This window comes from Medicago sativa, chromosome 8 (genome assembly GCF_051527215.1).
Source record: "Medicago sativa cultivar Bolivia chromosome 8, Bolivia_mono, whole genome shotgun sequence".
In the NCBI taxonomy this organism is placed as follows: domain Eukaryota; kingdom Viridiplantae; phylum Streptophyta; class Magnoliopsida; order Fabales; family Fabaceae; genus Medicago; species Medicago sativa.
In genome coordinates this window covers 27,152,135-27,274,030 of record NC_140756.1, presented here as the reverse complement: position 1 = coordinate 27,274,030, position 121,896 = coordinate 27,152,135, and the positions used below count along the sequence as shown (strand labels likewise).

The 121,896-nt window shown below is 34.7% G+C and overlaps 10 protein-coding genes, 3 long non-coding RNA genes and 2 pseudogenes across 15 annotated transcripts; 5 read left to right on the top strand and 10 right to left on the bottom strand.

Moving 5' to 3' along the window:
* Positions 1–1,639: 1,639 nt before the first annotated feature.
* LOC146898035 (calcineurin B subunit-like protein) lies at positions 1,640–12,605 on the bottom strand. Its single transcript, XM_085734313.1, has 14 exons — positions 12,072–12,605; positions 10,161–10,341; positions 10,002–10,061; positions 9,495–9,658; positions 9,338–9,401; positions 9,163–9,228; positions 7,677–7,772; positions 5,334–5,378; positions 4,441–4,511; positions 2,961–3,027; positions 2,658–2,708; positions 2,433–2,543; positions 2,282–2,329; positions 1,640–2,177 (listed from the first exon to the last, which is right to left on the bottom strand). The coding sequence occupies exons 1-14, from the start codon at positions 12,476–12,478 to the stop codon at positions 2,016–2,018; spliced, it is 1,593 nt and encodes a 530-aa protein (XP_085590439.1). The 5' UTR covers positions 12,479–12,605; the 3' UTR covers positions 1,640–2,015.
* Positions 12,606–22,020: 9,415 nt separating this feature from the next.
* LOC146898033 (subtilisin-like protease SBT4.14) lies at positions 22,021–26,096 on the top strand. Of its 2 annotated transcripts, none has more exons than XM_085733527.1 (10): positions 22,021–22,159; positions 22,294–22,385; positions 22,724–22,965; positions 23,091–23,196; positions 23,561–24,074; positions 24,250–24,347; positions 24,432–24,656; positions 24,760–24,868; positions 24,983–25,196; positions 25,373–26,096. In XM_085733527.1, exons 1-10 carry the CDS (start codon positions 22,037–22,039, stop codon positions 25,903–25,905), a joined length of 2,256 nt encoding a protein of 751 aa, XP_085589653.1. In that variant the 5' UTR covers positions 22,021–22,036; the 3' UTR covers positions 25,906–26,096. The 2 variants fall into 2 exon arrangements, with proteins under 2 accessions (XP_085589653.1, XP_085589652.1); XM_085733526.1 differs by having other exon boundaries at positions 22,721–22,965.
* LOC146898034 (uncharacterized) lies at positions 23,395–24,608 on the bottom strand. The gene is made up of 3 exons (XR_015021818.1): positions 24,487–24,608; positions 24,267–24,376; positions 23,395–24,042 (listed from the first exon to the last, which is right to left on the bottom strand). It is a non-coding gene; the product is annotated as an uncharacterized LOC146898034 (long non-coding RNA).
* Positions 26,097–26,294: 198 nt separating the features above from the next.
* LOC146898032 (putative F-box protein At1g61060) lies at positions 26,295–27,845 on the bottom strand. The gene has a single exon (XM_085733528.1). The coding sequence runs from the start codon at positions 27,739–27,741 to the stop codon at positions 26,485–26,487; it is 1,257 nt and encodes a 418-aa protein (XP_085589654.1). The 5' UTR covers positions 27,742–27,845; the 3' UTR covers positions 26,295–26,484.
* A 492-nt stretch (positions 27,846–28,337) lies between these two features.
* Positions 28,338–30,193, top strand: LOC146898031 (uncharacterized). Of its 2 annotated transcripts, XR_015023290.1 has the most exons (3): positions 28,338–28,739; positions 29,058–29,271; positions 29,614–30,193. It is a non-coding gene; the product is annotated as an uncharacterized LOC146898031 (long non-coding RNA). The 2 variants fall into 2 exon arrangements; XR_015023289.1 differs by having other exon boundaries at positions 28,338–29,271.
* Positions 30,194–30,613: 420 nt separating this feature from the next.
* LOC146898030 (putative F-box protein At3g16210) lies at positions 30,614–32,080 on the bottom strand. The gene has a single exon (XM_085737370.1). The coding sequence runs from the start codon at positions 32,040–32,042 to the stop codon at positions 30,816–30,818; it is 1,227 nt and encodes a 408-aa protein (XP_085593496.1). The 5' UTR covers positions 32,043–32,080; the 3' UTR covers positions 30,614–30,815.
* A 1,773-nt stretch (positions 32,081–33,853) lies between these two features.
* Positions 33,854–38,898, top strand: LOC146898028 (subtilisin-like protease SBT4.14; annotated as a pseudogene).
* On the bottom strand, positions 35,854–37,503 carry LOC146898029 (putative F-box protein At3g10240). Its single transcript, XM_085737544.1, has one exon. The coding sequence runs from the start codon at positions 37,248–37,250 to the stop codon at positions 35,991–35,993; it is 1,260 nt and encodes a 419-aa protein (XP_085593670.1). The 5' UTR covers positions 37,251–37,503; the 3' UTR covers positions 35,854–35,990.
* Positions 38,899–55,690: 16,792 nt separating the features above from the next.
* LOC146898027 (F-box protein CPR1-like) lies at positions 55,691–57,253 on the top strand. The gene has a single exon (XM_085734731.1). It carries the CDS (start codon positions 55,784–55,786, stop codon positions 57,122–57,124), a length of 1,341 nt encoding a protein of 446 aa, XP_085590857.1. The 5' UTR covers positions 55,691–55,783; the 3' UTR covers positions 57,125–57,253.
* A 2,253-nt stretch (positions 57,254–59,506) lies between these two features.
* On the bottom strand, positions 59,507–60,703 carry LOC146898026 (F-box/kelch-repeat protein At3g06240-like). Its single transcript, XM_085736500.1, has one exon. It carries the CDS (start codon positions 60,701–60,703, stop codon positions 59,507–59,509), a length of 1,197 nt encoding a protein of 398 aa, XP_085592626.1.
* Positions 60,704–64,125: 3,422 nt separating this feature from the next.
* Positions 64,126–65,672, top strand: LOC146898025 (F-box/kelch-repeat protein At3g06240-like). The gene has a single exon (XM_085734730.1). It carries the CDS (start codon positions 64,287–64,289, stop codon positions 65,538–65,540), a length of 1,254 nt encoding a protein of 417 aa, XP_085590856.1. The 5' UTR covers positions 64,126–64,286; the 3' UTR covers positions 65,541–65,672.
* A 1,565-nt stretch (positions 65,673–67,237) lies between these two features.
* Positions 67,238–68,277, bottom strand: LOC146898024 (F-box protein CPR1-like; annotated as a pseudogene).
* Positions 68,278–71,069: 2,792 nt separating this feature from the next.
* Positions 71,070–72,221, bottom strand: LOC146898023 (uncharacterized). Its single transcript, XR_015022387.1, has 2 exons — positions 71,442–72,221; positions 71,070–71,306 (listed from the first exon to the last, which is right to left on the bottom strand). It is a non-coding gene; the product is annotated as an uncharacterized LOC146898023 (long non-coding RNA).
* A 1,735-nt stretch (positions 72,222–73,956) lies between these two features.
* On the bottom strand, positions 73,957–75,626 carry LOC146898022 (uncharacterized; the record flags this gene model as incomplete). The annotated part of the gene is made up of 3 exons (XM_085736498.1): positions 73,957–75,139; positions 75,295–75,388; positions 75,453–75,626. Coding segments are annotated over 3 exons (1,365 nt in total), but the record flags the coding sequence as incomplete, so codon positions are not given.
* Positions 75,627–86,773: 11,147 nt separating this feature from the next.
* LOC146898021 (F-box/kelch-repeat protein At3g06240-like) lies at positions 86,774–88,020 on the bottom strand. Its single transcript, XM_085738338.1, has 2 exons — positions 87,147–88,020; positions 86,774–87,104 (listed from the first exon to the last, which is right to left on the bottom strand). The coding sequence occupies exons 1-2, from the start codon at positions 88,016–88,018 to the stop codon at positions 86,774–86,776; spliced, it is 1,203 nt and encodes a 400-aa protein (XP_085594464.1). The 5' UTR covers positions 88,019–88,020.
* Positions 88,021–121,896: the final 33,876 nt, after the last annotated feature.

Sequence of the window (121,896 nt, the reverse complement as noted above, 5' to 3'; positions counted from 1 at the left end):
ATACCTTGAATATGAAGTATCGGTGCTGCATAGTTTTTACGAGCCTGAAATCAAAGTAATTAGTGGCAAATCCATTATGTGTATTGCGTACATATTTTACTGTTATTAGAGATCGTCCTAAGGACCCTCTTTCATATGTTGATGAAATTGTTTATAATTTCTCAGGATTAACAAAGAGCGCAAGCCAGCGACCCTAACGTAGGAACGAAGGAGGCACCCTCAAGAGGGCTGGACCTATTAATCCCAATGAGAGGTTCATTCCTCGACTGTTTAACTATTTAATCGTTTTTCTACTAGAACTCAGGTCACGAGGATAGTTCGCCTCTCATTAATCTTACTCTGTTATGTACCGTCTCCACAATCCTACAGTACGTTGTTCATGATATGTTTTTAAAATTGTAGATATATGTTATAACTTATATCTATAATTATTGAGCTACAACGGTTAAATATCAAACTCATACATACAAATTATAGCTAATGTTTGAATTATGCCGATGTATGGATGACATTACCTGCTTCTTTTATACCAAAAAAAAAATGTTAGAATAAAAATGAAACGTAGTTGACTGGGTGAATGGTTCTGAACGTTGACTGGGTGAATGGTTCTGAATTTTTTTAAGAGCTTTTCTTGAAAATAGTTGCATGTAACGTTCTCTTGTAAGTTGAGAGCGAACCGCCATTTTCCTGTAAACCGGTCAAGATGACGAACAGTAACGTAGGACCGGCTTGACCTCGTGTGATGACGCGTGTCAAAAGTCAATTTGACACGTTTGGGTCTGTTTGGATTAGGCTTATTTCGAGCTTATGCAAAATAGTTTATGCAAATAAATAAACTTTTATGTATCATTCATAAATTTGTAAATGTAGTTTATAAAGATAAATTTTCGTGAGTAAAAATTTTAAATTAACATAAAAAGCTTATTTATTTGCATAAACTGTTTTTCATAAACTCAAAGTAAGGTTAATTCAAATCTGGATGGTGTAATGCATTGCATGTAACACACATACGTTATATATACACCTATTTTGCACTAAATTTCAATGGAACTACAATTTGGACCTTACAATGCCCAAAAGCCAGACTGCTGCAAGTTTAAATTTATGCAGTAACAGTATGTTAATGACCATCACACGATTTGATCAACGAACACTTGCTATGTGTGCCTTAAAATCTCACATTTCCAAAGTCTAGAAACTCTATGAATCTAACTCACGATTGGAATGGGGCGAGGCACGTGGGAAGTGTCCGATCCGTGAGGTGGATGGACCAAGGCGCAAGGCACCCACAAGACCATTGGTAGGGCGTGAGGCGCTTGTATCAAGATCTGGAACATATTTAAGCAGTTTTTGCTTCATTTGTTGAGTAATCTTGTGACCAGAAAAGGGAACTTTCATGAAACTTAAAAGTTTAAGAGTTGAGTGTTTTTGGGTGAGATTCTTGGGTTGGAAAACATATTCAAAACACCTTGGGTTTATCACCAAAGTAAAAAATATTTTTATTAGAAATAAGACATTGAGGGTTAGAGTTAGATGGCAAAATGATAACTTTATAAGTTTTGAAATTGAAGGATTGTTCAAAACAATATTAAAGGATAAGAATTACACACAATATAAACTAGAAGTACCAAAAATATAATTAAACCTTAAAATCATCAAATCATTCTCCATTAGATTCAAACACATCTTTTAAAATACACTGATAATGTTAGTTACAAACACATTGATCAAACCTTGGACCACCCTGAACCAAAACTCAATAGTTTAACGAAAATCTAGATGTGTAAATCTGGCCCTTTTAAAACAAGGCAGAAAACACAGATCTTAAACAAATCATAATGTTTTATATGAGTAAAAGTTATAAAGGAAAAAAGAAAAGAAAAGAATAAGGCCACTGCAACCTATACTATGTGCATGTAATCCCAGGGGATCCTACCCTTTTCCTTTTTTTGATCTTTCTAAAAGACCAAAATCCTGAAAAGCAATAGGTTTTAGTCACAGGTAAAATACAACCATCACAGTATCTCTACCACTCCATTACCACACGATTCCTTGTGCTGCGGTTGAGGCGTAAAAAGGGCTGTGAGAAGAGGATTTCTTTTCAAGCATGAAAGAAATTCATCCTTGTAAATTCTTCCATCATTATCATCATCAAATAACGTAAAAAGATCATGGACCTATACAAGTATAGAATTAATGAGTCAAACTACAAGAGCAAAAGAACGTTAATAGCAGAAACACTAGAGGAAGAAAAATATTTTGATAGATTGGAAAGGGTTACCTCGTCCTCATTCCAGCTGGGGATAGCAGATTGGATGTAATCTCGTAACTAAATTCAAAAAAAAAAAAAAAAAAGGAAGAACAGGTCAGTGTTAATTAAAATTTCAACAAAAGTAGTAAAGGTAAATAGGAGTATGATATATGATTAATACTTCGTCTTCCACAATGTAGCCCTTTACAGAACCGCCACACTCAGCAAAGGCTACTTCACAAGCTTGATTGAACCCTGGTTGCTTCATGACATGTGCAGATACATACAAGAACTGTAAGCAACATACAAACGTGCATTAGATGAGTGATGTTTAATGCGGATGTCATATGTAGTATGGATACTTCTAGATAGCACAGAACCAGGGTAAATAGTTGGGAATTGTTACCTGTCTGAATGTAATTTTCCCATACTTCTCCACATCAATGAATGAAAATATCTGAAATAAGATACAGTTACGTGATAATCAAAGACAGAATGGGGAGGAAAAAAAATGGTAGAAAAACCAAGTACAAAATGTAGATTACTGAGTACAAAAACTGATCGCAACTTATCATAAACAGTACTCCGTACCACAGACATAATGTTAGTGAATTCAGAATAAAACTTAAGGCTTAGATTATCAATTCTTGATGGATTTAAAATTTAATCCCATAATATTTAACATATGTTGAGCTGTTTGGTAACTAACCTTTTCAGAAAGTGGACAAGCCTTCAGTCTTAAACCTCTCAAAAAACCACGATATTGAACACGACCACTGCAAGCAGGACATGAAATTTTATCAATTCCCACAAGATAAAATTGAAGTATTACCAAAAATTGTAGCAGTCATCAGTAAAAAAAATAAAACATTGTGGTAAAATTGCCATCGGGTCAGTACAAGGTCACTGATGAGAGCATAAATGAACATCAAAGGGAAACATTAGAAAATAAAAACATGGTAATCTGCAAAACATGATGGTAACAAAGTTGGTGAACATTATTGCAACCCTTACACCCATAGTTTTGAAACTCGGCTCGAACCGGCCGGTCGGACCGGTTGAATCGGGAACCGGTGGGTAGACCGGTTCGAGCATACCTTCGGATCGGCCATGCAGTTGACTCGGCAACCGGTCAAAACCGGTCAAACTCGGTAAAAACCGGTGACTCGGCCGAGTTATGGGTCGAACCGATTCTTCTCTGTTTTTCTTTTTTGTTGCTTTTAACTTAAATCATGTTACAAAAAATGGCACATATGGGAGTTGAACTCGTGACCCTCCCATTAAGAAACAATTTCCTAACCACTAAAGCGCTTTTGATTTGCTCTTAATAAGAATATATTAAACAATTTTTTGGATAAGATCATAACTGTTGAAATATTGAATATTATACAAAGCAAATACCTTTTTTCAGTTGATAAAAATACCTCACAAAATCAACGTTTATTACTTACAAAGCAAATACATATTAATTTTTTTTTTTATTATAAAAATAACTCACAATATTAACGGACAAAAACATAGACATATATAATTATAAAGCTTCCCTAAAAAAAATATAATTATAAAGCTCAGATATTTTATTTAAACTCATGAATAATTAATCTTCGCTTTTTTTTATCGCATGAATAATTAGTCTATGAAATTATGTTTGTTGGAAATTTATTTTATTTTATATATGTTATTATTTTAGTTTTTGGAGTACTTGAGCCACCGGTTCAATCCGATTTAATCTGATTAAATACCTATACAAATTTAATCTAAACACCGGGTTATCTAACTGAGTCATCCGATTTAATCCGATTCTGTCATGCGGTTCAATAAATGACCCGATGGTTCGACCATCGACTCAGTGACTCAGTGCCTCTTCCGAGTCGATGACCGAGTCGAGTTTTAAAACTATGCTTACACCTCACTTTCTGTGAAAAATTTCAACTATCATTCCAAACAAACAAGGTAGTTCCATTATAACTAACTCAATCGCCTCAAGTGAGGAATCAACATCGGTTGTCATCAATAAAATCTGTTTTTTCTTTATAATAATAGTACCGATTAAGAAATTGTTTTAGTAATGATTTAACAATCAATTGAGCATCACTAGATATAAATATCAATTATAATTTTATTTCCCCATGCAACTGAGCAAACATTTCACAAGTTAATTACAACTTACAAGAATATGACAGTAGTACCTGGGATCGGGATTCATAGCCAAGAATTTGTCCAAAAAGTCCACAGCTTCCAAGCTGCTGATATGAAATAACTGGAAAGAAATACAAATGGTTCTTTATGATTCTTTCCAATATTACAAGCAGTACAATTTAATTAGAAGAAAAAGACGAATCACAAACAAACAAAAAAACATTCAAATTGGAAATCTCTGATTTAATGGTAGCCATTCCCATGCAAGGATGTTCAAATTTAAATTGGCAATACCATATAGGTACACCAATCAGAGAGAAATGGTGTTATTTATACTTTCGCCATGCCTAACTGTTTTTTTTGGTTCCATCCCTGCTTCTACTATAAAAGGACTTAAAAGGGAATAATACTAGCCATAACCAGATAGACCAAAGATCATAAATCCTATAGCTGGTGTTGCTTTCATATTCTAACACTGCGAGGTCACATGTTCAATTAATGGAATTAGCTTCTTGCACGTGCAAGGTCAAGCAGCCTATAACAGATCCACAATCAGTCTTCCCCCTTCCCTGGACCCCATTATGAAGGGATCTTAATAGCTCTAGTATCCGGATTTTATGTAACCAGATAAGCCAGAAACAAGAAAAAATAAACATAAACTCATGAGCAAAATGAAAAGCAGTGCTACTAGCAAATTCTTTGAGCATCACCAAAGGCTTCCAGAAGGCAATTTATCTCTAGCATCCACTGGCATAAACATATTGATACCATGGCACTTAAATATACTAGAAGAGAAATGGAGTGAAATGTTTAGCCTTAGTATCACACATAAACAAATTAGCATGAAGCAAAATTAACATGGACTTGATTATGACACGAAGTTAAATGGCACATTTGAAGAATTTCATAATTGATTCAAGCTCAGTTGTTTTTAGGGACTCACTGATTCCACCTTGGCCATTTCAACCATAAAACTTGAGGGGTTCTCCTGCCAAAGTCAACAAGCTAAAACGTCAGCGACGAAAAAAATTGATTGCTAATTGTACCAAAACAGGCAAAGCATAAATATCATAACATCCATAGTTGGCAAAGCGGAAACGCGGCGCGGCGCGGCCACCACAAAAATTGACGCGGCGCGGTAAGCGGGCGCGACGCGGGCGCTATTACATGACGCGGACACTAAAACTAAATATTATATTATTAATTAAGGACTAAAAAAGTATGAAAAAAATATATTTAGTATTAATATAGATGAGAAATTAAAGATGATTAATTTTTTAGTATTAAATACTATTATAAAATGTATTTAAGAATTAATATTAATATAAATGAAGCATATATTTATTATTATTTTTTAACAAATGTTATTTACTTATTTAAAATCTGTAACAAATGTTATTTACTTATTTAAAATATGTAAGCTAATGTCATTGGGCCTAGCCCAATGACCCAATCCAATCAAGAATACAATACACTAACCCTAGTTCCCCTACTGTCTTTCTCTCTCCCAGCCGCCACACTTTTTGACAGATCTAACTTTGACCGTAAAAAAAGGACAATGAAGAGAGAGCAGAGAACGGATGAGATTTATCCCCAGATCGTCTTCATCTTAATCATATTAATTCCTAGATCTCTAGATCTCTAATCAATCTTTCACTTCTTCCCCTTCTTCTTCATTTTGACTGTAAAAAAAGGATGATTAACAGAGAACAGAGATGAGATTTTGTGGTTTCTGATGAGATTTTTGTTGTTGACCCGCGTTGACCCGCTTTTTGGCGCCGTGCTCCATGAAAAGCGGCCGCGAAACCCGGTTTTGTTCCGCTTTTGCCTAACGCGCGGCTCGGTCGCGTTCTGACGCGCTAGGCTATTTTCAGCCGCTCCGCGCCGCGATCGCGTTTGACCGCTATTGACAACAGAGATAACATCTATGGAAAAATGTAAGTTGGAAGACACGAAGAATTACTTGAAATTGTCAGCACAACAACATAACAGATGGGCAAATGTTTAATATGATCCTGATACATAAGATGACCGTATTTTATATTATTACTTGGCTACTTCACCCTCATCCCTTAACGTTGTTAGAGTCAAACCAATATATCAATTTAATTGAAACAAGACTTAAAGCAAGCATCTAACATGTGCAAGAGTGTCTGGAGAGTGGTTTGGTGCCTGGAAACTTTAAAAGAGTGGTCATGGGATTGAGCAGATGAATAAAGAAAGGTCAGTGTGCGAGAATTATGACGTTATTGGTGTGCGAGAATTATGACGTTATTGGTGTGCTAGAATTTAGAATTAGAAATATGGAACGCATAACAATATTTTGGTTGTATCTTACAAAGTAATTTCGAAATTCTTAGATTATAGGTTAGGACTGATTTATATATTCCATAATATTTCACTACGTGCTTCCTTAGTAAATTACGATTACGAGTCTGAGTCTAATAATCATGATTATTAGTTTTCGTGTTTCATAAGAATTGCAAGTCTTGTACTATTATGAGTATCAAATAGTACCTAATCTGTTGTAATCATACCACAAATATAATTCAAAGTTGTTACCTTATAATTTCAACATGATATTATACCAGTTTAGCGTTGTTAAATTGCCAGTGTATGGCATAGCAGATTCTGTGCTAGAAGCCATAAACCGCAACACCTACTATATCTGCCATGTTTCCACAATCGGAATGCAGTTTTTATGGCGGAATTTATTGCTTGCTTCAATAATCCGCCATTTGTAACACTGTAGCAGCATAACACTTGTCCATTCACTATTCTATTGTCACACTTCTTAACTTAGGAACTACATTGTACTTCGGTATTCATCTCCATGTTTATGTTTTACTCATTGATTGTGCATGAATTTCAGCCACCCATTATCTTTGCTGGTTCTCTTTTTATTAGTGAGATTTTATATGCTTCGACAACCTTATCTCAAATGACTTAAATAAGCTTGGTCTGCTATCATGCTCATCAGGCCGCCTATGGCTATTTCAGATCACGCTGAACCCTAGTTATCCCACATGCAACCCGCCCAGGCTATCCTGAATAAAATTTGACTCCAACCATCCTTAATCCTAATTCAATCTAGCATGGCTACTCTACATGCATAATGACCTGGATACTCCAAATTAATGATGAAGTAGACATTTGATACTTATTTTGCACATATAAATTTGATCAATGTGTACGAATGAAATGCAAACAAAAATACAAAAAGCAATTAAGTAACTACGAACTAGGATGAAGATATACTTGTAACAAAATAATTAAAACTGCATACATGTTTTGCTTCTTGTGCTTTCATATGAAGCATTATATCTCCATAAGAATGTCCAGTTTGTACAGTATTCAATGCACTTGCAATAGCATGGCTAGCCTGCACTTATCCATATAGTGATTGTTAAATAGTTGCCGACTACTCACACAAGCAAGGACAAAATTCAACAAATCATCCAGTACATTCATTCTAACAACAGATAAGATGAAAAAGATATCATAAAAAGACAGTAAAAAAATGTAGTGTTCGCATAATATTAGATGAGTTCAATTCAAATTTCCTTCAACAGGTACAAGACTGCTATTCTAACTATGTAAAACTATTCCTAATCTTTTCCTCTATGGCCACTGTTGGAGAATCAAAGGAGCGCCAGACTAAAAAACCTAGACCACCAAGAGACTTTGATACCATATCTCCACCCAAAACCTTAAAGCATTGAGCATATGTGTTGCCTCTCTTTTATATGACTAACCACTCACATTTGAATTCCAGCAATCTCTCCCTCAAGTGTGAGTCTTCCACATCACTATACTTGTACCGTTGTTACCAACCAACAGGACAAGCTACCTGATTCCACCACGCAGTCAAGAAGACTTTCAACCCAAGGATCTATTACACCTGGATCCAAACAAAATCCCCCAATCAAGCCAAACCAAGGTAGTGAAACCACATGTGGGGGAGTCAAAGGAGCACTGGGAGCAACAGCGGACAAAATACCTGGACCACCAAGAGACCTTGACACCACATCGCAGCCCAACCTTAAGACATTGATTATATGGGCCGATGTGGGACCAACCACTCACACTTGAGTTCCAGCAGCCACTCGTTCAACTTAGCATCATCCTCTTGGCATATCTCAATGTTATCTGTTAGTAGCATGCCTTTACCCAACATTCACTATCATTGAGCATATGCCTAAACAGCTGTCGGGGAGAATTTCACTTTCAGTTTGATAGACACTTTCCAACAACTAGTCTTTAACGCATTTCTCCATTCCATCCTACCTAGCCTGAATCCTATATTAGTATATGTGGCATCCCTATTAATCTCGCCATCACTTCATAGGATGGATACAAGATACCCGGACAGAGACTTGTGCGGTTGTGCTACGTGATTGCAAATTTTCACTGCCAAATTGTTGCTAGTTGGAATCTTTGCGAAAATTCATTTTCGTACAAGAAAAAAATCAGACATACTAGTTAGACAATTAGTGGAAAAATCAAGGATAAATTTTCATAGAGTTTCTTAGATTTTAGGTCCTATTGCATAGAAAATATGGGTGCCCCAAGAATCTACGGAAAGACTCTGTTATAATCTTAGATTTTGGGCCTGTCTGAAGGATCAAAGCACCGTAAAAAAACTTTTCTTAATTTTGCAAATATGAATTAATGCAATCAAAAACTAAAAGATTCAAATATCCAAGAAATTTAAATATAGAAGTCCAGTGACAAGTGTGTTGAGAACTACGAAACAAAACATGAACACTCACCCTTTTACGAAAATGCACAGCAGTTTCCTTATCATCCAGGGGTGAAATGACAGGAAGATATTCAACCTGTTCAATTTAAGATGAAAGTTTTAAACTACTTCAAGAAAAATAAGTTTCCGAAGAACGAGGTGGATTAACCATTGTAAAGAAAAACATAATCCATAGGAAAATATACCTCGAAGAAGTTGTGGAATTGAGTAAACATCCTGAACATAAGCTGTCCCAAAGAAACATTGCCCCTAAAAATATGCAAGTAAGACAGCATGAGTGATAAGTTATACCAACAAAAAGCAGTAATGAAATGAAAGGATCTTCATAAACAAATTGCTTACCAAGATTGATCGAAGTGCACATGAGGATAGCGTACAATTATAGGTTGGATTGGGTACCCAGGGATGAATGCGCCGAGTTGGAAGGATATAAGGTTCCGGCCGTTAGTCGTCGTTCCCTCGGGAAATAAAAGTACTCGAGGAAATCTATCGCAAGAAGCCCTTCTCTGTTATTCCGGTCCTTAAAAGCAGATTTCAATATCAAACAGTTTATAAAACTGATAACATAACAGACTTATATGCAGAAATTTTGTTCCAGTATATCTATTGTTCAGTCCCTTTAGTTCAATAAAAAAATCTTGCATATTGTTATTCAGTTCCAAAATCGGAGGCAGATGTAATTTTACAATATATAAAATTTTTAGTTAACTCTTAGCTTCTCTTCCACTTTAGCATAATTGAGAATTGAAAGATAAGTGAGCATCAATTGACATACCAACAATCAAAGAACATAGATAATTTTAAGATGCATATCAAATAACAATAAGCAAACAAATAGAAATGTTTTACCTTTATATCTCTAACAGCCTGCTTCCTTGATGATTGTGAGAACCTGTTAACATATATGACCTGCAAAAAAAGTGGGAAAAAACATAAAATGGTTGAATAGCATAGTTTCTTATAATTTGAACTTTGCATACATAAAATGTGGCCATGAAAACAAAATACCTGCATTGCTCTAATGATTGTGCCAACAAAAGGTATGGAGTCATGAGACTCAGATGCCACAATGGTGGGAAATAACTCATAGAAATAGAAGATAGGCTCAATATATGATACATGATTAGATACGATTATTGGAGCAACTTCCCTTCGGGCAGGTTTTCCCTTCCTTTTTATCCAATGATAACTGCAATGGACAGAAAGAAACAACAATACAGATTAATTCATGGTTCAAAAACAAAGTTAGCTGGGGGTGTGAAAAAAAACTGAAATGTAATCAGCATTCAAGGAGTAAAGTAATCCAACAACTCATGCCTTTTTCTGGTAAGACAGAATAAACTAGGTATCTAACTGAGGTTTATATTCAATAAACATATATGTTTTTCTTCGTTTCGTTCAACATAGCAATTTACCATCACAAGGAAACGCTGATTTTTATCTGTGATCTATCCCTCTTTCCCTCCAAGAAATATCAATTATCTAACTATACAGATGGATACAAAAATTATATAATCATTCAAATAGAGGCTACAATGGCACTATAGAACTGTAGTGTAGCAGAATTTGAATAGTTGCTGGCGCTATGGTATGGTAGTGTCGCCAAATTTGAACAAGCCGCTATCCGTGATTAAATAACATTGTTCCTTACTATGAAATTCACATCACAATTCACAACACAACCAATTCCATGAACTCAAATGCTAATTCCATTAACATACTTAGTCACAAAAACCAAAAATTCAGTCGGTAAAGATCCTATGTGGTTCCCTGAATATCTCAAAGAGATGTATCCAATCATCCACCAAATGCCCCCCACCACCCAAAATAAAGCCAGAAAACACACACAAACACAGACAAACTTGTCTAGTGTTGACTAGTGGAATTTGAATAGCGGCGCTATAGTACTGTAGTGTAGCTTAGTTTGTTATGTAGTGTGGCTTAGTTTGTTATGTAGTGTGGCTTAGTTTGTTATGTAGTGAAGCGGAATTGGAACAAACCACATTCTCCACAATTGACAACACTTCTCCTTAGTCCTTACTATGAGATTCACATCACAACAAATTGCATGAACTTCAATACTGATTCCATTAACATACTCGATCACAAAAACCAAAAAAGTCAATCAATAAAGATCCTATGTAGTTCCCTGACTATCTCACTTATAAATATCTATCCAATCAACCAAATGCCCCACACCGAAAATAAAACCAGAAAACACACGGAAACAGAAAACCAAATTTGACTTGTAGAACTTGAAAAGTGGCACTCTAGTACTGTAGTGTAGCGGAATTTGAACAAACCACTATTTTCCACGCGACTGACAACCAACAGTGCTCCTTATTATGAGATTTACATCACTTTTCACAACAGAACAAATCCCATGAACTCAAATGCTGATTCTATTAAACATACTTGATCACAAAAAACAAAAAAGTCGATCAATAGTTCAATCACAAATTCCAGCTTCAAGTAGTTCCAATTCTAGAGTGAAGGCAAAATCAATTCTACTCAAAAGCAACCAAACATACCATAATCCATTCTACACCTTCAGAATCAATTTTGACCTCTCTAGAAGTGAAACGAAACGTACACTTAAGACCGCACTTCTTAATCACAAAAACCAAAAAAGTCAAACAGTAAAAATCCTATGTAGTTCCAACCCACAAATATCCCTCACACCCAAAATAAAACCAAAACTCACACAAACACAAACTTAATTAAGATCTAAAATTCTAAAAAAAATAAATAAATTAGTCACTAAATATAACACCTATCAAATGGATCTCAGGTACCTCGAGGAATTAGTCTCCGCAGTAATTATAATAACTTGATTTACAAAATTAACTAAAAAACAATAAAAAATTAAAAATAATAGAGAGAGAAATGAAAGCATTGAATATGTTTAATGGTACCAACCCAAAAGAGAAGAGAATGAATCTAGCAGAAATTCTGGTGACCCACATAATCCTACATCTCCACCTAGGCATAGGATTTTCCTTATCTTTCCAACGATAAAGAGCAACCTTAGTAGCCACATAACCAATCGCCAAACACAAACCAAATATCACCAATCTCACCAAAGCTAAAGGAATACACAAAAACGTTTTCACCCATTCATAAAACCCATTAATCCCTGCTTTATAGTTGTGGAATGGGTCCACAGTTATCGCCTCTGGCACGGTCAACTCTCCAACGTTGAATGGGTTGGAGATTTGACGTGTGTCAGAGGGGACGGAGGAGTCGGTGTCGGAGGAAGAGGAGTTGATGTTTAGGATTAAGTGGTCGGATGGGAGGAGTGGGGAGGTGATGGTGTGGTCCGCCATTTAAGGGTAGTGGGATTATGGTGGGGAGATTTTGGAGAAGTGTTTGAAGATTGGTGTGGTTTTTGTTTTATTTAATGTGTTGTGTGTGGGAAATGATGATGGAATTGAATTGAGAAAGGAATGGAGCATCTTTAATTTGAGATTCTTTACATTGTTTATACTGGGGAAAGTGATATTTTGCATAGGATCAAGAGAAAATCATTTATTTATTGTAATACAGTAATGTAAGAAAGAAAAAGAAAAACTGTTTTTATATCAGATTTGACTCTATTTAAAAACGAGACTCGTTAACAAATGTTCTAAAAATATTAAGGGTCATGTTAACTTGTGCCCTAAGGGTACATGTTAAGGAACCTAAAAAAAGCAACTTTGCATTGGAAAACATCATATTTTAACTTTTTGGAAGTTGACTACATGACTTTTGATGCGTACATTTCTATTATGAGTTCCTTAACAAGTGCCCTTGAGGGCACAAGTTAACATTTGTCAAATATTAAACAGGGCACAAGTTAATGATTCAAAATAAAAATATTTTATTGTAATTAATGCATTTGACTTTAACTTTTTTACTTTTCAATAATTGAATGCACAAAATTTAAGAAAATGTTTCCATTTTTGAGTTGCTTAACATGTGCCCTAATGTCACAAGTTAACATGACCCAAATATTAAATACATAGTATGGATTTTGTATTGGGAATATAAATTTTTATGTTTGTTTTTTTTTTTGAGAGAAATTTTTTTATGTTTGTTGATGTAATAATTATATCATTTTTATTACTCATTCTGATTACTATTATAACAAAAAATATATTAATTGATGCATTAGTCTATATAAACCAGATACTTCAGTTATTCAATGAATTTAAAAAATAATTTTTTTTGTTTATAATAGTTATCGGAGCGGTATTTTTTTAGTATTTTAATCAATGTCTAAGAGCACTGGCTAACATTCTCCTAAAAATAATAGTCTCAATACAACGATGAGGGGAGTTGAAAATACTTTAGCTAGACGGAAATACATACGCCCTAGCAAGATTCTGAGGGACTCTATTAGCTTTCATACGAATAAAAGCTAGTTTGAAGATAACATAATTAGAAAGATATGACCTGCAACCAGTAACAATAGTACTCAGTTCATTTTCGTAAAAGTAACCACTAAGCACAACACGAACTACATATTGGTTGTCACTCTCGTATGCAACACGTTCAACGGCTCGGCCAGTAGTTATCTTCGTATCAATGAGGAGAGTTGTTGCCTCACATTCGATGACTAGGATAATAGAAGAAAACAATGTATGCGCTTGAGCCAAATGTCCCGAGCTATCACGAAAACATATTTCAACTCCAAAATAACCTTTGTATATGAAAAGGACACAGTTTACGTCACACTTAAGTCAATTTTGAGCAGGTTTCTCCCAAGATACTATGGGAGGTGTAGGCGTATGGTCTTGAGAGTGCTAAACGGCTTGAGTACTCCAACGGAAGTCATGGACAACATTGGTTGTTGCCCCTGCAAGTTACAACAACATTTAGTATTTTATGCTCCCAAAGTACCTAGTTGCGAGCATGCCATATGCTATAGAGAAGTGCAGCAAAGTGTGACTTTTCTATATCATATAAACGTGCAGAAATCAATAAAAACAACTCAAATAGAGCAAGAAAAGACAACAACTTTTGCTCGATTTTGCTCCATAAATTAGCAACAACACAACAATCTCTAAAATGTGCACAACCAAAGAAAAGGTACATTTTTCTTTTACCACATCATCACAAATCACACATGTCATCGGGCAAGACACACCTCAACAATGAAGGTTAAATCTAGTTGGAAGACATAGTCTAAGTAGCCGCCAATAAAAGTGCTTCATTTTTTTTGGTAACTGAAGCAACCAAGCATCTTTCCAATTACCATCAACTCGAGGGACTAACTCGTGATCCGTGAGGGATGTCATAATTTATAGGGTCTTGCTAACCAGTGCCCTCAAGGCAATGGTTAAGGAAACTATAAATAGAAAATTTGTCTTGAAAATATAATTTTTGACTTTTGATTAGGTAATAATTACACAACTTTTTATAAAAAAAAAAAAAAAAAGTTACTTGTTTTGGTTGGTTAAACAATGCCATGAGAGCATTGTTTAGCATTCCCCTAATTTATGTAATGATTTGTTGATTGTGGGAAATATTTTATGGCAATAATTACAATTATTATTTTAATTTATTTAATAGGTTTAATTACAATTATTATTTTAATATTTTAATAGGTTCAAATATGCGATGGAGGGACCAAAACTGTTAAATATTAAAAATTAGGAGACTAATTCGGTAAAATGTTAAAAATTGAGGGATCAGAAGTCTAATTAAACCTATTTTTTAATATAAAAGTAGGGTCAAAAAGTTTAGTCATACATTTAATAATGTGTTATTACTGTCCTCGTGAGCGTAGCTCAGTTGGTAAGGACGATGTATAATAATATATGTAAGGATATGTAAGGTCCGGGGTTCGAACCCCGGCCACCACCAAAAAGGTCCGGGGTTCGAACCCCGGCCACCACCAAAAAAATAATGTGTGTTATTAGTAATCCTGTAAGGATATGTAAGGTCCGGGGTTCGAACCCCGGCCACCACAAAAAAATAATGTGTGTTATTAGGAATCCTTTCAATTAAGTGTTATTAGTAATCCTTTCAATTAAGAGGAAAGTGTTATTAGTAATCCTTTCAATTAAGAGGAACAGATGTATTTCTTTGTTTATTTTTTCAAAAAATTTGACTTCAACATGATGTGAATTGGGATCTCTCTCATCAATTAAATCCATTCAATTTAAATTTCTCATGTACTTTTCTGTCATTTTTGAACAGTAAAATATCACATTTTACTTTCTCACGTAAAAATAACATATTACATTTCCATTGATATTGATGCAAGGAGTATTTAAAACAAAAATGTGCGTTTGTCACATCTTTAATAAATATAGAAGGAGTATTTTACAAAAATTTACATACAAAATTAACACGTTTTCACGACGGAATTTTCTTCGTATAGTTAAAAAAAGTAAAAAAAAAAGACCAATAATTAAAGATGAGGGATAGAGTTTTGGCAAAAAAAAAAATGGAGGGATAGAGTTTTGTCAAATCCACGTAAACTTTTAGCATATAACTTGAACCATCTTCTTTTACATAAAGAATATTAATATTTACATAAAAAATTGTTTATGTGAGCTTAGTTCGGTTGATATGAACAATGCATAATATATGCGGGGGTTCGGGATTAAAACTCCAAACATTATATTTCTCCACATTTAAAATATGTAAGCTCCAACCAATAAAATATTTACCTAAAAATCAATTTAGTTTCTAAGAGCAGGTGAATTCAATTTCCAACCACAAATAATATTCAAACTAATATGTGTCATTTTTTTATGAAAGACAAATTAATTTTATAAAATTAATTTTTCTCCAAATAAAAATAGAAATTTATTTGTGTATTATTTTTATCAGAGATTGAATTGACCTACTAATTAGGGACCATGTTGGATCTTTAGCCTTAATAATAATAATAATAATTTTTATTTGTTTATTTTATTATTTAATAGTTAACAATATTAACGGATTGTACATTGGAACATGATGGAACCACGTGCCTTGTGCGCTGGTGGTGGCACGCATGTCGACAGCGTAATGCTCTCAGTGCTGTGTCCCTTTTGTCCAAATTTTCACGTTTGTTCCAAAGTGTTATAGAGTAGTGACAGGACACTTGTTTATTTGTTTGAACCTGAGATACTAAGTACATCGTACACTTGTCTTTAGATAGGTTGTGATTTTGTTGGGATTATATACTATACTACGGCAGTTGTGACAACTTCGTTCCTTTAAAATAGACAAAATTATTTGATTTCTTAACTTAATTTTAAATAGTAATTCAATAAATCCCTTGTTAAAAAAAAGTAATTCAATAAATCCCTATAAAAAAAATATTCTTCTCTTCATATTTTGTTTTCTTAAAGAGGTTAAAATATCCGATCACTAATATAAGCAAAAATCAACTATTTAAGTTCATTCATTAAATGATGTATGTAGTGACTAAATACATCATTTAATGGATGAATTGATTTTTGCTTATATTAGTGATCGAAGAGAGTATTATATTAACTGAGGTCCTGATAGTTTAAGCACAAGGAATACTGAAAAAAGTTAGGATGAAAAAGTCAAATTGCAACAAAGATAAATAATGGGGTTGCTTTGACCTTTTTTTTTCCATTTAATTTGGACTATAGTTTTTTCTTCAAATATCAACATATAATATAAAGGATTTTTTATTTTTTTTTGGGAAACCAAGACTACCCGATTGTTCTTGAAGTATTAGTCACGTACAAATGTATAATATAATATTGGATAATGATAACGTGTGTTCTAAATGTACAAGTTAATGAGTTTAAATGAAAATAAAAATAGGGTTTAATATGTTTTTGCTCCCTATATGTACGTCAATATTTCGTTTTAGTCCATCAAAAAAAATTCTTCAACTTTTAGTCCCTCAAAAGGTTTTCATCTTCACTTTTGGTCACTTTAAAGTAAACTCATATATTGAATTGATATTTTCAAATAAAATTTTGTAGAAATATTTATAATATTATAAGAATGGCTCCAAAAAAAAAGATTTTTTTTTATCAAAACATGAATTAAATATAAATTTTTATATTTATGCCGGTTAATAATTCCTGTTTTTTTTGGAGAAATTTTTACAATATTCTACACATTTCTGCATAATTTGATTAAAAAATACAAAAATTTAGTTAAAAATAGGGACCAAAAGTATTTATTGTAAATTTTATAGGGACTAAAAGTTGAAGGAAGATTTTAAAGAGATTAAAATAAAAAATTGGTATATTTATAGGAACCAAAAACATATTTAATCCTTAAAAATATAACGTTTAAAACATTTAAGACATTTAATGTATATGTTTCAAGAATAAACTTCTACTTTCCAAGATTATTTTAAATTATATAATATGATACATGCAAATTGTATTATTTGAACTAGTCAAGCACAAGATTTTTACGTGGTACACATTACACCGACAATTTATGTGATCCACGATGCATAAAACCTTCTATAAATTGACGTTTTGGTTCATTTAAAAACCACACCACAAAACCATAAAAACTTATCTAGTGGAAATGTAAACACCAAGCTAGCTGCAGTGTATTACACGAAGGAAACCTAGTATGTTTAGGGTCCACGTTGATGTCACACTGTCTGCATAAAGGATCATCCGGACCAGATTAACGGTCGTCTCAACCATAGAGACACAAGAAGGATGGACAATCTTGAGTATCGTCATCTGTCGATAGACTCAGATGGACGCGTTCGGTTCATCGAGGTGAAGCTATGAAAGGACGACAACGTGGTAATCATGTTCTCTATATTTGGTCAGCATAGCTCGAAGGACCGATCGAGTTAGACGTTTCATTCGTTAGATCTTTCGAAGATATGCACGAAAGTTTGATTTAGCATAGGAGCTACAAAGAAATTAGGGCTTGCATGAATATACTTGTCGAAAAATTTAAGTATGGTTGATCCATGATCTTGTGTGTGTTTTATTATGTTGCTAAAATTGTTATGTTTAATGTATGTTGTTGGTGAATTTGATTTAATGTTTTTTTTTCTAATTTTTTTTTTTGATGTTATGGAGACATTTTAGATTATATAATCTGAATCGTACCAAACCCTACAAACCTCAAGTTTTAACATAGTCTTGGACCGTTTCATATTATATAATTTGAACCAATCCAGATGTGGATTGTGGCGTTACAATCAAGGTTTGAACGATTTGATGCAAGACATGCTATTTGATAATAAAGACTTTGAGCTTGATTCAAAAATCACAAGAGATACTTTCCATTCTCGCACGGTCGATGTTATAGAGTTTGGCCATATAATTGATGTGTGCCGAGACATTTTTTCCACCTCTTTTACAAACTCCCGGGTCAAGTTCTTTAGGCGACAAACGAATGCGGTGGCTCATGCTCTGGCTAGAGAAGCCACATCCTTAGCTAGTCCTATTATTTATTAAGCTATCCCACATTATATTGAAACAATTATTATTAATGAAATGCTATAAACATCCTTCTTTTAATTTTTTTTTTGGTTGGCTTTGACATTTTAAATGTTTCCATTGAGTGTAGTTACCCTATATGATCTTTTTGTGTCTACAAATAGTGTTGATTCTTCAACATTTTCATTCATTCTTAACTTTTTTATTTTTTTTACAATTTTATTTCTTAATTTCATTTGGGAGTGAGTTACGATACCAAAGTCAAGGTCACTGTTGATCATTCATATAATCCAAAAACTGATGTGCATTTTATGTGGGGATAATCTCCGTGAGCTTAGCTCAATTGGTAGAGATATTGCATATTATATGCAGGGGCCGAGGTTCAAACCCCGGACACCCCACTTTTCCACATTTAAATTCGTGAGTTCTAACCACCAGACTACTTGATTAAAACAACAACAAGAACAAGAACAAGAATAAGAACAAGAACAAGAACAAGAACAAGAATAATAATAATACGATGATCAGCAGAAACTTTCGTATCAATTATAATATGAATTTTGGGTTTTAAATTATATAATCCGAAATCTTGTAAAAGGTGTTTGAATTATATAATTGAAATGAGATATTTTAGAAATTTTGGAGGGCGGGTGGAAAAAAAATTCCCAATAAATTATGGAATTTTTTTATTGAAAATAAAATTTGAAGCCTATGTGTAGTAGTAAAATTGTGAGTGTCTTTACAAAAAAAAATGTCAGTGCCAATATAGGGTCCCAAAATATAACCTGAGAATTAATTTGGTCTAGTATTATTTTAAATTTTGCCAAGGTCACATAGGTTAATCCAACTTACTGGCCTAGACAATTTTTTTACTTACTATATTTTATATGTTATAGGAATTTTTTTTTTTTAGGAAATATTATAGGATAATATTATGTGTTTCTTATAGTGTATATAATCAGCTGAGGCACCACAAAAAAAAAATCTACTGAAGGATGAGCTCAAACTTGTCACGGCTAACAAAACTGAAATAGGAGAGATATTGGTCTATCTTAAAGGGAAGACAAGCTCGATAAGTTCCATTTTCGAGGGAAGACAAGCTAAATAATTTTGTGCGTGAAGTGAATACCGTAAGTAAATAGTATAGGGATAGAAGAATAGAAAACACATAAATTATACTGGTTCATCTAATGTAGGCTGGTCCAGTCTTCATCTTAGGTGAAATTTTCCACTATGATGTTTGAGACAACCTTCTCAACTCATGCACCTTACAGTTATGTTCCTTTGGAACGATTACAACCTGTATTCTCTAAGTTTCAACAGGCTTACAATTTTTGTTGATAAGTCACACAAAACTTTACACTTTTCTTTCACTCAGCTAACACTTTACACACTTAAAGCTAGCTGATAATTTCTTTACAATGATTTTGACAGTTTATTTTATAAGAATGAGAACAAGAAGATTATCTTTGAGAAGATAAGAGAGAACTGTTACACACTCTTAAGATTTTATGAATTTTGCAAGTAGATTCGTGTAATCAATAATTTGAAGCTTTAAACACTTTTAATAAGTTGTTTCAGTATGCTTGTTAGTTGTGTATCTTTAAGAAGAGTGTTCTGCTCCTTTTATAGAGTTTCTTGACCTCACGTAGTTGGTATGACTTGTCCAATAGCCTTTTGCCACATGTTCTTGTGCTTAGCAACTTTTGCATTAAGTTATGGAACAATATTTTGAACTTCAGAATGTTTTTGGATTCTTCGTATGAACTTCATAATGTTTCTGGATTCTTCAGCATGAACTTCAAATGAATTTCTAGGTTCTTGATATGATATGAGTTCTTCGAATGATCTGCAAAGAGTTCCTGGGGTCCATGCCTTGCTAACTTGCCTTGAAACTTGTGCATGAGAGAGGAATATGAAGCTGTCACTTCATGCCCATGCTTTAGGAGAATTTGTTGGTACTGTACAATACCTACTCCCTTGTATGTCGAGTCCTTATAGCATCTGGTTGATCTTTGCTTTTTGTTTTTTGCTTTTGTACTTTATTGTACTTTTGTTGTAGGAAACATGTCTTTATTACTTGTTTGATCCAAGGTCATAGTCCTTTTTTGTACTTTTTGTTTATGTCATGTGAGCCTTGAATGTTCTTGATAAGATTATTAATTTTTGGGTCTACTCTTGATAAACCATAAGAACAATCTTGTGAACTATCTTGCAACCTTATGAACTCTGACTAACCTTCTGAACTCTGACTGAGTTCATAAGTTTTAATGCCCTTTGATTACTTGATTCTTGGTTTGATTTATACTTTTCCCGTCTTAGTTAACCACTCAAGAACATATATTAAATACCAAGAAACTATCAAAGTCCGTTAATCGTTTAATCATCAAGGTTAGTTTATCTTTAAACTCTTAAAAATCACAATTTGCTCAAAAAAATTGACGTTTAAGGTGATTATCTACTTTTGAATTGGAGAGCTCATGAGAGGTTCTTGAAGAATCGTGGGCAGTGTAATGCGATCTACGAATGGTTTGGATGCACAATCTCCCTTGACTGAAGTCTTTCGGACCCTCATTAGGAATCGTGAAGGTTCATAGAGTGTAGCGATATGTGTTGGTAGTCTTTGTTCTAATTTTGTAGTGAAGGCAAGGGTAGATCTTGATTAAGAGTGAACTAAATTGTTCAAACTTGATAATATTCCCTTGAGTTGGAGATACTAATTCCATTTCTTTCTTGTCACGCAAGTTAGAGAGAAAATACTTCTCTACATACCTATCCTTGAATAAATTGCAGCTGACAAGAAAGAAATGGACCAGTCAGAATGAACAGATAGAGTACTAAGCAATGTTAAGCTTAGCTAAGTCGAAGCTCAAGAACTATTTCTCAGTATCCATATATATCTTCTAATTTCGTCCCTCATTTTGATAAACCATTTCATAAGATGATGAGGAAATGTATGAGGGAAAATATCACGTTTTAATCTCAAAAATTGTGTCTCATTTGGATTTAACTTGAAGCTATGCCCTAATGAACATACAAGGCAATATCACACGCTTGCATTGGAATACAAGGAATAGGAGGAGAGTCCTTAATGCAAAGGGTTCTTTGTTTTTAAGCAATATATCACTACTGCACTCGACAGTGACTTGCCTTACAGGCTCTAGACTTGGAACTCTTAGGTTTCTCATTGTTTTCTTTTGGATTAAATATATATTTTAGCCTCTATAATTCTCTTGAATTTTATCATTATGTGAAACACCCCCTGAAGAAGCAACTTCAGGCTCTATATGTGAACATTGACTGTGTCCAAAAGATGAAATAATCATAAAAATCTGTGATCTGTCTTGCAAGTTTCCCATACCTAAAACATCAGTTAATTATTTATGCAGAAGAAGCAAGCTAATTAAAACATGCTTTTTTCTTATCCTTTCTTTTCTATATTTCAAATGATATATATAAATATAAATCTATGCTTAGGACTATAAAATGTTTATCCATATACTAATGTGTTATAAGTCAAGCATGAAAATGTTTTTTCAGAAACTTACCAACTCCTATTCTCTTGTTTGGCTTCCGTTACTGCTTATTCTACTAAACAACGTTTCAGTTAATGGTGTTGAACAAAAGGCAATTAATTTCTTATCCTTCTTCTTTCCATACATTAACTTACATCAGTTTAATTTCTTTCAAATTTGAGCTATCTACTATCATATTAGTTTTTGTGTTTTATTCTTTATTAACTTAGGCACCATTATTTGCAGAACTTTTACATTGTTTTCCTAGGTGATCATCCTGTTAGTAGAGAAGGAGCAGTAGAGACTCATTTGAATATTCTCTCAGCTGTTAAACAAAGGTAGACGTCTACTTAATTTGTACTAAACAGACATTTTGATCCCTAAATGTGTGAGGCAATGTCACTATAGTCCCTGAAAAGATCAAAATTACAAAAAATATTTTTGAGTGTATCTTCTGTTGGTAATAGGACCAGACTTACTGATAGAAGACACATTTGAGCCGAACTAAATAGAGAAAAACATATTTAAGGACCGAAATAATTAACGAGGCCTCTCCTAAACAATCTTACAGATGTTTATGCAGTAGATAATCTTAAATAAATCAATGCAAACAGGTCTCTAGTTTTAGAATTAAAGGCATTATCTCTATGTCCTATGACAAAAGTTTACTTAGCAGCCATGTTGAAGCCAAAGAATCCATAGTATACAGCTACACAAAGAGCTTTAATGCATTTGCTGCTAAACTATCTGAGGATGAAGCCAACAAGTTATCTGGCATGAATGAAGTGCTTTCAGTAATTCCGAATCAATACCGCAAGCTACACACAACAAGATCATGGGACTTTATTGGATTACCTTTGACAGCTAAGAGAAAACTGAAGTCAGAGGGTGACACAATCGTGGCGCTTTTGGATACAGGTTTATGATATCTTTCAACTCATTATCATTTTCTTTTTTCTATTTCCTTGTTATTTATGATAGATTTTATGTAATGGTATCTCATGATTTGTTTACAAAACATTGTTTCTTTATTGGTGAGGTAGGGATAACTCCTGAGTTTCAAAGCTTCAAGGATGATGGATTTGGTCCTCCACCTGCTAAATGGAAAGGAACTTGTGACAAATATGTGAATTTCTCAGGCTGCAATAAGTAACATCCCTATCCTTATGTACACTATGTAGTGTAGCTATATGATTAATGTATTTAAAATGACTAATCTAGATAGAAATACTACAATGTCTATACTATGAATAAGAAATCACCACATGAAAATGCAATACTTCAGTTACATTGCCAAAACTATAAGACTGACAGAACCATTCGAACCTGATCAGAGCATAGTGGATATAGTGGATATAGCAGTATCAATATCTTTTAAGTATTTTTTTCCAATTCTACATTACATTATTTCAAATAATTATAATAAGCGGATATTGAAAAAATCAAATAATAAATGTTAACACTAATCATTTAATAATTGAATTGACTGCTACACTTGATGGAAAACTTGAAGCAAGATCATTGGAGCCAAATACTTCAAACTTGATGGAAGGTCTGATCCATTTGATATACTGTCTCCGATAGATGTGCAAGGGCATGGCACTCATACAGCATCAACGGCAGCAGGAAATCATGTCCCAAATGCAAGTCTCTTCGGATTAGCCAAAGGCACGGCACGTGGGGCAGTGCCTTCAGCCAGGTTGGCAATTTACAAAATCTGTTGGACAGAGGATGGATGTGCTGATATGGACATACTTGCTGCATTCGAGGCTGCTATACATGACGGTGTGGATGTCATATTCGTTTCGTTAGGTGGAGGAAATGAAAATTATGTGCAGGACTCTATAGCAATTGGTGCATTTCATGCCATGAGGCAAGGCGTAATAACAGTTGCCTCGGCTGGAAACGGTGGTCCAACTATGGCAACTGTTGTGAATAATGCCCCGTGGATTGTCACAGTAGCTGCTAGTGGCATTGATAGGGACTTCCAGAGCACTATAGAATTGGGGAGTAGAAAAAAAGTTTCTGTAAGTTTTATTAAATTTTGGCCATCACAAATTCTACGAATTTGAATTTGAATATTGTTTTAATCTAAAACAAAATTCTACATGTAAAACCAGGGTCTTCATATGATTCTATTTATAACACATCTAACATCACTGGCTTGTTAAGAAATACTCTATAACATTGAGAGTTATGCAGGGAAAAGGTGTAAGTACCTTCAGTCCAAAACAAAAACAGTACCCCCTTGTTAATGGGATGGATGCAGCGCGAGCCTCTTCAAGCAAGGAAGATGCTAAGTAAATTTCGCTTTGATATTCAATAATACCTGATTAATTAAGTTTCTTATGTTAATAAAACAAAATTCCTTAATACATCGATAGGTTTTGTGATGAAGAATCTTTAGATCCAAAAAAGGTGAAAGGAAAGATTGTTTACTGTAGATATAGATCATGGGGTACTGATGCTGTTGTGAAAGCAATAGGAGGCATTGGTACTATAATCGAAAATGATCAATTTCTAGATTTTGCTCAAATATTCAGTGCTCCTGCTACCTGTGTGAATGAAAGCACAGGTCAAGTTATTACCAATTATATACAATCTACAAGGTATCTCTAATTCATTCTTAAACAGGCTAATATTTGCTACAACCAATGAACCAACACCTTTTCTACCTGATTATCTAATACATAAATAACTTGTACAACATAGATCACCCTCAGCAGTGATACATAAGAGCCAGGAAGTGAAAATACCAGCTCCATTTGTTGCTTCTTTTTCATCCAGGGGTCCAAATCCAGGATCTCAGCATATTCTCAAGGTACCGAAGTTGCTGAATTTCATTCATTTTGTGATTAGTGCACTTTTTCTAGATTCTTGTTCTTGATTATTGACCCTGAAGTTAGTATTTTGTTCAATAATCACTTCTATGAAGCCTGACATAACAGCTCCTGGCATTAACATCTTGGCATCATACACGCTCAAGACATCAATTACTGGTTTAGAAGGGGACACTCAATTTTCAGAATTTACACTAATGACCGGTACATCCATGTCATGCCCTCATGTTTCTGGAGTAGCAGCGTATGTGAAATCATTTCACCCAGATTGGACTCCTGCTGCAATCAGATCAGCTATAATTACCACAGGTGAAAATTAAAGCTTATTTCCACTTATTTGAAATTAATTGAGCTAATTTTTTGTGGAGGAAGTTTTATAAAAAAATCAAATTTTGAGCTTTTTTATAAAAAATTATGTTTTGAGATATAGTCATAACTTGTTATGTTTTGAGATGGCTTGACTTGTGTATATACTCTTTGTATAGCTAAACCTATGAGCCAGAAAGTTAACAAGGAGGCAGAGTACGCATTTGGTGCCGGTCAGGTTAATCCAACAAGAGCTGTGAATCCTGGTTTAGTCTATGACATGGACGACTTTGCTTATATCCAGTTCTTATGCCATGAGGGATACAATGGTTCGACTTTATCAGTACTAATTGGCTCTCCTATAAATTGCACTTCTTTGCTTCCTGGGATTGGTCATGATGCCATTAACTATCCTAGCATGCAATTAACTGTGAAAAGAAACACAGACACGACAATAGGAGTTTTCAGGAGAAGAGTTACCAATGTAGGTCCTGGACCAACCATCTTTAATGCCACCATCAAAACTCCAAAAGGAGTGGAAATCACAGTGAAGCCTACTAGTCTCGTTTTCTCTCACACCTTGCAAAAGAGGAGCTTCAAGGTAGTTGTGAAAGCAAAATCTAAGGCAAGTATGAAAATTGAATCAGCTTCGCTTATTTGGAGAAGCCCTCGTTATATCGTTAGAAGCCCTATTGTTATCTACAGTCCGTAAAGTTACAATTAACAGTGACAAAAATCAAGCTTGTAGCATTGCCTGTTACATTTCATCCCACAATATGACCTCAATGAGCTGAGTAATCAATATCAATAAATTACATCTCACATGCTACTGACTTGTGTTACATCAGAACTATAAATTATTTCCTTGGAATCTTATAAAAAGAGGCCTCTTTTTATCTGTTATATATATACAACAATAAGATGAGATTGAGAAAATTAATATAGATGACCCTCAACAGAACAAGTTGACAGGAAATAACAAATTATCAACGTCTAGATTGTAAATGTCTATAAAAGTTATTCAGTAGTGCAGGAAATTATGTACTCGGTCATATTTTAGACAAGGGAAAACAAGTTAAAAGAATCAACAAAAACTCGAAGTTTCAAAAAGATAAAATGGAGGCATTTATTGTAGAAAAAAATATCATTAATACAATTGAGACAGAAAGCAAAGCCATATGCAAATAAAAAGGGAATTAAGCATTAAAGACCACAAATATTTCCTTCATAACATTCATCTTGGTATAAAATCCTAAATCTAATGACAAAGTTTATTAGACTACCGAAAAAATTAGTTATTCATTCCTACAAAAGAAAGAAGATTTTCCTTATAAGTTACAATCTGCAACCAAGCTGGTGACTCTGCTTTAACCCCAATTTCCTCAATCCTTTGGGTACTTAAATCAATCCAGGCTATCTCATCATCTTCTTTTAGGTAGAACATAACGCTCTTTATTCTTACCCCGATAGGATGACCAATGCAAGGTACAGGGCCAAGAACAAAGAGTTTAGTCCATGATTCCTTCACACCAAGCTCACCCAAAATCCATATGTGCAAATAACCGGTCTTGACGGCATTATAGATGCAAGCGACAGATCCATGTAACACCGCCAAGTCTGTTTTCGCATTGTCTTTCAAGTCAAATGAGGGTAAGGTTGTTTCAAAAAATATCTCATTGCTAAAGTCAAACGATGCCATTTGATCGTTTACCTGCCAATGACACAATTCATTCAAGTTCATCATGCAACAACCATGCCAAAAAACAGACAAATCCATGTTGAGTTTCCTCCAAGAGTTACTTCTGAGGCTATATATCTCGGAAAACGGTTCATAGACATGTAATGCATACCCTTCCCAGAAATGGTCATCATATAACATATCTTCCTGCCAGAAAGGGTTATCCTTCCTCCAAAAAAGGCTCTCCTTATCAGGTAAATATATCCAATTATCTTCAAAGAATATGGGATATTGAGCAATCCGAATCACCTTATAATCATTTGTAACAGGGTCATAACCAAATGCGAAAGGACGGGGATTAAACTCAATGTTCTCATACGGCTGATGGCTATGAGGAACGAGCTTAAATTCCTCGGTGGCTGGATTCCACAATACAATGGTTACGTGGTCACTACGTCTTTCTTGAGAGAGACAAAGAACGCCATTAATACCGGCAGAACACATTATATGAATAAATGAGTCATTCTCATGAAGAGGTGTTGGCAAGTCTAATCTGACTCTATTCTCAAACTTCTCACCGGAAAGCGTGTACAGTGAGGTGTGGTAGGGCCTTCTGCTTTCCATTTGCTTTAAGAGCACACATGTGTTTTCGTCGTCCTCGTCATGTTTGGATAGTAAGAAATTGGCGCGGAACATGTTCATGAAAATAGGGTTTTGGAATAAAAGAGACCATGATTTTTGAACACAAGTGAATCTTGTGAGAGATTTAATAGGCAATTTGGATAGAATTGAGAAAGTAAGATCGTCAGGTATGTGTGAAGAAGTACTAACCTTCTTCTTATCTGTTGTTGCAGACGAAGCAGCAGCCATGAATTGAAATATCTATCGATGATATAGAAACAGATTGAAGAGAGAGTTCTGATTGCTTGTTGGGTTAAGGAAAGCCAAACCATGAAATATATTTCCAATTGTTTTTTGTCATATTTGGTATATACTTTATCTTTTTTAAATGTGTAATATTTGTTTGCTTAATTGATAAGAAATTGTTGCACCAAAAAACTTTTTGATACAATTAACGTGTATCCTTCTTCTTCTTCTTCAAAAAAAAAAAAAAGTGCATCCTTAAAAAAAAAGATACAGTTAACGTGTAATTCACCTTAAAAAAAAAGTGTAATTCACCTCTATTAAAATGAATATAATTACAGACTTTATAAAAATCTTCTAGTCTTATATTTTGTGGGTTTAATTTTTTTTTTTTTAAGAAATCAAAATGAGATATAACAATAATAACGGACAATTTTTCCAGCACAAGGTGTACCAAAAAGAAAGCCACAAATTACATCAAATGTTCACACAAAGAATCACAAATTAGCCAATACCCGCACATACAAATCGGTTTTGACACAAAAAACGAAAGCTATAATGAAAGGCTACATTTTTAGCTTTGACCAACCAAAAGGAAAAAAGTTTGACATTTTCCAGAAGCTGAATAGGATATTTACCGCAGGAAATATTGTTCTGAATGCACGTCTCTTCGGATCAGCCAAAGGCATGGCACGTGGGGCGGTGCCTTCAGCCAGGTTGGCAATTTACAAAATCTGTTGGACAGAGGATGGATCTGCTGATATGGACATACTTGCTGCAATTGAGGCTGTTATACACGACGGTGTGGATGTCATATCCGTTTCGTTAGGTGGAGGAAATGCAAATTATGTGAAGGACTCTATAGCAATTGGTGCATTTCAGGACTCTAAAGCTAGTATTTTGTTCTATACATGACGAGGGAGACGACACCACATATCTCCTCCTAATGGAAAACACATGGAGATTTCCCATTCAGGAATCATTGTGCATCGTTCCTGCGTAAGGTTTGAGAATAGGGCGAGTTTCGATTGGCCACCTTCACCTCATGAGGATGGTTTATACATTTGAGATTTTGTATTGTGCTAGTGTTAATGACATTATTTGTCTCTACCAACGCCTTGTAAATTATGCTGCAACCGCAACAACTCTGTTGTGGAACCCTACTACCTTGGAATTTAAGATCATTCCTCCTTGCTTTCAATCGTATACGAACATTGAGTTTAATTTCCTTCATTTTGTAATCATGCACTTTTTTTTTAGCTTCTTGTTCTTGATTCATGACCATAAAGCTAGTATTGTGTTCATTAATCTCTTGTATGCAGCCTGACATAACAGCTCCGGGCATTAACATCTTCGCATCATATACACTCAAGACATCAATTACTGGTTTAGAAGGCGACACTCAATTTTCAGAATTTACACTAATGTCCGGCACATCCAAGTCATGCCCTCATGTTTCTGGAGTAGCTGCATATGTGAAGTCATTTCACCCAGATTGGATTCCTGCTGCAATCAGATCAGCTATAATTACCACAGGTGAAAAATTAAAGGTTATTTCGATTTATGTGAAGTTCATTTTTTGGTTCAGGAATGAAAACCAAACCGAAAATTTACAACGGTCCAGTAAAACTAAAACTGAACTGGCATAAACTGCACCGGTTCTGAATGGAACTACCTTTACAGAACCAAACTGTACTTTTTCGCATCAAATTGATTCTTTGTAAACCAAGTTCAGTTCGTGAGCTGTCAGTCAGATCAGTTTTTTTTGGTGCGGTTCGATTTAATGGTTAGGTTTTTGGCTTTTTTAACAATCCTACCTATAGTCATAACTTTTTATGTTTGGAGATGGCTTGACTTGTGTATATACTCTTTGTATAGCTAAACCTATGAGCCAGAAAGTTAACAAGGAGGCAGAGTTTGCATGGATGATTTTGCTTATATTCAGTTCTTATGCCATGAGGGATACAATGGTTCCACTTTATCAGTACTAATTGGCTCGCCAATAAATTGTACTTCTTTGCTTCCTGGGATTGGTCATGATGCTATTAACTATCCTAGCATGCAATTAAGTGTGAAAAGAAACACAGGCACAACAGTAGGTGTGTTCAGGGGAAGAGTTACCAATGTAGGTCCTGGACCAACCATCTTTAATGCCACCATCAAATCTCCAAAAGGAGTGGAAATCACAGCGAAGCCTACTAGTCTCATTTTCTCTCACACGTTGAAAAAGAGGAGCTTCAAGGTAGTTGTGAAGGCAAAATCAATGGCAAGCATGAAAATCGTATCAGCTTCCCTTATTTGGAGAAGCCCTCGTTATATCGTTAAAAGCCCTATTGTTATGTATAGTCCGTAAAGTTACAATTAACAGTGGCAAAAATAAAGCTTGTAGCATTGCCTGTTTACTTGTTTAACACTTCTCTCAATTCTTTTGCTTAATGTTTACATTTTCATCCCACAATTTTGCCTCAATGACTTGTGTATGAATTTAAATTTACTCTTGAGAATAGCAAAAATGAGCTGAGTAAACATGGCAATCAATATCAATAAATAACATCTCACATGCTACATCAAAACTATAAATTATTTCCTTGGAATCTTTTAGCTCTCCTTTTGCCTCTTTTTAGCTGTTATATGTATACAGCAATAAGATGAGCAACTTCAGAAAAACTTAAGAAAATTAAGATGGATAGCCCTTAAATAGACAACCAAAACAAGTTGACAGGAAATGACTTGGTTTAGATTTTGCATCATACAAATTATGAACATGTAGATTGTAAAAGTCTATAAAAATTATTCACTACTGGAGGAAATTATGCACTCGGTCAATTATATTTCAGACAAGGGAAAACAAGTTAACAGAATCAACAAAAACTCGAAGTTTCAAACATATGAAATGGAGGCATTTATTGTAGAAAAAATATCATTAATACAATTGAGACAGAACGCAAAGCCATATGCAAATAAAAAGAGAATTAAGCATAAAAGACCACAAATGTTTCCTTCATAACATTCATCTTGGTATAAAATCCTAAATCTAATGACAAAGTTTATTGATCTCTTAGATTAGACTACCAAAAAAATTAGTTATTCATTCCTCCAAAAGAAAGATGGTTTTCCTTGTAAGTTACAATCTGCAACCAAAGTTTTGAATCTGCTTTAACTCCAATTTCCTCAATCCTTTGGGTACTTAGATCAATCCAGGCTATCTCCTCATCTTCTTTTATGTAGAACATAACGCTCTTTATTCTTAACCCGATAGGTTGACTAATGCAAGTTACAGGGCCAAGAACAAAGAGTTTAGTCCATGATTCCTTCACACCAAGCTCACCCAAAATCCATATGTGCAAATAATCGGTGTTGACGACATTATAGATGTAAGCCACATATCCATGTAACACCGCCAAGTCTATTTTATCCCTAATTCTATCTTCAAATGAGGGTAAGGTTGTTGCAAAGAATATCTCATTGCTAAAGTTAAATGACACCATGTCATCATTTACAAGCCAATGACACAATTCATTCAAGTTCGTCTTACAAAAACCATACCGAAAAACAGACAAATCCATGCTAAGTTTCCTCCAAGAGTTACTTCTGAGGCTATATATCTCCCAAAAAGGTTCGTAGACATGTAGTCCATGCCCCTCCCAAAAAACATCAAGAAACATATAAGGGTTATCCAACCCGTTCCAGAAAGGGTGGTCTTTCTCAGGTATCACAATCCAATTATCTTCAAAGTATATGGGATATTGAGCAATCCTAATCACCTTATAGTCATTTGTAACAGGGTCATAACCAAATGCAAAAGGACCGGGATTAAACTCAATGTTCTCATCCGGCTGATGGCTACGAGGAACAACCTTGAATTCCTTGGTGGCTGGATTCCACAGTGCAATGGTTACGTGGCCACAAGAGAGACAAAGAACGCCATTAACACTGGCAGAACCAATAATATGAATTAATGAGTCATTCGCATGAAGAGGTGATGGAAAGTCTAATCTGACTCTATTCTCGAATTTCTCACCGGACAGCGTGTACAGTGAGGTGTGGTTGGGGTTCCTGCTTGCCACTTGCTTTAGGAGGACACAAGTGTTTTCGTCGTCCTCATCATTTTTGGATAGTAAGAAATTGGTGCGGAACATGTTCATGAAAATAGGGTTTTGGAAAAGAAGAGACCATGATTTTTGAGCACATGTGAATCGTGTGAGAGATTTAAGAGGCAATTTGGAGAGAATAGAAAAAGCAATATCATCGTGTATGTGAGAAGAAATACTAACCTTTTTCTTATATGTTGCAGCAGAAGCCGCCATGAATTGAAATTTGTATAGAAGAAAGCGATACTGAAAAAAACAAATGAAGTGTGACACAATGTAATGCTTAAGGGGCGGAAGTAGTTGGTATTTTTATGTAAGATATAAGTTTTTTTCTAATTACACCCCATGAATTCTTTGGTTACACCCTAAAATGACAAAATTACTTCTAAATAAAATTTAATTTAATCTTAATCTCGGTTTAAGTAAGTCATATGTAAACTTAGTTTAGTAAACTGAGTTTAAGTGTACATATTTAAACTCAGTTGAAGTAAGCCATGTAAACTTAGTTTAAGTAGGTCATGTAATCTGAGTTTAAGTGTACATACTAAAAGTTAAATTTTTCTTTAACATTTTCAACTTTGTTTAATGATTCTACGTAATCTTATTTTATATTTTAAGTATGTATATGTAATCTCAGTTTAAGTAGGTTATGTAATTTAAGTTACATGTACCTACTTAAACTGAATTTAAGTTAACCTCAACAATGTTAATTAAAGTTGTTGTGCTGCACCATTAAATAACTGTGTTGTAAAGTGCATAACATATCAACGTTGAACAAAAAGAAAAAATAGAAACTCTAGCATCATTGAAAAAGAAGAAAAATTCAATTACTTATATGCAATTGAGTATGGATGAAAGATGTTTTGATTCACTCTTTAATCTTCTATAGAGATTGATTGAACACTCATGATTGTTTGTGGGTGAAAGAGGGTGAAATTTTAGAGTGACAATGATTGAAATCAAAGTTTTAAGAAAATTTATATAAAAGGGCAATTTTGGTATTATAATAAAATTTTAAGTAAATTTTAGTGTAACCAGAATTACATCGGGTGTGAATAGAAAACTCAAGATATAATGTTCCATATTCAATTTAAAATATTTGAGTGAAAATGGATCGAACTTTTATTTCATGTTCTATATTACGAATACTTATGTAAAGACTCTTCCTCTAAAAAACATGTAAAGACTCTAGTTTTAGACTATTTAAATATAATAAAAACTATTTTAATATATTGCTGTTTTCATTTTTGATTTTTTTAATATATTATATCTGATTCATAAATAAAAGTCTCGTTTATCCTCTTTTACAAAATCACATGAAAATATTGTTATATCCAAATTAAGCGATAAAAGGAAATAAGAAAGCTAGAAATGTAGACTAATAAACATGATATCAGTAGAAAAAAAAATAGGGCTATAATATTTGATCAATCTAAGAGTAACTTAAGTTTCTACCATGTCTTAGAAACAAATGAAGAATAGCGAAGAGATGAAGAGAAAAAAAAAAAAAGGGAGAAACTGATGGTGAAAAAAACTCAACCCAAAATTTGTGATATATAGAAACATTTATGGCTATCATTTTTGATAGACTTTGCAAGGAGCAAGGATGAAACAAAAGTGAAAATGAAAAACTGGCATATCCATATTAATGAATAAAAAGAAAATTGGTGATTAGCTACAAATGAAAGTGTAGCTATCTGGAGCAAATTCCTAGCAAATTTCAAATAGCTGGCAATTTACTGTGGGTTAGCTACCATACTGATCACGCTTGCATTGGAATACAAGGAATACGAAAGTCCTTAATGCAAATGGTTCTTTCTTTTTAAGCAATATATCTCCAGTGTACTTGGCAGTGATGTGTCTTACAGCCTCTAAACTTGAACTCTTCGGTTTCTTCTGATCAAGCTAATTAAAACATGCTTTCTTTTTTATATTTCAGATGATATATATAAATGTAAATCTATGCTTAGGGACCCTATAGACTGTTTATCATCATATGTTAATATGTTATAACTTATAATTCAAGCATGAAAATATTTTTTCAGAAACTTACCAACTCCTATTCTCTTGTTTAGCTTCCATTACTGCTTATTATACTAAGCAAAGATTCAGTTAATGGTGTTGAACAAAAGGCATTAATTTCTTATCCTTCTTCATTCCATACATTAACTTACATCAGTTTAATTTCTTTCAAATTTGAGCAATCTCCTAACATATTAATTAGTTTTTGTGTTTTATTCTTTATTAACTTAGGGAACCATTTTTTGCAGAAGTTTTACATTGTTTTCCTAGGAGATCATCCTGTTAGTAGAGAAGGATCAGTAGAGACTCAGTTAAATATTCTCTCATCTGTTAAACAAAGGTAGATGTCTACTTAATTTGGTCCCTAAATGTGAGGCAATGTCACTATAGTCCCTGAAAGGATCAAAATTACAAAAAATATTCTTGAGTGTAACTTCTGTTGGTAATAAGACCAAACTTACTGATACAAGACACATTCAAGGACCAAAATAATTAACGAGGCCTCTCCTAAACAATCTTACAGATGTTTATGCAGTAGATAATCTTAAATAAATCAATGCAAATTGGTCTTTAGTTCCTTTTTGTTTTAATCTTTGTTTACTTAGCAGCCATTTTGAAGCCAAAAAATCCATAGTATATAGCTACACAAAGAGCTTTAACGCATTTGCTGCTAAACTATTGGAGGATGAAGCCGACAAGTTATCTGGCATGAATGAAGTGTTTTCAGTAATTCCGAATCAATACCGCAAGCTACACACAGCAAGATCATGGGATTTTATTGGATTACCTTTGACAGCCAAGAGAAAACTGAAGTCAGAGGGTGACACAATCGTGGCGCTTTTAGATACAGGTTTATGATACATTTCAAATCTTTATGATAGATTTTAAGTAATGGTATCTCATGATTTGTTTACAAAACATTGTTTCTTTATTGGTGAGGTAGGGATAACTCCTGAGTTTCAAAGCTTCAAGGATGATTTCTCAGGCTGCAATAAGTGTGAAAAGCAACACAGACACAACATAGGAGTGTTCAGGAGAAGAGTTACCAATGTTGGTCCGGGACCAACCGTTTTTAATGCCACCATCAAATCTCCAAAAGGAGTGGAGATTACAGTGAAGCCTACTAGTCTCATTTTCTCTCACACCTTGCAAAAAAGGAGCTTCAAGGTAATTGTGAAAGCAAAATCTATGACAAGCATGAGAATCGTATCAACTACCCTTATTTGGAGAAGCCCTCGTTATATCATTAGAAGCCCTATTGTTATGTATAGTCCGTAAAGTTACAATTAACAGTGGCAAAAATCAAGCTTGTAGCATTGCCTGTTTACTTGTTTAACACTTCTCTCAATTCTTTTGCTTAATGTTTAAATTTTCATCCCACAATAATGCCTCAATGACTTGTGTATGAATTTAAAATTACTCTTAAGAAACATGGCAATCAATATCAATAAATAACATCTCACATGCTACTGACTAGTGACTTGTGTTACATCAGAACTATAAATTATTTCCTTGGAATCTTTTAGCCCTCCTTTTGCCTCTTTTTAGTTGTTATATGTATAAAACAAGGGTCATGTTAACTTGTGCCCTTAGGGCACATGTTAAGGAATCCAAAAAAAGAAACTTTGCATTGGAAAACATGATATTTTAACTTTCTAGAAGTTGACTACACGACTTTTGATGCGTATATTTCTTTAATGAGTTACTTAACATGTACCCTTAGGGCACAAGTTAACATTTGCCATAAAACAATAAGATGAGAAACTTGAGAAAAACTTAAGAAAATTAAGATGGATAGCTTTCAAATAGACAATCAAAACAAGTTGACAGGAAAATTAAGGTGGATAGCCCTCAAATTATGAACGTGTAGATTGTAAATGTCTATAAAAATTATTCAGTAGTGCAGGAAGTTATGCACTAGGTCATATTTTAGACAAGGGAAAACAAGTTAATAGAATGAACAAAAACTCGAAGTTTCAAACAGATAAAATGGAGGCATTTAATATAGAAGAAATATCATTAATACAATTGAAACAAAAAGCAAACCAATATGCAAATAAAAAGAGAATTAAGCATAAAAATCACAAATGTTTTCTTCATAACATACATCTAATGACAAAGTTTATTAGACCACCATATAAATTAGTTATTCATCCCTCCAAAAGGAATAAGATTTTCCTTATAAGTTATAATCTGCAACCAAGCTGCTGACTCTGCTTTAACCCCAATTTGCTCAATCCTTTGGGTACTTAAGTCCATCCAGGCTATCTCCTCATCTTCTTTTATGTAGAATACAACGCTCTTCATTCTTAACCCGATATGCAATCTAATGCCAGGTATAGGGCCAACGACAAAGAGTTTGGTCCATGATTCCTTCACACCAAGCGCACCCAAAATCCATATGTGCAAATAACCGGGTTTGTTGACAATGATGTAAGCCACAGATCCATGTAAAACTGCCATGTCGATGTTCAGCGCCAACTCCCCTTTCAAGTCAAGTGAGGGTAAGGTTGTTGCAAAGAATATCTCATTTCTAAAGTCAAACGACTCCATGTCCTCGTTTCCCAGCCAATGGCACAATTCATTCAAGTTCATCATAGAACGACCAGTCCAAGAAACAGACAAATCCACATCGAGTTTCCTCCAAGAGTTACTTCTAAGGCTATATATCTCCCAGAAAGGTTCATAGACATGTAATGCATACCCGTCCCAGAGATGGCTATCATAATATGTATCTTCCTTCCAGAAAGAGTCATCCTTACTCCAAAAATAGCTCTTCTTCTCAGGCAAATATATCCAATTATCTTCGAAGAATATGGGATATTCAGCAATCCGAATCACCTTATAGTCATTTGTAACATGGTCATAACCAAATGCTAAAGGACAGGGATTAAATTCAACGTTCTCATTCGGTTGATGGCTATGAGGAATGACCTTAAATTCCTCGGTGGCTGGATTCCACAATACAATGGTTGCATGGCGATAACTGCCTTCTTCTTGAGAGAGACAAAGAACGCCATTAACACTGGCAGAACACAGATTACTAATATATGAGTCATTCACATGAAGAGATGTTGGCAAGTCTAATCTGACACTATTCTCGAACTTCTCCCCAGAAAGCATGTACAGTGAGGTGTGGTAGGGGCTTCTGCTTTCCATTTGCTTTAAGAGGACACACGTGTTTTCGTCGTCCTCATGAGGTTTGGATAGTAAGAAATTGGTGCGTAACATGTCCATGAAAATAGGGTTTTGGAATAAAAGAGACCATGATTTTTGAACACATGTGAATCTTGTGAGTGATTTAATAGGCAATTTGGAGAGAATTGAGAAAGTAAGATCGTCAGGTATGTGGGAAGAAGTACTAACCTTCTTCTTATCTGTCCTTGCAGAAGCAGCAGCCATGAATTGAAATATCTATCGATGAAACAGAAACAGACTGATGAGAGAGTTCTGATTGCTTGTTGGGTTAAGGACAGTCAAACCATGAAATATATTTCCCATTGTTTTTTGTCATATTTGGTATATACTTTATCTTTTTTAAATGTGTAATATTTGTTTGCTTAATTGATAAGAAATTGCTGTACCTCTTTCAAAAAAAAAAAAAAGTTAAATGTGTAATATTTGTTTGCTTAATTGATAAGAAATTGTTGCACCAAAAAACTTTTTGATACAATTAACGTGTATCCTTCTTCTTCTTCTTCAAAAAAAAAGAGATACAGTTAACGTGTAATTCACCTTTAAAGAAAAAGAATGTAATTCAACCTCTATTAAAATTAATATAATTACAGACTTTATAAAAATCTTTTAGTCTTATATTTTATGGGTTTAATTTTTTTTTTAAGAAATCAAAATGAGATATAACAATTAACAATAATAACGGACAATTTTTCCGGCACAAGGTGTACCAAAAAGAAAGCCACAAATTACATCAAATGTTCACACAAAGAATCACAAATTAGCCAATACCTGCACATACAAATCGGTTTTGACACAAAAAACGAAAGCTATAATGAAAGGCTACATTTTTAGCTTTGACCAACCAAAAGGAAAGAAGTTTGACATTTTCCAGAAGCTGAATAGGATATTTACCGCAGGAAATATTGTTCTGAATGCACGTCTCTTCGGATCAGCCAAAGGCATGGCACGTGGGGCGGTGCCTTCAACCAGGTTGGCAATTTACAAAATCTGTTGGACAGAGGATGGATGTGCTGATATGGACATACTTGCTGCATTTGAGGCTGCTATACATGACGGTGTGGATATCATATCCGTTTCGTTAGGTGGACGAAATGAAAATTATGTGCAGGACTCTATAGCAATTGGTGCATTTCATGCCATGAGGAAAGGCATAATAATGGTTGCCTCGGCTGGAAATGGTGGTCCAACTATGGCAACTGTTGTGAATAATGCCCCATGGATTGTCACAGTAGCTGCTAGTGGCATTGATAGGGACATCCAGAGCACTATTGAGTTGGGGAGTAGGAAAAAATTTCTGTAGGTTTTATTAAATTTTGGACATCGCAAATTCTACGAATTTGAATTTGAATATTTTTTTAATCTAAAACAAAATTATACATGTAAAACCAGGGTCTTCATATGATTCTATTTATAACGCATCTAACATCACTGGATTGTTAAGAAATACTGTAATGAAGATAATGTGTGTGTTATCGAACATTGAGAGTTATGCAGGGAAAAGGAGTACATACCTTGTTAATGGGATGGATGCAGCACGCACCTCTTCAATAATACCTGATTATGTTTCTTATGTTAATAAAACAAAATTCCTTAATACATCGATAGGTTTTGCAATGAAGACTCTTTAGATCCAACAAAGGTAAAAGGAAAGATTGTTTACTGTAGATATAGATCATGGGGTACTGATGCTGTTGTGAAAGCAATAGGAGGCATTGGTACTATATAGATCGTGGATGTAGATATAGATCAATTTCTAGATTTAGCTCAAATATCTGGTGCTCCTGCTACCTATGTGAATGAAAGCATAGGTCAAGTTATTACGAAATATATACAATCTACAAGGTATCTCTAATCATTCTTAACCAGGCTAATATTTGCTACAACCAATGAACCAACACTTTTTCTACCGGATTATCTAATAACATAGATTTTACCTAAATTTCTTGTTCAACATAGATCACCCTCAGCTCTGATACATAAGAGCCAGGAAGGGAAAATACCAACATAGACCAACCATCTTCAATGCCAACATCAAATCTCCAAAAGGAGTGGAAATTACAGTGAAGCCTACTAGTCTTATTTTCTCTCACACCCTGCAAAAGAAGAGCTTCAAGGTAATTGTGAAAGCAAAATCAATGGCAAGGATGAAAATTGTATCAGCTTCCCTTATTTGGAGAAGCCCACGTTATATCGTTAGAAGCCCTATTGTTATCTTCAGTCCGTAAAGTTACAATTAACAGTGGAAAAAGTCAAGCTTGTAGCATTGCCTGTTAACATGTTTAACACTTCTCACAATTATTTTGCTTGTATCCCACAATATTGCGTCAATGACTTGTGTATGGATTTAAATTTACTCTTGAGAAAATAAGCTTAGTAAACATGGCAATCAATATTAATAAATTACATCTCACATATGCTACTGACTTGTGTTACATCAGAACTAAAAATTATTTCCTTGGAATCTTATATAAAAAGAGGCCTCTTTTTAGCTGTTATATGTATACAATAATAAGATGAGCAACTTGAGAAAATTAATATTGATAGCCCTCAAATAGACAATCAAAACAAGTTGACAGGAAATAACTTGGTTTAGATTTTGCATCATACAAATCATGTACGCGTAGATTGTAAAAGTCTATAAAATTATTCAGTAGTGCAGGAAATTATGCACTAGGTCATATTGCAGACAAGATAAAACAAATTAAAAGAATCAACAAAAACTCGAAGTTTCAAACAGATAAAATGGAGGCATTTAATGTAGAAAAAATATCATTAATACAATTGAAACAGAAAACAAAGCCATATGCAAATATAAGGAGAATTAAGCTTAAAAAACCAGAAATGTTTCCTTCATAACATTCATCTTGGCATAAAATCCTAAATCTAATGACAAAGTTTATTGATCTCTTAGATTAGACTACAAAAAAAAAAAAAAAACTAGCTATTCATTCCTCCAAAAGAAAGATGGTTTTCCTTGTAAGTTACAATCTGCAACCAAGGTTTTGAATCTGCTTTAACTCCAATTTCCTCAATCCTTTGGGTACGTAAATCAATCCAGGCTATCTCGTCATCTTCTTTTACGTAGAACATAACGCTCTTTATTCTTACCCCGATAGGTTGTCTAATGCAAGGTACAGGGCCAAGAACAAAGAGTTTAGTCCATGATTCCTTCACACCAAGCTCACCCAAAATCCATATGTGCAAATAACCGGTCTCGACGACATTATAGATGAAAGCCACAGATCCATGTAACACCGCCAAGTCTGTTTTCGCCCTAATTCTATCTTCAAATGAGGGTAAGGTTGTTGCAAAGAATATCTCATTGCTAAAGTCAAATGACACCATGTCCACATTTACCAGCCAATGACACAATTCATTCAAGTTCATCTTACAAAAACCATACCAAGAAACAGACAAATCCATGCTAAGTTTCCTCCAAGAGTTACTTCTGAGGCTATATATCTCCCAAAAAGGTTCATAGACATGTAGTGAATGCCCCTCCCAAAAAATATCACGAAACATATAAGGGCTATCCAGCGACTTCCAAAAAGGGTGGTCTTTCTCAGGTATCACAATCCAATTATCTTCAAAGTATATGGGATATTGAGCAATCCTAATCACCTTATAGTCATTTGTAACAGGGTCATAACCAAATGCAAAAGGACCGGGATTAAACTCAATGTTCTCATATGGCTGATGGCTACGAGGAACAACCTTGAATTCCTTGGTGGCTGGATTCCACAGTGCAATGGTTACGTGGCCACAAGAGAGACAAAGAACGCCATTAACACTGGAAGAACACATAATATAAATTAATGAGTCATTCGCATGAAGAGGTGATGGAAAGTCTAATCTGACTCTATTCTCAAATTTCTCACCGGACAGCGTGTACAGTGAGGTGTGGTTGCTTGCCACTTGCTTTAGGAGGACACAAGTGTTTTCGTCGTCCTCATCATTTTTAGATAGTAAGATATTGGTGCGGAACATGTTCATGAAAATAGGGTTTTGGAAAAGAAGAGACCATGATTTTTGAGCACATGTGAATCGTGTGAGAGATTTAAGAGGCAATTTGGAGAGAATAGAGAAAGCAATATCATCATGTATGTGAGAAGAAGTACTAACCTTCTTCTTATATTTTGCAGCAGAAGCTGCCATGAATTGAAATTTGTATAGAAGAAAGTGAAACTGAAAAGAAATAAAGTGAGTGACACAATGCAATATGCAAAAGGATCGAAGAATGAGATGGTTATTTATTGCTCTATTTGTTGGCTTAAGGGGCGGAAGTAGTTAGTTAGCCTAATCAATCCTATTAGGAGGATGCTTTTGTTTGATATATACACGTTCCAACCCGACCCTTAAGAACAAGAGAAATCTATTTCTATTCTCTAATTATAAAACTTAATGTCTACCAAAAATACAGTCTTGCCCCTTCTTAATATTTTGACATGTCGTCAAAATTATATCCTTTTGTGTATTTTACTTCAACCTTCTCCTATTTTTTCTCTCTTAAAACAAATTAAAACAAACTCATTCGATAAAACACATTAATTTAATCTTTTTTCAAAAGAATAAACAAACTTAATTTTAATTTCAATCTGAACAAAATTTCCTATAATTCAACTTCTAATTATCTAAAGAGTTTAAAACAATTTATTCTCTATAATATTCTAATAACTACGGAAGTTAATGACAAACAAAAATACAATTTTGTCTCATCTTAATCTGTTGACACCTCAACATATATTTACTCTTTTGTGTCTTTTGTAACAAAAATCCTATTTAGACGAGAGAGAAAATAAATTTCAAAAAATTGATGTGATTTAGTAACAAAAAATTTCTTTTATGTTGTTGTATCTAAACAATTTAAATTACTTTTTATAAAAATAATATTCTATTCTCTACTTAGAAAACTTAATGTCTACCAAAAATACGATGCTACTCTTTTTTAATTTTTTGACACGTCACCAAAATTATATCATTTTGTGTCTTTTCCTTCAACCTCCTTATACTTTTTCTCTCTTAAAAACTAATTAAAACAAACTCGCTCAATAAAATACACTAACTTAATCTCTTTTTAATGAACAAACAAACTTAATCATAATCTCAATCAAAACAAAGTTTACTATAATTCAACTTTTAAATATTTAAAGAGTTAAAAACAATTTGCGATCTATTGTCTTCCTTTAATTATGAAAGTTAATGACCAGTAAAAACACAATTTTTGCCCCATATTAACATTTTGACACCTGAACATATATTTACCTTTTTGTGTCTTTTGTAACAAAAGATCCTATTTGGCTGAGAGGGGAAATAACTTTTAAAAGATTGATGTGATTTTATAACAAAAAATTCCTTTTATATTGATGTATCTAAACATACTAAATTATTTTTTTATAAAAATGATTTTACATTCAATTATATCCGAATGATAATCTTATTAAAAAAATATCTGATTGATAATCACAAAAAAACAACATAACTTCATTCTTAAAAAAAAAATTACACATTTTCAAGATTGCTTCTTTTCTAAAAAGAATTTGCCTTTTTTCTTTATCATTTTTTCAGTTAAAAGAAATATTATATTAAATAAAAAGAAATAGATAAAGTGACAATGTGCATTAGACCTGACTCATGTACAACCCAAAACGGGGATACAACCTAATCTATCCTTAAAAAAAAATTCACTAATCACGGGTGCAACCCAGTGAACCCATATACAGGTGCAAAAGTGAACATATGTGAAGAACAATTAATGGATCGACTGTCAACATGATATCAAAATCCAAGTGCAACAGCTTCCTGAACAAATCAACAAGCATGAAAGCTCTTTCAAGCTTGAAGAACCAGAGTGTAGGCAAACAAAACATTTTGAAACATGCAGATCTCACTGGAAAAAACAGAGAATCAAAGAAGCCAGACCATCTTGTCATATTATAAAATAATATTTTTTATTGTTGTAGATTATTAATTATTATAGATTTTAGAAATATGACTATAAAAAAACACTGAAAAAATGGTAAACGAGTCACTAAAGAATATAGTTGTACAATTCATACACGGGACCCGTAATGACATCTTTATTAATAATAAAATCTTTATTATTATTAGTTTACCACTTCATAATATCTAATAACAACTAAATAAATCAAAATGTTGTCATTGTTTCTCCATTGCAAGAAAAAACCTCATTTAACTTAACCGTGAAAAGAGAAAACAGATACAAATAAATCAAAATGATTGAAATTAAATTGTATATTTACAAAGTTATCGAAATAGATAAAATGAAGGGAGATTGATGTGTTTGGAAAAGTAAAAGGCGTATTTATGTTATTTAATAAAATCTCAAAGGAAGTCAATGTAACGCCGGATTTATCATTAGTTTTTTTTTATTTTCTCAATTCATATAGCATTGCAATGCACTTTAATGCATAGCCCCCTGCTTCGAATTAGCCCGTGCGGAGCACGGGTCAGTTGCTAGTTTATATGGTATCTATATGAGTATGGCACTGTATATAAGCCTTGCGTTTTCCGGTTTTTATTATAGTGTTTTTTAATCTATTTTTTTTTTTTTAGGGAAGTGTTTTTTAATCTATTAGAAATAACAAATTTGGTAGCCCTATCGAATTATTCTTTGATTTAAAAAAAGCGACTATTAAAATATTTATAAACTGATTTTCTTGTCAAGTGAACATAGAATAGAGAGAGTAGATATAAATTACTTTTGACACAAATAATGTGGCATTCGTGTGTATTAGAAATCAATAGAATTGCAGTTTTTTTTTTTTTTTTTTTTTTTTTTTTTTTTTTATGTTAAAGACAATTCCATTAATGATAGTCTGGCAATAAATCAAATACCAAGACTGCAGAAATACAGGGCGGAGTTTCTTCGACCCATATGCAATCTAAATTCTTAAGATCATATTTAGTTAAATAATGAGCAGCTTGGTTGGCTTCACGCCTAACATGCAAAAAATTTAAACTACGAAAATTACGCTTAAAACTAATACAATCTCGAATAATAGAGCCAACATAGTTGGGAGATTGTTGGTGAGCATTCAACGCTAAAACCACATTAGAAGCATCTGATTCTGCTATAAGATTCAGAAAAGACATGTCTTTTGCAAATTCCAAACCCTTCCGCATAGCTAAATCTTCTGCAACCTCTGAATCTGGTAATGAACATACTTGGCAACAACTAACACCAACGACAACACCTTCATTATCTCTCACCGCAACACCAATACCCCACTTATCACCCTCTATCGGACCTGCTGCGTCAACATTAAGCTTATAGAAATCACTAAACGGAGGTGTCCAATGAACAATAGATATTGACAAAATTGGACCTCCACTTAGTGTCTCCATCAACACCGTACTAGCACTCTTAAAATTCACAACAGATCTTTGTGCCTTTTGAATAGTGGAAGTCACATCAACATCAGTCCCCTCAAAACATTTCTTATTTCTATCACACCATATCTCATAACCCAAGGCCAGAACATGGACTATAATATCCTCATCGACATCAATAATATTTTTCTTTAACCACTTATGAAAAGGAACATACCTGGACTCATGCGAATCAAATACCGCCCTTAAGGAGGAAGCAAACCATATCTGCTTTGACCAATGACATTTCATAAAGGGATGTGGAATTGTCTCATTATGTTTCCCACAAAGAACACACAATGAACATGAAAATATTGTCATATCCGGATTAAGTAATAAAAGGAAATAAGAAAGCTAGAAAAGTAGACCAATAAACATGATATCAATAAAAAAAAGTAGGGTTACAATATTTGATCAATCAAAGAGTAACTTAAGTTTCTATTATATCTTATAAACAAACGAATATTTGATCTCCTATCATGTCATAAAAATCAATGAATAATCTATATTATAAAATTGAAAAGCAAAGAGATCAAGATATGAAGGGTAAAAAAGAGAGCAAATAAACTATAACTATCCGCACGGGTTCTACTAACTAAAGAGGCACCAATTCGTCTGTCCATAATACTTGTCAAGAAAAATATATTATACCAAAATAAAAGGTAGTATCCATGTAAGTCCTATCATAAATATGGATCTACACTAATCATATCAATATAACATTCATATATTTGGAAAATAGTAAAGACACAGTTATTTGTGATAAATTACGAAATACTTCTTTGTAGATCACATTTGACGTCACATTAGTATCTATACCGTCCTCATCGTTTATCAATATCTTTAACCCTTTCCTTGAAGAGACCCTTGATATTGCAACGTACAACTGACCATGTGAGAGCACAGACGTTGGTAGGTATATCCCAACATGTTTTAATGATTGACCTTGACTCTTATTAATAGTCATTGCAAACGAAACAACCAAAGTGAATTGTCTCAGCTTAAATTTGAAAGGAATTCTTACGTCAGAAGGCATCAAAGATAACCTGGGTATAAAGACATTCTCACCGATATTACTTCCAGATATTACCTTTCCCTCTAGCACAAATTTTCACATCCTTGTTATAACCAGCCTTGTCCCATTGCATAATCCTAAATGTTGATCTATATTCCTTAATAACATCACAGTCACTCATACTTTTAATCTCAACTTGTGATTTGGATGTCCCGATGTAGTAATCTCAGTTTTACTAAAATTGAGATCACTAATATACCTTTCAACCTTCTTCTTCAAAACTTTTTTCCAACAACACAAATGACAAAGGAGTATAAATGTTAGTCATGATATTAATAAACAAAACGGTATTCGACAATAAACTTATGTTCTAGAGGGTAATCCATAATGTCAGTTATAGGGTGAATAAATCTCTTGCTCTCTTACGAAACATTCTAGAAGAGTGTGGTGCATTAAATGATTGCTGCATTTATGTTTTGAAGAGACAATAAGAAGGTACATAACCACCAAAAAAAGAAGGCATTACTTGGCAATGAATGTTGTTGGTTCATGTAATTGATTTTCAAGAAAATTGTCCCTTTCCAATATAAAGATGCCATTTAATTCGGTCTCTTTCTCTCTTCCATCTCTCACCTTCTCATTTATTTACAATATTGTAGAAACTCAGGAGGATATGAAAAATATTTGTATATTCATTGTGTGTTTCAAGTACAAGGAAATCGTCCTATTTATATTATACGATTGGAGACAAAGAAACACAAAGAGTAATTACACGTAAAGACTAATTACTCCTAACATAATTACAATATAATTACAATAAATAGAGAATTATAATATATCTTAACACCCCCCTCAAACTCAAGTGGGTGGAGCTTCAACCAACTGGAGTTTGGAAAGTAAAGTGCGGAAGCGTCCTGGAGAATGAGGTTTTGTGAACAAATCAGCCGGTTGATCAAGAGTGCCAATGGAGATAAGATGAAGTTCACCACGAAGAAGATGCTGACTAATGAAGTGACAATCAATTTCAATATGTTTGGTTCACTCGTGGAAAACGTCATTGTGGGCAATTTGAATCGCACTTCTATTGTCACAAAATAGATCAGTTGGTGAAGATTGTGATGTCTCTAAATCAGCAAGGAGCCAAAGAAGCCACAATATCTCAGAAGTAGTATCAGCAAGAGCACGATATTCAGCTTCAGTGCTAGAGCGAGCTGCCAACGTCTGTTTCTTGCTACGCCAAGATATAAGAGAATCTCCAAGAAAAATACAAAAACCAATGGTGGAACGACGATCACTAGGATCACCAGCCCAATCGGCATCAGAGTAGGCTCTAAGAATCAATGGAGATGTAGCTGAGTAATGACGACCATAAAATAAAGTACCCTTGATATACCGAATAATCCGAAGGACAGCAGCGTAATGTGTGGTACATGGAGAAGCCATGAATTGGCTAACAAGATGAACAACATATGAAATATCTGGCCGAGTAACAGTGAGGTATATCAGACTACCTACGAGCTGCCGATAAAGAGTAGCATCATTAAGTAAAGTACCATCTTGAGGAGTAAATCGAACGTTTGGTTCAAGAGGAGTGTGTTCGATTTTACCATCACTGAGACCTGCTCGTGAGACAAGATCAGAAGCGTACTTAGCCTGTGAGAGAAACAAGCCATTACTCGAAGATAATACTTCAAGCCCTAGAAAGGAACTTAATGGTCCAAGATCCTTCATCTCAAAATGTTGACACAAAAATTTCTTGAGCTCTTCAATTCCAACAGAGTCATCTCCAGTGATAATCATGTCATCGACATAAAGAAGCAAGACAACAGTACCATTATCAGTTTTTCGAGTAAAGAGAGCAGAATCATGACCACTGGAAGAGAAATTTAATTGGGTGATAGTCTTGTGAAATTTAGCAAACCAAGCTCTAGGTGCTTGTTTGAGACCATAAAGAGTCTTACGAAGACGACATACTTTATTTTCCTGACAAGTATATTCTGGAGGAGGACGCACGTAAACCTCTTCTTCTAACTCACAATTAAGAAAGGCATTTTTAACATCCATTTGGGTGAGTTTCCATTTGCATGTGGCGGCAATGGCAAGAAGTGATCGAACAGAGGTGATGCGTGCAACATGGGCAAATGTTTCTTCATAATCAATACCATACTCTTGAGTGAACCTTTTTGCCACAAGACGAGCTTTGTAACGCTCAATAGATCCATCAGAGAGAGTCTTTATTTTATAAACCCACTTACATCCAACAAGAGTCTTATTAGAAGGAGGATCAACAAGATCCCAAGTGTGTGTTTTCTCTAATGCATGTAACTCTTCCTGCATAGCTTGCTGCCAATTAGGATCTACTGAGGCTTGCTTATAGGACTGTGGTTCATGATAGTGAAGCATAGTGGAATAAAAATGGTAATCACGAAGGTAAGGAGGTGGATTTCTTACCCGTTCAGGAAGCTCAATGGTGGGTGGTGCAGGATCAACAATCGGAACAACATCATCAGGAGTGGGTTGAACATCGGAAGAGGTTGGAAGCTCACTAGAAGAATCTGCTTATGTCTCATAACCTGCATGTGTGTCACTAGGAAAAAGGTCGACATCGGGTTAGTAAAGAGAGGAGTGGAAGTAGACGGGATTGACTTAAACTTTGACAAGGAAGAGAACATTATATGTTCAAAAAAGACAACATGGCGAGAGATGCGAATGCGTTGGGATATTGGATACCAACATCGATAACCTTTATGTTCAGTGTCATAACCAAGAAAACAACACAGACGAGCACGAGGCTCAAGTTTAGTATACTCATGGGGCTGAAGGAGGACAAAACAAGCACAATCAAACACCTTAAGTGAGTTATAATTTGGTGTAGTGAGATAAAGATGCTCAAAAGGAGAGACATTACCAAGAACAGAGGAAGGAAGACGATTGATTATATGGACAGCGGTAAGAGCGGCTTCACTCCAAGCGCTTTCTGGACAAGAGGCTGAGATAAGCATGGCACGGGCTGAGTCAACAATGTGGCGATGCTTTCTCTCAGAATGACCATTTTGTTGAGATGTGTATCGACATGAGAATTCAGACAAGGTACCCTGCTCACTAAGAAATGACAAGAGTTTAGAATCATGATATTCCATGGCATTATCTCGCCGAAAGACTTTAATGACTTTAGAAAATTGTGTTTGAATCATTTTGGCAAAATTGATGTAAATTTGAGGAAGCTCGTGTCTATTTTTCATCATATATATCCATGTAAAGCGAGAATAATCATCAATAAATAGAACAAAATACCGAGAACCTCCCATAGTGGGTGTGGGAGTAGGACCCCAAATATCAGAATGCACTAGATCAAATGATGAGACTGAAATGGATGTACTTTTATTGAAAGACAAGACTGGTTGTTTAGCAGTTTGACAAGCAGTACAATCAAAAGACTCAATGGTGACAGATCCTAAATAACCTTGAGACACTAGAGGACGCAACTTACCAATTGAACTATGGGCAAGACGACGATGCCAAAGTTGAATGAAAGAATGTGTGGAAGCTGCACAAATGTTTGACTCATGAGGAATATGCAGTTCAATGAGCTCATATAACCTTCCGATCTTACGCCCAGTTCCAATGAGTTGTCCAGTCTGTGGATCCTGCACACGGCATCCAGAGGAAGAGAAAATAGTTTCATAACCAAAGGTCACATAATTGGCCAACAGAGATAAGGTTAAAATTTAGTTTAGGGGTGAGATATGTATTAGGTAAGCTTAAATTATATAGAGAGATAGAACCTGTATGGCTTACGTGCGTAAGAGATCCATCGGCAGTGTGGATAGAAGGATTAATGTCATTTTTGGATAGGGAAGAAAATAAATGAGATGCTGATGTCATGTGGTTACAACATGCAGAATCAAAATACCATTTAGAATTACCTGGTGTAGTGGAAAGAGCGGCAGGAGTATTACCAGAAGGAAAAAGTTGTCTCAAAAGAGACTCAATATTTGTGACAGACCCAATGGAGTTGGGACAATTTTGAATCAAGTGACCGACTGTCTTGCAGTATCGACAACAATTTGAAGCAATATGACCCTTTTCATGCAGTTATAACACTCAACGATAGGACAATGGGAGAAAGAATGTCCAAGATTACGAGAACGATGACAATATTCCTCCATCATAAAAATTGACCAAATCACGCTGGTTCTATTGTGTTTTGAGGCACGGGAAAAGGTTTGCTGCAAATCACGTTAACAATTGTGATAGATGATGTCACAATTGAAAAGGTAATGCAAAGGAAATTGCACAAATGTGGCAACGTAAGTGGTGAGTGGGGAATTACAAAGGAAATAGTGTTGTTTGATTTAGAAACAAAGTGTTGGCAGCGCAACAACACAACAACAGCAAAAGCACATGAGAGAAACAAATGAAACACACAGAAAACCCACTTGGGTTGGCCTGGTGGTATTGGCTTGGGTCTTGGGAGTGTGCTCCTCCGCAAGGTCTCAGGTTCGATTCTCTTCGGTGCCAATTTAGGTGGGCTATTTATCTTCTTCAAAATTTTCTTCAAAAAAAAAAATGAAACACACAGAAACACGAAAAAAAATGAAACACACAGAAACACGGTGGAAAAAAAATAGGTTGGAAACCTAAGCTCTTGATACCATGTAGAAACTCAGGAGAAACACAGAAACACGGTGGAAAAAAAATAGGTTGGAAACCTAAGCTCTTGATACCATGTAGAAACTCAGGAGGATATGAAAAATATTTATATATTCATTGTGTGTGTGTTTCAAGTACAAGGAAGACAAAGAAACACAAAGAGTAATTACACATAAAGACTAATTACTCCTAGCATAATTACAATATAATTACAATAAATAGAGAATAGAGAATTATAATATATTTACAATATAAATTTACAATATAATTACAATAAATAGAGAATTATAATATATCTTAACAAATATAATTTTGGTCTCTCTCTTCTAATTCATTATATGTTCTTTTTTTCTCTTCTAATTCATTATATGTTCTTTTTTTCTCCTTTCTCTCCATGTTTTTCTTATCCATTTTCTTTATTTGTATATTCATTGTGTGTTTCAAGTACAAGGAAGACAAAGAAACACAAAGAGTAATTACACATAAAGACTAATTACTCCTAACATAATTACAATATAATTACAATAAATAGAGAATTATAATATATTTACAATATAATTACAATAAATAGAGAATTATAATATATCTTAACAAATATAATTTTGGTCTCTCTCTTCTAATTCATTATATGTTCTTTTTTTCTCCTTTCTCTCCATGTTTTTCTTATCCATTTTCTTTCTTGCTAATTTCTTCTTCCTCTCCCACTTTTATCCCAATATTTTCATTCCTTTACAAAAACAATCAAACATGATAAGGCTAATCTTCCACCTCACTCCCATAACCTCTCTACATATGGCCATGTTACTCAGAATCTAATCCTTTTACACTCATTGCCACACCATCAACCACATCCTCCATGGAATAATTGAAATCTGTCGCGCACTGCTTTGTGTAAAGATCGATGGATCTGATGAAAAAAGAACGACAACGATGATATGAGCGGGTGCTACAACGGCTATCAATGTGTTTATTGTTAGGGTTCAATGAGCTTTAGATTCACGTCACATTATTCTTTTCTCCAATCGATCGCAACGTCCCAATTCCTCTACTCTTTCCTTTCATTGGTTTGCATTATCATCGTGATCGCACCCTACACGATATAGCACAAATTTCGTTTTTATTTTTATGTTTTTTAAGGGGATAATCATGATTTGTGGTTACATCTTAATCATTCTATTATGAATTTCCAGATTAAAAATTTCCTTTGATTTACACTCTTCTATTCATCTTTCATATATAAGTTTGCCGGTGGTTAGTAGAGGGCTATTGTCTCAAATGAGCTTTACTAGTTTTGATTTTGATGATTGTCCTAATGGAAAAATTATATAAAATTTTCACCGGATTTGTTTCTCATCCAACAATATTATCATTACTTATCTAATTTTTTTTTTATAATACCAATGTGTCATTCCATGCTCAAATTCATGGTTGTGTGTGTTTGCAGATGAAATCCAAGGATATAAGCATTAATAAATTATATTCTATTTAGTTTTCAAATTCCATTTTAGGAGTTATTTATCTGCTCTTATTACTGAAAGCACTTAGTTCATGATGTCTAATGCATTCTTTTTATTTTCTTTATGTGACAATTGACAAAGGACTACTAACTAAAGGATGTGTATTACCGCAACAACATGAATTATGAATTATTCTGTTTTGACAATCAATGAAATTCATGGCAGGAACATGTGTGCAATTCGGTACATTAATACATACTTACTATGAAGTGGTTGTGTCAAGTATAAGTGTAATAGGGTGTTTAATTAAACACCTTATTGTAGGCTTAAAAAAATTAATAATAAATTAAATTAGATAATTTTGTTGGTTTTAACGAGTATACATTAGAGTTGGAGTTTGAGCTTGCAAAGCTCTATATTGTACCTAATCATCTCTAATTAATTAATATTTTAATACAGCTTCAAATGTTAATAATAAATTAGATATCAAATGTTAAAAAAATTGACATATTTGACTATAATAAACCTGTGCGATAACACGAGTCAAACATCTATTTTCTTCGGGGTTTAATATTTTTATTTAATTTGTCGTATCTTTGCTATTAATTATCCATGTTTTTTAGTTGTATGTAATGGATAATAATATTACATTTAAGTACTTTTTTGCAATGTATATGAACCGTGCGGTAGCACGTGTTACATGAAGGAAATATTCCAAAATGTTTGAACAACTGTTGTATGTCTTAAAGTATTGTTTATGTTGAATTGTTTTCTTATCCATGTAATGGATCATATTGCAGTGTATTAACTTCTCAATTATTTATGACCCGAGCGATAGCACGGGTAAAAATTCTAGTCAGTAAACAAAACGGTTTTTGACAATAAACTTATGTTCTAGAGGGTAATCCACAATGTCAATGAGAGGGTGAATAATCTCTTACTCTCGTACAAAACATTCTAGAAGAGTGTGGTGCATTAAATGATTGCTGCATTTATGTTATGAAGAGATTATAAGAAGGCGCATAACCACATAAAATTATTTCTAAATTAGTATAATCGAATAAATTACACACACACACATATACATATACATATACATATACATATACATATACATATATATATACATATATATATATATATATATATATATATATATATATATATAGGGATGAGATCAAATGACACCAAGGTGTCAACTCATTGGTGTCAACTCGAATTTGGATTAAAATTAATAGAACTTGAAAGCATAACTACTAGATCAGATTAAAGTTAAATACCCCTTATTTTAAAGCTTATTCCAATCTTAAGAAGACGATTTCTTCCCTAATAATAATAAATAGGAAGTTGAGTTTGGCGTACAATTTGAAGAAGCAATTTCAATAAATTCATGTGAATTGAAATGGAAATTATTCATGTGAATTGTAACAGAGGCAGAAAACCAGGAACAACATGAAGAGGAAACGGAAGAGGCAGGGGCGCATATGAGAGAAGAGAGCGTATGTTATTTATTCAAGTGTGCCAAGCCTTTTCTACTCAAATTTGATCTTAGCCGTTTATTTTGATCCAAAGGATGATATTAATTCCTCTCACCCTCTCATTTAAAAAGTCCTCTCACTTGATATGCCCTCTCTCTCTCTCTCTCTCTCTCTCTCTCTCTCTCTCTCTCTCTCTCTCTCTCTATATATATATATATATATATATATATATATATTAATTCCCCAGAACACGACGAACAAGAACGCTGACGACAAACGCGGCAAATAGGGTCCCGACGACGAAATCCGGCGAAAAGAATTTGGGAATAAAAATTTCTTATTCTGCTATTCTTTTAACAGTGACCTTCATTCACTACAGAAGAAGGGTTCAACATCGTTGTATTTCCTACAAAATCAAAGCAGCCCCTTTTAAAATTTTCTTATATAATTGTAGATACTCAAGCTTTTGGATTCTGTTTTCTTTGATTTCTAGAAATACCCATAATCAATTGTGGAATCTCATCTCATTATTATTTCCTTCCTTCACAAAAAATCTAATTACTGTTAAAAGAGACTAACTGTAATCGACAAAAAGAAACTTAAAAACCAATTTTGGATAATCTTGTGGTTTGTTTTGACCAGGGCCGGCCCTAGGCATAGGCCGGGAGTTCGACGGCCTAGGGCCCATGCCTGTAGGGGGCCCTAAATTTTTTTTTATCTGTCGGGGTGCATATAGCAAGAACTGGATTTTGCGGGGTGTACGTAGTAAAATAGACCTACAGACATGCCCGAAATATTGATATTAAAAACTGGGCTGAAGTCTGTTATTGTTTGGGCTTTTTTGATGGAATTTATTATATATACCCCATACAAAACAAAGCTTTCTATTTACACCCTCCCAAATAAAAAATTGGACCCTTCGTTCCTAATAATGTGCCAAGAAATTTGTGATATTTTTCGGGGGCCCTTTGTTCCTAATAATGTGTGTTACTAATATTAAAAATATTTATGATATTTATTATCCAGAAAATTGAGAGAATCTTCACAACTAAACAAATTATATTTTAGTCGAAAATAGGCCTAATAGAAAAATTGCAGTCTACTTCGCAAGCGCAATTGTTCTCCAATTCTATGGTATTTTGCTTAGTTTTGGTTTCTATGGAGTATTTAATTTATTTGAAGATGTTGCCTAAAAAGACTTCTATCTTGTAGTGAAAAGCAAAGGAAAAAAAAACGAAATGAAGCGCTAATAAAATCATAACAAGAAACTAAAAAAGTTTATGATGTACTCCCTCCGTTTCAAAATGAGTGTCGCTTTAGCCAAATAAATTTGTTTCAAAATGAGTGTCGCTTTCAGTTTCCAATGCAATAATAACTTTTTCTTTTCATTTGTACCCTCCAATTAATACTCTGCACACTACTTCCAAAGTATTACTTTTAAAACTAACCAATAGTTAATAAGGATAATTTGGTAAAATAACCATTCTCTTCTCTTAATCATTGCATTTCTTAATATGTGTGTAAACACCTAAAACAACACTCATTTTAAAACGGAGGGAGTATTATATAAGGGGCCCTTTTCTCAAACTATGCCTTAGGCCCCTAAAATGCTAGGAACGGCCCTGGTTTTGACATTCACAAATTGTTCACCAGAGAAGATGAACGAAACGCACAAAAAAGAGGAAGCGAACCCATTTATACATCTACCCTTTTTTGTCTTTTACAAAATGAAATTATTTAGCTTCCAAACAAATTAGATTGAGCTTAAGCTTGATAGGTGAAAAGCCATTGTAGTTTGGACTTATGAAAAACCCCATGGTTTTCTTAGTTGAGTTAATTTCAATACGATGGAGTTGAAAAATAGGTCTATAACTGACATTGATTGAGATAACTAAAAACCATTACAATGATTTTACAAGATTTTAGTGTTTTGTTGATTATACCGAATTGTTGTGAGGAAGTACAGAGGAGAATCAAGGAGCGTTCAGTTTTGAGAGAGAGGGGGAAGGAGAACGGGTGGGGAGGAAAGGAAGAGGCGCGTTGAAACAAAAAAAGGAGCATATGAAACTTAAAGTGGAGCTTTTAATCTTCACCTTTTATTTTGATCCAAAGGTCCATATTTATTCCTCTCATCTCTCACAATAACTACTCTTCTCATTTGATACACCCTCTCTATATATATATATATATATATATATATATATATATATATACACACACACACACATACCCACACACAAAATTAGACTAAATAAATGTTAAGTAGTCTTGACCTACTCCTAATAATTAACCTTAATTTTGGATGATTACCCCTAATTTTTGGTTCAGAAAATAATTTATGAAAAAACCTCCTACCACATGCTACCAATATCATAACTCTTACTACTTCAATACTGATGTCGCTCTAGGTTGCTTCAATTTGGTAAAGGTAAGCAATAGGCCTTTCGGCTAATAAAGAGAGCAACAATAAACTATTGGCTTCTTGGACTTACACCAACATAATTATTATTTATTTGTATAAATTGCTTTGCATAAGCTCTAAAATAAGCCAATCCAAACATGTACTTATTCTCTACAAACCCTATTTTTTTAAACGTAGCCCTACGTTTAAACAAAGAGAGCAACAATAAACACTTCACTATTATGCACTTCCAATCACCGTTTGTTTTGCAGTGTTTTTATTCACTCACTTGAACCACCGAGTTTTTTCTTCTTCCGCCATTTATTTTCAGTTTGAATCACTTCATGGCTGCTGCTTCAAGGATAGATACGAACAAGGTTAGTAATTCTTCTCACAGTCACCTACATGATGATATTGCTTTATCCATTCTCTCCAAATTGCCTATCAAATCCCTCACACGTTTCACTTGTGCCCAAAAATCATGGTCTCTTCTTTTTCAAAACCCCACTTTCATGAACATGTTCCGCACCAATTTTTTCATACCCAAACATGGCGAGGCCGATGATTCCACCCGTCTCCTGCTAAAGGAAGAGACAGGGTGTTATACCCCGCAGGAATACCTGTGCGTTATTTCCGGTGAAAGGTTTGAGAATAGGGTTAGTCTAGATTGGCCACCTCCAATTCAAGAGCATGACAGTGAGATTCCTTTGTCTCTTCAGATTTTGGGTTCTGCTAGTGTTAATGGCGCTCTTTGTCTCAACAAAGGCTTAAAAACTGTATTGTGGAACCCTGCTACAGCGGAATTTAGGATCCTTCCTCTTAGCCTTCAGCCGGAATTTATGCTCATTTGTCCCCGCCTTCAAACATACGAGCTTCAACCATACAAGGACATTATTCCGTTTCAATCTCCACCTCGTGGATTTGGTTATGACTCTGTTAGAGATGATTTTAAGGTGATTCGTAAGGTTCAATATCCCTCGGATTTTAAAGGGGAATGGGTTTATTTGCCAAACAAGGATGATCCTTTTTGGGACACTGATTTACATGACCTAGATATGAATGACAATTTTTGGGAGGAGAAAAGGCTCATTGTCAAGTTGTATGACCCTTTCTGGGAGTTATATAGCCTCAAAAGTAATTCTTGGAGGAAAATCAATGGGGTCGATGATATGCCTATTTCTTCCCGAGATTTTATGTCTCTGGTAAACATGAATAGATTTTGCCATTGGTTGAGGGCCAAAGGACCTAATATAGTGTCGTTTGACTTTAGCAAAGAGACATTCATTGCAACACCCTTACCTTCTAACTCAGATATAAAATATGAATCCATGAAAATGAATTTGGTGGAGTTAAATGGGTCTCTTTCTTACATCACTTGTTATGACAGGACGCCTTATTTTCACATTTGGATTTTGGGTGAACTCGGTGCCAAGGAATCATGGACTAAATTCTTTGTTGTCGGACCATTAACATGTTCTATTATCTCTGCTATCTCAGCAGGGAACAAGAATCGTATATTCTTCAAGGAAGAAGATTCTGATGAAGATTTTGATCAGCTTTGTTGGTTTGATTTAAGTACCCAAAAGATTGAGGAAATTGAAGGTGACGAAGACAACAGGTTATTTTGTTCGCAAATTGTAATTTATAAGGAAAACCTTCATCCTTTCGGAGGAGTGAATAATTAACTACTTTTGTAGTCGAATCTCAAGTTTCGAGATAGAGATTGATGAACATTGTTGTCAGATTTAGGATTTTATAACAATATGAATGTTATGAAATTATTTAATAATTATAGTTTTCTATGCACGGCAGATGAACAGGTTAGTAACTTAGGATTTCTATACTGCATAACATTTTGTGATTTTGTTATTTGACATCTATTTTTATGGAGAAATGAGATGTATAACCTATTTGTTTTTGGTAGCAAGGGAAACATGATTGATATAAATTGCCTATGTGTTTATCAATTCCATACAAGTAGTGCAGCAGTTGTTGTTTGTGCTATGCTTATCAGTTTCTGTCATCTAGCAAGTTTTCTGTTTTGGGTTTCAGTTTCTGTCATATGTCATATCTGGATTATTGTCATTTTGTGTGTGCGTATTTGACAAGTCCAAGTATACAACTTAAGGGCTATCTACGTTGTAAAATTATAATTGTGTTTTTATTTAAAATAATATCTGTTATTGGACTTGATCTTGAGCTTACTTGAGCTCATTTTGTTGTAGAACTCGAATGTACGAAAAACTCAAGGTGGATAGCCTTTTCTAGTTCTCAATGATTGAGAAAGTTGATTACATATATGCATGCAATATATGTTGTCAAAGTGGCTGACCTTTGGATGCATTACAGAAATTGAAAGAAGTTTTCTTGTTGTATGATATACATGATATCATTCACTTGCGAAAATGAACATATATTTCAATCTTGACTTCTACACGTAAATTGGAACATCTCTTGGATGATCCTGTAACATTTCAGATGTCAATTATTTCATCTGGCCAATAGTGATTGTTGTCGGATATTCAATTTGTTGCTACATCAAAATGTGTAATGTTAAATACTAAGGCTCTTCGGTGTTGATTAAGTGATATTTCTGGTGTTTTATGACAGACTTATTTGGGTATTGTTTCTGCTCACCAATTACTTTTGTTGTATGGTGCTGTTTGCTTTGAGTTGCTGCTTTAATATATAACTGCTTGTCAAATCAAATTCCAAATTGAGCAATGCTATTTCTCCAAATAAATGTTGTCCTGAATAGAAAGCGAAAAGCAATTGTCCAATCAAATTTCTTCCTAGCCACAAATCAAGGGAGGTGGTGGGGCATAATTTAAGGAAAGTAAAGAGACGTTATCTCGTGAAATTCTCGGGACAATAACTGCCCGGATACAGTCTTGCATATAAACTGTTCATAATTTGCCTTTTTTGATTCCGTCTCCAAATTGCCTCTTAAATCTCTCTCTCTCTCTCTCTCTCTCTCTCTCTCTCTCTCTCTCTCACACACACACACACACGTTTTACTTGCGCTAAAAAATCACGGTCTCTGTTATTTCAAAACCCTCGTTTTGTGGAAACATGAACATGTTCCGCACCAATTGTTATATCTAAACATGACGAGGGCGACAGCATCGCTTATCTGCTCCTAAAGGACAATAGATGGAGATTTCCCATCCAAGAATCACTGTGCATTCGTTCCTGCGTAAGGTTTGAGAATAGGACAAGGTTCGATTGGCCACCTCCACTTTAAGAGAGGATGGCTCATACATTGAGATTTTGTATTGTGCTAGTGTTAATGACATTATTTGTCTCTACTAATGCCTTGGAAATTACGCAGCAACCGCAACAACTTTATCGTGGAACCCTACTACCTGGCAATTTAAGATCCTTCCTCCTATCTTTCAATCGTATACACACATTTAGTTTAATTTAAGTCCTGTTGGAGTTGGTTATGACCATATTAGGGATGACTATAAGGTGATTCGGGATGCACAACATCTCATAGACATGTCATTGTAAGATGCATGTATAAAATTAAATTTAATCATGAGAATATAGAACATTGAGTCGAGTAAACATGGCAAATCTATGTCAATAAACATCTCAAATGCTACTGATATCTAAGCAGCAGAACTATAATTTATCTCCTTGGATTCTTTTACACATTCCGTATCTCAACTATAATATGCATTCTTGGATTTTTCTTTTAAACAAGATTTCAATGTGCTCATATAGAGCTCATTTTATCTCTTGAGAAAAATAAGATGGATAGCCCTCAAACAGCTCATGAAACTATTGATTGTAAAAGTCTATAAAATTATTCAGAAAGTAAAAGACTCAACAAAGCTCGAAGATCATTCAATTATTTGAAACAAACCAAATGGACGCCAATCGATATAGATAAAATATCATTAATATAATTAGAACAGAAACTAAAGAAAGAAGGTTTTCTGAAATATGGGCAATTAATATATAAATACCGTCATAACATTTATCTTGGTATATAACCCTAAATCTAATAAAAATGTTTATGAATCTCTTGACTGAAACTTAGAATTACACTATAAAGCAAATTAATTATTGATTGCTCCAAAAGAAAGAAGGCTTTCCTTATAAATTACAATCTGATTCTTCAATCGAAGTGATTGCACTTTAACCCCAATTTCCTCAATCCTTTGGGTACATAAATCAAACCATGATATCTCATCATCTTTGTTTATATAGAAGATAGCATTCTTTATTCCTACCCCAATAAGATGTCTGAAGCATGGGACAGGTCCTACAACAAAGAGTTTGAACCAGGATTCCTTAACACCGACTTCACCCAAAATCCATATGTGAAAATAATCGACGAGACTACAGATGAACGCCACGGATCCATTTAACAACACCAAGTTATTTTTCCCCCACTTACTACATTTTGAGTCAAGCGAGGGTAAGGGTGTTGTAATGAATATCTCATTGCTAAAGTTAAACGACGCCATTCTCTGGTTTGAGCCCATCCAGTGGCACAATTCATTCAAGTACAGCGCATGATGACTATACCAAGGAACAGGCACATCAATGCAATCGAGTTTCCTCCAAGAGTTACTTTTCAGGCTATATATCTCCCAAAAAGGTTTGTACATATCCTTCTTCCATAAAGGGCTATCCTTACCACGCAAACAAATCCAATTACCTTCAAAGTATATGGGATATTCAGCAAACCGGATAACCTTATAGTCATCAGTAACATGGTCATAACCAAATCCCAAAGGACGAGCATTAAACTCAATGTTCTCATATGGTAGATGGCTATGAGGAACGACCTTAACTTCTCTGGTGGCCGGATTCCACAAAACAATGGTTACTTTGTCATGAAGGCGTTCATGAGACATACAAAGAATGCCATTAACACTGGCAGAACCCACAATACGAATAAATGAGTCATTTTCTTGAAAAGGCGGTGGCCAATCTAATATGACTTTATTCTCGTACCTCTCACCAGAAAGCATACACAGAGTATCATGATATTCAATGCCGATTGGGTTTGTTCTTTGCCTTAGCAAGAGACGCGTGTTATCGTCTCCCTCGTCATGTTTGGATATGAAATATTTGGTGCGAAACATGTTCATGAAAATAGGGTTTCGAAATAAACGAGACCATGATTTGTTAGTGCATGTGAATCTTTTGAGAGATTTAATAGGCAGCTTGGAGAGAATACAGAAAGCAATGTCATCATGTATATGCAGATGTTTACTAACCTTCTCATGTGTTGCAGCAACAGCCATGAATTGAGATGTCTCTCTGGAAGAAACCTAAAATCAGTGAATAATGAAGTAATAAAAGAGGTATATTGTGTATTTGTGGGCCTTCTTTGTTTTGTTACCCTATTTTTGTGGGCTTTACGGTAGGAAATTGATTTTCATTAATTTATTTTTTTAGAGATTGTTTTTCTTACCAAAATTGCTTTTTTGACATCAAAAGTTCCCTAAAAAACCAAATTACCTCCAACGCTAGTTAACTAGGAAAAACGGCAGTAGTTAACTACCGCTGAATTTCTTTCTTCAATTTATGTTAGACCCACTTACGGTTTGATAGGCTAAGTCTTGGTCTTGATTGTGAGTGAAAAAGTCTCAAGTGAATGACAGACCCACTCACACCTAATCAATTTGTTCTCTCTCCTCACCAACTCATTCTTTCCTCAACATCTTTCCTCCATCTTTCTGCAAACACAGAACTCTAATGGAACACAACAAGTGCCTCATAAATAATAAATTTATCATTGTTTGTCCAAATGAATCAATTTAAGCTCTACTAATTTACATGGAATCCTTGATTAATAACATGTTTATCTGGTTTAAAATTTCTAATGTTTCTTCCTCTCTCTTCTAATCTATTACCACTATCTTCTTATCTCATGTAACCTTAATCATAGGATAAAAGAACATAGAATCAGTTTAAAGGACAATAATACATAGATTTGGCATAAGCTTGGAAAAGAAGGGTAAAAGAACATATTAAAAAGGACTCAAAGAAAAGATTAAAAAATTAAAATTGAACAAACTCACAAAATTACACGATAAAAGAGAGCTGCATCTAGTAAATTGAAGAAAGAAAATCAGCGGTAGTTAACTGCTGCCGGTTTGTCGGCGTTAGTTAGCTACCGTTGGAGGTAATTTGGTCATTTATTTGTGTTTTTAGGAAACTTTTCATGTCTAAAAAAAACTTTCTTTTCTTACTTTATTGAGTCAAACAAATTGAGTAAACAAACAAAACCATACTAATATAATATTTTCGTGACGGTGATTAAAAACTTAATTTTCTTTTCATATTTGCTGTAGCAGCTATATCACTGTCTTATTATACTTCTCTGTCACAAAATAATTGAGTCATTTTGTTTAAAAAATAATTGAGCCATTTGCAAAAAAAAAATATTGTCCTAATTTTTTTTTATCCATTTTACTTTTTATTGCAATATTAATTTTTTTCTTCAATCATAACTCTAATTAATACTATTTTCATCACTTTCAATTCAATATTTTCTACTTTGCGTATTTATGATAAAAGAGAATGCACCAATACTTGACAAGACACTCAAAACTACTTTTCTCTCTTTTTCACCAGGAGTTGCAACTCTTCATGAGAATAATTCATATAAATTGGAACATTTGGCAAATGCGTGCTTAATGAACCTTAACATTGATTCAAATGTATATGATCATAACCTTTGACAAAAGGGTGCTTAATGAACCATAGTTTTGATTGAAGTCAAAAGAGTGTTTTCTCTCATGTGAAGGGTCATAGTGTGTTTGTTTCAAGTTATATTTGTAGATTCCTGGGAATAAAATCATAAAAAATGTATATTTTTATGTTTGTTACAAGTTTACTAAATTTTATTCCCGGGTATAAAATGTTCCTGGGAATAGAAAAGTTTTCCCAAAGAAAATGGTGGGAATAAAGTTCCCATGGAGATGAGAATAAAATTATGTGTAATTACCTATTATATTTCCTATTTTTAAGGTTCCTTGGAATATTATAATGTTAATCAAACCTTTTTTTTTTTAAATACCTTGGAATAAAATTTCTATCTTTATATTCGAAGAAATGTTATTCCTAAGAATAAATTTGCTACACTTGAAACAAACACACCCTAAATGCTTGATATTTGGGCATTAATTTGGACACACAACAAGAAGTAGGAATTTTGTTTCATTAATAACATAATTCTCCTTCATTCTCTTACTCTAAATCATACATCAATTCTCTAATGCAAGAGTGAATTGTTGGAACCATAAATCTGTAAAATATTGTTAGGAGATACGCTTGGTGTGGTTGTACATGATACACATCAAGGAATTCATAGTATCTTGAAGGGGATTCGCTGGTCATTCCCATTGCATCCAATACAGTAATTGGTGGGGGCGAATCGAACCCAAAGGTTTGTGTGAAAACCCCATGCGCTTTGATTTTTACATGCATAATCATTAAACTTTTCAAGTTTCAATTGCAGCTCCATCTTCCCAACAATCAAGTTAAATACACTTCTTCATGTTCATCTTCATCATCTTCTGACATTTTTTTTTTAAAAACCACCCAAGAATTAAGATATAATTTTTTTAACCATGAATGAAACTGAGTCGGGAAAAAAAACGGTGAAGATCAAACTGGATCATTATTTTTTTTTCAAAAAGAAAGGAACTTTATTTAAAAAAAGCCATACAATTATTTTTTGGTACAACACTTTTTTTTTTTGAGGAAACAATTATTTTTTTTGAAAGAGGGAAAACAATTTCTTATCAATTAAGCAAACAAACTAGACTTTTGACCCGTGCGTCGCACGGGTTTTCTCTACTATAATAGAGACCAATAAATAATTTTTAAACCGTAAGATCAATGATATTGTAGAAAATATTTTCTTCAAAAAAAAAAAAGGCAAGAGGATAGGAATGAAATTGGTGTGCAAAGCATTTTTTTAGATGGAATTTGTTAGGTTAAATAATTGCAAACCTAATAAAGCAAATGAGCGGAAAAAAATTAGGTTAAGTTGCTGCAGACGTAACAAAATTATAAATAAGGATAAGGATGTCAAAAACAAAAGGCATGAAATTAAAAAAAAAAGTGTAAAATTCTTGATAAAAAAAAGTATAAAATATAAAGATCATACGTGATCATTAATATGGTAGAAAATATTTTCTTAAAAAAAAAAAAACAAGAGGATAGGAATGAAATTGGTGTCCAAGGAAAAAAATTAGGTTAAATTGCTGCAGACGTAACAAAATTAATAAATAAGGATAAGGATGTCAAAAACAAAAGGCATGAAATTAAAAAAAAAGTGTAAAATTCTTGACAAAAAAAAGTATAAAATAGAAGGATCATACGTGATCATTAATATGGTAGAAAATATTTTCTTCAAAAAAAAAAAGAGCAAGAGGATTAGAAAATGTTTGTTACATTTGTTTTAATATTTAAATTTATTCTTATCTATTTGTTACATGTGTTACTTGTATTTAAAATTAAGGGTATTTTTGGAAAGAAAATTCCAAGCCAAAAATGTGCTGAAAGGGGTAGTTTCCTTTATATATAGTTAGATAATCACTTTTAAGAATATTGCATCCGTTTTATACAAACAAACATTCCACATTTAACTTTCTTTTTTTGGAAAGAGGTGGAACAATTTCTTATATAGTAAGCAAACAAATATTCCCCATATAAAAAAGATAAAATATATACCAAAACTGAAAAGAAAGAAAAAAAAAATTGGTAGAATTCAATTCATGGTTTGGCTGTCCTCAACCCAACAAGCGATCAGAGCATTTTCTCTCATTTGTTTTGCCTTGTCATTTTCTGTATCATCGGGAGAGAATTCAATTCATGGCTACTGCTGCTGCAACAACAGATAAGAAGAAGGTTGGTAGTTCTTCCCACATACCTGACGATCTTACTTTCTCAATTCTCTCCAAACTGCCTATTAAATCTCTCACAAGATTCACTTGTGTTCAAAAATCATGGTCTCTTTTGTTCCAAAACTCTATTTTCATGGACATGTTCCGCGTCAATTTCTTCTTCAAATCTAAACAATCCGAGGAGGAAGAGGATAACACGCGTCTGCTCCTAAAGCAAACCACGCGAAGGATTCCGTTTCACTACTCGTTGTACTTTCTTTCCGGTCAGATGTTTGAAGATAGGGTGAGATTAGATTGGCCACCTCCTTTTCAAGACGGTGATTCATCTGTTGAGATTTTAGGTTTTTCTAGTGTTAATGGAATTCTTTGTCTCTGTCATGATGACCATGGCTATGATGTAACAACAACTGTATTGTGGAACCCTGCTACCGGAGATTTTAAGGTCATTCCACCTAGCCATCAACCGGAAGAGTGTAATTTCCCGCCTGAGGGATTTGGTTATGATCACGTCAGAGATGACTATAAGGTGATTCGAATTGCTGAATATCCTGATATGGTCTTTGAAGGTAATTGGGTTTGGTTACCAGAAAAGGATAACCATTTATGGGAGAATGGTGAGTTGTTAGATCAGGTGTTGGATGATGATGATGAATTTTGGGAGGGGTGGGCAGTTAACATGTATGATCCTTTTTGGGAGATATATAGTCTCAAAAGTAACTCTTGGAGGAAACTCGAATGCCCTGGTATGCCTGATCCCTCGGGTGGTGGTTTTGATCATGTGAATTTTAATGAATTTTGCCATTGGTTAATGTCAAGTTATATGTTGTCTTTTGATTTTAGTAATGAGATATTCTTTTCAACAAATTTACCCTCTGAATCAGATATACTACCTCGTCTTACACTACGAGAGAGAAACTTAGTGGTGTTAAATGGTTCTATTTCTTTGATCGTTAATGAATTCCAGACAGCTTATTTTCACATATGGGTTTTGGGTGAACTTGGTGTCAAGGAATCGTGGACAAAATTCTTCGTTCTTGGACCCTTAGATTTTAGTATTATGCGTCCTATCGGAGCTGGGAAGAGCCATATATTCATCAGAAAACAAGATAACGAGTTAGCATGGTTTGATTTTAGTACCCAAAGGATTGGGGAAATTGGTGCTAAAGGAGACTTGGTTTGTTTGCAGATTATAACTTATAAGGAAAATCTTCATTCATTTTAGAGTAATGAATAATTAGTTGTTTTTTCTGTCTAATCTAAGTTTTCAGCCTATATTTGGAAGACAATGTTTCTAGATTTAGGATTTTATATATGAATTGGCTAGTCCATTGCCCATATTTTATTCTGTGCTTCACTCTCGTTTTATTTACATATTTGCTCTGGTTTTTGTTTTAACTGTGTTAACGATCTTTCATAAATCTGCATGGAATTGTCTACAGATATGTACTTAAATTTTAAGTACGTACAACATAAGTTGTAATATGAAATTCAATTGAACAGTAATCTCTGGAGATGTTTTAAAAGTACTTATACAATGCTCATCTAATAACTAGTGGATTTATTGAGTCATATGCTTGTTCATTGAATTATACTCCACAATCCTGTGTTAATTTGTTCTTAGAAACAGTATGTGCAAAGTCTAAAGTTGGTTTTGGATTGTAGTTCTAAAATTGATCAGAATTCCCTGGTTAGCTTGTTACTTCCGGAGTATATGATGGTGAAGAGTATATCACTGTTTTGATCTCTAACCATTCCATGGCATATATACTTGTGAACATCTTTGTTAAGTATCAGGTTTTGATGAACTTCAAAAGTATTTGTTTTCTATGAAACAGTTTGCTGTTCATTGTTCTGCATTCATTACTAAAGGCTACAAAAGTGATTGCTACTTTCTTGTAAAGGATACAAAGGTGCACTTTACATTTATGATGTATCCTGCAAATAGCAGGACTCGGTAACTCTAAATCTCACATCAATGAAATTTAGATGTGTGGGGCAAGCACCAGTGAAGAATTATAGACATAATCTCTTTTTTCAAAAAAAATTATAGACATAATCTCAATAATAGGATTTCTGCAAATAAAAAAACAACCTAGCTTCTATTACACCTCTAATTATAATTAATTTGGCCACACAGAGTTATTTAAGTTAAAACATATACTTGCTCTCATATTCTACTGGTGGATAGTTGGAGCAAGCCTAACCGATAGTTCCCTTGAGGAAACCTTGGTACAGAAAATGGATTGAGCAATGCCAACATGGGACGGTCCTTCTAAGGAGGACTAATTTGTATACCAAACTGGATTCGCTTCACATTTTGTGTATAGACTCGTCACAACCCAATCACAGGTCATAACCGGCACAAAGGCTAACGCTTACTCAACATTTATTTAGCAAGCCTAATACACTATAACATACACTTCTCTAAACCTTGGAGATGGAATTTTCTCCAATTTCTTCATGCAACTGGCTTACACACACTAAGTTCTTACATCCTTTTTTATTTTCTTGTTTGAAAAGGAAAAATATATTGATAAAGCTCTAATCAAAACACAAGGCATGATATGATGAGGCTAGAAATAAAAAAACCAACGTATTGTCAACCACAAAACCACACCAATTAGCAGCAACTAATTGCAAATCTGACGAGCACACTGAACAGATACAACAGAAGATAGACTCAACATACATTTTAAGATCATTCAATAATTGAAACAGACAAAATAGAGGTAATTCGGTATAGATAAAAGATCCATTTTATACAATTGAAACAGAAATCAAAACGTTATACAAATAAATAGAGTTTGAAACATGAAAACAAATATGACATAAGTTTATTTCTCTAATATTTGATCATCCATAAAATTCTTGTCCCTAAACCTCTTGGTTGAAAGCTTTGAGATCAGACTACAAAAACAATTAACTATTCATTCCTTCAATCGAAATAAAGTTTTCCTTATAAGTTACAATCTGATGTACATACAGTACAGAAACCCCAATTTCGTCAAATCTTCGGGTACTTAAATTAAATTGGGCTAGATCACCATCTTCTTTTACAAAGAATATGCCATTCTTCTTCACTACTCTTATAGGATGCCTAACGCAAGTTAAGGGTCTGACAATGAAGAGTTTATAGTCCAAGATTCCTTAACACCGAGTTCACCCAAAATCCATATGTGAAAAGAATTCATATTGTCATAACTGCACATCGAAGCAACAGAATCATTTAATATCAACAGGATCCACTCATACATCACATCTGAAATAGAGGGTAAGGCTGTTGCAAAGAATTTCTCATAACTAAAGTCAAAGGACAACATTTCACTTTCGAACCCAAACCAATGGCACCATTCATTCAAGTTCACTAAAGAACTACATGGCCAAGGTAAGGGCATATCGACCCCATCAAGTTTTCTCCAAGAATTATTTCTGAGGCTATATTTCTCCCAGTCAGGGTCACACATCTCTCCTTCTTGTCCCTCATCCATTAAAAGATCCATCTTCAGAAAAGAGCTCTCCTTCTTATGCACATAAACCCAATTACCTTCGAAGTCTATGGGATATCGGGCATTCCGTATCACCTTATAGTCATCTCTACCAATGTCATATCCAAATGCAACGGGACAGGAATTACATTCAATGTTGTTGTAGGGTTGAAGGCTAGGAGGAATGATCTCAAATTCCCCAGGGTTCCACAATACGGTTGTTGTCTCATTGCCTATTTTTTGGTAGATAAAAAGCACACCTTTAACACTAGTAGAACCCAAAATCTCAATAAATGAGTCATCTAGTTTAAAAGGAGGCGGCCAATCTAATCTCACCTTGTCCTCAAACTTCTGGCCTGAATGTGTGTATAATGCGTCGTGATATTCAAAGTTGACTGTCCTTTCTTTGAAGAGGAGACATGTGCTGATGTCGTCCTCATCATGTTTGGATATGAAAAAATCGTTGCGGAACATGTTCATGAATTTAGGGTTTTGGAATAAAAGAAACCATGATTTTTTAACACATGTGAATCGTTTGAGAGATTTAAGAGGCAATTTGGAGAGAATAGAGAAAGCAATGTCGTTGTGTATGTGAGAATTACTAACCTTCTTATATGTTGATGCACCCCATGATTTGAAATCTCTATGGACGATAACGAAACAGACCGAAGTGTGGATAAAGCAAATCAAAAGGACAGAAACAGTGTGAGAGGAAAGGCAACACAAAAGCTGCAAACCGTGAAATATTTTTCTAATCTTTTTCATTTTAGGAATGATATATTTTCTTTTTTGACTGTGGAATATTTGTTTGCTTAATCGATAAGAAATTAATCGATTTTGAATTAATTTTTGCTTTATTATGTAAGAACGAAGGTCAAAAATTCAATTCAAAGTCATCCAATTGCCACGTAAGCATGTTTTGCAACCACAATATTTTTTGCTACATTAACCAGTTTAGTTAATATACTCCGTCAGTTTACAATTATTGCCACAGATCATGGCTGATCACGACTGTCATATTACCCTTTTCATGTAACAGATTTGTGTGGATTTTGTAAAGGTAATATTGGAGAGACAATTTCGTTATACTAAGTATGAAGCATCAAAATGCATACGGTGTGGAGAATCATCGCTATTGTTGTTTCATGTCTCTACTTGCAGCTTCATAAGTGTGTTTTTGGAAAATTCAACAAGCACAATGATCCTGCAAAATTACATAGAAGCCACAAATTGTAGCTTCATAACACTCTGGTCACTTCGCACCCGGAAATGAGAGCATATGGTCGAACATGGATCCAAACATACCACAAGAAAGTTGAAGAGGGAAATGTGATCTTAGACTTCAGAGTCCATTTCACCAATTGTCCACGTGCAGTTTGTAAGCTTGGATTCATACAAGTTTATGACTTTTCAACTATATCTATTTCTTTTATGAGAAAGAAATTTGTATAGTTTCCTCATAAAAAATATAATAAAGCATAGCATATTACGGCAATTACTTCATACAAGTTTATGACTTTTCAACTATCACTGTTTCAACTATTTCTATCATCATCTCTGTCATTCCTATAAATATTTGAATTTAAGCAATAAATATGTCAGTATCCTCTTGTTAGGGCCAAATTCATGTAGCTTGACTCATCTTATGTCCAAGAGAAATTAATTGCGGTTGTTTATAATAACAGCAGTAACAAATATTACGCCAAATTCATGTGCTAAAATATTGAACTCTTTAATTGTCAATGACATGTCAGGGTAAGATGACTGTATAAGCATAAATTTCATCAAAATAGCATTAATATCTTAATTACTTGTAGTAGAAACCTCAATTCATTTAATTGGCATCAAGTCAAACAAATTTGAACAAATCAATAATCAGAAAATAGACTACATGATAGAAACCGATTAAAGAGTAAATTTGATCCCGATTTTGCAGAAAATCTCATAGCTGGCATACAACTTCTTCGACATCCCAAAATCATACAAATTCAAGTAAACACTTGTATACTATATTGCACTAACTATTTTAGTAACCAAGCCAAGCCAGTTAAAATTTCGTAAAAGCAGAGATATGGATGATGAAGTGTGTTTTTGGAAATTTAACTTTCCATGATAACACTTTTGAGACACAGGACAGCATGCTGTAAATTGGCCAAGAAACCTACCAGCCACTGATTATACAAAAACCTTTGATAAAATTTGTTCATTTTAATCTCAATGAACCAGAATTTTAATGCAACCTACCAGCCACTGATTATGCATGTTTACGAGTACTCCCAATAATGATAAGCATGATCCTCCTCATCAGTTTCACATTCAGGCTTGAATAGAATGATGAGAGCAACCACTATACCTGGTAAAATCCATTTATAAATGCCAATAACAAACAGGTTTTGCAACTCATTTCGCCATACAAATAAATAACAAAGTCACGTAATGACTCTCCAGTTAGTCACCTGTTCAGTTGCAAACATAAGTGTATATTTTATTGATTAAATTCAATTAAACAGTGAAAAATCCAATGAAACTAGAAACCTGGCTCCATCATTTGCTCGTGAAATTAGTGGAGGGTAAACCAAAATTTGCTCAAATTACAGAGGCAAAAGTATCATAATTTTGAAATTTGATGCCATGAAGTTCCAAAACCAAAGAATTTCCAATTACAAGGATGGAATTTAAAAATATAATTTTACAGGGGGTAAACCGGAACTAGTGTATATAAAGGGAGGGGTAAAACATTATTAACCCTTAAAATTTATGTGAGTTTCAAGATTAGCGACTTCAGTGCATGGATGATTTTAGATGCCTGGGTAGTCCTCATAAACCTTTTTCTATCAGATTTATTACATTTCAAACATGAGTCGCAAAACTCATAATATTAGTCAACAAATAGAAGTTGAACCAACCATAATGTTTATAACAATGCCTGAAACAAGAGAAGTTGAACCAACCATTGTTACTACTGTTCAGATAGAATTTTGAAGGGGAGGGCTAGAATTAACCATTTTTGTATCCCAAGATCAAGTGAATGCTGAACAATCACTACAAGAAAATCAGTGATTTGCTACGGCGGAAATGGTAGCAAATTTCTAGCAAAAGGTGTTTAGCTAGGTTATAGCCTTTATAGCAGAACAAGGTCTGAAACGAGTTACAAAATCTAATTCAAAGTTAAAGTACTTAAATTTTGCATTAAGGAACATAGTGTATTATTGGCTTAATTGATCCTTTAGTCTTTTAATTTATCGGGCTTGCTAAACATAGCCTTAGAAAAACGGATCTCAAGATTTTTGCGCCATGTTCCAATTAGCAGCTCTTTCACAAGTAAAGTAGACCTAGTTAGCCTAACTGATTGAGTTAGAATAAAAGGAAATGCTTCTGAGGGGCTTTCCTTCAACCATTTCAACTTTGTTATCAACAATTCCACCAATTGAAGGATTTCATTTTCGGTGAGAGACATAAAAAACATGGGTCCATGCCTTTGTAATCTATGAGCCAGATCCTCCCTGACAACATAAAAAACATGTAGCAAATTATTAGTAATGAATTATTCTTGCAACAAGTAGCTCCATAATGATCATAAAAAATATTGCATAGCGAAAGGGATAGTTATGAAGAGAAGATCTACAAAACTAGCAAACCTGCTTCTTGATCAGGAAATAAGACGTGATCCTCTAGATGAGAAAACAAAAGTTTCCACATCATCCCCAAAAGAATCAGAAGAAAATAACACAGGCATTTCTGAAGGATCAACATCCCTCTGATTCTTCTTCTTAACGGTAGATGTTGTTGATGGGATCAAACGCACACAAAAATTATCATCTCCTATATACAAGAGTTGTACTTGTGACATAGATACTATCGCTTCAATAAACAATTTAGTCTTTCCAGGAATACCCATTTTTATCTTAAGTTCTCCGATGGAGATTCCGTTCGGGTACGAACTCAATACCTCCTTAATCTGCCTATTACGCCTATTACACAATTTTAGATCTTCACCAAAAAACTTTATGCACCCCATTTGAGAAGGTATATGGATCTCTACATTTTGTGAAGATGTGGGCTCCTCAGCAGCTGAGAAGGGATTTTCAAGACACACCTTCCAGTTTCTATACAACTCGGGAGGATATTCAAGAGGCACCCGCACCTTAGTATACCAATCAGGAGGATAACAGAAATATTTTCCAGCAAGATATTTCCTCTTGAGCACTGAAGACCACCGCCATTTTATAAATGCTACTCTCTTGACATAACCGTCATCCTTTCCTGGACATGCAAGCAAGAAGATTTCGTGCCTCCTAAATAAGTTTTGAAGCAATATGCAGGTAAAGTCTATGTCTCACCAGATATCAAAAAGCGGTGTATGGGTGAGGGATTTTGAGAAAACCAATCCACAGGCCACTTGTTCTTGTTCTTTCCACCTGTAACATAGTAGTTAAAGGACAAGATTGAATGATACATTTCAGTAAGTCGTCGTAGGGACAAGATTCTAAAACTGATTTGTTAGCTGCGCATCCATCTCAAGTCATAAGAACCAAGTTCCATAACAAACAAGGACACTACATTCAAACTACAAAAGAGTCGTCTATCTAATTGTAATAACTAAAGAGAAATGTTCAACATTTCAAAAATTGATTCTTGATATAGGTGTATTGAACTTTTATATAATATAAAAAATCCTATGGTATTCAATTAGGATTTTCAAGATTTTTTAAAGAGAGTTTCATAAAACTCAATTGTATTCATTTGAGACTTTTTGCTGCTTAAAAAAGAATCCGTCGGTATTAGAAAGAAAGAAACACGGATTTTGAGGAATTACTTTACTAGATAGATTTTGTATAAGACTTTTTAGTAGAGTTAATATTTAATTAAATAGTAAACAATTATATTTACATTGTAAATATATTCTAGCTTACTTTCTAAGTTATTGATAAAATATTATGTAGAATATTCCTTTTGTGATCTCCTATATAATAGACCTTCCCTACTGTTATTCATACATAATTTTTAGCATATGTCTCTCTTTTCTCTCATATTCAACAAGTACAATCTTAAAAACACTACACCCATTAAACAATCCCACCTAAACTCATTGGACTTTTTAACTCTATCACCTGCTTGTAGACCTCTTCAAGTGAGTATTTCTATCTCTCTTTTTCTACTCAAAGTTCATCCATCATTATAACTCCTATCCTATGTATATAATGTGATCAGCAACTGCTCTTTTACTGCTCTTGATTCTGCTCTCAATTTCTTAATCTCGCTATCAGCAAACTTTGTTAGGTGCTCTCATTTTTTTTTACCCTTGGTATTGTAATCATATGGAGAAGTTGATCAATGATAAAAAAAATATTGAAAAACAAAAAATATAAGGAGATCACATAAAAAAAAAGTAAAATTCTATTGCATTAATAATCTTAATAAGTTTTCTCTTAATTTTTTTTATGAAGTTTCTTTTGATGTAATTGGTTTATGCCATGATAATCTTTTTACGCTTGCTTTTGAGACTATGAAGTTGCAGTGAAATAAATATTAATTGTGCTAATTTTACTTTTCTTTATCTCAACATTATCGTTTTTTGTTATTTTTGTCTTTGATTCTCTTAAACTTTGAATGTATGCTAGCAATCATCAAAGTCTTGTCAAATCTCATAAGGCAAAAAATCCTTTTAAATCATATAAATTCTTATGATACAAATCCTTTAAAATCGAAACAAAATTGTTTTGAAAGCTCGGCTGAGTCTTAAAACTCGGGAAATTCTTCCAAAGTCTTTTAAAATCTATTGGACTTTTTTCCTACTAAAAGAGTTCTATAAAATCCAAAACCAATACACCCCTTAATTTCTAATAAAGAAAGAAAAATAATAGAACTGAAAATGAAGATGGTAATAGTTTTAGTTATAAGGTAAGAAAAAAGAACCTGGTGGAATGTGGTGGAGATCAATGCCGGAAAGGAAAAGTGCTTCTTGTTTGATCTGTGAAAGTTGAGAAAAATCGCCATAAGCGTCAATATGAATTGGGCCTTTAATCCCGTTGGCTCTAAGAACTCCCAAAATTGAAGGTGCTACATTCAAAAAGCTAATGCCGGAGGGGACGCCACAGCTGTCAAAGTCCCACCATACTGCAACCCGAAATTTAAAGTTATCCCAATGCGGTTGCAGAGGATGACTAAGATCCTGTTGCTGTTGTGATGACTTGGGCTCTTCAACATGACTAGCATTGCTTTTCAAAAATGTCCACCAACTACCTAATCCAACTACATAAAGTTGAAGTAAATGGGCTACGACAAACATCATCAACATCCTTTCTAGTTGGAATCTCATGTTTGTTTTTCAATATGGTGCAATCATTAGAAGTAGATGGATTTTGTGTAGGGTTTATTTTTTCAAGAAATTCAGGATTTCCATCATCAGATTTAACAACGTCATTGTCAGATTTTTTGGAAATGTTGTTGTCATTTGGAAGAAGTTGAATCAGCGACAATGGTGCACGGGCCACATCCACCCCCAGAGATTTACCATCAACGTATTCCCCGCGAGGTTTTCCTTGTGAAAGGATAGATTGGAATGATTTTAAATCATCACGCTCACTGCTAACACACGATGAGGATATTTTGGGAACCCCATCTGCACTTCTATCCATATTTTTACCGTCATTGTGCAGCTTTTGAGTTGCGGCACCATGGTTATTCTTAACAGCAGATGTCGTTGATGGGACCAAACGCACCCAAAAATTATGTTCTCCTAAATACTGGAGTTGTACATGTGATATAGATATTAGAAAGTTGGAAAACTTTTTATTTCCGTAGAAGCGTTTAACCAAAGGCATATCACACTTTGTCAACTCTGCACGAAGATCTCCTATGGAGATCCCATTTGGATGCGAACACAATATTTTCAGAACCTGCCTAGAAAATGACTTTGAAGCTTGACTTACCTTTATGTCGAAGGTAGGTTTGTATATCTCCTCCAAATTTTGTAAAGACGTGTTCAACTCAACAACTGAGAAGGGGTTTTCAAGAGGTACATTTGAGTTTTCATACCATGAATTAGTAGGACCATCAGGAGGATAGTTGAAATGTTTTCCTGTTAGGTCATCCCACTTGAGCAGGGAAGACCACTCCCACATTATAGTTGCTGCATTGCAGAGAGCAGCAACATGAGCCCTTCCGGGACATGCAAGCAAGATATTGTAGTTGCACATTCTTAACCGGTGTAATATGCAACTGCTAGAGAATTCTTCATTACCAAATATCAAAAAGAGGTGAAGTGGTGGAGGATTTGTGGAAACCCAATCATTAAGATCCTTAAGAAAATACTTATAGGTATTGTTCTTTGTATCTGCAACAATGTAGTCATTATTTATTATTTGAAAAGATAAAAAAATAATATGGAATTGAAAGAAACATTTAATTACTAAGTCCTAACACTATATATGTGTACTAGTAGACATGATGAATTTCGACAAGAACAGAATAATAGAGAGGAAAAGGAACAAACCGGTATATATTTTGTGTCGTATATATGGGTATTCATCGGCAAAGGAGTGTAGAGTACTGTTGGTTGAAATAAGAGCCTCTTTGTCGACATCTGAAGAATTAAAATTACCATAAGCGCGAATATGAATTGTACCCATAATCCCGTTAGCTCAAACGGCTGCCATAATTGAAGGTGCTACCTCGGAAAAGCTAAACCCAGAAGGCACAGGACAGCTGTCAAGGTGCCACCATACTGATACCTCGGGAGGAGAAGAAGATGATAATGATGATGATGAGAACCCACACACTTTAAACCTAGTAAAAACCTTGCTAGAAAGACGAGAAGGTAGAAAGGAGAGATTTTACAGAAAAAGTGGAAGCATTGTCGAGGAGAAAGGAAAAGAGAAATATGGAACGAATATCTAGCTGTGAGTCTTGTTCGGATTGGGCGGTGGTTTCAGATTCGGCAGTTGTCGGATTCGATAACGGTGGTCGGATTCAACGACAGCTTGATGGATTCAAGCGGCCATGGGCAAGGGGAGATGAAATTGGAGTGAGGGCAAATTTTCGGTTCTGTTTTTCTTTTTTTTTCAGGTTTTTTTTATTTACATAGGTTTTTTGTTTTAAAAAAATAATAAGGATGTGCCTCGTGGCACATTATGACTGGCTATGTCATGTACAATAGTTAAAATTAAGACATAAAATAAAATATTGTTCTTCAAAATCACCGATTTCTCCTCATTTATCACTGAAACCCCCACCCTTGAAATTAGGCTCTACTCTGCCTGCGACGGCGATGGTGACGGTGCTACCTCTTCATGCAGCGGCCAGAAGTTCTCACGCGGTGGTGGCGACACACTGCCTTCTCTTCTCACTGTTTTTTACTCTCAATTCTCTCTGCTAACTGGTATCACCTTCTTCTTCTTCTTGCTTTTCAAGATTTATCTATGTACTTTGTTTTGACCTTTTTCACAACTTGCTGCTATAGACTTCTCTGCTGCAAATTAGGGTTCTTCACCATGAATGTGGATAATTTCAACAAGGACATTGATGACCGTATAGCTCAATTCACTCAGGTATTCTTCATTGTTTTTAGTTTAAAACCAATATAGCTTTAGAATTGTTTTGGAACTGTTTGATGTTAAATTTATCATCGGAAGGACTATGAAATTCATCACTTGATTACCATTCTCATAATGCCTTCTAGGGCCAGCTGGGCCCTTGTTCCCTCTCAAAATTCAGAGGCAGTAATAAAACAGATACTTGTTAGTAAATTACTGTTTTTAGAAAACCAATACTCTTGTTACCATGGTTTGGTTTGATTCAAAACCACTTTTCAACCAGTCCTACATGTTTCCTATTATTCGTTTATTAACAAGCAATCTTGTTCAATTTTGGTTAATGACAGATTGAGTCAAAAACTTGGTACAGGTGAAGGATTCAAAGAAAGTCACCTAGAACTGAAATTGAGGTGAAAGTACAAAATCTAGATGTAATCAAACTCTTCCTAATTTCTGAATATGCAGATGCAATGACCTATTCCCTATCAAACCAATCAAATCATGAATTAATAAGATCTCAATACAGTTATATATATCAGAATCGAACTAGCAGTTGTTCGTTAGGTGAGATGAGGAGCGAATATAAATCTCAGTTGTGAGAAGAGGAATGACGAGATTGGATTTGGAATCTCTCCGGTGAGAAGATGAATCCGAATCTCGCAGGTGAGAAGATGAATCGAAATCTCGTCAGTGAGAAGAGGAATCGGAATCTCGCCGGTGAGAAGAGGAGTTTGAACCTCGCCAGTGAGAAAATCGAAATGAGTGTTCCGGTGAGAAATTGAGTGTTCACGATGGATAAAATGCGAGTGACGGAGAAAACGAGTGTTCACGGTGAGTTTGTTGTTTTTTTTAATTTTTTGAAAAATGGGTTGAGAAAACAAGTGTTCGCCGATGAGTGTTTCTATCTTATAATAATATATTAGTAATAATTTGCTAAGAAAATACTAACCGTAGTTAAACTTCATTTTTGTAGCTTGGAAATAACCACTAAATTAATTGGTAGGTATATTATGGTAGCTAATATGATATTTTCTTGTAGTGAATTGACAACAAATTGTTTCATATACACACTAAGGATGTTCATTAAAATTTGATACTTTAACAAATAAAGAAGATCATAACTAAACTATAATATTGCAAATCCAGTTGATAAGAGAAACAACCATATATGCTGTGTAGGCCTTAATCACTCAAGTTATGCAAAAATTTCAAAGATAACATACAACTTCTTGCATGTCTCAAAATCATACAAAATCAATTTACCACTTGCATATTAGTCTGCAATTTGGAAAAACTCATTGGGTAACAATCTTGACTATAAGATTGAATTATTTCTAAATCGAAATTTTGTGACATTGCAAAATTGAAAGATAGGAGCTCCTTCCCGTTTTCCACTTGATATATTTCTTCTGTGATATAATTAAGTCAAATCTGCACAACTAAATGTCAAACTAAATAGGCCTGTAGCTTTTTCACATCATTCTCAATCTCTAATATATATCTCATTTCTTTTATGATGATTAACATAACTAAAGGTACAAATTATGATATTAACATGATTTTATCAGGAACAGAACTATCTCTATTCTTTTATGAAGAAAAAAAAAATTTGTTTAGTCACCTCATCAAAAAATTTAAAAAGCATATCATATGACAACAGCTGCATACGCTTTTGAAATTCATCAAAACTAGATACTTCAACATAGATGATCAAAGTAAATTGGAATATTTTAAACCGAGATGGTAAGAGAAACATTGATCTCAAATTAGTGCAGGCACCTTAATCTGTCCTAGTTATGTAGTAATCTCTAAGATATCATAAAACTTCTTGCTTGTCTAAAAATCAACTGACCCGTCATTAAAAACTATTCAACGTTTCTTCTGCACAATATAATATGTAAGTCTGTGTACATTTCTGTACCAATTTCTGTTCAATTAGAAATAATAAGCTAAGAAACTGCATCTACACAGCATAAAACTCCAAACCAATTTTAAACGATGCAGAGTCAGATGAAAAACACATACAACTAGAGGGATTTTTTTTAAAATGATCATAAATAGAGGTATATAAAGAAGTTCATATCATCTGCTAATCTCGAACATTATTGATACCTCGCAATTCAAGAAAACGGGCTAGTCGTCGACTGGTCTCTGATCTAGGGATTGCTGGTACCTCCCATGGTTAAAAACACATTTTGAAAGTTGGTACAAAAAAAGTCTCAAAATTTCCTTTTTGCAAAAATTACAAATTGCCCTTTCTTTAACCACTCTTACGCTAATTTTTCACACTTGATCACCAAGTTAATCCCCCTATAAATACTCCATGAGCTCAGATGAAAAGGGGCTGAAATTGAAAGAGCAAAAAATCATCATTTTCTTCAAAGAAACTAAAAATCTTTGAATAACCATAAACCTTCATTTTTCTTCAATCCAAAAAGCTTCCGAACACTCAAAAACACCAAGAACCTTGAATCCTAAACCTACAACTACTAACATTGTTGTCAAAATCCCGACTTAAATCCAAAAATCCGGGATTTTGCGACTTTCTTCACCTTCAATGACTCATATCCGTAGTAGAATCCCAAAATAAACAAAATCCATCGATTTTACGATTTCTTATAAAATAAGTCGTTAATGACTATATACCATTTATAACATATATTTAGTATTAATTTTTTTGGTAAAATCTATCGATTTTGATTGCGATTTTACAATTTCCTATATCGACTCTACAAAAGTCCTTGAGTAAAATCCTTCGATTTTGATTGCGATTTTACGAGTCCCCCTATTTTGCTATTTCCTTTCGACCTGAAGTAAAGTCCCGATTTTGACAACTTTGATTGCTAAGAAAAAGTTGGAATTGGTTGGACCAATTCGGGGCTCAAAAAAGGTGGGTTTCAGTATATTTACGTTGTTGGAAGTGTTATAAAGTTTTTCCATTGTTTAGATTTGCTTAAATTGTTGTTTTTGGGTTTTTGGTTTTTTTATTTGAAGTTGTTGTTTACGTGTCTCTCTGTACAAACTTCCATTGTGAAATCTAAGCATCAGTGCGAAAATCTAGCAAGATGGTATATTCATTTGAGTTTTGAGGTCAATTTGAGTTTTTGAAAGTTGGTGTTTATGTGTGTGTTGGCCGCGTGAGCTAGGGAAGAAGAAAGAGTTACACCCTCCGGTCACTAATATAAGCAAAAGTTAACATTTTAGATTCATTCATTAAATGATGTATGTGGTCTATAATAAAGACTATATACATCATTAATTGAATGAATGCAAAATGTAAATTTTTGCTTATATTAGTGACCGGAGGGTGTACTTTCTTTTCAAGTGCTTTTAAGTGCTTTCCTTTTTCAAGTAATTGTTTATTTCTTGCCTAAGTGTCTATTCGATTGTTCAATTAATTGCTCATTTGTTTAAGTACTTTTGCATGCATTTTGATTGATTAAGTTTATCTAATGTATTGCATTCTCATTCATTCATTTTCATAGTCATATTGCATTCTCTCATCTTCTACCACTTCACTTTTTTTTTTTTTTTTTGGATTGTGTTAAACAAATGATATTTTTGATAAACATAGTAAAAAGGGACTGATCTGACGTATGTCTTTTCACATCCGGGTAATTCCTATCCCTGACGTATGACTCGTGATCTTGCGATTATCCTCACTATTAATTTAAGATACCTTTATAATAAACATAGTGAAAAAGGGTTGATCTAACATATGGCTTTTTGCACCCGGATAATTCCTATCCCTGACGTTTGACTCGTGATCTTGAGATTATCCTCACTATTAATATAAGATATTTTTATAATAAACATAGTTAAAAAGGGTCAATCTGACGTATGGCTTTTCGCACCCGGATAATTCCTATCCCTGACGTATGACTCGTGATCTTGGGATTATCCTCACTATTAATTTAAGATATATATTTTTATAATAAACATAGTGAAAAAGGGTTGATCTGACATATGACTTTTCGCACCCGGATAATTCTTATCTCTGACATATGACTCGTGATCTTGGGATTATCCTCACTATTAATTTAAGATATTTTTATAATAAACATAGTGAAAAAGGGTCGATCTGACATATGACTTTTCGCACCCGGATAATTCCTATCCCTGACATATGACTCGTGATCTTGGGATTATCCTCACTATTAATTAATTTAAGATATATATTTTTGTAATAAACATAGTGAAAAAGGGTTGATCTGACATATGACTTTTCGCACTCGGATAATTCTTATCTCTGACATATGACTCGTGATCTTGGGATTATCCTCACTATTAATTTAAGATATATTCATAATAAAAAGAATGAAAAAGGGTTGATCCGACGTATGACTTTTCACACCCAGGATGGTTCCTATCCCTGACGTATGGCTCGTGATCTTGGGATCATCCTCATTCTAAAAACTTTAAAATCAATCCAACACACTTAAATTCTTTTTTTTAAGAAAAAATGGATAATGTTTTATCCATTCCTCCAACACATGCAAAACTTAAGTCTCCTAATGCGAGCAAGCTTTCGTTGTATCGGCGAAATGTGATATAAACGTTCTTTGTTAATTACTTGTTTTCTCTAACCGGATATTGTTTTATCCATTCCTCTGACACATACACATGCCTAATCCTCCTAATGCGAGCATGCAAGCATTGTTGTATTAGCGAAATGTGACATAAGCATTATTTGCTAAAAACAACCTACCCTCAAATCTTTTTTACAAAGAACTACGTAGCTTTGAGTTTCCCATTGCACACGGGAATACGTAGGAGTGGGATCGCAACATCTCGTCAAGCACCCTAAATAAATAAATAAAAACTTTTTTGTTTTAATAATGTAGAAGTAAGAAACCAGCATATAGGCATATAACCTAAACATGTGAGTGTAAGCGAACCTTCCCCCTAAATTGTTCCCATTGAGTACAACGGATGCGAGGGGTGCTAACACCTTCCTCTCGCATAACCAACTTCTGAACCCATCTCATGGTTCACAGGCCATGTTCACCCAAGGTTTTATCGATATTTTCCTTTCCCTCTTTTGGGATAAATAAAGTTTGGTGGTGACTCTGTTATCGTTTCGAGTGTTTACACTCGTGGCTATTTCTTTTTTTCGCCCCGCGACACTAACGCTATGACTCTCTCAAGCCAATGAGAGAATCTAAACTAATCATATAAACGACCTTGCTTCTCCAAGCTAGACTTCCAGGACTATCCTAACGTCTTGAGCCCTATTACCTTCTTGTATTCTATTTACATTTCATATAAAAGAAACTCGTTTTACATACGAGGAGTGGATAAGAAGAGAATGTACCATAGAGATTAAGAGAGGGGAACGACACGCAAGCCGTATTTTAATATCCAAAATAAAATAAAACAAAAGGACTAAGGCCATAATCTTTCACATAAAATAATAACAAACACACTTTTATTATTATTATTATTATTATTATTTACACCTCATAATTAAATAAATTAAATTAAAATTTGACATATGATTCACGTTGAATTAGCGCCGTATTTCGCATCAACACTTGACACGTTTCTGATCACCCTAACCGTTTCGACAAACCCTAATTTTGTCACAACAATATGATCATATCAAACAAGTACTCTGATTGTTTATTCAAATATCATGATCGAATCTAGGATGTTTCACCAGAGTTCACAGGAATCTAGGATGCTTCACCAGAGTTCACAAAATCGGTTTTGAAGCTCTACACATCAATCAATCAATATGAACAAATATCATTTGACTTATTTAAAGGACGATTAAAACTAGTATATCACATATACCGTTGTTACACAGAATTTATCAACACACTTCTGTCGATATGGATAATCAATATATTGATGCTTCACTAGAAGCGGTTTCTGAAGCTATGCTTCACCAGAATCGGTTTTTGAAGCTTCAATCAAATTGAAAAGTCATGCACATAAACGTGATTGATATTATTATTTGCATTTATGATTGATCAATCATGTTCCTGTTGATATGTACAATCGATAAATCGATGCTTGACCAGGAACAATTTTTGAAGCACCAAAACAAATCGAAAAGCCATGCACAAAAACATGATACGATGCCAATTTTAATTCTCTTTGTTATTTAATTTCATTCATATTTAATCAAATTATATTATAAAGCAGTAACAAAGCATTCTGATTCATGGTTTCGTAATTGGCTTTGATACCACTGAAGGAAAATCGATTGCATCAAAGGCAGCGGAATAAAAAATTTCAATTTTCTTTCCTTGGATCATCACAAATTTTACATGAATCAGTGAATTAATGTTAGCTCGAAGTGCAGCAAAAGTGAATCACGATCACAGCTAAGCAAGGAGCAGAGCCTCTACTAGTCCACACGAACGATGCTCCTCCAATTCTCGGTACTAGCCAATCCATCAGATATTTGGGAGAATTAGGGTTTCTAAACGTGTAACCAAGACTTTAGCACGAGGGTTCTATTTATAGAACTCCTAGTGTGCTCTGCAAGTCAGAAGTCACTATTGGACTTATGTAAACCCAATAACGAGTGTAGTCTTTTGCTAACTAATTAGTGTTATTTGCTAAACGCACCCATCACATAAATCTTACTTATATTTCTCTTTCGTTATTTTTTGTCTGACCCCATAGGTTCTAGTCACGTTGGCAATAATATTAAATCTAATATTTAATATTATAAACAATGAGCGATATCTAGCAACACATCATTGCTACCCAAGTGACAAGAATGTCAAGTGATCTGATGAAACATTTTCCTTGATAATATTCATGTGTACAATTGCTACTTTGTCCTCATATCTATATTGATCACAAGGCATAGATATTGTCACCCTTGTATAGATCAATATTTATATTTCTTGATCCCAAAATATATTGAATAACGAATATGTCCAATATCTCATATTTACTTAGTTCGGCATGATCATGCAACTTTACAGTCATATTTCATCAAAAGGCCTAAAGATATATCTCCTGTTATGAGGAGGGACAAATCCCATCTAGGACACTCATGTCCCTCAGCATGATTCATCAAGTACCCATTAGCCAACGTTATGGTTATCCTTTTACAGACAACGTTAGAATGTTAATAAAGCACTTCCACATCTAGGGATCATAGTGGTTTCAGGTCTAAGAGTGATATACACTATTATCACTGTGAGAATATCTTATAACATTTTCATAACATGCTATGTAGTATTCTCACGGTGGGTCAATCCAGTATAAATATTACTCCTAATCATGAGATGTGGTCATCAGTCTACATACATAATAGTCTTGATGCTTTATTATTATCTCAATTCATATTAAAGCTTGACTACGGATACATTTAAGAATAGTGTTCTTTATGCTAATGTAATCTCATGATTAAGTCACACTTAATATACCATTACACGAACTATCTATTCTAGGGATTTTATTAACATTACAACGAATATAATAAAGAGTGTCATATATAATTTAATAATAAAATTTATGATACATAACATAAGTTTAACATAAACTATTACACCAACAATGTCGTCGTCGCATCGATCCCTCTTAAGATATGTATCAATTTCTTCTCGCGATTGACTCGGACTGAGGTGATATCATCATCATTCACTATGCTTGACTAGGATTGTCGGGCTCGAAAGAGCCATTTATCTTGCTACCATTGATTCTAGGCATTTGACGGTACATGAGTTCATTTCTATGTTGATGGTCAGTCCATTCACCACAATGTAGATTTCTGATTAGTTTTATGATTAGATAGAGGCAGATCTACATATGATCTTTTAATTTTTTGTATCATCTGTTTGGGTCGACTTACACTGTAGTGTGGATTCAGTGTGTTAAATTTATGTCCCCCAATTTTTATTATAAATTTTCCCCCTTTTTAACAATATATATGAGCAATTGACAAACGATTAGAGTCTAGTTAGAACACCTATTCCCTTTGATGTCATTAAGGTATTAATTTTGCAAAAAAAAAGATTGCTTTATCTTGTAACATTTGCTCAAGTGTGCAAATTATTAAATCATCTGAAGAAAACTCAAGGAGAAAAGAATGATCATGTGTTGCTTATGATCTATGTAATATTGCACATTGCTTTTGGTACTAACAATCTCATAACTTTTGGTGTCCTTCATCTGCTAACAATTTTGAAGAACATAATAGATTTGGTACTTAGAGTTGTCATTATTTGTCATGAAGTGCATCCGACATGTACATAATGAAGCAATCATCCGATTACCACTTCATCTGGTCCTATTAAATTTGTCTTATTAGTTAAAATGATATCATCTTCTACTACTAGAAGGAAGCCATTTAAGAGGCTTCATTACAAAAATCTTTATGCTAGTTTTTTTTTTCTTTCTTTCTAATGCTAGTTAACAAACTTCAACTTGTATTTTTGCATAGTATTGGAAATTTGAATTTCTATAATGCTTGATAGTATCAAGTTGGATTAGAGAAAGCTACAGTTAAGTCTTGCCGAAGGCTTCTAGTGGTTTGTTTCCTTGAAAAACTTAAGGACGTTTAAGATTGTTTGAGACAAAGTATATTCAAGGTTTGATCGGAAATACCATGTGTGTTTGGATGGAGGATTGTTTTGAGGGAATGTAATGTTTTGAGGGAATTTAAATACTTTGATGTAAATTCCATTGTTTGGATAATAATTTGAAGAATTTTCAAAATGATGGAAATTTATGAAGTATTTTGTTCAAGTTAAATTTAGAGAATTTCAAATGACACCTAAAAGTTAAGAATTTGAAAATTCTTCATTGTTATAATTTTTCAAATTTTGCATTTTGGTCCTCAATTTTTCCAAAATTTTCAATTTGACCCCAATAAATTTATAAAAAATTGCAATTTGGCCCCTCAAATTTATCCAAAAATTATAATTTGACCCCTCAAATTTTTTGAAATTTGCAAATTGACCCCTAATTTTATTTTTCAAATTTGGCCCAAAAAATTTAAAATTTATAGAAGTTCCCAAAAATGATGACAATATTTTTTTTTATTACTTCATCTGAACAATAATATTTAAGAATGAAAGAAATTTAATTGAATCATTTGAATTACCTAGAATTCTAAATTCTTCAAAATTTCTTGATTACCCCATCCAAACACACTCTTAGCTTATTCAAAACAAAGTTGAGGACAACTTTATTTGAAAGAAGGAAAAAACTCGGCATTATACAGTTAGAAGTGCATACTATTTGTGCTTGGAAGAAATTGTGGATAATTCAATAGGCGTGTATATTGAAGTTAAAGGTGATCTCCAAAAGTGAAAATTTTGATTTGGCGAAAATGCCAAGGTTGTCTCCCAACACAGGCAATACTCAAAGATAGAGAAATAAATTTCCAACGGAATGTGTGGCGTGCACTGGAAATTATGAAGATGAAATGCACATTTTATTTTATTGCCCCATGGTCGTAAATGTTTGGAAGACTTACAACTTATGGCAGGTTATATAGAAGGAGATGCAATAAAGTTATATTGTTGAAACTATTTTATTCTAACTTTTCCAGGTAATGTTGACAATGCAACGCAAGAGTATGTTCACGTGATTCATGCTCATTGTCGCATATATGCGGTACAAGCATCACAAATTATAATGGGTGATGAATATGGATTAAGACCAAAAGATTTCAATCATACAAAGATCTACACGAATAGGAAGATGAGTTTTTGAATGCACGGAACTCTTGTTGAGCATAATGTTTTGGACGGTTCTTTGTTGCATATGATTTTTCAATTGAAAGAAAACTGGGCATGGACTTATGTTCGGAAAACATTCACGGAAGACATGAGATCTACATAATTAATTGAGATCTTTAATACTGATTTGAAAAACCATTTGAAGTTTGGATTTAAATTTGGTAATAGTCTTCACCTTATTTCATAGAATGAAACTCTTGATGCAAATCGGAGAGGCAAAGCGTTGTCCCTTGGAAAATCGATTCTTTGGTACATTCAACTGATCATAATTATTATTCCCTTTGAACAAATTGCTTTGGTAATACCATAAAGCAATTTCTAAATTGTGCAGAAAAGAACTTCTTATTTCTAATATGATGTTATCTGTATAATTATTATTTAAATAAGAAATGTGTGATTCCATCACTTCAACACTAAATTATTTTTATTTGTCTTTAATTTTGATTTTATGTTTAATCTATCCTAACTAGCTCTCAGAAAATAAATTCCATTTAGTTTTGTTTTTTAATTAAAAAAACCAGCTTCATATTTATCAATTAGAGCATTCAAGAAACTATAATCCTTCACTAATATTATTCTTTAATCCCCTTCAATAATAAATATTTAGCAGGCCTATGCAATCAACGAATGAGAATTCCAAGTTATGATATTTCATAAGCTCGTATTTTGGTTTATTTATAAAATCATTGCAGGGTAAAATCAAATGAAAATTAAATAACCATAACATTAAATATTAATTCCTTCAAAAGAAAGAAGGTTTTCCTTATAAACTATAAAATCCCAACCAACAGACTCTCCTTTAACCTTGATCTCCTCAGTCCTTTGGGTACTTAAATCATACCAAGCTATCCCATCATCATCATGTTTTTTGAAGAATATAAAGCTCTTTATGCCTACCCCAAAAGGATGCATTCTGCAAGCATCAACAACAAAGAGTTTAATCCACGATTCTTTAACACCGAGTTCACCCAAAATCCATATGTGATAAGATCTTGTCACCACAATATTGGAAATGTAAGCAATAGACCCATTTATCCCTGCCAAGTACGTCTCCAGCCTGAGTCTACATTTCAGAGAAATTAATTCACTTTTTCTAGACCTTTTATAGCCAAAAGAGGGTAAGGTTGTGGCAATGAATATCTCATTGATAAAGTCAAATGACACAATATCATTAGATGGGCCTTCCCAATGGCAAAATTCATTCAAGTTCACTGGATAGTAATCTGCCCAATTAGAATCCATCTCAATGCGATCGATTTTCCTCCAAGAGTTACTTTTGAGGCTATATATCTCCCATAAAGGGTCGTTCATCTTTACTACTTGTCTATCCCAATCAATGTGATCATAATCCTCATCCCACAAATAGCTATCCTTATCAGGTACTTCAACCCAATTACCTTCAAAGTCTAAGGGGTAAGACGCAACCCGGATCAATTTATAGTCATGTCTAACACGATCATAACCAAATGCACAAGGATGTATCTTAAACTCAATGTTGTCATACGGTTGAAAGCTAGGCGGAACAACCTTAAATTCTGTGGTAGCAGGATTCCACAACACAATTTTTGTGTCATGGTAATTGCCTTGGTACAGACAAAGAGTGCCATTAACACTAGCAAAACCTAAAATCCCAATATTTAATTCATCTTCATGAAATGGAGGTGGACAGTCTAATCTCTCCCCATCCTCCAACTTCTCACCAGAAAATGTGCAGCAGGTGTAGGGAAAGGGAATCATTTGTGTCTTTTCCTTTAGGATGAGACGTGTGTTTTCACTGTCCTCGTTGTGTTTGGATATGAAATTGGTGCGAAACATGTTCATAAAATCAGGGCTTTGAAATAAAAGGGAAAATGATTTTTTAACACATGTGAATCGTTTGAGTGATTTGAGAGGCAATTTGGAAAGAATAGACAAAGCAAGGTCGTTAGGAATGTAAGCAGTGCTTACCAGCTTAGATGTTGCAGCAGCCATGAATTGATAAAATATCTATGACGAGTGACAGAGAGATCTCTATGCTTGTTGGATTGGGGTTATTAAATTCAATTCAAATCATTTATACACATTGAAAGATTTCTTTACTTAGTTGATAAGAAATGTTTTTTTGATAAAGAAAAAAAAAACATTTCTTATCAACTAAGTAAAGAAATCTTTTCATGTGTATAAATGTTAAAATCTAAATGAATTTTCTATTTCATAATGTATCATATCTTTTCTAGGATTAATTGTTCAACGGTGATAATGTAAAACTGTTTAACACGTGTATTTTATCTAATCATATTATTATGTCATTTCGAATCACACTAAAAGTTCATATAAATTATTAAATTTATCCTCCTAAATCCTAATTGAATTTCTTAATTTTCATTGACGCAATTATATTTTTAGATTTTTTTTGGGGTCAATTATATTCTTAGTTATTATTTTACTTATTTGACAAGATATTGTAAAAATATTTGATTTTTTATTTTGAAAAAAAATTATTTGATTTTAACTTTATAAATTCATAATATCTTTTCATTTATTTTCTTTACTTTTTGGGAAGATTATTTTTCTTGATTATTAATTACTGTTTGACTTTATTTTTTGAAAGATACATTTTTACTATATTATTTTACTAAAAGTTCACGTTTAAAGTTTGTACCGAAAATATTGATTATAGCAAGATAAAAAGATAAAATAATTGTACCCAAAAAAAAGATAAAGTAATAAAGATATTAATTGAATATAATCAAAATCATTTTAAAATATATATCTATATTATATATAAAGAAAACTATCAGATCAGAGGTTGTGCCCGCAGTTTTATTGACTCCTATGGTAATTCCCACTTCTCATATTCTTGTACTCCAAAAGAAAAATTTTAGTATGCCTCTTGAGAATGTTTCCGATGAGCTAATTGATAATAATCTGGAGGGAAATTATATGCCTGTTTTATCTCCCGTAAAAAATACACATCTTGATATCAGTAGCATTGTGGCGCCGGATAATGCTAAGATTGATCGATCCGGTGCTACAGAAAGAATTAAACTTTATGCAGACTTGGTTGGCAAAGGCAGCAGAGACCGAAACACCATTTATAGAGGTTGTTTCCAAGTCACAGAAAAAAAAAAGAACTTACAGAATTTACAGAGAACTTCACTCAGAACCCGCTCTCGTCCACCATTTAAATGAATTGTTGTTTCATGACACGGTGTGGTTCGGGAGGTTTCATGACACAATGTGGTTCACTTCGTTGCCTTCATCTTTGGGGGAGGATTTTGCTAGGACAGGAATGTGATGCCGAGCTTTTGATTTCCTTAATTACTTTTGTTCTTAGTTTTTTGTATTTATTTCTTTTTCTTTCGAGGGTATTGGCTTAGTCCCCCCTCTTTGTAATTTTTTTTTCCTTTTTTTTTTTAATAATATTTACGTATGGGAAATGCGGTAGAGGATGGGGGAATCTGTTGGGTTCCAACCTAGTTGGGATGCTTCAGATTCTCCTAGATACCCAACCTTTATCTTGGCCTTATCTAAAAAAATATATAAAGAAAACTACCTCTTTCAGCACACTTTTGGGTTGGACTTTTCTTTCCAAAAATACCCTTAATTTTTTATTTTAATTTTAAATACAAATAACAGAGGTAACAATTATTTTAATTCTCTCTCTCTCTCTGGCATTTTCTTTGTCTATCATTATTTCAAACAATTTTGTTGGTTCAAAGAGGAATAATATTAATAAAATAATGGTAATTTATTTATTTTTGTGTCAATTATAGATAAATTTGAGTTCTTAAGACTTCATAGAGCTCAAATTTTGTAAACAATTATTGTTAGATTTTATTTTATTTGCTTTCGTTTCATTAAATATAAGTAAAAAATATTGTGAATTTATTTTACTTATTGATTAAGTTTAATATATTAGTTTTAAAAATATATTTTATTTCTTATTTATATTTGGGCTCCTCGTAAAAATTATGTTAACTTCGTCGCTGCTCGTTACACTACCAACCTGAAAGACTACATCTTGGCGGTCAAAGACGTGGATTTTAGAGGATAGGTGGCACAATGTAAGAAAGATAAGTTGTTAAACGATTAAATATATACTGAGTTATGTGTGTGTGTGTGTGTGTGTGTGTGTATATATATATATATATTTTTGCTAGAAGTCATCCATGAAAGTGTCTTTTAGCAACCCACCACCTTAAGGTGTGATTTCCACGTTTTAGTTATAATTTTGCTAAAAGACACCTTCATAAATATTAGTTGGTGTTTTTTAGCAAATGTTCATAGAATAACTTGTTAAAAGACACCTTCATAAAAGGTGTCTTCTAGCAAAACCCATATATATTATGTTTTAGATATGCTTAAAAATTATAAAATAAAAAAATATAAATATTTTAAATTATAAAGACGCATGGATAGTAATTATAAGGCTATTGAAGTGTCAATTAGTTTTAGGAATCTCCGATATTTTGAAATACAAAAATATGATTAATTTATGACTTACGTTTTGAAATTTTTATTATTTAATTTTGCCGCAACTAGTACAACTTCAATGTTTAAAAATAAAAATTGACAAAAAAATAATAATAATTAAATAACACCTAGAAGAGGGGACGAAAACAAAAAACTTCTAGAGTAGGTCACCTTAACTAAGCTATGAACAGCCATATTTTCCTACAAGAGGGTAGCAAATCAAAAACTTATCGACGTCAGTAGAATAGGTCACCTTAACTAAGCTAAGAACAACCATATTTACTTGAAGAGATGTAAAAACTTTTGATATATTATGTTTAAAAATTAATAAAATTGATTGAGTACATTGATACAATACAAATTCAAAGTCGCTAAAAAATAAAATGATGAAAAATCGATGTTAATAGCATAAAATGGTAGAGTATATATGCCAACAAATATGACTACATTCAAGTCTACGAAATACTATGTCTCAAAGATCAGCAATATTAACGACGACAAAGCAAAAGGATTAGCCATTACCATTTTCTCTATACAAGAAGGTGGTGAATGCTAAAGGATTAGCAATTACCTCCGAAAAGGATTAGCAATTACCTCCGAAAATTGACCCTAAATCACCATTTTCTCCGTACAAGGTGTTGACCGCTAATATTTGAAGAAGAGAAAAGAGATGAATATAATAGGAAAAAGGATTAGCAATTACCCCCTAAAAGGCCACGGTCCGTAAAAACAATTAAAAAATCTTCCAACTGATTTTTTGTTAAGGTTCTTCTTTTCTCCTTTTTCGAGCGAGTGAGTAGTGCTCTGCAATATTTCAATTCATGGCTGCTGCTGCAACAGATGATAATAAGGTTAGTACTGCTCACATAAATGATGACATTGCATTCTCTATTCTCTCCAAATTGCCTATCAAATCCCTCAAACGACTCACATGCGCTAAAAAATCATGGTCTCTTTTATTTCAAAACAATCGTTTCATGATCATGTTGCGGTCTAATTTCATATCCAAACATGATGAAAAGAAAGCCAACACGTGTAACACCCTATTTCTAATAAGCGGTAAAACGCGCGAATACATCAGAAATATTCTAGAAATAGATGTTACGTCTCAAATCATATCAACTAATGTCATGCATATATATAATATTTCAACGGACACAGCGGAATTCAAATCATAAACTTCAACATATACATGTCATGGTCAAATATATTCTCATATGAAAATACTCCAAGTCCGACAAGTGGACAATAACAACAACATAGCAACAGAATCCAAAACAACAAATAGACGCTAAGCCTAATCAGAGCCTAGATACTATGACACTGACACGACAACGGAGAAAGCTCCCGTCGTCCAAACATCCAACAAGCAAACTCACCAAACGTCTAGTCCTGCACAACATCTACCCATCCATACAGACAGATAGGCGGTCGAAACCACTGGGGGTAAGCATTACATTAATCATAATCCACATATAAAAACATGGTATTCAAGAATTTATACATATCACATATACATACCACCCCTCCTAGAATACTAGCATCATATGATTAACATCCCCCATTACTTGCATCTCAAGCTATCACATTATTATCATAGCATAGCATGCATAATCAACCTCTAATCAAGTCATCAATAAAAGCTCATCATTTATCAACATCAATCAATGATCACATCACTTACCTCATTACTCATTTAGCATGCTTAATTCAACAAGTACAATTCATCATTTCAAGTTACAAGCAATCAATCATCATCATCAAAGAAATCACCACATCTTATGTATATACATATACAATTCTCACCTCATCATTATCATCCAACCAATTATCATCAAATAGATTCACCAAGTGTATAAGCACAACAAGTAAGACATGCAATTAGAGCATTTATTTCACAACCATCAACAAAATCCACCAATATACATATACACCAATCCACATAATCACAACATTCACCAAATTTCACCAATACACAAAATCATCAAGTCACATATTCAATTATGTCACAACTCATCAACCATTCAATTCCAAATATCACAAGTATGTATTCATCAAGCACACTTATCATCAACATTCACCATTCACATGCAACAACAAGATAACATTTCAATATGCAATGCGCCTATACTCGACACATATATGCATGTGGTACCAGATCAACAACAATGGATGCAACAAAAACATCCAAGTAAGAGTACACCTCCTCTTACTATGTAAAAGTACACCTCCTTTTACATTTCAACAACTCAACAACATTGCATTATCAAGAATCATGCCCATACATTCAACAATCACAACTCACATAAGATTCATCAACATACATCAACATCATCAACATAATCATCATCATATTCATCAACAACCAACAACATCATCCTCATCTTAATTATCAACATACATCAACATCGGCTCGCAATTCATTTCCATTTACATCACATAAACCAAGTAAAACGGAATAACACAACAAGTTATGATAAACGTCATGTTCATCCCTCCACAATCATTCAAATACAATCATTTAGTCATATGAGATCATTCACAAAAGATTCATAAGACTTTAGTTCATCAAGATTCATTTCTACTAAGTTCGTCTCTAAAAATCACCGTTTTAAAAATATTAGAAGTTATGAATCAAAACCAACTCTACAAGCTCAATTGCCTATGTCATGTATCCTCACAAGTCCCTTATAAGTGCAGTAGAGGAGACATAAGCATTTCATCGGCTAAGTACGAGGAATTCACAAAAATCACAAAGTTCGTCTTCATTATCAATTTCCAAAGAATTTTCCAATTTCTAAGTAAAAACAAGTGGGTTCACTACATCACAGTTTAACCACATTTATTGCACTCTTAAAATCAAGTTTCCAAAGGTTAAAAACATTCCTCAAGGATTGGGTCGACTTGGAACTAGTTATGCGGGACTTTCCACAAAACGTTTCAAGAGTAATTTCCCCATAACTTGCAAACCAAAAATCGTGTTCAAGTCAAACCAACGCCCTTAGAAAGATAAAAATACTCTCTACAAGTTTCATGTTTGCACCAAGAACCAGTTCAAAACAAAAACGAGTGAAAAGACACGAAAACGCAAAAACAGGGAACACTGTCCTGTGACAACTCGCCACTGCGAGTAGGGCTACTCGCCACTACGAGTTAGCAGTTACTCGCTGCTGCGAGTAAGCTTGCTCGCAGCAGCGAGTTATGACAGTTCAGTCTCGGGAAAAACCTCATTTTCACCCCAAAACTCCAATTTTGACTCCCCAAAGCTCAAATTTGATCCCAAAGTTCGTTTAAACATTTCTAAACATGAAAAGACACTCAATTCCATATAAAATTTGCCCCAAAACATCCTCTTGACAAAAATCATCATTTGACCCATTTTTCATCAAACATTCAAAAACAACACAAATTCATAGTAAACTCTCCAATTATGATTACCCAATGTTTTAATCATCAACAACAACATCTCACAACAACAACATCAACTAAACATCATGAATTCATCAACAATTCATCACAACAACACTTCATATCTTCAATTTTTGATTAAAACACAAAGCATACATATGTACATGATTTAAGCTCTCAAATTCATCATCAACAACTCAATTAACATTCAATTTGCATACCCAAACATGACATCCTAACATAAGTACGAATTTCACACTTAATTGCACAAATAATCAATTATTCAAATAAGCACTTATGTAAGAAGTTAGGGTAGAAGCCACAACTAAGTGATTATGAGTAAAGACTAACCCCCTTACCTCTAACACCAAGAACCTCTAATTCAAGCTTCAATTTTGCTCCTAGATGGTGAATCTCCCTCTTGCCTCTAACCCTTGTTCTTGCTCTTCTCTCTAGCTTCTATCTCTTCTCTCCTCAAATGAAATGAAATGTGAAATGTTTGTAAAACCTAATTCCACCAACAACTAGAGTGTGTATATATATGCTCTACTCAATTAGGCTTATCTCACAACCCTTAATGGGCCTAACCCATTTCTATTCTAACACCCAAAATGTCACTACTCACTTAATGGTAAATTATAACACTAACGGTCACTTAACGGTAATTAAAATAATTACTACACCCTCTCTAGTAACTTGGTAAAATAATACTCTTACTAAGCACTAAAATAATTCTCATCCAAAATTACAAAATTACCCCTACTCTCAAAATGACCAAAATGCCCCTAAGTCCAAAATGACTAAAATACCCTTCTAACACCGAATTCTACAAATCCCAATCCAAAATACACACAAAGGCAATTAATCACATAAGAGCACACATAACACGCGTAATTAAATAATAAAATAAATCTAGCGAAAAACGGGCTGTTACAACTCTCCCCCACTAAAAAGAATTTTCGCCCTCGAAAAATACCTGAAGAAAACAACTCTGGATACGCAACCCTCATCCTACTCTCCGATTCGCAAGTGGCACTCTCACCGGTCGGTCCAACCCAAATCACTTTAACCAAAACGACCTCCTTGCCACGCAAACGCTTCACTTCACGATCCTCAATTCTAACTGGCCAAGTCTCAACGGTCAAATTATCCCTTACTTCCAAATCATCCACTTGAATCACATGGGACGCATCATACACATACTTCCTCAACTGAGACACATGAAACACATCGTGAAGATTCGACAAAGATGGCGGTAACGCAATCCGATACGCTACAACCCCAACTTTTTCAACAATCTCAAAAGGTCCAACAAAACGAGGAGTCAACTTCCGACACTTCAAAGCACGTCCCATACCAGTTACAGGATTCACTCTCAAAAACACATGATCACCAACCTGAAACTCGATGTCTTTCCTCCTCTTATCGTGATAACTCTTCTGCCTACTCTGAGACGCTCTCATCTTCTCTTGAATCATCTTAACCTTCTCGGTCGTCTCTTGCACAACTTCCGGTCCTAACAAAGCACTTTCTCCTGACTCATACCAACACAAAGGAGTTCTACACCTTCGACCATACAAAGCCTCAAACGGTGCCATTCCGATACTAGAATGAAAACTGTTGTTGTAGGTAAACTCAATCAACGGTAAACATTCAATCCAACTGACACCTTGCTCCAACACACAAGCTCTCAACAAATCTTCCAAACTCTGAATAGTCATCTCCGTCTGACCATCAGTCTGGGGATGATACGCAGAACTCAACCTCAACTTAGTTCCTAAAGCATCTTGCAAACTCTCCCAAAACTTAGAAGTAAACCTCGGATCCCGATCCGACACAATACTAGAAGGAACACCATGCAATCTAACAATCTGCTCAATGTAGATCTCAGCCAACTTAGCCACAGACATACCGGTCTTAATAGGAACAAAATGTGCCGACTTTGTCAACCGATCAACGATCACCCAAATAGAATCAAAACCCTTAGCAGTCTTCAGCAACGCTCCAACGAAGTCCATTGATATACTATCTCACTTCCACTCTGGCACAAACAATGGTTGCATCAAACCTGACGGCTTCTGATGTTCAATCTTAGACTTCTGACAAACCAAACAAGCATACACAAACTCTGCAACATCCTTCTTCATTCCAGGCCACCAAAACAACCTCTTCAAATCCTGATACATCTTAGTCGCTCCGGGATGAATACTCAAACTACTTCTGTGACCTTCTTCCAAAATCTGCCTCTTAAGTTCAAGAACACTTGGCACACAAACACGATCACGAAACATCAAAACACCGTTCTCATCCAACCTGAAATCTCCACCCTTACCTTGGTTAACCAACACCACACAATCAACAAGTTCCAAATCTTCCTTCTGACCATTATTAATCTCCTCCAGAATATTACTTGTCAACTTCAACATTCCCAACCTCACACCATCCGGTGTCAATTCACTAACCAAACTCAAATCTCAAAACTGTTCAATCAACTCTAACTCTTTCACCATCAAAGCAGACATATGCAACAACTTCCAACTCAAAGCATCAGCAACAACATTGGCCTTTCCAGGATGATAACTCAACTGGAAATCAAAATCCTTAAGATATTCCAACCATCTCCTCTGCCTCATATTCAACTCCTTCTGGTCAAACAAATACTTCAAACTCTTATGATCACTGAAAACCTCAAAATTAGAACCATACAGATAATGCCTCCAAATCTTCAACACATACACAACGGCCGCTAATTCCAAATCATGAGTCGGATAGTTCTTCTCATGCACTTTCAACTGCCTCGAAGCATAAGCCACAACCTGACGATTCTGCATAAGCACACCACCAAGACCCATCATAGAAGCATCACAATACACCACAAACGATCCTCGTTCTGAACGCAGTCTTGGATATATCTTCCGCTTTTACTCTAATCTGATGATATCCTGACCTCAAGTCAATCTTACTGAACACTTCTGCACCAACCAACTGATCCATCAAATCGTCAATTCTCAGAAGCGGATATCGATTCTTGATTGTCCCCTTGTTCAATTGCCGATAATCCACACACAACCTCATGCTTCCATCTTTCTTCTTAACCAACAACACAGGAGCTCCCCATGGCGAAACGCTTGGCCTGATAAACTATTTCTCAAGCAACTCTTCCAACTGCTTCTTCAACTCACCCAACTCTAATGCAGACATTCGATACGGCGCAATCGAAATAGGACTCATTCCAGGTACCAAATCAATTGCAAACTCAACTTCCCTCTTCGGCGGTAACTCGGTAATGTCGTCCGGAAAAACTTCTGGAAACTCTTGCACTACCGGCAAGTCACCAACTCCTTTCTCACTTCTTTGCTTCAAGGAAGCAAACATCATGAATACACTAGCTTCACCATCCAAGGACTTCTTCACTTGCTCCGCGGTCAAGAACTTACCACCTTCCTCAGCTACTGGCTTAGAAAACGTTACACTCTTGGTCAAACAATTAATGTTAACACCAAAAGTCAACATCCAATCCATACCAAAAATAACTTCCATATGCTTCAACGGAAGACACCAAGATCCAACTCAAAATCAGTAGGAACCTTAACACAAATCACAAACAACTGAGCCTCTGCAGCCAAAGATACCTCCCTTGCCAGACCCAACAAACCTAAAGCAACCTGCTACTCCCCCACTACGCTCAAACCCACCTAAAAGAACGGAACAACACAACAAGTACCGACAGTACTTCCGTACATGTCGCATACAACAGGAAATTCAACGGGTTTTGGTCAGGACAAGACCAACCAGGCTCTGATACCAACTTGTAACACCCTATTTCTAATAAGCGGTAAAACGCACGAATAAATCAGAAATATTCTAGAAATAGATGTTACGTCTCAAATCATATCAACTAATGTCATGCATATATATAATATTTCAACGGACACAGCGGAATTCAAATCATAAACTTCAACATATACATGCCATGGTCAAATATATCCTCATATGAAAGTACTCCAAGTCCGACAAGTGGACAATAATAACAACATAGCAACAGAATCCAAAACAACAAATAGACGCTAAGCCTAATCAGAGCCTAGATACTATGACATTGACACGACAACGGAGAAACCTCCCGTCGTCCAAACATCCAACAAGCAAACTCACCAAACGTCTAGTCCTGCACAACGTCTACCCATCCATACAGACAGGTAGGCGGTCGAAACCACTGGGGGTAAGCATTACATTAATCATAATCCACATATAAAAACATGGTATTCAAGACTTTATACATATCACATATACATACCACCCCTCCTAGAATACTAGCATCATATGATTAACATCCTCCATTACTTGCATCTCAAGCTATCACATTATTATCATAGCATAGCATGCATAATCAACCTCTAATCAAGTCATCAATAAAAGCTCATCATTTATCAACATCAATCAATGATCACATCACTTACCTCATTACTCATTTAGCATGCTTAATTCAACAAGTACAATTCATCATTTCAAGTTACAAGCAATCAATCATCATCATCAAAGAAATCACCACATCTTATGTATATACATATACAATTCTCACCTCATCATTATCATCCAACCAATTATCATCAAATAGATTCACCAAGTGTATAAGCACAACAAGTAAGACATGCAATTAGAGCATTTATTTCACAGCCATCAACAAAATCCACCAATATACATATACACCAATCCACATAATCACAACATTCACCAAATTTCACCAATACACAAAATCATCAAGTCACATATTCAATTATGTCACAACTCATCAACCATTCAATTCCAAATATCACAAGTATGTATTCATCAAACACACTTATCATCAACATTCACCATTCACATGCAACAACAAGATAACATTTCAATATGCAATGCGCCTATACTCGACACATATATGCATGTGGTACCAGATCAACAACAATGGATGCAACAAAAACATCCAAGTAAGAGTACACCTCCTCTTACTATGTAAAAGTACACCTCCTTTTACATTTCAACAACAACAACATCATATGATGCATGGACATATAGCAATGACTCGATAATGCACAACTCCAACATAACAACTATCAAAACAATGTAAAAGTACACCTCCTTTTACATTTCAACAACTCAACAACATTGCATTATCAAGAATCATGCCCATACATTCAACAATCACAACTCACATAAGATTCATCAACATACATCAACATCATCAACATAATCACCATCATATTCATCAACAACCAACAACATCATCCTCATCTTAATTATCAACATACATCAACATCGGCTCGCAATTCATTTCCATTTACATCACATAAACCAAGTAAAACAAAATAACACAACAAGTTATGATAAACATCATGTTCATCCCTCCACAATCATTCAAATACAATCATTTAGTCATATGAGATCATTCACAAAAGATTCATAAGACTTTAGTTCATCAAGATTCATTTCTACTAAGTTCGTCTCCAAAAATCACCGTTTTAAAAATATTAGAAGTTATGAATCAAAACCAACTCTACAAGCTCAATTGCATATGCCATCCTCACAAGTCCCTTATAAGTGCAGTAGAGGACACATAAGCATTTCATCGGCTAAGTACGAGGAATTCACAAAAATCACAAAGTTCGTCTCCATTATCAATTTCCAAAGAATTTTCCAATTTCTAAGTAAAAACAAGTGGGTTCACTACATCACAGTTTAACCACATTTATTGCACTCTTAAAATCAAGTTTCCAAAGGTTAAAAACATTCCTCAAGAATTGGCTCGACTTGGAACTAGTTATGCGGGACTTTCCATAAAACGTTTCAAGAGTAATTTCCCCATAACTTGCAAACCAAAAATCGTGTTCAAGTCAAACCAACGCCCTTAGAAAGATAAAAATACTCTCTACAAGTTTCATGTTTGCACCAAAAACCAGTTCAAAACAAAAACGAGTGAAAAGACACGAAAACGCATAAACAGGGAACACTGTCCTGTGACAACTCGCCACTGCGAGTAGGGCTACTCACCACTGCGAGTTAGCAGTTACTCGATGCTGTGAGTAAGCTTGCTCGCAGCTGCGAGTTATGACAGTTCAGTCTCGGGAAAAACCTCATTTTCACCCCAAAACTCCAATTTTGACTCCCCAAAGCTCATATTTGATCCCAAAGTTCGTTTAAACATTTCTAAACATGAAAAGACACTCAATTCCATATAAAATTTGCCCCAAAACATCCTCTTGACAAAAATCATCATTTGACCCATTTTTCATCAAACATTCAAAAACAACACAAAGTCATAGTAAACTCTCCAATTATGATTACCCAATGTTTTAATCATCAACAACAACATCTCACAACAACAACAACAACTAAACATCATGAATTCATCAACAATTCATCACAACAACACTTCATATCATCAATTTTTGATTAAAACACAAAGCATACATATGTACATGATTTAAGCTCTCAAATTCATCATCAACAACTCAATTAACATTCAATTTGCATACCCAAACATGACATCCTAACATAAGTACGAATTTCACACTTAATTGCACAAATAATCAATTATTCAAATAAGCACTTATGTAAGAAGTTAGGGTAGAAGCCACAACTAAGTGATTATGAGTAAAGACTAACCCCCTTACCTCTAACACCAAGAACCTCTAATTCAAGCTTCAATTTTGCTCCTAGATGGTGAATCTCCCTCTTGCCTCTAACCCTTGTTCTTGCTCTTCTCTCTAGCTTCTATCTCTTCTCTCCTCAAATGAAATGAAATGTGAAATGTTTGTAAAACCTAATTCCACCAACAACTAGAGTGTATATATATATGCTCTACTCAATTGGGCTTATCTCACAACCCTTAATGGGCCTAACCCATTTCTATTCTAACACCCAAAATGTCACTACTCACTTAATGGTAATTAAAATAATTACTACACCCTCTCTAGTAACTTGGTAAAATAATACTCTTACTAAGCACTAAAATAATTCTCATCCAAAATTACAAAATTACCCCTACTCTTAAAATGACCAAAATGCCCCTAAGTCCAAAATGACTAAAATACCCTTCTAACACCGAATTCTACAAATCCCAATCCAAAATACACACAGAGGCAATTAATCACATAAGAGCACACATAACACGCGTAATTAAATAATAAAATAAATCTAGCGAAAAACGGGCTGTTACAACTCTCCCCTGTAACAGCCCGATTTTCGCTAGTTTTATTTTATTATTTATTTATGTGTGTTGTGTGTGTTATTATGTGATTATTTGCATCTGTGTGTATTTTTGGTTGGGAATTGTAGAATTCGGTGTAGAAGGGTATTTTAGTCATTTTGGACTTAGGGGTAATTTTGTAATTTGGTTGAGGATTATTTTTAGTGCTTAGTAAGAGTATTATTTTACCAAGTTACTAGAGAGGGGGTAGTAATTATTTTATTTACCGGTAAGTGACCGTTAGTGTTGTAATTTACTATTAAGTGAGTAGTGACATCTTGGGGTGTTAGAATAGAAATGGGTTAGACCCATTAAGGTTGAGAAATAAGCCCAATTGAATAGAGCACATATATAAACTCTAGTTGTTGGTGAAAATTAGGTTTTCACAACATTTCACATTTCATTTCATTTGGGGAAGAGAAGAGATAGAAGCTAGAGAGAAGAGCAAGAACAAATGTTAGAGGCAAGAGGGAGATTCACCATCTAGGAGCAAAATTGAAGCTTGAATTAGAGATTCTTGGTGTTAGAGGTAAGGGGGTTAGTCTTTACTCATAATCACTTAGTTGTAGCTTCTACCCTAACTTCTTACATAAGTGCTTATTTGAATAATTGATTATTTGTGCAATTAAGTGTGAAATTCGTACTTATGTTAGGATGTCATGTTTGGGTATGCAAATTGAATGTTAATTGAGTTGTTGATGATGAATTTGAGAGCTTAAATCATGTACATATGTATGCTTTGTGTTTTAATCAAAAATTGATGATATGAAGTGTTGTTGTGATGAATTGTTGATGAATTCATGATGTTTAATTGTTGTTGTTGTTGGAAGATGTTGTTGTTGATGATTAAAACATTGGGTAATCATAGTTGGAGAGTTTACTATGACTTTGTGTTGTTTTTGAATGTTTTGATGAAAAATGGGTCAAATGATGATTTTTGTTAAAAGGATGTTGTAATGCAAATTTTATATGGATTTGAGTGTCTTTTCATGTTTAGAAATGTTTAAACAAACCTTGGGATCAAATTTGAGCTTTGGGAAGTCAAAATTGGGGTTTTGGGGTGAAAAAGTGAGTTTTTCTCGTAACAGGACTGTCCCAACTCGCCACAGCGAGTGGGAGGCGAGTTGGAGGCGAGCAGGAGGTGCTTTCGGTGAGTTTACTCGCCTCGCGAGTAGATTTACTCGCCACGGCGAACTGCACAGTGGCAGCATCCCCTGTTTCGCGTTCTTGCGTCTTTTTCCCTCGTTTCTGTTTTGAATTGGCTTTCGGTGTAAACATGAAAGTTGTAGATAATTTTGTCAGCTTTCCAGAGGCTTTGGTTTGACTTGAAAATGATTTTTGGTTTTTTAGTTATGATGAAAATACTCCAAGGTGGTCTTGGTGAAATTTTACAAAAATTCCGCATAACTACTCTTAAGTCGACCCAAACCCTTTGGATTGTTTCCAAACTTCAAACTTATGTTTTATGAGTTCAATTAAGGTGTTTAATGGTATTTAAACTATGATGTGGTGGATCTAACTTGTTGTGATTTGAAAATGGAAATTTTTGTGAAAAGTGATAAAGTGAGACGAACTTTGAGTTTTTCTTGAATTCGTCGTTTTTGGCCGATGAAATGCTTATGTATCCTCTACTGCACCTATAAGTGACTTGTGAGAATACATGGCATAGGCAATTGAGCTTGTAGAATTGGTTTTGGTTCATAACCTCTAGTATTTTTAAATGGTGACTTTAGGAGACGAACTTGGTAGAAAATGACTCTTTTGAACTAAAGTCTTACGAATCTTTTGTGAATGGTCTCATATGACTAAATGAGTGTATTTGAATGATTGTGGAGGGATGAACGTGATGTTTATCATAACTCGTTGTGTTATTCCACTTTACTTGGTTTATGTGATGTAAATGGAAATGAATTGTGAGCCGATGTTGATGTATGTTGATAATTAAGATGAGGATGATGTTGTTGGTTGTTGATGAATATGATGATGATTATGTTGATGATGCTGATGTATGTTGATGACTCTTATTTGATTGTGATTGTTGAATGTGTGGACACGTATACTTGATAATGCAGTTGTTGTTGAGGTAGTCAATGTAATTGGAGGTGTACTTTTACATTGTCGTTGTTATGTTGAAGTTGTGCATTATCGGGTCGTTGTTGTATGTCCATGCATCATGATCATGTTGAGTCATATGTTGAAATGTAAAAGGAGGTGTACTTTTACATAGTTGTTGTAAGAGGAGGTGTACTCTTACATAGATGTTTTGGTGGCATTTGTTGTTGTTGATCTGGTACCACATGCATATATGTGTCGAGTTAGGCGCATTGCATATTGAAATGTTATCTTGTTGATGCATGTGAGTGGTTATTGTTGATGATAAGTGTGTTTGATGAATACATACTCGTGACATTTGGAATTTAATGGTTGATGAGTTGTGACATAATTGAATATGTGACTTGATGAATTTGTGTATTGGTGAAATTTGGTTAATGTTGTGATCTAGGTGGATTGGTGTATATGTACATTGGTGGACCTTGTTGATGGTTGTAAATAATTGAACTATGTTCTAATTGCATGTCTTACTTGTTTGTGCTTATACACTTGGTGAATCTACTTGATGATAATTAATTTGATGATAATGATGAGATGAGAATTGTATACGTATATATATATATATATATATATATATATATATATATATATGATGTGGAGATCTCTTTGTTGATGATGATTTACTTGCTTATAACTTTGAATATGTCTGATATGCTATGATAGCTTGAGGTGCAAGTAATGGGGGATATTAATCATGTGATGCTAGTATTCTAGGAGGGATGGTTATGTATGTGTGATATGTATGAATCCTTGAATGCTATGTTTTCGTATGGATTATGATTAATGTAATACTTACCCCCAGTGGTTTCGACCGCCTACCTGTCTGTATGGATGGGTAGACGTTGTGCAAGACTAGACGCTTGGTGAGTTTGCTTGTTGGATGTTTGGACGACGGGAGCTTTCTCCGTTGTCGTGTCAGTGTCGTAGTATCTAGGCTCTGATTAGGTTTAGCGTCTGTTGTTGTTTTGGATTCTGTTGCTATGTTGTTGCTATTGTCCACTTGTCGGACTTGAAGTATTTTCATATGAGGATTTATTTGACCATGGCATGTATATGTTGAAGTTTATGATTTGAATTCCGCTGTGACCGTTGAAATATTATATATATGCATGACATTAATTGGTTTTATTTTGAGACGTAGCATCTATTTCTAGAATATTTCTGATGTATTCGCGCGTTTTACCGCTTAATAGAAATAGGGTGTTACATCCCCCACTAAAAAGAATTTTCGCCCTCGAAAAATACCTGAAGAAAACAACTCTGGATACGCAACCCTCATCCTACTCTCCGATTCCCAAGTGGCACTCTCACCGGTCGGTCCAACCCAAATCACTTTAACCAAAACGACATCCTTGCCACGCAAATGCTTCACTTCACGATCCTCAATTCTGACTGGCCAAGTCTCAACGGTCAAATTATCCCTTACTTCCAAATCATCCACTTGAATCACATGGGACGCATCATACACATACTTCCTCAACTGAGACACATGAAACACATCGTGAAGATTCGACAAAGATGGCGGTAACGCAATCCGATACGCTACAACCCCAACCTTTTCAACAATCTCAAAAGGTCCAACAAAACGAGGAGTCAACTTCCGACACTTCAAAGCACGTCCCACACCAGTTACAGGATTCACTCTCAAAAACACATGATCACCAACCTGAAACTCGATGTCTTTCCTCCTCTTATCGTGATAACTCTTCTGCCTAGTCTGAGACGCTCTCATCTTCTCTTGAATCATCTTAACCTTCTTGGTCGTCTCTTGCACAACTTCCGGTCCTAACAAAGCACTTTCTCCTGACTCATACCAACACAAAGGAGTTCTACACCTTCGACCATACAAAGCCTCAAACGGTGCCATTCCGATACTAGAATGAAAACTGTTGTTGTAGGTAAACTCAATCAACGGTAAACATTCAATCCAACTGACACCTTGCTCCAACACACAAGCTCTCAACAAATCTTCCAAACTCTGAATAGTCCTCTCCGTCTGACCATCAGTCTGGGGATGATACGCAGAACTCAACCTCAACTTAGTTCCCAAAGCATCTTGCAAACTCTCCCAAAACTTAGAAGTAAACCTCGGATCCCGATCCGACACAATACTAGAAGGAACACCATGCAATCTAACAATCTGCTCAATGTAGATCTCAGCCAACTTAGCCACAGACATTGTAACACCCCGTTTTCCCAACTTTAAAATTTCAATTAAAATCAGAGTATTTTGATCACAAACGGAATGTCACATACTTCATTTAAATCATAAAATAGATAATAATAATTATCCTTCAAATTCAGCATCGTGAAAATCTTAAAACTGTTGCAGCGGAAAATAGTTCAACATTTAAAAGTCTTGGCACGCAGGCCTTATTGGAAAATCTCATAAATTAGTTCATAAAAGAGACACGTAAGGAATAGAAGTAAAAGCAAGCCCCCATCCCGTTACGTATCAGAGCACCTAGACACCAAGTGAGGAGTCCACTCACGAACACCTCTAATCTTTATTACCTGCACATTACCCACGGTCGAGGCAACATATACGCAGAAGGGGTGAGATTTCATAATCAATACATTAAGCATATGATCCAATAAAATGCATTTAACAAGTTAAACATTAATAACATCTCAACAATTAACACTTAGCATATTTTTCATTTCATAACAAATACAATCATCAAATACTATTACTAATTTTCATCTCAAATCATAATCAACTTAACACTCAACTTGACGACACAACTCATCTTTGATCATGCAACTCTATCAACTCAACAACAGCTTAACAACTTAGACCATCATGAAACTTCTTGATATGCAAATGCATGTGGTACCAATCAACTACAAAAATGAGCATAATAGGCTCTTCAACGTGTGAGCACAAAGGCTGCCGGGCCTAAAGCCCCCAACTTTAATGAGCACAAAGGCTGCCGGGCCTAAAGCCCCCAACTTTAATGAGTATGCAATGAACTCAAACTTCGAACAACTTAGACAACAACATGAACGACTCATACGACTCATAATCATGGACAACTCCTTAGATCTTTACAACTTAGACCGACTCTTGCAACTTTTATGACATTCAGGTCAGTCAATAGGAAATAGCAACGTAGGCAGCACATAAACAGTTCTAAAATATCACATCAACATTAAAGAGTGGATCGCATCAATATAAACATCATAAATAATCCAAATAGTACATATATAACAATGTCACATTAATATTAATCTCAGTCATCTTAATTAAGCTTCTTGGACAGTTTACAACTTCTTAACAACTTACATTTCCAACTCAAGGGTCATCTCAAGACTTTACGTGCGAAAAATCGCAAGAAACAATTTTGGGCAGAATGGGGTAACTGGTCGCCGTGGCGAGTAGGCTTGCTTGCAGTGGCGAGTTGCCTTGCTCATGAGGCGAGCTAACTTGCTCGCAACGGCGACCAAAACATAGCTCCTGGACCTCCTTTTCTCTCGCTGCTCTCGGTGGCGAGTGATTCAGCTCGCGAGGCGAGCGACGGTTCTGCAGTAATCGGACAGATTTTAGAAATTCTCAATTTTTCATCTAATCTCTTTATTCTAACCACTAAACAACCTCTAATAACCATCTTATGAATCATCTAAGGTCTATACATCATTTCTACATCAATCTAACATCTGTTCATGATTCAATCATCAAAATTAATCTTAAACCTAATTCCCAATTCTCACCAAAACTTAACCTAATCATGCTAAATTCATTCTAAAGAATTATACCCTTAATAATATTGAAAATTAGTCTCACCCTTACCTGGTAATAGCAGAATCGCAGCCCTCCCTTGGTTCTTCTCTCTTTCTGACTTTTCTCCCTTTTTTCTCCAAAAACGTTTCACGCACCTGTAAACTAATTCTCACAACCTAAACCTTCTATTTATAATACTTGTATTACTCTTCTCACCACATAACTTACTCACCTCACAACACAACCCCATTTTTAATATTTTTATTTTATTTCTCATATCTTATTTTATTTAATAATAAAATAAGTCACATCAACATAACAACTTCACAACATCATATAATTCACACATCTCAATCACTTAAGTCATAAATCATATAAGCATATATTTATAAATATACTCTAAACTTCATCGAATTAATTAAATAATTAAGACGGGCGTTACAACTCTCCCCAACTTATAGAATTTTCGTCCTCGAAAATTTACCTCAAGCCAACAACTCTGGATAAGACTCCATCATCTTACTCTCTAGCTCCCATGTCAAGCTTTCACCAGTTGTTCCACTCCAAACAACTCTCACTAGAGGTATCTCCTTGCCTCTCAACGTCTTCATCTTGCGATCATCAATCCTCAAGGATAAGGTCTCTACTGTAAGGTTATCTTTAACTTGCACGTCATCACTCTGAATAACATGAGACGGGTCTGGAACATACTTCCTCAGCTGCGACACATGAAACACATCGTGCAAATTCGATAAATGTGGTGGTAAGCCAACTCTATAAGCCACTGTGCCAATTCTCTCAGATATCTGATAAGGACCAATAAACTTTGGAGTCAACTTCTTTGACTTCAATGCACGACCAACACCGGTCGTTGGAGTAACTCTCAAGAACACATGGTCTCCCTCTTGAAACTCAAGGTCTTTCTTCCGCTTATCATGGTAACTCTTCTGTCGACTCTGCGACGCTTTCATCTTCTCTTGAATCATTTTCACCTTCTCAGTAGTCTGTTGAACAATTTCTGGTCCTAAAACCACAGTTTCACCTGTCTCAAACCAACACAATGGAGTCCTACACCCCCGACCATACAAAGCCTCGAAAGGTGCCATCCCAGTACTTGAATGATAGCTGTTATTATAAGTGAACTCTATCAACGGAAGATGACTATCCCAAGTTCCACCTTGCTCAAGTACACATACTCTCAACAAATCTTCGAGTGACTGAATCGTTCTTTCCGACTGACCATCTGTTTGGGGATGGTAAGCCGAACTCAATCTCAACTTAGAGCCTAAAGCTTCTTGCAAACTCTTCCAAAATCTCGAAGTGAATCTTGGATCTCTATCTGACACAATGCTCGAAGGAACACCATGAAACTTCACAATGTCTCGAATATAAATTTCCGCCAACTGAGCTATAGGAAAACTAATATTGATCGGAATGAAGTGTGCCGACTTCGTCAATCTATCAACAATCACCCAAATGACGTCATTCCCTTTAGGAGTATTCGGCAAACTCGTCACAAAATCCATGGATATACTATCCCATTTCCACTCTGGTACATCTAACGGTGTCATCAATCCAGCAGGTTTCTGATGCTCTACCTTCGACTTCTGACAAATCAGACAAGAGTACACAAATTGTGCTACATCGCGTTTCAATCCAGACCACCAAAACAACTTCTTCAAGTCATGATACATCTTTGTAGCTCCCGGATGAATACTTAAGCTACTCCTATGACTCTCTTCAAGAATCATCTTCTTTATCTCATCATTGTCTGGAATACAAATCCTACCTCGAAACCTCAACACACCTTGGTCATCTACCTTGAAGTCACTATCTTCAGTTTGGTTACTAGCAACCAACAAGTCCACAAACTTAACATCAGCTTTCTGCGCATCTTTAATATCTTTTAAGAAATCATTATCAATTCTCAGCATTCCTAGCTTAACGCTTCGAGACGACATTTCACAAACTAAGCTCATATCTCTAAACTGTTCAAGCAATTCAAATTCCTTCACCATCATAGCAGACATATGTAAACTCTTCCTACTTAAGGCATCCGCAACAACATGGGCTTTACCCGGATGGTAATTCAAACTAAAGTCATAATCTTTCAACAATTCGAGCCACCTTCGCTGTCTCATATTCAATTCCTTCTGATCAAACAAATACTTCAAGCTCTTGTGATCACTAAACACCTCAAATCTCGAACCATACAAGTAATGTCTCCAAATCTTAAGCACAAATACAACTGCAGCTAATTCAAGATCATGAGTAAGGTAATTTCGTTCATGAATTCTCAACTGTCTTGATGCATAAGCAACCACTATACCATCTTGCATAAGCACACCGCCTAAGCCCAACTTGGACGCATCACAATACACCGCAAAAGGTTCATCGGGTTTTGGCAAAATCAAAACTGGAGCTGTCGTCAAACGCTTCTTCAATTCATTAAAATTGTTCTCACAATGAACATCCCACACAAAGGTTCTACCTTTACACGTCAACTGTGTTAACGGAAGTGCTAACTTAGAAAATCCTTCTATAAATCTTCGGTAGTATCCTGCCAAACCCAAAAAGCTTCTAATCTCTGTAACTGACTTAGGAGTCTCCTATTGTGATACTACTTCAACTTTAGATGGATCGACTGCAATACCACTACCAGAAATAACATGGCCCAGAAAACTTACCTCATTCAACCAGAATTCACACTTAGACAATTTAGCATACAACTTCTTCTCTTTCAGCACTTGCAAAACAATCTTCTAATGTTCTGCATGTTCTTCTTCTGTCTTGGAGTAAATCAAAATAGCATCAATGAATACAACCACGAAGCGATCCAAAAATGCATGAAAAATGCGATTCATATACTCCATAAACACGCCAGGCGCATTACTCACACCAAAAGGCATCACCTTATATTCATAATGTCCATATCGCGTCCTAAAGGCCGTCTTCTGCATATCTTCATCTTTTACTTTAATCTGATGATAACCCGACCTCAAATCAATCTTCCTGAACACACGCGCACCCACCAGCTGGTCCATCAAATCATCAATTCTAGGAAGTGGATATCTATTCTTTATAGTTACTTTATTCAGTTGTCGATAATCAATGCACAACCTCATACTTCCATCTTTCATCTTAACCAACAATACTGGCGCTTCCCACGGTGAAACACTCAGTCTTATGAACTTCTTTTCTAGCAAATCTTCCAACTGTTTCTTTAACTCAGCCAACTCAGAAGCTGACAGACAGTAACGTTTCATAGACACAGGCTTCGTTCCCGGAACAAGATCAATAGAAAATTCAACTTCTCTCTCTGGTGGTACATCAGGAATTTCATCAGGGAAAACTTCAGGAAAATCACACACCACTTGCAACTTATCAATCACTGCTTGATTCTCCAAAGATAAGGATGCCATCAAGGAAAACATCAAGATCCCATCGCGTTCTAATTGCTTCAGCTGCTTAGTAGACAAAAATTCTGCTCCACTTTCCTCTTCAGCAGAAGAGAAACGCACCGACTTACTAAAACAATTAATGAGAACATGGTTGTACTCTAACTAGTTCATACCAAGAATTACATCCATTCCACTCAGAGGCAGACAAACTAAATCAATCTCAAAATCACGATCAAACATAGACAAAGGACATCGTAAGCAAACAAGAGAAGTAGTCACCGAACCCTTAGCTGGAGTTTCGACAACCATTTCTCCACTCATATCAGACACAGCAAGACCCAACTTAGAAGCACAATCAAAAGCAACAAAACAATGTGTAGCACCAGTATCAATAATAGCAACTAAAGGAGTATTGTTACTATAACAAGTACCTCTGATCAAATGATCCTCATTTTCAGTCTGAGTACCAGTCAAAGCAAACACTTTCCCTCTAGTCTGAGTCTTCTTCGGATTCGTACACTGAGACCCAATATGACCCTCTTCTTTGCAGTTAAAACACACAATGTCCCCATGCTTACACTCTGCAAGTGTATGTCCTTTACTGCCACAACGAAAGCACCGTTTAATATCCTTAGTACAAGCATTACTCTTATGACCTTTCTCGCCACAAGTGTAACAAACAATCTCAGCACCAGCATCCTTCTTATTTGACCTCCTCTCATCATTAGCTCTTCCTTTTCCTTTGTCAGCAGGAGCACTGTAAGGCTTTGGGCGACTTTGTTGGCCATTACCCCTCTTCTCACTCATAATCTTATAATGAGCTTTGTTGTCATCTTCATAGATTCTGCATCTGCTCACCAAAGCAGAAAAGTCACGGATCTGTTGGTAACCAATGGCTTGCTTAATATCAGCGCGCAAACCATTCTCAAACTTGATACACTTAGAGAACTCAGCATTGTCCCCAGTGTAGTGTGGATAGAACTGAGCCAGCTCCACAAACTTTGCTGCATACTCTGTCACCGACATGTTTCCTTGCTTCAGCTTAAGGAACTCGATCTCTTTTCTTCCGCGAACATCTTCAGGGAAATATCTGTTTAGGAACTCTCTCTTAAACACAGCCCAAGTAATAACTGCATCATCCTGCTCTAGGGTAGGTTGGAGGCTCACCCACCAGTCATCAGCTTCCTCAGCCAGCATATGCGTTCCAAAACGCACCTTCTGATCATCAGTACATTGCATAACTCTGAAAATTCTTTCAACCTCCTTGAGCCACGTCTGTGCTCCATCAGGGTCGTACCTTCCTTTGAAAGTAGGAGGATGATTTCTCAGAAAGGTCTCCAACATTCTCACATCAGCATTCGCATCGGCACCAGCATTTGGATGTTGTCCCATAGCTTGGGCTACAGCTTCCAAGGCAGCAGCAATCACAGCATCATTTCTTCCAGCCATTCTAGTCCTCTTATAGCAGATAAAATTCGCAGCCTCCAGGTCTCTTCTCTACACAACACACAACAATTAGAATAACATAATAATGGTATTCCAACTGCTAAAGACACAACTCGACTCACTACTTGGCCGGACGGACCGACCTGCTCTGATACCAATTGTAACACCCCGTTTTCCCAACTTTAAAATTTAAATTAAAATCAGAGTATTTTGATCACAAACGAAATGTCACATACTTCATTTAAATCATAAAATGGATAATAATAATTATCCTTCAAATTCAGCATCATGAAAATCTTAAAACTGTTGCAGCGGAAAATAGTTCAACATTTAAAAGTCTTGGCACGCAGGCCTTATTGGAAAATCTCATAAATTAGTTCATAAAAGAGACACGTAAGGAATAGAAGTAAAAGCAAGCCCCCATCCTGTTACGTATCAGAGCACCTAGACACCAAGTGAGGAGTCCACTCATGAACGCCTCTAATCTTTATTACATGCACATTACCCACGGTCGAGGCAACATATACGCAGAAGGGGTGAGATTTCATAATCAATACATTAAGCATACGATCCAATAAAATGCATTTAACAAGTTAAACATTAATAACATCTCAACAATTAACACTTAGCATATTTCTCATTTCATAACAAATACAATCATCAAATACTATTACTAATTTTCATCTCAAATCATAATCAACTTAACACTCAACTTGACGACACAACTCATCTTTGACCATGCAACTCTATCAACTCAACAACAGCTTAACAACTTAGACCATCATGAAACTTCTTGATATGCAAATGCATGTGGTACCAATCAACTAAAAAAATGAGCATAATAGGCTCTTCAACTTGTGAGCACAAAGGCTGCCGGGCCTAAAGCCCCCAACTTTAATGAGCATAAAGGCTGCCGGGCCTAAAGCCCCCAACTTTAATGAGTATGCAATGAACTCAAACTTCCAACAACTTAGACAACAACATGAACGACTCATACGACTCATAATCATGGACAACTCCTTAGATCTTTACAACTTAGACCGACTCTTGCAACTTTTATGACATTCAGGTCAGTCAACAGGAAATAGCAACGTAGGCAGCACATAAACAGTTCTAAAATATCACATCAACATTAAAGAGTGGATCGCATCAATATAAACATCATAAATAATCCAAATAGTACATATATAACAATGTCACATTAATATTAATCTCACTCATCTTAATTAAGCTTCTTGGACAGTTTACAACTTCTTAACAACTTACATTTCCAACTCAAAGGTCATCTCAAGACTTTACGTGCGAAAAATCGCAAGAAACAATTTTGGGCAGAATGGGGTAACTGCTCGCCGTGGCGAGTAGGCTTGCTTGCAGTGGCGAGTTGCCTTGCTCGCGAGGCGAGCTAAATTGCTCGCAACGGCGAGCAAAACATAGCTCCTGGACCTCCTTTTCTCTCTCTGCTCGCGGTGGCGAGTGATTCAGCTCGCGAGGCGAGCGACGGTTCTACAGTAATCGGGCAGATTTTAGAAATTTTCAATTTTTCATCTAATCTCTTGATTCTAACCACTAAACAACCTCTAATAACCATCTTATGAATCATCTAAGGTCTATACATCATTTCTACATCAATCTAACATCTGTTCATGATTCAATCATCAAAATTAATCTTAAACCTAATTCCCAATTCTCACCAAAACTTAACCTAATCATGCTAAATTCATTCTAAAGAATTATACCCTTAATAATATTGAAAATTAGTCTCACCCTTACCTGGTAATAGCAGAATCGCAGCCCTCCCTTGGTTCTTCTCTCTTTCTGACTTTTCTCCCTTTTTTCTCCAAAAACGTTTCACGCACCTGTAAACTAATTCTCACAACCTAAACCTTCTATTTATAATACTTGTATTACTCTTCTCGCCACATAACTTACTCACCTCACAACACAACCCCATTTTTAATATTTTTATTTTATTTCTCATATCTTATTTTATTTAATAATAAAATAAGTCACACCAACATAACAACTTCACAACATCATATAATTCACACATCTCAATCACTTAAGTCATAAATCATATAAGCATATATTTATAAATATACTCTAAACTTCATCAAATTAATTAAATAATTAAGACGGGCGTTACAGACATACCGGTCTTAATAGGAACAAAATGTGCCGACTTTGTCAACCGATCAACGATCACCCAAATAGAATCAAAACCCTTAGCAGTCTTCGGCAACGCTCCAACGAAGTCCATTGATATACTATCCCACTTCCACTCTGGCACAAACAATGGTTGCATCAAACCTGACGGCTTCTGATGTTCAATCTTAGACTTCTGACAAACCAAACAAGCATACACAAACTCTGCAACATCCTTCTTCATTCCAGGCCACCAAAACAACCTCTTCAAATCCTGATACATCTTAGTCGCTCCGGGATGAATACTCAAACTACTTCTGTGACCTTCTTCCAAAATCTGCCTCTTAAGTTCAAGAACACTTGGCACACAAACACGATCACGAAACATCAAAACACCGTTCTCATCCAACCTGAAATCTCCACCCTTACCTTGGTTAACCAACACCACACGATCAACAAGTTCCAAATCTTCCTTCTGACCATTCTTGATCTCCTCCAGAATATTACTTGTCAACTTCAACATTCCCAACCTCACACCATCCGGTGTCAATTCACTAACCAAACTCAAATCTCGAAATTGTTCAATCAACTCTAACTCTTTCACCATCAAAGCAGACATATGCAACGACTTCCTACTCAAAGCATCAGCAGCAACATTGGCCTTTCCAGGATGATAACTCAACTGGAAATCAAAATCCTTAAGATATTCCAACCATCTCCTCTGCCTCATATTCAACTCCTTCTGGTCAAACAAATACTTCAAACTCTTATGATCACTGAACACCTCAAAATTAGAACCATACAAATAATGCCTCCAAATCTTCAACACATACACAACGGCCGCTAATTCCAAATCATGAGTTGGATAGTTCTTCTCATGCACTTTCAACTGCCTCGAAGCATAAGCCACAACCTAACAATTCTGCATAAGCACACCACCAAGACCCATCTTAGAAGCATCACAATACACCACAAACGATCCTCGTTATGAACGCAGTCTTGGATATATCTTCCGCTTTTACTCTAATCTGATGATATCCTGACCTCAAGTCAATCTTACTGAACACTTCTGCACCAACCAACTGATCCATCAAATCGTCAATTCTTGGAAGCGGATATCGATTCTTGATTGTTCCGTTGTTCAATTGCCGATAATCCACACACAACCTCATGCTTCCATCTTACTTCTTAACCAACAACACAGGAGCTCCCCATGGCGAAACACTTGGCCTGATAAACTGTTTCACAAGCAACTCTTCCAACTGCTTCTTCAACTCACCCAACTCTAATGCATACATCTGATGCGGCGCAATCGAAATAGGACTCGTTCCAGGTACCAAATCAATTGCAAACTCAACTTCCCTCTCCGGCGGTAACTCGGTAATGTCGTCCGGAAAAACTTCTGGAAACTCTTGCACTACCGGCAAATCACCAACTCCTTTCTCACTTCTTTGCTTCAAGGAAGCAAACATCATGAATACACTAGCTTCACCATCCAAGGACTTCTTCACTTGCTCCGCGGTCAAGAACTTACCACTTTCCTCAGCTACTGGCTTAGAAAACGTTACATTCTTGGTCAAACAATTAATGTTAACACCAAAAGTCAACATCCAATCCATACCAAAAATAACTTCCATATGCTTCAACGGAAGAGACTAAGATCCAACTCAAAATCAGTAGGAACCTTAACACAAATCACAAACAACTGAGCCTCTGCAGCCAAAGATACCTCACTTGCCAGACCCAACAAACCTGAAGCAACCTGCTACACCCCCACTACGCTCAAACCCACCTCAAAGAACGGAACAACACAACAAGTACCGACAGTACTTCCGTACATGTCGCATACAACAGGAAATTCAACGGGTTTGGTCTGGACAAGACCAACCAGGCTCTGATACCAACTTGTAACACCCTATTTCTAATAAGCGGTAAAACGCGCGAATACATCAGAAATATTCTAGAAATAGATGTTACGTCTCAAATCATATCAACTAATGTCATGCATATATATAATATTTCAACGGACACAGCGGAATTCAAATCATAAACTTCAACATATACATGCCATGGTCAATTATATCCTCATATGAAAATACTCCAAGTCCGACAAGTGGACAATAACAACAACATAGCAACAGAATCCCAAACAACAAATAGACGCTAAGCCTAATCAGAGCCTAGATACTATGACACTGACACGACAACGGAGAAAGCTCCCGTCGTCCAAACATCCAACAAGCAAACTCACCAAACGTCTAGTCCTGCACAACGTCTACCCATCCATACAGACAGGTAGGCGGTCGAAACCACTGGGGGTAAGCATTACATTAATCATAATCCACATATAAAAACATGGTATTCAAGACTTTATACATATCACATATACATACCACCCCTCCTAGAATACTAGCATCATATGATTAACATCCCCCATTACTTGCATCTCAAGCTATCACATTATTATCATAGCATAGCATGCATAATCAACCTCTAATCAAGTCATCAATAAAAGCTCATCATTTATCAACATCAATCAATTATCACATCACTTACCTCATTACTCATTTAGCATGCTTAATTCAACAAGTACAATTCATCATTTCAAGTTACAAGCAATCAGTCATCATCATCAAAGAAATCACCACATCTTATGTATATACATATACAATTCTCACCTCATCATTATCATCCAACCAATTATCATCAAATAGATTCACCAAGTGTATAAGCACAACAAGTAAGACATGCAATTAGAGCATTTATTTCACAACCATCAACAAAATCCACCAATATACATATACACCAATCCACATAATCACAACATTCACCAAATTTCACCAATACACAAAATCATCAAGTCACATATTCAATTATGTCACAACTCATCAACCATTCAATTCCAAATATCACAAGTATGTATTCATCAAACACACTTATCATCAACATTCACCATTCACATGCAACAACAAGATAAAATTTGAATATACAATGCGCCTATACTCGACACATATATGCATGTGGTACCAGATCAACAACAATGGATGCAACAAAAACATCCAAGTAAGAATACACCTCCTCTTACTATGTAAAAGTACACCTCCTTTTACATTTCAACAACAACAACAACATGATATGATGCATGGACATATAACAATGACTCGATAATGCACAACTCCAACATAACAACTATCAAAACAATGTAAAAGTACACATCCTTTTACATTTCAACAACTCAACAACATTGCATTATCAAGAATCATGCCCATACATTCAACAATCACAACTCACATAAGATTCATCAACATACATCAACATCATCAACATAATCATCATCATATTCATCAACAACCAACAACATCATCCTCATCTTAATTATCAACATACATCAACATCGGCTCGCAATTCATTTCCATTTACATCACATAAACCAAGTAAAACGGAATAACACAACAAGTTATGATAAACATCATGTTCATCCCTCCACAATCATTCAAATACAATCATTTAGTCATATGAGATCATTCACAAAAGATTCATAAGACTTTAGTTCATCAAGATTCATTTCTACTAAGTTCGTCTCCAAAAATCACCGTATTAAAAATATTAGTAGTTATGAATCAAAACCAACTCTACAAGCTCAATTGCCTATGCCATGTATCCTCACAAGTCCCTTATAAGTGTAGTAGAGGACACATAAGCATTTCATCGGCTAAGTACGAGGAATTCACAAAAATCACAAAGTTCGTCTCCATTATCAATTTCCAAAGAATTTTCCAATTTCTAAGTAAAAACAAGTGGGTTCACTACATCACAGTTTAACCACATTTATTGCACTCTTAAAATCAAGTTTCCAAAGGTTAAAAACATTCCTCAAGGATTGGGTCGACTTGGAACTAGTTATGCGGGACTTTCCATAAAACGTTTCAAGAGTAATTTCCCCATAACTTGCAAACCAAAAATCGTGTTCAAGTCAAACCAACGCCCTTAGAAAGATAAAAATACTCTCTACAAGTTTCATGTTTGCACCAAAAACCAGTTCAAAACAAAAACGAGTGAAAAGACACGAAAATGCAAAAACAGGGAACACTGTCCTGTGACAACTCGCCACTGCGAGTAGGGCTACTCGCCACTGCGAGTTAGCAGTTACTCGCTGCTGCGTGTAAGCTTGCTCGCAGCTGCGAGTTATGACAGTTCAGTCTCGGGAAAAACCTCATTTTTACCCCAAAACTCCAATTTTGACTCCCCAAAGCTCAAATTTGATCCCAAAGTTCGTTTAAACATTTCTAAACATGAAAAGACACTCAATTCCATATAAAATTTGCCCCAAAACATCCTCTTGACAAAAATCATCATTTGACCCATTTTTCATCAAACATTCAAAAACAACACAAAGTCATAGTAAACTCTCCAATTATGATTACCCAATGTTTTAATCATCAACAACAACATCTCACAACAACAACAGCAACTAAACATCATGAATTCATCAACAATTCATCACAACAACACTTCATATCATCAATTTTTGATTAAAACACAAAGCATGCATATGTACATGATTTAAGCTCTCAAATTCATCATCAACAACTCAATTAACATTCAATTTGCATACCCAAACATGACATCCTAACATAAGTACGAATTTCACACTTAATTGCACAAATAATCAATTATTCAAATAAGCACTTATGTAAGAAGTTAGGGTAGAAGCCACAACTAAGTGATTATGAGTAAAGACTAATCCCCTTACCTCTAACACAAAGAACCTCTAATTCAAGCTTCATTTTGCTCCTAGATGGTGAATCTCCCTCTTGCCTCTAACCCTTGTTCTTGCTCTTCTCTCTAGCTTCTATCTCTTCTCTCCTCAAATGAAATGAAATGTGAAATGTTTGTAAAACCTAATTCCACCAACAACTAGAGTGTATATATATATGCTCTACTCAATTGGGCTTATCTCACAACCCTTAATGGGCCTAACCCATTTCTATTCTAACACCCAAAATGTCACTACTCACTTAATGGTAAATTATAACACTAACGGTCACTTAACGGTAATTAAAATAATTACTACACCCTCTCTAGTAAATTGGTAAAATAATACTCTTACTAAGCACTAAAATAATTCTCATCCAAAATTACAAAATTACCCCTACTCTCAAAATGACCAAAATGCCCCTAAGTCCAAAATGACTAAAATACCCTTCTAACACCGAATTCTACAAATCCCAATCCAAAATACACACAGAGGCAATTAATCACATAAGAGCACACATAACACGCGTAATTAAATAATAAAATAAATCTAGCGAAAAACGGGCTGTTACAACACGCGTCTTCTTCTAAATGAAAGGAAATGGGGGAGATGGACGATTCACGATACTCTATTCACACTGTCCCGTGAGAATTTCAAGAATAGAGTAAAATTAGATTGCTACTTCCTTTTCAAGACGTTGATTCATTAATTTGCATTTTGTCTTGTGTTCATGGCATTCTTTGTCTCTTCAAAGGCATCGAAGGCAACATAACCATTATGTTGTTGAACCCAGTCACCGGTGAATTTAAGGTTGTTCCTTATTGCCATCTATCATATAAGAACATTGAGTCTAATCCTCCTTTTGCATTCGGTTATGACAATGTTAGAGATGACTATAAGGTTATTCGAAAGGGGACCAACTAGTACAACTTCAATGTTTAAAAATAAAAATTGACAAAAAAAAATTAAATAACACCTAGAAGAGGGGACCAAAACAAAAACTTCTAGAGTAGGTCACCTTAACTAAGCTATGAACAGCCATATTTTCCTACAAGAGGGGACCAAATCAAAAACTTATCGACCATCACTAGAATAGGTCACCTTAACTAAGCTATGAACAACCATATTTACTTGAAGAGATGTAAAAACTTATGATATATTATGTTTATAAATAAATAAAATTGATTGAGTACATTGATACAATACAAATTCAAAGTCGCTAAAAAATAAAAGGATGGAAAATCGATGTTAATAGCATAAAACGGTAGAGTATATATGCCAACAAATATGACTACATTCAAGTCTCTGAAATACTATGTCTCAAGATCAGCAATGTTAACGACGAGAAAGCAATTGATTAGCACACTTAAAATTAATCTTTCAACCTGAATAAAATAATCACCGTACTAAGACGAAGAATCAAAATAAACAGAGTCGTGTAAGGACACGAAATCACTCAAACAAACGAAACAAAGACGACAAAAATGTAAAAAATCATTTATTTATTTAACTAAAAAAGAAGGTAAAATAATTTGAAGATGTGATTTTTTTTTTTGTTAAAATTGACCCTAAATCACCATTTTCACTATACAAGAAGGTGGTGACCGATAATATTTGAGAAGAAGAGAAGAGAGATGAATATAATAGGAAAAAGGATTAGCAATTACCCACTAAAAGGCCACGGTCCGTAAAATCAATTAAAAAATCGTCCAACTGATTTTTTGTTTAGGTTCTTCTTTTCTCCTTTTTCGAGCGAGTGAGTAGTGCTCTGCAATATTTCAATTCATGGCTGTTGCAGTGCTGCTGCAACAGATGATAATAAGGTTAGTACTGCTCACATAAATGATGACATTGCATTCTCTATTCTCTCCAAATTGCCTATCAAATCCATCAAACGACTCACATGCGCTAAAAGATCATGGTCTCTTTTATTTCAAAACAATCATTTCATGATCATGTTGCGCTCTAATTTCATATCCAAACATGATGAAGAGAACGCCAACACGCATCTTCTTCTATGTGAAAGGAAATGGGGGAGATCATGGACGATTCACGATACTCTATTTACACTGTCCGGTGAGAATTTCGAGAATAGAGTAAAATTAGATTGGCCACTTCCTTTTCAAGACGTTGATTCATGAATTCACATTTTATCTTGTGTTAATGGCATTCTTTGTCTCTTCAAAGGCATTGATGGCAACTTAACCATTATGTTGTGGAACCCAGTTACCAGTGAATTTAAGGTTATTCCTCATAGCCATGTATCATATAAAAACATTAGGTCTCATCCTCCTTTTGCATACGGTTATGACAATGTTAGAGATGACTATAAGGTTATTCGAAAGGGTACCTTTTTCCGGAAGATGAAAGGGTGTTCGGATGATCATTACCTTTCCTCGGAGGGGATACCATTGGACATGTAAGATCCTTTCTGGGAGATATGTTGCCTTAGAAGCAACTCTTGGAGGAAACTCAAGAGTGTTGATATCTCTGTTGCTGGGAATATTTATGGTCAGGTGAGCTTGAATGAAATGTGTGATTGGTTGGGTGTAAGTAATGATATGATGTCCTTTGACTTTAGCAATGAAATTTTCTATTCAACAACTTTACCCTCGTTTGACTTTGAAGGAATATCCTCTATCACACATTTATAGCATAGAAAGTATTGGATGATACTAGTAAAGAAGATAACTTGCGCAGCAAGTTATCTAGGACAACTTAGTTTTCAGTTTCTATTCTATATAGATAGATCACCATAGCTATCCTACTCTAGCATTCTATGTATATATATATGATTGTAACCTCTATCATTGATTAATAACAATCATTTTTACTTCATTCATAATATGGTATCACGAGATTCTCTCATGAGAGAAAAGTTTGTTACGATCCTTTTCTTTTCTCTAACCGTTTCCGCCATGGAAGCTTGAAGCTCAAGCTTCTCCTTTCTCTGATTTCTCATCATTTTTCGTGTGATTCTTCTTTGTTTCACCGATTATTCTTGCTTCTTGATCTCAATTTCTTGATTGACACTCTTTCTTCTTGATTTCTACGTTACTCTTCAATCCTCTATTTTTGGTTCATTTCTGATTGATTCACTATGGTTCGTTCTCAACAATCCAACCAAGATACTGAATCTCCTTTCTATGTTCACCCTAGCGAAGGTCCACATTCTGTGGTGAT

Coding starts and splice junctions, on each gene's coding strand:
- LOC146898026 (XM_085736500.1), bottom strand. CDS start 60,703: ATGGCTGTTGCTGCAACACATGAGAAGGTTAGTAAACATCTGCATATA.
- LOC146898032 (XM_085733528.1), bottom strand. CDS start 27,741: ATGGCTGCTGCTTCGTCTGCAACAACAGATAAGAAGAAGGTTAGTACT.
- LOC146898030 (XM_085737370.1), bottom strand. CDS start 32,042: ATGGCGGCTTCTGCTGCAACATATAAGAAAAAGGTTAGTATTTCTTCT.
- LOC146898035 (XM_085734313.1), bottom strand. CDS start 12,478: ATGGCGGACCACACCATCACCTCCCCACTCCTCCCATCCGACCACTTA. Junction 5,379..7,676: donor AAGCACAAGAAGCAAAACAT/GTATGCAGTTTT, acceptor TGACTTTGGCAG/GAGAACCCCTCAAGTTTTAT. Junction 2,709..2,960: donor CTTGTCCACTTTCTGAAAAG/GTTAGTTACCAA, acceptor ATCTTATTTCAG/ATATTTTCATTCATTGATGT.
- LOC146898029 (XM_085737544.1), bottom strand. CDS start 37,250: ATGGCTGCTGCTTCTGCAAGGACAGATAAGAAGAAGGTTAGTACTTCT.
- LOC146898027 (XM_085734731.1), top strand. CDS start 55,784: ATGGCTGCTGCTTCAAGGATAGATACGAACAAGGTTAGTAATTCTTCT.
- LOC146898033 (XM_085733526.1), top strand. CDS start 22,037: ATGTGTTATAAGTCAAGCATGAAAATGTTTTTTCAGAAACTTACCAAC. Junction 23,197..23,560: donor AATTTCTCAGGCTGCAATAA/GTAACATCCCTA, acceptor GAAAACTTGAAG/CAAGATCATTGGAGCCAAAT. Junction 24,075..24,249: donor GGAGTAGAAAAAAAGTTTCT/GTAAGTTTTATT, acceptor AGAGTTATGCAG/GGAAAAGGTGTAAGTACCTT.
- LOC146898025 (XM_085734730.1), top strand. CDS start 64,287: ATGGCTACTGCTGCTGCAACAACAGATAAGAAGAAGGTTGGTAGTTCT.
- LOC146898021 (XM_085738338.1), bottom strand. CDS start 88,018: ATGGCTGCTGCAACATCTAAGCTGGTAAGCACTGCTTACATTCCTAAC. Junction 87,105..87,146: donor CCCTCTTTTGGCTATAAAAG/GTCTAGAAAAAG, acceptor ATGTAGACTCAG/GCTGGAGACGTACTTGGCAG.